We start from the raw sequence: 137,820 nt of genomic DNA on the forward strand, positions 1-137,820 counted from the left end.
TCACCATATATCACTACTCTTCTTCTGAAATTACTATTGGGAATGGTCATTTACAAAACACCGTATGTAAAAACATGTCAGCTCTATCAGTTTAATTAGAACATATTTGTGTAAATATCTAAATATTTTAAAAGTAATGTGATTTACTCTAAGTCCTCTATTAACCTACGTACCCAGAAAGTCTTTTTTTTTTTTTTAAGTTTATATAGTTATTTTGAGACAAAGAGGAGAGAGGGTGAGTGGGGGAGGGACAGAGAGAGAGAGGGAGAGAGAATCCCACAACATGAGGCTTGAACTCACAAACTGTGAGATTGTGACCTGAGCCGAAACCAAGAGATGCTTAACCACCCAGGTGGTTAAGCCACCCAGGTATCCCATACCCAGAAGTCTTATCATCATCCCCTTATACTCAATTAGCGCTCAATTAATATTTAATCTGTTCTTACTGAGCATGTGGATTTGCACTAATCCTTCACTACCAGCTGCTCAATGGCCCCATAGTGAGTTCTCTTTTATAACAATTGATAAGGGTGTCCTTCACAGGAGGCCATTTGAGGTCTCTCTTGCCATTTAGTAAGCACCTACCATGAGAACATACTTAAAAGGGAAAACTTATCTCCCATGAACAAAGAAACTCAGGAAGGCTTAGGAAATGCGAGGAAGGCTCCAGGAAGCCAAAGGTGGGCCCATTCTGCACCCTATAAGTCTGCCCACCAAGACGGCTACTCTTCTTTGGTATCCCTCCACCAGAATAAGCCATCTCCACAAGTTCATGGTCAGCCAGCAGTTTGGCATCCTGGAAACAATCTGATTAAGGTGAGAGGAAAGCTTAGACAAGGAAAACAAGTTTATCTTCAGTGTTGACACAAACGAATGCTCTGTGTCCTTATTACGTTGTTGTATTTTCTTATTATGTGCTATATGGTTCTAGCTCTGTAGAAAATTTTCCTGTCTCAGGAAAGGGTGGATGAAAAAAAAAATTGAAAGCAAGACATATTGTGTGGGGGCAATTAGGGACTGTATTTCTGCACTGCTCGACACTGACTTGGTGACTAACACAATAATCAGGTAGAGAGAGGATCCAATAATGAATGATGCGAGGGGACCATCCCGTTGTGCAATCTCAGTCCCCCGCCTCCTGGTAGATAGGGCTTCTAGAATAACTTACAACAACGCGATGGGAATAAAAATATGTGGGGGAGAAAAGATAAGCTTCAGTGCAACATCCTGTGACCATAACCAGGTATGCATGGAGGTGACAAGGGTGGGTCTTAGAAGACTGTCAAGGCGGGGAAAAGGTGAGGGATGTAGGGCAGGGAGATTGTACCTCTATATTGCTTTAATATAGTAATCAGACTCGTCCAGTACAGAGGGTGGTGGGTTCCAGAGTGGCTGTAAAAGGAAACTGATCCAGCTACATTGACGCGAACCTGATAGAGGAGAGAGGTCTGCAGGTGGGCGGTCTAGAAAACCATCCCTCTGTAGAGTGTAAATAGCAGTGATTCGGGGTGTGTAGCAGTAGATTGTCTCAAGATCCAAGGGTTGGATCAGAAGAGAGACCCAGGGCACAGCCTCACTGCCGAACCTAGCTTCCTGAGGCAGTGCGGCACAACAGAACCGCAAGAGCAGGAATGATAACTCTTAGGCTCCTGTCCTCGCTCCGCAACTCACTGTGTGACTTTTGGCCAATCACCTCACCTTCGTGGTTCCTGGTTGCTTCATCTTTCAGATGCCTTCTGTGGGCACTCAGACAGTCCCTCCTTTACTAAAGCTATCTAAACTCAACTCCTGGGGCACCTGGGTGCCTCCGTCAGTTAAGCTATCCAACTCTTAGTATCAGCTCAAATCACGGTCTCACAGTGCGTGAGTTCAAGCCCCGTGTCGAGCTCCTCAAACAGCGTGGAGCCTGCTTAAGATTCCTTCTCTCTCTCTCTCTCAAAATAAATACATTTTTAAAAATAAAGATAAAAAAATAAACTCAACTCTTTCCAAATAAAAATAAAAAAGTAAACTCAGCTCCTTCCAAGCTATACCTGATTGTGTCTGGCTGCCCACAAGTAAATATTTTTTCATTCATGCCGGACTACCCTGGGTCCCCCCAAAATTCATACGTCATAGTCCTAATTCCCGGTACCTCAGAATGTGACTGTATTTGGAGATAGGAAAGAAGTAGTTAGGTTAAGTGAGGTGATAAGGACGGGCCTTAATCCAGTAAGGCTGGTATCCTTACAAGAAGAGGAAATTTGGACACAGATCGGGCACAGAGAGGAGACCACGTGAAGGCACAAGGGGAAGAGGGTCATCTGTAAGCTAAGAAGAGAAGATTCCGAAGAAACCGGTCCTGCTCACATCTGGATCTTGGACTCCTAGGCTCCAGAACTATAAGAAAATTAATGCCTATCATGTAAGCCACCAGGGGCCACCTAGCAAGTGAGATAGTTCCTCAGTCTGTTTCCTTTCTATTTGTACTTCCCTTGACTTAGCCAGTCTTAAAAACTTATGGACACAGTCTCCACTTCACCCTTCTCCCGTTCTCGCCTGGAAAACTCCCTCTCCCCCCACCCCTTCTCTTCTCTCTGCCTCTCTCTCTGGTCTGTGTACTGTCTGTGAGGGTTTAACACACACAATTGTATATGTAAAAATGATGGCATTAACATGCACCAGACGTAAAGCAGTTTCTGCAAAAGGGGTGCTCGCAAAAATGAAAACAAACAATGGCGTCCTGGGTCAGAAAGGGTTCAATGAAACAGACAAACTGTTGCTAGGAATGTAAATTACTAGCAACTTTCTGAAGAGTAACATCAAAAGTTAAAGAAAAAGACCCCAAAACAAAACATAACCAAAAGCTGAATATCCCCGGCAATGAAATAGAAGACCAGGAAGTTAGGGGAGAAATGAACTGCAAATGGCCGGTGAGCATGTGAAGAAAAATGTTCAACCTCACTCACAATTACAGAAGTGAAAAGGTATAAAAGACACAATCCACGCACGGTAGGTATCTAAATTGGTAAACCTTGCTGAGTGACCAATAAACAACATTTATTAGAAGCCTTACAACTATAGGTCCCTTTTGTCCCCGCCATTCCGTTTTGAGCAATTTGACTGAAGAAAGTAATAACGGAAATCACAACATGAAAATGGGGAAACAACCTAAATGTCCAGTAAGGTTAAACAGATAACAATTCACCGATATGATAGTTTCAAAAACGTACTTAAGGATAAAAAATTTTCATTATACAATATTGCCTAAAATCATCTGTAAGACATTGTCAAAAATAGATGCATACGTATAAAAAAGTCTTCTGCAAAGATGCATGTGAACACCAATAATTTTGGAGAGTGAGTTTGTAAGTCACTTTTTCTTCTCTGTACTCTTCTGAATGGTTTCCAGTTGACATGGGTCACTTTTTTAAGTAGAGGACCAATACATTCTTTTAGAAACAGGAGACAGAGGGATGGGGTAGAAAAGGAAAAGAAAAGAAAGGGGAAAACAGGAACACACACAACTGGGAAGGGGGTGCTTTGTCACAGTGAGCCCCAAGCCCATCTTACTGGTGCAGGTCTGAACCCCGCGGCCATTGCAAGGTGGGGGGCAGGGGGCACGCATTAGGTATTAAAAAAATGTTTGTTGGGGCACCTGGGTGGCTCAGTGGGTTAAGTGTCAGACTTCGGTTCAGGTCATGATCTCATGGTTCGCGAGTTCAAGCCCCACATCGGATTCTCAGCACTTGAGTTGAAGCCCCACATCGGGCTTTCAGCTCTCAGCAAATATCTCCTGCCTCCCTCCCTCTCTCTCAGTCCCTCCCCTGCTTGCTCACACACGCTCTCTTTCTCCCTCCCTCCCAAAAATAAACATTAAAAAAAAAAAACAAAAAACCTTTTTAAATGTTTGTTGAAATGGCATTTAAAAACCAACCGAGTGGGAATCCTCAGATGGTCTAACCACCCCACAGTACAAGAGGCTCGCGTGTGGACCCGATGGCAGCTGAATGGACCCTCCTTCTCGGGAGAAGGAAAGGCGGGCCTTGGAACAGGAGCACGTATCAGTCAGAAGACCCTGGTCCCCTTTGATCTTCCTTCACAGCTGCAGAGTCTTTAAGGATATGACCATCCGCACACCATCGTCACTTCCACTACTCCAAGCGTCCTTGCCTGGTCGGGGTGATCAGAGTCGGCCACTGCCAGGGATCACGCTCCTCGGGGCTCGCAGCCGGGCCACAGAGCCCTTCCTGGGACATTAAAGGACCAAGAGGGGGCAAGTGAAGATATGTGCTAATTCTCTTGCTCCCCGTTTTAAGCAGATGGAGAGTTCCTCAAGAAAAGCAGTGTGACAGGAGGGACCCAGGGACAGACGACAGAGGAGCTGTGTATTTATCCACCCTTCAAACCACGTGCCATTTGGTTTCGACAGTCACCAATTTTCTCAGGCCCTGCTCTTCCGGTCTTTCAAAGGAGACAACCATGCCATGCCTTTCTGAAGGTGGGGCGGGGTGGGGAGGGGGTCAGACTAAACACCTCTGCTCCCATGAAAGTCCCCGAGTCTCAGGGGAACACGCGTGGAAGGTCAGGACCCGTCCAGTTCAGGAATGCGACAGTACCCGAACTCAACAGGACGCAGAACCTATTTGCTCCCCTCAGGTGAACACAACTTTCTCAGATTTAAAAAAAAAAAAAAAAAAAAAAATCCAGAAAAAAGCTGGGCCATCACACCATCCTACGTTCCAAGAACATACCCCAACCGGTACTCACATGAGGCCAATTTTCAGCATTTTCCAGATGCGTTCTGAATCTCGCTTTCCAAAATAAGGGGAAAGCCACACAACTGCACGCAGCATTATCTTGTGGACGTCACATGCAAAGGCGAGAAAGGATAAACAGAGACATTCTACTTCCTGTCACTGACATAAGTTTGAAAGATGAGAACTCCATCCACCCCGTCCATCATAATCTAGATCTGTGCCTAAATATAATTAAATTGAATCTGTCAACTCCCCAAGGGTTATATATCACGAAACTACCATTTTCGGGCCTCAGTCGTGATCACGTAATGTATATCAAGACCAGAAGTCCCCCTCCAAGTTCTGAAAATGTTTCAATGTGTTTCAAACATGAAACCTTTCCATGAAACTAAGAGGCTGGCACGTGATTATTGTTCTCCTACCATAAACATTTTTTTTTTTATTTGCCTGCTTTGAAAATAAAATCATTATTGGAGCCCATCGTCTTCCCCCACGTTCCAAGACATAAATCACAGAAAACGAAAACATCTCCCTGTGCCTGTCCCTTGTTCTTCCAGGGGGAGGGTGGCCGCAGGCAGACAGGAGCCACATTGCCTGGCCCACTGGGGGCTGGTGCTCAGACACAGCTGAGAGCAGACTTCGCGGGTGGGTCACACAAAATAAGTTAATCCCATTGGGTTTTCAGGCACCTCTTCTCCCAACCCCACTAAAATGAACGTAAACCAGTGGGAATATGGTTTTAGACAAAAGAAACTATGTGTCATTACAATACAAATATAACGCTGTAGTTGGCTCATATCAGAATTTCCTTCTTGGAAAAAAAAGAAAAAGTAACGTAGCAAAAAGATACAGAGGTCCAGAAATCACTTGGTGGCACTGACTTGAAAGTCAAAACATTTCTTAAGGTGCCCTGGGTGGCTCAGTCGCTCAAGCATCCAACTCTTGATTTCTGAACAGGTAATGATTTCACGGTTCGTGAGATCGAGCCCCAGGTCTGACCCTGTGGTAACAGTGCAGAGTCCCCCTGGGATTCTGTTCCTCTCCCTCTCCCTCTCTCTCTGCTCCCCCGCTCCTCACGCTGTCTCACGCTCTCTCAAGATAAATAAACTTAAAAAGAAAAAACTCAAAAAATTTCCTTCAAAAAGAAAGATGTATATGAAGCCAGGAGAAACTTGTGTATATCAAGGAAGGCTCCCACAACAAGCTTTTTTATTAGGCATGGATCAAGGGAACCAAATACACCCAAACTATCATCATTCGTTAATTTAAATGGGGCAAAGATACCCAAGATAAAGTGCACACATACCGTCTGACTTTTAAAGGAGGCAAAGTTTCAATATTCTTGCTAGAATTCCATATGCACAGCTATGATTTACCTCGGAGCAAGGACTTATTATAAAAAATTACCAACAACTTCCTTGCATTGCGAATAATTTTTCCCTATGTTGCCTGGTTAATGTAGCAAATCTAACTCATATCACACATTAGATGGAAATGACAACTCCCAAATCTGTGAAATCTAAAACGGGAGAGAATAAATGGCATTTTAATCAATGGTTCTGCTGCAGACTGTATGAAAATAAACTCCAGTAAACACATGCTTTTCAAAAAACATTCAGAGAGGAAGACACAGGAAAGCCTATGTAATAACCAGTTGTCCAAAAAGGAAGTGAAGTATTCCACATCTGTACAACTTTGCGTATATAATTAACTCTTTGCAACCTGCTCAATTTGTTTTTAATGTAAAAAAAAAAATCTTAAAATTTTTTTTTTAAGTTTATTTATTTTGAGACAGAGACAGCATGAGTGGGGACGGGGCAAAGAGAGAGAGAGGGAGAGAGAGAGAATCCCAAGCAGGCTCTGCACTGTCAGCACAGAGCCTGATGTGGGGCTCAAACCCACGAAACCGTGAGATCGTGACCTGAGGCAAAACCAAGAGTTGGCTGCTTAACCGACTGAGCCACTCAGGCACCCCTAAAAAAATCTTAATCAGAATAATAGAAGGGCAGTACCTTGTATTCATGCATGGTGCATGCCCTGATTTTTGTCCACAAAGAATTTCACTTTATTAAAATTACAAAGCTGCCATTGCTACTTAAATTAAAAATTGGCCGGAGACTGTAGCATTTCTATTGCAAGCTGCCCGCGATAAAATATCCCCCCACGTCTAATGCTTGGATGGACAGAGACCATTGCCAGCATAGCTTCTAGCACTCAGTTCCCACAGCAGCTGCTCAGGAAAGCCCCCCACCCCCTCCCCATGGGTCCACAGCTCACCCCTGCCCAGCTGCCAGAACTCGGGGCACACTAGGCTTCCCTTTCACAGCATCTCTTACAGTGCAATCGGGCAATCATCTATGTATATGCAAGTATATACAAGTGTATAAATGTGTATCCTTGGTCGTTTAATGCCAGCCTCTCCTACCAGTTCATAAGCTATAGGAGGAAAGTTCTGTGTTCTGTTCCTTAGAGCACATAAACACTAAATCGATAGAGGCTAAATGTATAAATCACAGTTACTGCTTCGTCCACCTTAAACAGCTGTCACTGAGGAAAACCAGAAGTAGGTACTTCTATTAGGTGAACGTGATAAACTCTACACTCCCAAAACCCACCTCGAATTGGGTATTTATGAAAGCTCTGCAGAAAATAACTACGCTCTCATCCCTGGAGTACCAGTGCCAATGTCTCTCTCTAAGGTGGCCCCATTTACTCCCTTCTTCTTTGCCAAACACAGAAATCAGCGAGAACATTCCTCTTAAACCTCCAAGCCCTTCTTTGCACATACACACTGGCTGCAGTTAAATGCATTTGATATCAACTATGGACACCCTTCCTAGGGCCCCGGGAAACAACTTCTAACTAAAGTGATTTTCAATAGGATAAATAGAGTATAACATATCACAAAAGAAAACAAAAGAAAATTACTTAAGACAACCTGGGAACGTTTGAACTGCAATAACGTAATTGGCATTCCAGTCACTTCTATCATTCAGTGTTTCGTGGTGGGGGACATCGTGCATATCTTTCCATCGTTCATGAAATTTGTTCCTTGTCCAGGTAAGAGGAGGTGGCTTCACAGTGGCAGCAGGACCGAGCCTCGGGCATGTGACACCAAGTGTCACCCTCTGCAGCAAGGTTTGGGGCTCCTGAATGGTGGGCACCACCTATTAACAAGAATCAAGTTTCTTCCCGTCTCCTTATGGCTCTGTCATATGCCATATGTCACTACTGACCTTTACTTTTTCCTCTGTCGACTCTCAATACATTTCCCCCACTTCGTGACTTTACTTACTCATGACTCCTGCTTACTCAAAGCGTAGGCTTACTCCTGACTTCCTTCTTTGCGCCTTTTAACTTTTCGTAATACAACCAGTTAACCAACTTGCTCTATGTCGTGAACTCAGTCTTGTCAGAGAGATGTGGACAGGATCAGTCACCACCATCCCTGTTGGACCAAGTTCTTGTGCAGACCCCATTCAGGGCTCCCAGGCAGCCTATGAGTTGGTCACCTAGACCCAATCAGCTGTGATCAGGGTGGTGAGATGACACGAGATAACAAAAATTAATTTGGGCCACCGTGGTCTTGGATAGCGGCCCTCTGGAAAACCTGGGCTAAGAACCAGAAACTAATTCATTTAAAGAACAATCTAATAACTAGATTTGGGCCGCAGGAAAATTCCTTACTCTCTCAAGTGCATTTCTCTGTTTCAGTCTACTATTCTCTTTCATGTTTGTTACTTATTAAAAAAAAAAAATAGAAAAGTGTTAAAGATCAAATGCCATGGTATAAATACAAAATCAGTAACTAGGTCCTTTGTTCTCATATTGACTTTGTACCCTTTAACTCTGTTTTCTCATTCTGTTTTTCATAATTCTGCTGCTCCCAAATACAAATATAATAGACAAAGCCCTGAGAATTTTGCTTAGAACCGCAGAAAGTAGCTCACACTTGGCCCATATCCAGTTTTCTGCCACCACAAAACTCTTATTCAATCCCCCTGTGTAGGAGAAGAAGATTACAATAAAGAAAAGAACAAAACTTTCCTTCTATCTACTTTTTAATTTATTATGTCCGAGTATTTTTGTAAAAAAATTATTTTGGTCGCCTTCTCGTGGTCACGTAGATCTCAATTACCTAGAAAACTGATGTCACGATGTTTAAGTTAATAAAATGATAAGCATGATATATCCTAAATCCAAATTAGTTTAGTTCGGGGAAAAAAAAAATCCTGCTAAGTTATTCATTACTCTGTGGCTTGGGTTATAAGGAGTAAATTTATTATCACAGAGGGAAAAAAAATCTTAGAGGGAGAAAAAGTAAATTCGTCAAATGAATAAATAATCTGTTCTGTAATTTGAAATATCATCAGCACATTGGATGATTAATATCGTACAAATATTCATTTGATACTTTTGGAATATGAAAAACAAAAGCTCAAGGTCAGGAAGACTTGTTTATTCTGTGAGTCAGTGTTCTAAATGTGTCATCCATACTGTTTATCAGTTTACAATTAGGAGGGTTTATGCACCATGAAAGAGGAACTTTTACAAAATAATATAGTAAAGCGAAGATCCTAGTCCCAGTAGATTCCTAGGAGGGTACAAACAGGGACTAACTCACTTTTTCCAACTAGAGGAAGTTTAGGGGAAAAAAAGCAATTATGTGCTATGATAAATGAGCCGTTCTTAGCTGAGAAATCAGAGCAACTCCCTGTTTCATGTACTCGATTTGTGCATTTTCTGTGCTTTGCTCCGAGCTGTTCCTTTCATCTTGCTAACACAAGAAAATTAAAATTCTACCATTGAGAACATATGAGGAATTTAATCTTGAAAGAAGTGAACTACAATGCTGTCCTATTGTAGTGCTTTGATATAAACTCAGATACTGAGCTGGAAAAAGCATAAGATTATTATCATTTAAAACTGTGTTTATTTGGGGGAGGAAGACACGTTTTGAATGACTCTCTAATGGAAGTGCACTGAAGCCAGCAGATAACTACGGTGTGATTTAATGTAAGTTGTCACGGTAAACCTAATTCCCGGGGTAGCAGCAACGACCCAAGCACCAAGAGACCAAGGTGAGAACCAAGAAGTAGAACCATTTTGTTATATCCTGCATTTATTTAAGCAAACCGAATGTGTAGAGATAGGAAATTAAAGCGTTGTAATGTCTTACAAATACAGAAAGAAGACACAGAATAATAATACCCTGAAGAGAGTGCATCCGAACACAGTTGTATCACAGAACATCTGCAGTGACCACATTGAAGCCATGGCCGACACATCCACCTGTCATTCTTGTTCTGACATCGTTCAAGGAGATTTAATAGATCAATCGGCGATTTGCTTTTTCAACAAATACCACTACTCATGATTATAGTAGCCTTGAAGGGTTTGTGAGTGACTATACTAAACACACATGATGCTCGGCTTAAGGTGTTATTTCAGTGCCGTTGTACATTATCCCGGGGGAAATAATGTCTTAGTACACAATTACTGTGACATCCACTAAAATGTGAACTAGTTTGCATAGGTTAGTCCTTTGGGCGGCACGATGTTGCTCTAGTCCACCAAGGCTTAAAGATTCACAGTGTAGAGGAAAAAAACATGAATTAAAGCATTTCTACTAAAATATATTTTAATAGCTGGTGTTAATTTGCATAACAAAAGCCAAATTATGTTCATAACATCGTATCATTCTATAAGCCCCTTCGTTTCAAAAAACATCGTTTCCACCCAAACCGTCTGCTCTCAAAGTTAGCACAAACTTGCAAATGAATCATCAACCACAACTGCACATTTTTGGAGCAAACAGAATCCAAACTGCACACTGGTTTAGTTCTCTATTCCCATCACAGGTCAAAGGCCAACATGTCCACACCACGCCTGCCACAGGTCTGGTGCTGCCTCTAAAGGCTCCACCATTCATTGTATGGACACTGAAGAAATGGGACTGTGATGCGGTTTTCTCTTTACCTTCAAAGCAAATCATTCTTTACAGCAACTGGATTACAAAGAAGCGTGTACTATGCGAACCGGACACCGTGTAGCAAACACAAAAAGCATCTGAATTCCATGGCTGTACTGAAGTGATATGGACAGCTGGGGAGAAGTCTGCCCTGGGGATCCTTCCAGGCTTGTGGACTCCAGCGGTCTAGACATCGTGAAATGACGGCCACACAAGCATCATACAGTGTCCTGATTTTTTTGATTTTTTTTTTAATGAACAGTTGACAGTCAGCTGCCTGGAAAGGATCCGAAGGGCCATGGAATACTTCAGAAAGAGACTTCCGTTTTAGCATTCTTAACTGAGTTCGCGTTGTTCCTCGCTTAACTGAAGCTTTCTCGCCTCGGAGTCACGTTACCCAGAACATGCACGCTCTAGCCACTTTTAGATTATCAGAAGCAAATAGCTAAGGTATAATGACATTTATGAAGTGAATCTCATCTTCTGCAATGAATTCAGCCTCATAACATAATGCTTCTATCTTACAATAGGTATTTTAAGTCTCAGGCCTGAAGTTAATGTTTATGCATCCTGACTATATATAGAAATCCACAAAGAACCTTTCAGAAATAGATGGGGAAAGTCAGTGTTTTCTAAAGTTCTAAACCTTTACAGGTAAAATACAATCGGTTACCACCTTCCGGATCTGTCAGGAGCGTCTCACTCCCCCACCACAAAAATACCAGTCGTGTATAATAAAATATTACTATAGAATAGATAAAAGTTTGCTTGCTTGCTTGGTTTTCTTTCCAAGACCATCATGGATTAACAAGGGCAATCAAAAAGGCACCTTTTTAAAATATATCTATATTATAATTTTGGTATAAACTCCATCCACTTTATATAGGGGATGTGTTATTAAAGGATCACACACGTTTTCTTTATCTTTTCATTAAAAACATGTCGCTGCACGTGGACGCACCTGAAAAAGAGATGTATGTACCTCCTGAACTTCACTGTTCGAGAAAAGTCTGTTTCCCGCCCTCCCGCAGCGTCGTCAAGCCCAACGGGGAGATGACAGGGGAGAAAGACCGCGGGCGGCCTGCCAACACCACATCTCCATCATCTTCGAGCAAAGAACCAAGCTCTTTGGCAAGAGAGGGGCCAGTCCAACCTCCTCCACGTTCACAACAAGGTGCCCGGAGAAATTGTGCTGGCAAATTCCTGTGTGGACTCTGGAGGTGGGGGAAGCCTGAGGAACAGGCAGGGACCACGCGGGGATCTGACAACCAGATACAAATTTTAAACTGGGCTACGCTGCAGAAGTGTAAACAGGACAAGAGGGTGTGAAGAAATTGTTTTGCCACAGGTGAGAAATAGAAATCCTCCCTAGAGAATGAGAATTAGTAAAAACGCTTGCTACAAAAACTCACAACACAGGTCCTCTATCCTGTTGGCTCTGCTTTTCTCAAGAGAGACAGGATCCGCGTGGAGTTGTGTTTTGGGAACCTTATACGCACGTGTCAACCTGCTCCTTTGTGCTTTTTATCAGGCTTGAGAATGCATCAGATTCAGAAAATCAAGTGCATGCTCCCTGTGCTTGAGCATTTCCCAGTCTCCTTTAACTTGATTTGTAAAAGACGGATTTTTTTTCCAACCCTTCCTTCGCCGCCAGCGTTATGTATGAGATACGGGTCGCCAAATTGAAGGGGGGAGGCGTGTGCAAAGTGGAACACCTGTTCGAGAATGTAGTTTTGAAAAATGATCCTGTAAAAATAGCACTTTGGTATTATACATGTATGTTTCCTGTATTTCTGCCGAGATGCTCAATATCCTGACAAGTTTTAGTAACAGTGACATTGTCAAGTTATGGTGTCGGGAGCACGTGACATCTCGGTCTCCCTCAGTCTTTATGGTAGAGTAACTGCTCTCTAGTTAAATTCTGAGCAGGCCTTGACTCCTAGAGGCTGGGAGCAGAAACATCCCGCTGTGCAAACATTATGGGAAGCTTCCAATCTTAGGAGAATTATTCCCCTAATAATTATTGACTTCTACATTCCATGAATCTGATTTTGAAATTAGTGGATGAGAATGACCGTGGAGCATCAAACTGCTGCCTTACGGTATTTTCTCAAAATCATAAGCATCATGTCAAGTCTGCTGCTGTTCAAATGTGCTATTTCTCAAAAACTGTACCCGTCCCACACTTAGTCTGCAGATGTCATCAACGACTTCACAAAAAGTGGACTGTCTGGGGGAAATATAAGTAAATCGAGCAAGTTCATTGCCCTAGGTTTTAATGCACAGAAATTTTTGTAAGAATGTTTCAATTTCAGCTTGTGTTTGTCGGTTTGCCTACGAGACTATCAAAACACGAATGGGGTCGATTTAATCATGACCGACCGTTTCACTGGTAGAAAAAAATCAGTCCAGTTGGTTATGTAGTAATCTGTGAAACCCCCTCAAAAAGACTCTCTAGTTTTTTTTACCCAAATTCCTGTCTTTTCTTTTTCTGTGAATGTCTTACAGATGCAGCTCGAGTGTAACAAAGCTTTATTTGCTCTTTTAGCCGGATCGAATGAAACTATCGATTTTCAAAAGTATGCACTAACTTTTCAAAAAGTATAAATGAGTTAGCATTTGGTTTTGGACTCCTAAACACTTCAAAAAAAAAAAGGTACTTTATAGGATGTTTTGTTAATTTCTTTGCATATACTATAGAAGGGAGATATCCCCAAGATCCATACATTTTACCATATTTCTGTGACGGCTTTTCCAGCTTCATCACTGTAGAGTGAGTCTGTAGAGTCAGACCTCCAAAAACACTACCCTCCTGCACGTCTGAACCCATCAGAAAGACACAGAGTCGCTGATGGACGTGCATTTCTCCAGTGATCTAGACTGTGGACCACAGGCGAACCTTCATGAGCCACCAGCAAGGGCTGTAGCATGGCTGTGAGTCCAGAAAGAGCCTGCAAGGTCTCTCATTTCAAATTCGAGACAGGACAACAGTTGCTTTTTTCAGTGGACAACCTATTGGGCCTATACCTAAAATCTCGGTTGGCAATTTCACCTTACCCCCTGAATGTGGTTTAGAAAAGAAAAACCAGAAGAAAGTGGAAGGGAAGTCTTTCCAAGTCTAAGCGGTTTCGGTGGCTAGATTTCCATTCCCAGATCTGAATGCCGTTTTCCAAAACAGGAAACCGGCTCATCTCGGTGTGGAGGGGGGGACTTTTTGCTCACGTGTCGCCTCTAGTACACTGCGTCGTCACTGGCTCCTAGTCCGTTTTCTTTCCTTTTCAATCAACGGCGGCATTAAGTTAATGAAAGTTGCTCAGTAAACACCTAAACCACTTATGTGCTAGAGTAGACGTCTATTTCCTAAAGGTGTAAATCCTTCGAAACTAGAGTGCAGGACAGCGAGAGGATCTCAAGCAACTTTTCCAAAGATGTTTTTCTGATGAGCTGGCCGCTAGAGGGAGGGGCTGTGAGGTTATCAGCCACGGTTTTTGTTTTCATAACAGGGACGGGCAGTGCGGCTGCCTATGTTACAGAGCTTGAACCTACGTGACATGCAGCAGGGTAAAAGCTACTAGGGAAAGAACAGCGATGACTTTAAACTTTGCCCTTTGCGGAGTAGCTGTGACATCATTTGGTCCTGACATTCTGTGCAGTCAAGCGTAGACTCGGGCCCACAGGATGTAAGTGGAGAGAAGGGTATCCCTTGATACAAATGAGAAATAAATAGACCCAAGTCAGCCTAGGGAACAAGGAAATGTCTGTTCGGTAGAAGTTTCTAGGTCCCTAAGGCCACCAGTCAGTATAATTGTAACCAAACTGTCATTCTGCCACTGCTTATGTTTATTAGGCAATTTTCACTTGAATTGGAAATTCCCCAATGACTCAAAAGCTAACTGTTTTTAAACCATTGGCCGTGTTACTGAATTAAGAGAATCGGCTTCTGGTGGTTCCAAAGTGACAGCTAAGAAGTTTCAGAGACTTGTTACATTTAAGGGACACTCAACATCTCTATTAAAGTCTACAAAAATACATTTCCCAGCGGTGTTCGAAAGCCAGTCAAAGGAAACCATTAACACAGTTAGCAGCACCAGGGTCTCCAGACCTAAAGATTTTGTTTACAGCAACTCCTGAAAATGCTGCTGTTTTCAGCCCAGAAGTCATTCCCTCTTCCTGGTACCTGCGTGTCTAATTGTCAAAGTAGAGAGAGATTATTGTAAAATAACTGCCAAGTTGTCTTAAAAGTATCTTCTAGCCTTTAAAAAGATTAGGTCTAGTATACATTAGAATAAAGCTCAAAGACAAGGGGAGATAATTAATTAACAAACTCGATGTAATTCGCCGGGAGCATCCCCGTTTTCCCAGTTCTCTGCACCGTGCCGTACATCCAGCCGTCGTCGATGGGCTGCACGTTGACAATGTAGTCGCCGTCCCTGAAGGAGACTTCGTCTTCATCCTGGGCGCTGTAATCGTACATGGCTCGGTAGGTCCTCTGAGAAAGGAAAGAGCGGGTCACGTGACGGATACGAACTAGTTACGGCCACAAATGCCAATCACAGCAAGCCAGCCCCCACGCGGTAAGGTAACTACTAGGAATGTTCCCCAGTATAGGACTTATTTCTGGAGATCTGCACACCTGAGCCTAGCGTCTGTCCCAGTTGTGTCCGGCTCCAGTTTACCAGTCTAGCAAAAAGGGTAATGTTTGGGGGCCCAGAATGGGGACAGAGAAAGGCCCTAGTTACAATCACCAGCCCATCAACAAAGTAAGCTTTGAAGCAGTAAAGCCACCTTCCCCAGCTACAGATAACCCCAGAGACCTCAGGTCATGGAGATTCTCCCCTCTTCCACATTCTTCAGAGAAAAGCTCTCCTAGTGGAGACACAGCCGCGTCGCTGTTGCTGTCCCCCATCCCCGCCAGGGAGAGGAAATGAATTTTTCTTAAACAGATACAAAGGATTTTTGCTTCCTCTTAAAAACACGTAACACAAAATAAAAGAAAAACACATAATATACTTACTTTGTAGGTTTCTGAATCCCGGTGACAGAAATTTAGTACACAAGTGTTCTGAATCTTGAGGTACGCATAACATAATAGGGAAAATTTTCACTTTCTAACTTTAAACTATATTACAAAGCTATAGTAATCAAAACACTGTGGTACTGACATAAACACATAGATCGATGGAACAGAACAGGGACCCCAGCAATAAACCCATGCATATATGGTCAATTAATTTATGATGAAGGGGCCAAGAATACATAGCGGGAAAGGACAGCCTCTTCAGTAAATGGTGCTGGGAAAAGTGGACAACAACATGTGAAAGAATGAAACTGGGCCACTCTCTTACACCATACACAAAAATTAACCCAAAATACGTTAAAGACTTGAATGTTTGACTTAAAAGCATAAAACTTTTAGGGAAAAAAAAAAAAAACATAGGCAGGAAGCTTCTTGACATTGGTCTTGGAAATGATTATCTGGAATTGATACCAAAAGCAAAAATAACCGTGTGGGACCACATCAAACTAAAACGTTCCTGTGCAGCAAAGAAAACCACCAACAAAACAAAAAGGAACGTACCAACTGGGAGAAGATCTCTGCACATCACACGTCTGCCGTGTGGTTCGTACCCAGAGTATAAATTTAGTTTCACCACATTTGTTTTCATTACAGACCAAGAATTTAGTTAATGTGAACGCTGGAAAATCTCAAAATTCAGTGAATTCAGGGACTGAGGAAACTGGCTGAGACACAAAGAAGGTCAGAGCTGGTAAAGCTGAATTCCAACTGCTTAGAAGGACCGCTTGGTGCTGAGGGCTAAGGTTAAGCTACTGTGTCTGGAGGGTGGAGAGAATTTAGCACAAGATGCCCATGTGACTAGATGACCTTGAATAGTGCTTCCAAACTTCACATTTCGTGAAGGAATCAGGAAGTACTTCAAGATTTCCAGTGGGAGGTTTCGAAGACATACGCTGGCCATGTCATTTGGGCTGTAGTGGCCATTTGGATTGCCAGCCATTTGGATTAATGTGACCCGATATTTGTGCTTTCTCGACCTGAAGGAAGATCACAGTTGGCTAATGCCCATCGTGAGGTCACAATCAGGATATCGTTCTGGTAGAGTCTTTCTATGTTTTACTGGTTACATGTTTTCACATCATGCTTTCCTTTCTCAGTGGTTTACCTCTGTAAGTCTTTTGCTTTCTTCAAAAGGGTACAAACAGCAAGGTCAGCATTTACCCTTTATGTGAAAATGGAAAATATTCCATGCAAATCAATTCCATATGTATTTCTATTTTGGAGACAAAACGGGAAGAGCAGGGAAGAACAAACACTTCAAACTGATACTTACTAGATTTGGTGAGTGCTGCATTGACCTCACGGATGACAGGCTGGTCTGGTGCATGTACCCATAGCCTTGAGAATGGCTTTGCTGATAGGCTCCAGGAAGGACAGGTGCTGCACATTAAACACACACACAGATGCCTCAAAGCGAGTCTCAAAATACCCCTCCCAAGTCCTCAAGTGAAGTCATGCTCTGCTAGAATCCTCTGAAACAAAATGCCATGTCCAGTGTCTTGTGCAATTGGGGTAGTGATGTTAATAGTGATCTCTAGATTAGCACACATTTCGGCCACTAAGCACAGACAGAGGGAATCAGTTTAACAGGCGGTGAAAATATGTTCTAGAAATATTTGTGTTACTTGACTGCAGATGCTCCGTGCAAACAACACGAGTACAAAACAAAAATTTCCCATAACCTTTTAACAAAATCTCATTTTTACTGAGCTATGTAATCCCCTTAGACAGTTTCTAAAATAAAAAAAAAAATAAGAAGAAGAAATGTTGGGGGCGCCTGGGTGGCTCAGTTAAGCGTCCGACTTCGGCTCAGGTCATGATCTCGCGGTTCGTGAGTTCAAGCCCCGCATCGGGCTCACTGCTGTCAGCGCAGAGCCCGCTCGGATCTTCCATCCCCCTCTCTCTGTGCCCCTCTCCCACACTCTCTGTCTTTCACAAAATAAATAAATAAATAAACTTAGAAATTTTTTTTAAATAAGAAATTTTTAAAAATTTAATCCGATTGGCAAACCAATGATAGAGTATGAATGTTTTCACAGAAATAACGAATGCTCTCAATATTTCAAGACATACAGCTGAATACAACTTTACAAAGATGGTAAATATAGCATATGGTTAGCTTAGCAGTTAATAATGAGTCTATCCCCCTAAAAGAAGACTTTATTTAGAATATATAAATTCTCCATTATATTTTGCCTGTAAGTCAAGACTAAATAAGTCGGCCGAGTATGTTACAAAAGCCTAACAAATCAAACCATGTAAAGAATTTCATAAACATCCTTCTATGTCAAAAAAAAAAAAAAAAAAGCAAAAGAAAAGAAAATAGTAACATAACATTCACTCACTGTGTGCTGTTCTTATCACTAATTGGGACATTCAAAAGACATCATTCCTGTTTTGAAGAACACTGAATTCTAGAGAAACCAACAGAGAAACTAGATACAAACCCCACAAACTCAGTAGGTGGATGCTTGCGTGTGTGTTTCTAAGTATATTTAATTATTTGTAATCAGAAGCATGGGGCTGGCTATGAATCAGAGTATTTTGGTAGCACGCCCTTCGTTGTATCTTGAATAATCATATGATACATTAGTAAGACTTATACATGTGCTATAAAAATCCATAATAGGTTTCCATTTTTGCTCAACTGGGTTGAGTATGTAAAGTAATTACCCTAGGTTGATTGATTTAGGACAGTTTTTATAATAAAAGAATAAAGCTGATATAATTCTTGGGTACTATAAATAATTAATATTTTATAAGTGGCATGTGCAGTCTAACGATATATGAGAACGTCAAACTTTAAAGAAGTTGAATCATCAGAAAATTACAAATCATTAATGTGTTCTCCAGATAACGGTGATATTAGGTTGAATGGAAATTTTTAAAAAGTTCTTGAATTAATTCACATTACAGTGTGGCTACAGATCGTGTTTATTTATTGTCTCGATGTTCAAAGAGACAAAGGGAAGCTGCCAAGAGAAGCTGCCAAGACCTTTACTTGGATTGTAGAACATTCTAAAGTTATTAAAGCATTAAATATCAAATACTTGAGAACATCGCACTTCTTAACATTATCAGCTCAACTTAAATATTTAATGTCAAGAGGAAGTCAGGCATATCGTCAAAATTCACTCATGAAGAAAAAATAATGAAATCCCTAAAAATATCTAAGTCCACTTAATCAGCTGAGGAGAAGAGGCTTTTCTGTGTGTTGGATGCCCTGCCCATTCATTTCTTCACTCCCTCGATACTCAGCAAATATTGACTGAGTGAGTTCACGTGTGCCCAGGGCTTACTACATTGCCTGTCACTTAGTAAGCCTCCATAAATTTTAACAACTATCACCATCCACTACGTTCAAGGCATGCCAGGCATGAAAGGAGAGGAGTGACAAAAACAATTGCTCTCCCCAAGCAATAGTGACCCTGGACATCTGTCCTTTGCCGAGCTGAAGACTTGGCTCAGAATACTTAGGGCATTTCCAGTTAAATATGTAAGTCAAGGGCACCAATTGTACCCCCAGACTGGCAGCCGTGACTGGTTTTTAGCCATTGAAACAAATCAGTGCTGAGGCACCTGGGTGGTTCAGTCGGTTGGGCGTCCGACTTCGGCTCAGGTCATGATCTCACGATTTATGAGTTTGAGCCCCGCATCTGGCTCTGTGCTGACAGCTCGGAGCCCGAAGCCTGCTTCCAATCCTGTGTCTCATTTTCTCTCTGCCCCTCCCCCACTTGTGCTCTGTCTGTCTCTCAAAAATAAATAAATGTAAAAATAAAAAAAAATTTTAAACAAGTCAGTGCTTTATAACTTATTATTTTAATCTATTGGTAAATTCTAAAAGTTAAATGTAAAACTCCTATAAACTTGCTTAAAATAAAAAAAAAACAAAACTTTTATCCTTTGTTACACTATCAAACTGACCTTCACCTTCTGATGTGCAGAGTTAAGCAAAACCATCTTAAAATATTTTGAGGGAAAACTACTAGGAAAAGACAATGATGAAAAATATTTTTAAACATGCTATCTCGTATGCTGTAATGTGTTTATGTTTATATAATTTTATGTCATAATCCCAGGACTGACAATTCAAGAGTGTTGTTGCACAGCGTTCTCTAATTTTGGCTTTTAAAAACCAAGTGTATTCATGCCTGTTCGACTGCTCAAACCTGACCTTCAAAGAGAACCTGTAGCCACTGTCAAATATAGCAAGAGAAGAAAGTGATGTATTTGCCCTAAATCTGTGTGGGTTGGAGAGAACAGGGGAGAGTTTAGAAGGAGGAACCTTGGGGTAAACATAATCTATCTTGTTCTTACGGTTTCTCCTCATGCCTTTATCGATTCCATTTCCCTCTCCAGCTGCATTACTTAATGCACGTTCCTCAAGGGCTATCAAACCTTGTTATCTGCCTTATACCTGATACAATAAAAGAGTTTTTAGGAAGCTCCTATTAGAGCTATGAAAAACATAACTGAGAGCCCAGAGGAATCAACTTACTAAAAGCACATGCCAATCTAAAAAGAGGCACAGACATTGCTTTTTTTTTTATTGTTTTGGTACGTGATTTCTTTTGTATGTAGTGTAGGTAAAATAAGCAATAGGAGATTTAAAACAATGGCTTTGGAAATTGGGTTTATTAAGAATTTGGGTGAAAGATAGCTAGTCTGTGTGTGTGTAACATTCTTCCATGAAAATATGGAACTCCAAAGGTTTTGCAAAAGCAAGATATTAGGCTCAGGCCTAATATCAGAGAAAAACATATAGTGCCCTCTTCCTTCAACCAGGGGTCAGATTCCACCGGCACTGATACAGATCAATAACGGCGAAGGTACCATGACAGTCTTCCAATTCAAGAGTCTTGAAGTGGAAGAGTTTTTTGTTACAATGGCGTAAGAGTCATAAAACAATAGTTTCATTATCCTAAGGCAACAGCAAACACACAAATGTGACTCAATCTTCATTTCACACTGGTAAGATTTATTGACCAGAGGTCTGGAAGCTGACTCAAGCTTTAAGGATTTCAGGCTCTATTTGGAATGTCTCATAGTATTTAGAAAACCAAAATCTCTCCTCTCGTGCACCGTAAAGTTCTTCCACAAACAGCCAATACTAATATTTTCTATTTAACGTTTCTCCTTATCACGGAAGGAGATAAAGCCAAGATCAAGAAGCACGCAGACACAAAGATCATAAAACAGAGGGTGAGAATGGAAGAGGAAACATGTTTTGGAAGCTTCGCAAATCTGAAGCTGCAAAAATAAGGAAATACGCGTAAACATGCGCAGTAGAGTAAATGAACCAAGGGTATGCACCCATAATAAAAGGGGAAGAATATTCAAAAGGAGGCCAGCCCACTGTGGGGGAGAGGTTCAGAAAGCCTCACCATGACCATAGCATAATAGTAGATGGCCAAACGCCACACACAAAAATAAGAACGGTGCCTTAGCCCATTAGGGTTGGTATACAAAAAAATACCATAGACTGGATGGCTTAAACAACAAACGTTATTTCTCACTGTTCTGGAGACTAGGAAGTCCAAGATCAAGACACCGGCAGACTCAGGGGCGCCTGGGTGGCTCAGTCGGTTAAGCGTCCGACTTCAGCTCAGGTCATGATCTCGCAGTTTGTGAGTTCGAGCCCCGCCTCAAGCGCTGTGCGACAGCTCTGAGCCTGGAGCCTGCTTCAGATTCTGTGTCTCTCCATCTCTCGGCCCCTCCCCTGCTCATGTTCTGTATCTCTCTGTCTCTCAATAATAAATAAAAACATTTTTAAAACAATTTAAAAAAAAGACACTGGCAGATTCAGAGTCTGATGAGGATCCATTTCCTGGTTCATAGATAAACTACTTCCTTCAGCTGAGCCCTCGAATGGCAGAGGGGCTGAGGGAGCCCTCTGGGCCACTAAATCCACCCTCATGACCTAGTCACCTCTTAAAGGCCATACCTCCTACTACCATCATTTTGAGGATTAGGATTTTGACATGTGAATTGGGGAGGGACACAAGCATTTAGTCTGTAACAGCTGGCTAACCATAAACATAACATAAGCAAAGAAAATAATTTGGGAGTGTTTCTCATAGGCTTACTTTAAAAAAAAAATCAGAATAAGGAGAAAATCACCCTTCAGAAGGTTTGCAATCAAGAATATACAATCACATTACTGTCCTATTTTCTTAACAGCTGACTACAGTTTTATCACCTACTATGTGTCAAAGAACTTAGAGAATCGTGGGATGTTTTTGTTTTCAGAATAAAGAATCTCGATTTGGGCAACCACAGGGGAGTTGCAAAAATGAATGATGACCGTAAATGGGAAAGTATGAAGATACTGCTGGCCTTGAAGTAAGTATTAAATAAGGAGCCAGAACCTCATCAGATCTCATCTTGGCCATGAGCAAGGTGGCTGAGCTGACTGGTAATAAAATAGGCCCATGATGTAGACCTTTTTGCTCAAGTAGCTTTTACGGGTGCCATCAAGGGTTCCAATTCAGAGCCTCACTTCTTCCTGGCATCTGATTCTCTCCACAAGCCCCAAGTGAGCGCTAAATCCACAACATTTATGCTGAATTCAGCGGCAAGATGCTTTTTTTTTAATCTGATAGAATTCTAAGCACTCTAGAAAATTCTTTCCCATCCCTGCAGAAGACAGAAACAAGCCAGATTGCCTCCAGGTTTTTGTTTGTTGGTTTTTAATTATAAGCTGTAAATAGACAAGTACCTAAGAAACCAGGTTACTGCATAATAAGCTATGAATCAACAGACTTTAACATAAAAGTGAGATAACCTACAATTGAGTTAAAATCACCAAGTTTTAAAGACAAGCATAATCATCGCTGGGATACAAAACAAGTGCTCAAACTTTGGAAATCATATGTAAAAATAAAAGCAATCATTACTATTTCCTATGCTAAATTTCCAGCTCTGGCCAGGCCAGAACCTTGTGGGAAGGAAAAGGGAACAGAGACAGACAGGGAATCAGTTACTCTGTGGGTGGGTTTCCATTCAGGCCTCATACTGAATTCACCTGGGATCTTTTAAAACCATGTTATGTCCAGGTCCCCCAGACCAGTTAAATCAGAATCTGTGGGGTGGGAGTGAAGGGACTAAACGTCGCTGTCTTATTTTTTCAAGGATTCCGAGTGATTTACATGGGCAGCCACAGTGAAGAACCACCGAGCTATCTATCAGCTTTCTCCCCAACCCGACACAAATTTGGAGGCTCACGTGACCCTATTTACGTGATTCCTAAATTCGCCCTCTCCCCCTGAAACCGACTGAATATTTGTGGTGGCTGCTTCCAAGATTCATATGCTGAAATCCAAACCCCCAAGGTGATGGTATTGGGAGGTGGGGACTTTGGGAGGTGATCTGGGACGTGAGAGCAGAGCCTCTAGAATAGGATCCGTGCCCCCAAGAGAGGCCAGAGAGTAGCCAGCTCTCTTTCCATCGGGTGAGGGTACCAGAAGATACCAGTCTGCAACCTGGGAAAAGGGCCCTCGCCGAACTCAACTGTGCTGGCTGCCTGATCTCAGAGGCCCAGCCTCCAGAAGTGGGGGAGACGGATTTCTGTTGTTTGTAAGCTATCTGGTCTGTGGTATTCTGTGACAGCAGGGGAAACAGGCTAAAGAAAATACACGTCTCCCCCTCCGTGACTTGTTTGTATTTGTGGAGGCGAATGTTTAGCCCCAGACACGGGAAGCAACCGGGGACCGTCAGAAGAAATCTTAGCGAGAGGAAGCTCCCTGCGGAAGAATCCAAGAGTCCAGCTGTGCCGGTAAGGCGAGCACCAGGAGGCACCACCTAGGGAGGGCGAACCAATGGAAGCTGACCCCGCTTCGGCGAGGCTGACCAGAACGGGACCTCAGAGAGAAAGGGGGCTGTGCAGCCAAAAAATGTCTTTACAGATTCAAAAATCATCCCCCAAGCCAGTGCTAGGTTCCTACGATTTTCTCCTTCTCGACTCCGATATCACCTTTGTTTTCTTTTCTATTCTCGGATAAATGTTATTACTCTAAGGTGTTGCAAACCCCCTTTAAGACAATTCAATACATGGGAACATATTTAATCACCTAGGTATGTGTCCCTGTGACACTTCATGGGGGAAAGATGTAACATAGGACTCTGCCTTCCGGAACATACGCTATGAATACAATAAAATTTGATTGGATGAAGTGCTTATACGTTAGAGGACTAATTCAGTTTGCTCAGGACTCGCCCAGTTGTAGCAGAGGAAGTCCCGCTCCCCACGAACCCCCTTGGTCTCAGTCCAGTTGGGGTCCCCCTACTACAACATGCCCTGTGCTCAGTGGGTCACACGCATCAGCTGGTGAAATCGCCATTCCCTTACAGGTGGCAAAATGCCCACATTTTCCAGATGAAGAATCTGAAGGTTAGAGAGGTGCAGTAACTTGGTAAAAAAAAAAATATCAGGGCCACGTGGAGCTGGTATTTAAATACCAACGGTCTGACCCTGGAACCCTACAGTCTATGCTCTATCGTCTGACTGTACCACAGCAAAATGATATGGACGAAATGACAAGACAGTGTGAGACCAATGTGCAAATAAGCATTGTGAAATCAGAAGTGTGAAAGAGGGCGCTGTGGTCTGGAGAGCACAGGAGCTTCCAGCATGGAGGGCTTTGTGTGGGGTTGGAAGACTCCTCAGTGGACCACTCACTCCTGCGGCGGGGCAGACTGCAGAGAGGGAAAGGCGCAAGAAAAAGAAGTTTCGTGCGTGGGGAGATGTGGAAGTCGGCTTCGTCGGGGTCACAGAGGTCACTGTCACTAGCACGGACTCTTTCCGTGGTAGATGCAGGGTAGAAACTCCACAGGAAGTTTAGGTGACTGTGGTTGATGATGGGACGCTAGTTACATCGCTGGAAGAAATTACGGTGAGAATGAGTCATTCACTTTTGGAAAATCCAGCTCAAGTCATAGAAAACAGCATTACTTCTGAAGCAATGGCTTTCAGATTTCTTTTAAGGCTCATTTTGGCATCTGATAAGTCTCTGGAGTGTGTGTGTGTGTGTGTTAGAGAGAGAGAGAGAGAGAGATTTGTTTCTTCTTCCCTTTGCCAATAGTATCCTATTTTACTCAGGACAATTGTCACTCAGTCACCTTATCCTGTATGAATAATTTCAAGTCTGGGTTTAAGCCACACGCCCTAATAGGACTTCAGCCACTCTCCCACTGAGCAAGGAAGACCCCCATCGTGATGCCACCTGACAATTTTCAAAATCCTTCTGGAGGACACTGCCTGCAAGGACACTGTTACTCCCCCAAGTCAGCATCAGAATGGCGACAAGCACTACAGTCATGCTAAGAATTCAGTTGCAAATATAATAAGTCCAGAAGACTGCTTAGCCATTTCTTCTCTGAATTTAAATAATAGATTTACAATGTTGCTCTAGCCAAATAGAAGTCGGATATTTAAAGATTCCTACTTACCTATTAATCGCAAAAGGAAACATCCAGATTATGTACTTTCTAGCGCTATGCATATATGCATTACATCTTACCACTTCTTTTCTAGATTTGGCTTAGTTGCCCCAAAATAAGAATTTCTAATATATTGTTTTAAGGCCCTGCAGTTCGTAAATATTGAAAAAAGGGGCACTTGGGTGGCTCAGTTCGTTAAGCATCCAACTTCAGCTCAGGGCGTGATCTCAGGGCTCCTGAGTTTGAGGCCCGCATCGGGCTCTGTGCTGACAGCTCAGAGCCTGGAGCCTGTTTCGGATTCGGTGTCTCCCTCTCTCTCTGCCCCTCCCCCACTCACCCCCCCCTTCTCTTCCTCCCAAAATAAATAAACATTAAAAAAAATCACTAAATATTGAAAAAAAGAATCACAAAATAAGCTATTTTTTACATTATCAGCCAGGTACACTTAGTCTCACAAGCCAGGAAAAGCAGTAGGTCGCGATTTCAAAGCTAACTGGTTTTTGTCACGAAAAAATAAGTCTGTGAATCTTCTCTGGCAGAATGGAACCAGGACACAGTGTGTTTTGAACAGAACTAGAGAGATTTAGAGTTAGGAATATCTGCTGTTTTGCTTCAGAATAATCTAACCAGTTTACTCGTACATTTACATTTGAATATCAACTTGTGTGTTTCTTCTCCGATTTGTTTCTCGGTTTTAGCTATCTAATCCAGGAGAGACTCCCCAACTTGTAACTGTAACACAAACCACACATAGAAGCAGCATTGTCACTGAGGGAAAAGGAAGTGATTTTCGCCCCAAATTACAAAGTCTTTAAAAATGTTCTCATGGCACAAAATCAATAAGGTATGTATCGGTGTCTATGCACACACATGCATGCCATCTCTCAAAACAAAACAAAAAAGAAAATAAAGGAATTCACAGTATGGAAATATATATATATCTATCTATATAGATAGATATAGATAGATATATAGACAGATATATATATAGATAGATAGATAGATATAGATATAGATATAGATATAGATGTATATAGATATAGATATATAGATAATATAGAGATAGATAGATAGATAGATAGATAGATGTCTATATCTATAACTTTCTGACAAGAAATACATAATTTGGGGCAGTTCTTTGATAAGATGAAAGCAATAAAGAACTTAAGGATAGCAGGGATACAGGGATGCTGTTTCCATTTGGGTAAACCACAGCACTGAATCTAGTGTTCGACACAAGTTATGCCATGACTGAAAGGTCAGTTCATAGCAAATCCTGATTTTCCTCAATGAATACTACCATCCATATTGTGTAAGTCAGTCTCATCCAGAAAGATTCATTATTCAACAATGAAAGAAATTCTCATTATGCCATTGTAGAGGATAGTCTATAAATACCTGTTAGAGAAATAGACATAACCTATTTTTAAAGACTTTAAAACAGACTATGCACTTGGTTTATTCTTGCGCTAATCAATTCAAATACTGACCCTTGGGAAAAGCATCAGTCCACAAGTAGTTCCCAAATACAGTTTTATATTAGACACCCTTAGTGACAAGGCACACTAAATATCATATATAGACACATCTCAGGCTTGGGAACACTTCTGAATGAGCAAGTATATATTTTTTCAACCAACAGACATACACGAAACTGAATCAATGTGTCCCTGACATGATTTGAAGACAGGGAAATGTGGGCAAATGAGCATAATGGATTGTCTGGGCCTTGCGGAGCCCAAGGTTCAGTTTAAGGTAAGTGGCTGGGGCTGAAGAAATAGGCAGGTACCAAGAGTCACAGTCAAGTAGGGAGATGGGGAACAGGCCCCTGGAATCAAAGGCATGCAATTTTAAAAGATATTTTGACAGGATCTAGGTAAGAATCTGACAGACTAGTAAACAAGTTCAGTACACAAGGGTCAGATATACGCTGTAAGATAAAGATCCAAAGCCAGAATGTCTGAAAAAATGTGGAACGGGCAGATCAGGAACATTTTTGGAATAAGAATAGGCAAGGAGTAGGGAATCTGGCCACAAGAGAGGAAACAAACAACAGTGAGCTTGGGCAACAGGAGATAATGACCAAACAAAAGGCAGAGACTCAACACAACGTCACCCGGCTGCATCAGCCCGTGGAAATTTTAAGTAGTTCCTGTAAAAAGTCAGGATCCAATCCCCATGACCTACTAGCCTGGGGCGGGAGGATGTGGGGCACCTGGATGAAATAGGAAGTCGGGGCAGGAAAGGAAATGCATGACTGCAAAGGTAACATTGTGACTGTTTTATCTCTAAGACAGATATGCAAATATGTGTATCTACTCAGTCCGCCATCCAACTTGGATGTTAAATTTGATCCCTAAAACCCAAAACTACTCTTTCCATTTTCACTGCTGATGTTCAACATGAAAAACTCATTCTGTCCTTTCCACGTACATCACTTCACAATTTACAAAGCTCTTCCAAAGTTTTCGCATTTGACACATATGCTATGGCCACATTTATCTCCTTCCCGATGATCAAACCTTCTCTTTCTCCCCGATCAACTAGGCTTCGCAGGAAATATATTTCTAATGTTTTATTGTTTGCTACTTTCAGCGTCAGATGTTTCTCCTTCACACACATATGGAACCCTTTGATTTAATTTTGGCAAATCAATGAAAGACACATGTGCATCTTGGAACAAGTGCTATTCATTAGGACTTGATCCTTTTCCCAGCTTCACACTCAGAAGAGGAAACTTGTGACGCTGCCTTCATTCCCAGTCTACTGATATCAGGAATAGGATTTTTTTCTCTAAGGACTTCAAATTCGATCAGAATCCGGAACCTTTTTCTCCAGGAACAAACGAAAAGTTTCTACCAGTTTACAAATATGTGCTTTTTTGCAGGCTAGAGGCACCAGCTAGATGGCTACATGTGATCAGGTAATAGCTGACAATAGGATTTTACATTATAAAGGACTCATTTCTTTTCCTATAGATTAGTTTCATCACAGAAATTTATCTCAGAAATTGACCACAGAAGTATCTCAGCTATCAACTCTTGAAATCTTCCTGCACTTAAACGAAGACAGGAAAACATCACTTTTTGACGGATACCGCGCGCTTCTCAAATTCAGATTGGAAGCAGCTCTCACATACAGGGAAATCATGCGACTGAAATTTTCTTGTTGAAGGCATTTTCCTTACGGAAGTCGGGCTAAGAAGGAGTTGGACTTTTTCAGGGGTCCAGAGCTGCCCATCGGTAGTCAGAAACCAAAAGTAGTGGCTTCCCTAGAAATACTGGCACGTTTATTTTAAACAAAGACAAAAGTACGAAGAGTTCAAAATCAAGAGTGTACTTCCTACTAAGTAGTTCTGGCTTTCTCATTTTAAGACTATGCTCACCATTAAAAACAAATGTTGTATTTGGGTAGAATACCACTCGTAAAGCATAAAACGTAAATCCTCCATGCACAAAGAGGATCAACAGAAAAATTAATGCAGAGACCGAGCAAAGGATTGTGACATGGACACTGCTCCCATGAAAGGAGATTTTGAAACACCGCTGGTTGGATGCATATCCATCACTTTCGAAATATACAAATAGTCTAGTATTGTGCCTGCATTTACTATTGCTGTTCTCAACTTAGTGGTAAATTTAACTTTTAATGATGGCTGTTATCCTTCGGAACTCAGGGTGCATTCTGGGGTCTTTGCTGTGTCTAGGACAGGGGGGACTTGTGCTTGCACTCTGTCTCCTCTCGTTCACCCTTTATTCATCGAGCATTCGCGGCCCTGCGCTGTGTACAAGAAGCAAAGCTACATGGCACCTTTCATTCTCTGCCACCAGCGAGTTCACGATCAAACAATAAACTAGAATACACTGAGACGGAAGCGATACGAGGTATGAATTTCAGAATTCCACTTTAGTAAGTCCTTACTAAGGACAGTTGTCACAAGTGAAATAAAACATTGAAATGAGAGGTCTTTATGTGAGAACAGAAGTGTTAATGTAGGAATAATTTACTGATTTCTTGGTTATGAAAGGTCACCAGCTGACTCAGGCTTTGTAATAAACAGAGGTTACCGGGGCAGCTGGGTGGCTCAGTCGGTTAAGCGTCCGACTTCGGCTCAGGTCATGATCTCGCGGTCCGTGAGTTCGGGCCCCGCGTCGGGCTCTGTGCTGACAGCTCAGAGCCTGGAGCCTGTTTCAGATTCTGTGTCTCCCTCTCTCTGACCCTCCCCCGTTCATGCTCTGTTCTGCTCTGTCTCTCTCTGTCTCTCTCTCTCAAAAATAAATAAAATGTTAAAAAAAAATTTAAAAAAATAAAATAAAATAAAATAAAAAATAAACAGAGGTTACCATGTTATGGTCCAGCGAAACATCTTACGTTACTGCTTAAAAAAAATAAAGAAGTAAAAGTAAAAAGGCTATTATTGCACTGTTACCCTCAGCCACATTAGCTCTAATTAGATTTAATAAATTAAAGACTGATACCAAGTTTTAGTGATTTAGCACATGTAACAAAGCTGTCTCTTTGTATTTCAGATCAAACTTTAATTTGAATGTATTTATGTGTCAACAATATTAAGTGTCTGTTTTGTTGGTACTTTTCTAGATGTAGTTACAGAATAGAGAACAAAGCAGGCAGAACGATTCTGTTCTAATAGAGTTTATACTCTGGGGGAGACATAATTAGTTAATACATAATGCAATGCAGTATCAGATGATAAACAGGATGATAGCTATGTACCCAGAAACAGAATTGCTAGATCATATTGAAATTCTCTTTTTAATTTTTTGAGGAACCTCCACGCTGTCTTCCATGGTGGCTGTACCACTCTACATTCCCACCAACAAAGTATACGGGTTCCAATTTCTCCACATCCTCGCCAACATTTATCTTTTTTTGTTTGTTTGAGTTTTTTGTCTGTCTGTTTGTTTGTTTTTGGACAATAGCCATCCTAACAGATATGACATCATGTCACACTGTGGTTTTGATCTGCATGTACCTGATCTGGAAGAGATATCTGTGGCTCCTGGCTCACTGCAGCACTATTCACAATAGCCAAGAAATGAATATAGCCCAAATGACCATTGACAGATGAATGGATGAAGGAAATGATATATACATATGATGGAATATCACTCAGTCTTGAAAAAGAAAGAAATCCTACCATTTGTGACAACATGGATGAACCTAGAGAACATTATACTAAGTGAAACAAGCCAACGATAGGACATGATTCTACTTATACGAGGTATCCAAAATAGTCAAATTCATAAAGCAGAAAACAGAATGACAGTTGCCAAGGGCAGAGGGAGAGGAAAATGGGAAATTGTTGCTCACTGAGTATAAAGCTTCCGAGATCTGCTGTACAACATAGTACCTCTAGTTAACAATACTGTATGTTGTATGGAAACGAATTTGGCAATAAATTATATAAAAAAAGATAAAACGTAATATACAAATTATCTAATATACAAATGCATGAATATAAAATTAGGTAAATAGTAAAAGAATTTAAAAAAAATACTGTATTGTACGCTGGAAAAGATGTTAAGAGGATAGTTCTCATGTTAAGTGTTCTTATCAATCATACACACACACACACCAAACACACACACACGCACACACACACACACACACAAGAACACAAGGAAATTTTTAGAGATGGTGGATATGTTTAGTATCTTGATTGTGGTGATGGTTATCATGGGTATATGCATATGTCCAACCTCATCAAAATTTTGATATTAAATACGTGCAAATTTTGTTTATCAATAAAGCTTAAAAGAAGAGCTACAGAGAAAAATAAAGCAGGGTAAAGGGATAGAGTTATGGGTGTACGTAGATTGAGAGTTTTCCAGGTAGAGTGGTCAAGGAAAGCGTTTCTGATGAGTTGACATTTAATCAGAGACCTGAACCAAGGGAGGCAAGCCACAAAGCACCTCAAAACACTTGGGAGTGTTCCAGGCAAAGGGACCAGTGATTGCAAAGAGCCCACGGTGAGAGGACACCTAACGCCGGGAGGTCTGTGTGGCTGGAGCAGACAGTCTGGCAGAAAAGGAAACTGGAGACATGACCAAGTAAGTACCAGACCGTGCAACCCCTTGTAGTCTACGGATCTTGGTTTTTAGTTGAAGTGTGATCGGAGCTATTGGAGAATTTTGAGCAAGCATGTATGTGATCTGATGCAGGGTTTTAAAGGATCATTGGTCACTGGGCAGAGGTCAGCTCGGAGAGAGGCAAAAATGAAATTATGAAGATCAGGAGCCTATTTCGGAGATCTCCAGGAGCCGGGATGGGATTTGCTCAGGGTGTACTGCGACTAGCAAGGAGGGGATAGATTTGGGACAGATCTGTAGTGAACAGAGTCAACAGTCAATACGCATTCAACGTATTGAATACGAAGTGGGAGAGGAAGAAAGGTAATGAGGACATCACGGGTTTTGTTGGTCTAGTGTTGTGAACGATTGCGTCACCAGCTGAGATGGTGAACAAAGACAAGAACAGATGTTTGTTTGTTTGTTTGTTTGTGTGGGAAGATAGGAAATTAGACACTGGTTCCACACGTAGGATTTGATACGCCTATGAAGCAGCCAGCAGTAGGCTATTTTGTCTGGAGTCTGGAAGTCATGAGAGTAGGAAGATGCTATGATTTTGGAGTTTTTGCTCTTCTACATCGATGCTGAATATCAACAATAAGAGACGCTGTGACATCTGAAATAAAAATCCACACTGCTGTCTCTACACCATGAGCCCCTCTACAAGACTGCGAAGAAGGCCTTCTGGTCATGGGATGCCCAAGAAGTCGGTTCTCTTGGTAGGATCTAAATCATCCAATGCAGACTAGATCCATAGACAAGCTCCTAGAGGGGATTAAACTTCCAAGCCACAGATTCAATTACCTACCAGTCTAGTGAACGGGTCCTCTACATAGCCTCCAACTCTCCTGCTGGATAGAGCCCAAGGAGAAGGCCCACAAATAATATTCACTTGCACCCTGTCCCCGAGGAGGCTGTGGCTTGGCACTCCCCACACTCTGGTCTGGTCTTCAACCCATTTCCTAGACACATGGCCCCTGGGCTTAAGACATGCCAGAGCACCCCAGAAACTCCATATGCTCATAAGCTACTTTTCGGCCCCAAACACTCCTTTCCCGTGTCCCCACCTGGCTGATTCCAATTCTCTGTGTCAGTCCATCACAACGCCTTCCTGGATACAATGGCTTCATGCATCTGGCTCTCTCGTCTGAATGTGAGTTATTCGAGGGTAACAACTAGACCTTTAATTTTTCGGTTTCTAGCGTCTCCCACACGTAGGAGATAAATGTTTTGTGGATAAACAGATGTAGTTACGGGTGCCTTGAAAACACACACAGGTTTAGGACAATCGGCTCCCTAATTGGTGCACTGCCCTCTTGGTACACCTACAGACAATCTACTGAGAGTTCCAGAATGTGCCGAATCATCTCTCGCAAGAGGGCGTAAGACACGGGCTAGAATGCTATAATAAGCACAGCCCAGACAGGGCGGCCACAGAACTCTGAAGCTTGTTTTCCACCAGTGAAGGCAGGACAAGGTCATCCCAACAAGACTCCTTCACAACAAAACTGAAAAAGTTCACAAGGCTGGAAAACCAAAAATGTCCATTTTAAAAAGTACATCTGTCTTTCTTTCCCTGTCGCACCCCCATACCCTTGTACGCTCTCAAGGGAAACAGAAGCACATAAAATACCTGAAGCAAAATGAAACACGAGTTCAAACTGAGAAGGGTAGACACTGGGCAAGACTGCAAACACACAGCAACACGAGCAACACAGAACACTGCGAGTTAGGGAAAACCAAAGAAATACAAAGTAGTACCAGGAGGCAAATACACGTTGCAGACAAGCGTGTGGAAGACAAACACAGAGATCAAAGAAAACCTTGCAGTGAACCGAGCAGGAGACATCAGGAGTATTTCCAACTCAATGAACTGTGTGTCGAATGAAAACAAGGTAACCTAATCTGATACCAAAAGGCAATAAAGGTAATTTCAAATGATACTATTCAAGAATCAAAACAAAATCAGATCAAGTTTAAATAAAAAGCCTCCTTTATTGAATCAAAGTAACACAGTAGAGATGTAGCATGAAAATGCTTTGGTAACTTAATACCTTGGGAAGTAGATGGAAAAGTAAGAAAGCTCAAAATAATCGCATAAGAAAATTCAGCAATCAAAGCTAGATGGGAAAATATCATGAGAAACACATAAAGAAAACAACGATAAAAACTTAAAGGAGAAGGCTTCTATGCTAATGCTTATGAAAACCAAATGCGAATGACGAAAACAAGGTACTTTTGCCTCAAGGAAATGAGCCGATTGCTTAATCCTTTATCCTAACAATCAGAATTTCCTCTGACTCATAAGAAGAACCCTAAAATGATGACTCTCCTAACTGCCCAGCTACTTAATTCACAAAGTAGAACAGATCAATTTTAGAACATAAACGTATTCTCATACATAGAAAAGAAAGGGGGGGGGAGTTTATTTAAATTTATGGCAAGTAGCTTAAGAAGTGTAAAATATCTTTGAGAGCTTCTTGTTCTATGCCCCTCTTGTTACACAAGTGGACTCTGTGCCTAATCAAGTTAGATGATCTCCAGAGACCTCAGTTCAAGGAGGAGACAGCCAGGGTGAAGTCCAAAGCCTCGTCCTGTGGCACACAGCTGTGTCCACTAAAGTGCAGCACGGTCACACACACACCCTCGACAGCAGGGAGATAACCCGGTCTCCAAGGACATCTCGCTGGGACTTAGCACATTTTATCCTATAAAATCCTAATCTGTATCTAAAAAAAAAAAAAAAAATCGAATATGGAAGAAAAGCTGGCGTTTCCAAATACTTACGTTGTCTTTTTTTCTTCATCTTACCATTAACAAGTACGGTTTTAAAATTCTATTCCGTTTCTAGAATGGTACTTAAACCAATACATATGATTAACTAAAGACACCAAAGGTTTTCATCAAACAGCCGTCAAGACCACAAAAGTTGCTTCCTTCTACAGAGTCAATCGGCACCTCCTTCCCAGGGCCCAGCATAGTACACATTTCAAAGGGGACCCTAAATTTCAAAGAAACTGAGAAGTCATGGGTACTGCTTCTTCCCTTCACCATCAGGAGAAAACAAAACAAAACAAAACAAAACAAAACAAAACACTGGGAATGTTTCTATTTTAGGTTATTTTTCAGCTATGCTTTAATGTCCTTGAAACATATCAAAACATCATCCAAACAAAAATGGGAGAATTTCCTTGAAAGCCTTCCACAACAGCCTTTTATTAAAAAAAAATAATAATTATAGTGTATATATTTATGCACGCAGTTCTAGTTTTTAAGATCTTAGTTTCTTGTATACCCGAAACTATTACCACATTACATGTCAATCATATGTCAATTAAAAAAAAAAATAAGAAACAGGAAAAAAAAATATTAATTTGGCCATTTCATTAATTCTCCCAATACTTGCTGAGTGTTTATTCTTAACGGCTGGTGACAGAGTCGTGAACAAAAGAGCCAATATCTCTCTTGCAGGGCTTCTATTCTAGCGAGGCAGAGACAGACAAGCAAATAAATATCTCGGATGGTACCAAGTGCTAGTGAAGGAGGAAAAAAAGGGACAGACAGGAAAGGTGCTACTTTGTCTCTGGGAGTCAGGGAGGGTGTCTCCAAATAAAGTGACTTCTGAGCAGAATTATGGAGAAAAACGGGATTCGGCCAAAGCAAATACGGCGATGAGAGGGAATGTTCCAGGCAGGGAAGCAGTTACGTACAAGGCGGCAGTACAGGGCGGGAGCTTGCTTGGAAGGTTTGAGGGAAGCAGGGACCGCAGGAGTGTTCCAAGAATGGAAAGAAACGAGCTTGGGGAAGCAGCCAGGGCCCAGAGCAGGCAACGGTGAGGATTTGGGTTATATCCAGAATGAAATGGTAGCAGAAGAATGACGTGACTGGACTTTCGGAAAGATCCCTTCTGGCTACCAGGTGGAGGAAAGAGCAGGACAGAGGGCTGGCGGCGTGAGAGGCAAGAGCAGGAACAGGAAAGCGGTCAGGAAGCTACCGTGATGGTCCGAGGCAAGGAGGGCCCCACCGGAAACGCGGAGTGAGGGCAGAGGGGGGCCCAAGCAGTCAGATTCTGCGTGTGTTTCTCCCGGTGGAGCTGATAAGGTTTGCTAATGGGTTAGAGGGAGGTGTGAGTAAACAACAAGGGTCAAGGATGACTCCAAAGGCTTTGACCTCAGTACCTGGACGGGTGCGGTTGCCATTTAGCAAACTGAAAACCTGGGAAAGAGCAGACTGTTGTGGGGGGAAGGTGGGGGGCGGGGATATTGTTTTGAACATATTGGGTTTGGTATATCACTAATCATCTGAATACAGACACAAGGTGCCAACAGCTGGAATGCGTCTTGCCTCCCTTAAAATAAATGGAGTTGGGAGCATATTCCCATGTATTCTAAAATCTTTTCAAATTAACACAGACATCTGGTGTTACACATACTCGTATGTACGTTAGAACGCTTACCGGCACATCTTTCCTTCTGCTTCGTACTTCAGTATCCATTTTCCAAACTAGGAAACGTCACTAAAAGCAGAGCACCTTGACCCCATAACGGGGGGCTGAGAATGACAAGGCATTTTCAAAGGCATTTTACAAGACATTATTTAAGCTACTGAGATACACCTTCCTGTCAGAAATCCAGCCCCCAACCCCCACTGCCACCTAACATGGCGTCTGAAATTCCTCCATTTTAAAGAATGTAATTATGCCCTCTCAATCAAGTGTTAATCTTACATTCTGGCATAAACATAAGGATATGTATGTATACTGTCTTTCAATGGAGACATTTTCTCATTCGGTTTGGCATAGAATGGGGTCCTTTTGCTAGAAGTAATCAGAAAAGAGAAGGTATGGCTTGGGAAGAGAAAGAAGAGAGAAGCCAACAACAGCGGGTTTTCACAGTGCAGTCCTGGGGACAGAGAACAGAGAGTCAGCAGGTGCAGAGGGACTGGAGACGTTTGGGGGAGGGGGTCTGAATTCTTCTCTACGCAGGCTCATCCCAGTCCTCATCACTGACACCTTCCACGTCTACCTCCAGTGTAGCCTTCCTTCTGGACTCTGATTGCCTACTCGACACCTCCATTCGAACATCTCACCCACACACCATCTCAGTGCTCGGTTCTCTCTCGCAAAGACATTTTTCTCCCAAAGCCTCCTTGGCCCAGTTAACATCATTTAGCATTTGCGTTTCGGCTCAAATCCTCCTTCTCTGGGAAGGCTCCCCTGACATCAAGGCCAGATCAAATCCCCCGGTTGTACATCTTGTGGCCCCCACACTCTCCCCCTCAAAGCCCCTTCTCTGTTCTTAATTATACATTACGTGGGTCAGTATCTGTTTCATGTCAGAGTCCCCCGCCAGACTCTGAGTCCCTTAGAGCAGATGCACATCTCTCTTGCTCACTGCACTGTGCATCACCAGATCTGAGCTCTTGGCTGGTGTAAAAGAGCACTCAATAAACATTTGGTGAATAAATGAACGAATGCTGTCTTGGGTGCACAGACGTGAAGTCGAAGGGTCACCGCTGAAGCAGAGTCTCTAAGGTACATCGCGTCAACTCTAAAACACTGGACTGAGTCAAGTTGACTACGATGGCTCCGAGTTTATTCTTGTATTTGCTTTGCATTTTGCTCGTCTCATCAAACATCGGCATTATTCTGTACCTCCAGAACCACAGAGGACACCGAAGGGAGAAATCAATAACCCCAAGTCCAAAACCGAAAAACTCAAGAAGTTACTGAACCCTTTGTTAGAGAACCAGCCACAGAAGAGGGAGCTCCCCCATGACTGCTGTGTCTACAAGACGGCAAAAGTACCTGACAGACATTTCATTAGAATCATAGAGAAAAGAGATCTTTAAAAACGTCCTAGTAAGGGGGGATCTTAAAAACCAAACCAAAACAAACAAACAAACGAAAGGCAAACTCATAGAAACAGCACAAAAGTGGACGCCCGGGGGCTGGACTGTGGGGAAAACAGGGAGAGGTTGGAAAGGGGGTACAAACTTGGAGCTATATGAAGAACAAGCTCCGAGAATCTAACGTATAACGTGGTGACGACAGTTGACAACACTGTATTGTATCGTTGAAATTTGCTAGAAAAGTAGAACTTTAACGTTCTCACACACACACACACACAAGATAACTATGTGGCGTGACGGATGTGCTAAGTAACCAGCTGGGGGGGGGGGGGGGAGTCCATTTCACAAATGTACTCACATATCAGACCATCCCAATGGACATTTCTGATACCTTACAATTTCACATGTCAATTGTACCTCAGTAAAACTGAAACATCAAAGAAAACAAAACTTTCTACCCAGCTAAGGCCAGTCTAAATATGCAGTTTAAGATGTATAGGATGTAATTGACTCTAACCTCATAAGTGCTTTATTTGAATGGATGAAAAAAACAAAACAAAACACCAATCACACAATTGCAAGGGCTTTCACGGTTTTATCAGGTCTTTGGTCACTTTACTTTGTCCGCAACCGCCCCTCACCCCCATGTTAAGTTGCTCAACATCAAAATTTCCTGCCGTTGGGATGTCAGCGATAGGACCTCTATGGTTGAAGAGGAAATTCGGGGTTCTTTTTATTCTTATGTGCTTCAGACCCCTCACCTCCTTCCCCATGGCACTAAAATGGAGCTGTTCCATGGTCTTAACTTTTATTAAGACCTTTGTCAGCAGGATTAGTTGAACATCCAAAATAATTTCAACTAAAAGGTCTAGATGTAATCTGCCGGTTTGGATATAGAAAACGGGAGAAAGGATGACTACATAAAACATAGGGAAGATTATTAACAATGCACAGTATTTTCCAGTTTTGTTTTGTTTTTAAATCTCATATCTCAAGTATCACAGCCAATTTCTTTTTTTTTTTAATTCTTTTTATGTTTATTTATTTTTGAGAGAGAGAGAGAGAGACAGAGTGTGAGCAGGCGAGGGGCAGAGAGAGAGGGAGACACAGAATCTAAAACAGGCTCCAGGCTCCGAGCTGTCAGCACAGAGCCCGACGCGGGGCTCGAACCCACGAACTGTGAGATCATGACCTGAGCCGAAGCCGGACACTCAACCGACTGAGCCACCCAGGTGCCCCTACAGCCGATTTCTTTTAGGCAAGATCTAACTCTGTCTGCAAATGTATATCAACGTTAGAACGCACACAAGGGGCGCCTGGGTGGCTCAGTCGGTTAAGCGTCCCACTTTGACTCAGGTGTCATGGTTCCTGAGTCAGAGCCGCACATCGGGCTCTGTGCTTTCGGCTCCTCTCTCTCTGCCCTTCCCCCACTTGCACGCACTCGCTCTCTCTGTCTCAAAATAAATAAGTAAACTTGAAAAAAAGTAATAATAAAATAATAATAAATGCACACAAATTCATAGCAACCCCTTCTAGCTGTTCCAATATAACTGTAAGATTGATTTCCCTCAATGGAAATCAAACACAAACTCCACAGAACCCAAGTGTCCACTCTGGCTGTGTACCTCCATCACACAATCATGCAACAAACTCACACAGCAGGTCCCAAGACCCTCTTGTCATTAAAAATCCATTGGCGGTGAAAATAGTGAAGAAAGACAGGAAGAAACAAACGTGCAGGAATGCAAATTAGTAGTATAAAAGAAAAGGACTCCACTTTCTGAACAGAATTTAAAATTTCCAAACACACCCAGGCTACATGTTTGTACAAAGGTGAAGAATGTTAGGCACACTTACGACAGGTTTGCAAAACTGTATTATTGTTCTCTGAGACTGATTCAAATTTACTACCTCCTTCATCCGACGGCCTGGTTACCTCACTGCAGCATGAAAAGCTGGGGTAAATCTCAGATATTTCTGACTTGTCGTCTCCCAGACCTGTGCCAAAAGTACTGCTCGAATGAGAGCGAGAACGATGTCTCCTATAGTGACTCGCCTTTTCTACAGTGGAAGGAAAATATTCGTATTTGTGATTAAGTGACTTGAAGAACCACAACAAAAAAATTACTGAAAAGTGTAACAAGGACACAAAGCAGGTCTTTTATAAATAAAAATCCCAAAGCTCAGGCATTACAAGTTCTAGCCACCTGTTACCAAACTTCCACATATGCTGTGTCAAGTGCATCAAGGTTGAACAATCACTTATGCTCATTTTAAGTGTAGATTTTAAAGGAGAAATGGGGGTGGGGTGGGGAATTAACAAGAACTAGGGAAACACTAGCAAACTAAAATGTTTCTATCAAACATAGCATCTGGTTATACATAATTGTTTTTAAGAATCGCCAAGCGTAAGTATTTGTTGCCTTTTCTTTATCTTCAGAAAATTTAATGAGAGCTTGGCTGCTTATGTAGATCAAACTGAGGACAAAAGTATTAGAGTCCCTATTTTCCCTTGGGCTTTCCATTTTATTAATGTCAGTAATTAAATGTAGAATATAAATCAGGGGGTAGAGACAGACCCAAAGGATATAATACATCTATTTATATGGTTTGAAATAACTGCATAACTGTCAAGGCTTCTGTGTGTTCAACACTGTCTGAAAGTCTGAAATGCTATCCCTGTACCCAAATATCCAAGCCATTCAGTTTTTGCTTTTAATTAGAAACACGCGGTCTAAATTAAAAGTCGAGTGAACTTGCGACATACGCCATAAATTCTGCATTATACGAAAACTCAGAGATAAATTTTAAGGGTACCAAAAAGTCTATTTTATTTTAACACATTCATGATGCTATATAGGACACCTCCCCCACCTTTTATATAAAGGAGAAACGAATCTCCTTTATATCTTAGCAGTTTAACGCAATCCAAATAATTGCATTTGAAAGCCCAGAAAACCTATCAAATCACATTCACTAATGAAAAGCAGAAACAAGGAAGCTCTGGACACCTTTCTAGGTGAACCTGGGACAAACGAATCTAGGTCCGATATATTAAAAAGCTGTTTTGCGAGGTTTGTTTTCATGCATGATGAACGGCATTTTAAAGCAGCATGGCATTTTTTTTTTTTTTGTTTGTTTTGGTTTTTCAAATCCTCAACTTTAAAAATTCACAATTTACCGTTGGCACCAGGTGCCTCTAAGGCTCAGATGAGCTGCACTTTGAGGACAAAACCACGTAAATGAGGAGGAACTCAAAATGTAAGCAGTACCAGAGAGCATATGGAGACTTCTAGACTGAATATTGTCTTCCAGGGGATCAATGTCGAAGATGGAGCCAGGATCTGTGCGCCAAACTTTGAGGTCTTTTACCAAAAGGAAGAAATCAACAAATCAAGAATGAATTTTAAAAAGCCAGCACCGGAGTCAAGCACAAGTCTGGAAAAAGATGTACATAAGAAGCAAACACGTAGAGGCAAACCCACGGTCCTGCAGACATCAGAGAACGAAGGGACAGTCGCACCCACATGGATTTGGTAGGAAAATCTTGTGAGCAAATTTAAGTTGCCTGGTTTATTTTTCATTGTCCTTCTGTCTGCAGCCTGTGACTCATCACCCGACACACATGCATACCAGACACCCTCCGCATCCCTGAACCCCCAACACTCGTGCTCAAAGAAGTAAAATGTTTGACATAAACTGCTGATTAAGGACATGTGAGTAATTCCCAGGGAGTGACTGAGAGGTTTTTGTCCGAGAAAACCAAAGAAAGAACAAAAACTTCTCTCCTGAGGGCACCTGGGTGGCTCAGTAGAAGCATCCAACTCTTGATTTCGGCTCAGGTCATCTCACGGTTCGTGAGTTCAAGCCCCACGGTGGGCTCCCCACTGACAGTGTGGAGCCTGCTTGGGATTCTCTCTCTCTCTCAAAACATAAATAAGTAAACTTTAAAAATAACTCACTTCAGTTACTCCCTGCCTGGCTCAAAAGTTCGTTTGTGGAATGTACTTCATTTTGGGGCTTCGTAGGGAAGTCCTCCATGGAAAACAGTCTCCCCCCCCCCCCCAAAAGAAGAAATGCACCGACCTCTGGATTACCCAGTAAGGGAATAATTTAGAGACATATATGTTGCATTTAGAAAAAAACAGCAATTTCTAGGGGCACCTGAGTGGCTCAGTCGGTTAAGCATCCAACTTCGGTTCAGGTCATGGTCTCACGGTTCATGAGCTGGAGCCCCACGTGGGGCTGTCTGCTGTTCGCCCAGAGCCTGCTTCGGATCCTCTGTCCCACCCCCCTCTCAAAAATAAATATTTAAAAAATAACAATAATTCCTATCTCGAAGGTAATGAGTAATGAGGTCTGAGAGCTCAAAGTCTAGACAATATCACAGGAGCAAGGCTTCCACCATCATTCCTGGCCCCTGCTCTCGAGTAGGACCCTGGTGTAAACGTGCAGACTGTCAGCATTTCCACCCTCAAGGAATGAATCAGACCCCTCTGCACTCACTCTCCCTTATGAGATGTTAATGCAAAGCAATGAAACTAATTCCATGATGGGGCAGCAGGGTGGCTCAGTCTGTTAAAGCATCCGACTTCGGCTCAGGTCATGATCTCGCGGTCCGTGAGTTCGAGCCCCGCGTCGGGCTCTGTGCTGACAGCTCAGAGCCCGGAGCCTGTTTCCGATTCTGTGTCTCCCTCTCTCTGACCCTCCCCCGTTCATGCTCTGTCTCTCTCTCTGTCTCAAAAATAAATAAATGTTAAAAAAAAAATTAAAAAAATATATATAAGCTCTTCATATTGTGGAATACCATCAGAATCTCTCTGGCACTATTTGTGGTAAAAGGTCCTACATGGGATCAGTTCTATTATTTCTGTCCCCCATGTAGACAATGTCTGCACTACAAGGCATTGCTCAAGTACGTTAGCTAAAGGAAAACAAAACAATTGTCCGGCCTTTGTTATCACTCCTGGCTGGTATCTGGGCCGCTCCTTGGCTTAAGAAGTAAGAACGCTCTTAAGACCGGCAAGTCATTGAAGACAGAGAAGGTCCAATAATCCAAAAGGTGTGCGATGAGAGCTGACAAGGACCATGAATCCCATTCAACATGGCACAAACAGTTGACACTTAGCCTGTCACCCCTTTTCAGTTGGGCACCGCATCCACCATTTGAGGACGAGTCCAATGAATAAGGAGGCTGATTCTACGGCGGGGGCAAGGACCACCGTTTTGACCGTGCACACCTGCTGGGAACCGCCAGCTTACCGACAATGATTCCAGGTCTCCGGTCCATCTCCACAATGTGAGGATGGACGCCCTTGTAGGCCGCATCGCTGACAACCTGGGTGTTCTTCCTCACTCGCTCTGTCACGGGGTCATCTACAACAGGAGTAAAGCCTCTGCCCTTCGTCTTCTCGAAATCTTCATGATATTTTACCTGAAAAAAAGGAAAAACAACATAAACTCCAACTGAAATGTCCTGATTGTTAACAGAGCTCACACAATTTCGACATAATGGCAACTGTTACAGAATCGACTACATCTAGACTATTTTCCACATAGATGTGTCTTTTCCGATTACTCCGAAAATAGTGTCTGAAATGTCAGCTTCCTGGCATCAGAAATCAAGTGCTGAGATTTTCACAACGGTTTTCCTCATTATGGTTAGAAGCTCTTTTAAATTATATATAAACCGGTATATCAGTGAGAAGGTTTAAAAGATATATATTGTTTAATCCTGGCGATTTCCTAAAATGTACTAACTTAGGTACAAATTAAATTGCTATTTTTTAACTTTTAATAGGTTTTAAAATGATACTCTATTTCCACACATTGACATGATTTTTTTTTGTGTATATATATATATATGTATATATATATATATATACACACACACACACACACAAGTGTGTATGTGTGTGTGTGTATATATATATACATATATATATATATATATATATATATATATACACACACAGTTCAAACACACATTTTTTTCATGTTCTGATATTGGATTACAGTGGTAGTTATTCAATTCTATAAATCTTACTATATACCACTGAATTGCACACTTTAAATGAAGAAACCTTATGGCCGATAAATTATATCTCAGGCAACTGCTTTAAAAAAAAAACATACTAACTTTTACATTCTTTGCAACATGTAAACATACCAAACTCTGTCTTCAAATTAACTGAAAAGAAGTCCAAGCAAATGTCTTTCACAAAATGCATTTAGAGTAGTCATGTTAGAAATAAAAACACACCCCAAATATCACTGAGAAAAATTACTTTATTAGACTAAATATTTCCATTACATTTCAGTGTGGTTAGCGGTCACCACCCCCCCCCCCCCCGCCAAAGGAGGGTCCCATCTGCGTTTTGCTTTGCATTCATGCTGGTTAGTTATCCAGATTAATGGTGAACAACGCCTTCTGTACACCGGGTGGGGCCGTTCCTTAGTATGTTTTAGTCATGAGAAGAAGGAGCTGGTTGTACCCTACCATGGAAATATGATTTTGTGCTTCTTTGACATATCTCAGACCAGGCGTATCTAAAATCAGACTTGGTCTACCTTTCATCTGTTTATGGTCCTGGGTATATTTTACCTGCAAAGGACACAGTAGAACGTACTTAAACAACACGACAATTGTAAGAGAAAACATTACGCCACGTTTTCAAACGTTCCAAATGAGTGACACATCTACAACATATTCAAAATGATTCCCCAAGTAAGTTGTTCAGTGAATTACATGTCATTCTAGGGTAACAATCTAAAATTTTGCTCTCAAAGTTCACTTTTAAAAACTAAAGCAAAAAGCACCTAAATCTCTCGATTAACCGAAAACCAACGTGTGAGTGAACGATATCCACTAACAGTGTAGTCGGGAACAGTGGTTACCATACTTAAACAGGAAAAATCCACACTAAATGAAACCTAAATTTATTTTTCTGTTTCTAATATTTCCCCGTTTTCCACCATAACACTGTTGAAGAATATATACCTACCAAGTCCAAGCATCCCTCTATTTCCTTTTTTTTTTTTTTTCCCATTGTGGAGAATAAGAAACTGTGAGTATCAGATCTAATTTTCTTCTAAGCGGCCACAGCTTAAAGGTAATTTATGTCAAATACGGTCAGCATAACCCTAACTCTTCTCTGGACAGAAATGCCACTGGCGAACTGTAAACCATAAACCCTAAACGCTGATTCCCAGGCATGAGCCATCTTCTCGATAACGGACCAGCAGAACTCTGCTATCTATGAAGCTGGTTATGCATGATATGAGGAAAGCAATGATTGAGGACCTGAGGACATATGTGCAATTCGGAACTGAAGCCCTGATATTTACTAAAAGAAAGCATACAATCCAAATAAGACACTGATGTGCACCACGGGCCTTTAATGAATAACTGAATGCTATACGCAATGCATTTAAAGATTTTTTTCCCTCTAGGTCCCTACTCTGGAGTAATGAGTCATTTCTGATTTTGCTTTGCAGAGAACATCTAACAATTCACATTCAATGGGATACATCTGCACAATGACAATTATTTAACTTACGCATCAAAGACTTCACCACTTTCAAAGACACTGGCTAAAATAACATGAATCATTGTTTAAAGGAGCATAATATAGTTTAAAACTAAACTTTGAATGTAACCATTGGTCACATCTGGAAATACCGAGGAAGGGCTTGCATGATGACGTCGAGTTGCGCAACGGCAGATTTTGGAAATCATCTGAAATTACACGTGGACCTACTGCATGTATCACAAATGTTTCTTGAGAGTACGTTTTATTTTCACAGGGAAAAAAAAAAAACAACAACAAGAAAAGGACTGCAAGTAAATAATAAAGGATGCATCCTTTGTAACAGACCAAAATGAAAAAAGCAACTTGCCGAACTAAGATTTTCTTGATTCTTCTTCACTCTTTCCATTTCAGGAGTTACACTTAAAGCCGTGGCTCTTCCCAGCTGACCTTTATAATAAACCTATCATTGCGGAGAATAAAAAATAAAGAGCACGGTGAATCAATTCACCTACATAAGAGTCTCACAGTAGCTATTTTAAAGAGCTAGCCGAGAAAAGGGCACAACGGAAAAAAGAGGGTGGTATCGGAGGGCTAGCCATATTTAAAAGGCTTGCATCTGAAATCAATTTCAATTCATCCCATTGCGTCTATGGCTGGGAATGACGTCACTGTGAATACACTCAAATACATGGGCATACTGTCAGGAAAGCGGACGTAAGCCCTGCATCACAAAGGAACATGGTGAGAAATGTCTTTCATGGGTATCGCTTAAAGGCACTCGTACCCATATACTGTTGTAGTCTGTTAGTAATTAACTGCAGCAGGGTTTTCAAAAAGATGCCTAAATAGGCGACTGTGGTCATCCAAAAACTGGTCGCTGCACTTCCCACGACCCCACTCTTCCTTCTCAATAACTAAGTTCCCTTCTGAGAGTAATGGAGTTATATCAACCTTGCCCCTAGATATATCGGGCAGAGATGGGCACCTACTTCTCCAAAACACAGTTGTTAGGAAAATGGCCAAACAACGGCCTGACTTCGTTTTATGATCTGCCCCCAAAGACTTTAAAGGTTTGAAGAATAAAATATTTCTTTGAACCTAATAGATTTCTAGATTTCCTCTTCCAGAGAACCCAATCTAAATGTTTTTTACTGTTTTTTTTTCATCTTTGAGAGAGAGAGACACAATGTGAGCAGGGAGGGGCAGAGAGAGAGGGAGACCACAGAATCCGAAGCAGGCTCCAGGCTCTGAGCTGTCAGCACAGAGCCTGACGCGGGGCTCAGACTCAAGAACCCGCGAGATCATAACCGGAGCCAAAGTCAGACACTTAACCGACTGAGCTACCCAGGCACCCACAGAGAACCCAATCTGTATGTTAATGACTTCAAAAAAAGATGCTCTCCTTGAACTACACCTATGGATTACAAAAACAGAAAGGGGTTAAGAACAGGCCAGGAGTTGGTGCTTGAGGAAAAACAAACAGCCCCCTTTACAAGTGCCCTGAAAAATGGGCCTGTCCCGTGTGACCTGTGCAGGCTTGCACACTTTATAATTTTACCCCCCAAGTCATCATCCAAAAATAAAGCGACGAAAGCTGGGAGTGGGCGACAGGGTTGCACAGGCTAACAAACAAGAACACATACAGGTAAGAAAGGCAGTGGGAAAGCTTATTCGAAGGGCCAAGACGCTAGGAGCCATCGCCGCATCCCTTTGCGGAACTACAGCAACTGTAAGCGTGCAGACAAGAGGGAGCCTCGATAATCGGTCACCAAAAATCATAATTGGCGGTCACTGGGAACTCTGGAGCCCAGAATGCCTGGCTGTACCCACACCTAACACTCTGCACCATTTCAAATTAGACAGGCAGTCAACTGAGAGCACAGTGTCAACTTGAGAACTTTATAAACACAACTCTTCACTGACATGTTGAGAATACGTTTGCTGTCATAAGGAAAAAAGTTACTAAGGTCACACATTGCTGAGGTTCTTCTGGTTTTCTTTAGCTCTCTTCAGCTCTGGTGGATCAGAAATTGAAGTTGCTTGTTTAACCCCTCCTTTGTATTTTACCTGCGGACGATAAATGAGAATTTTAGTAGATAGCAGGATGGTCAACACACACACACACACACACACACACACACACCCCACAGAGCATGAGCCTCAAAATTAACCCCATCTTTCCACACTTGTCCCCACAGTAGACATGCAGAAACCGGTCAGTTCATAGCCACACCTGGATCCTTATTCTTCTGATGTGGCAAGCACAAAATGGCGTTGTGCTTCTTTAAAATGATGTTTCAAGGGGTGCCTGGGGGGCTCAGTCGGTTGAGCGTCCGACTTCGGCTCAGGTCACGATCGTGTGATTCGTGGGCTCGAGCCCCACATCGGGCTCGCTGCTGTCAGCCTGTCAGCGCAGAGCCCGCTCAGGAACCTCTGTCCGCCTCTCTCTGCCCCTCCCCCACTTGCACTGTCCCCCAAATAAATACATTTTTTAAATAAATAAATAAATAAATAAATGATGGTTTCGATAAATATTTTGCTGTTCGATGCCAAAGCAAACTGCAAATCCCACCCCTAAAAGCAATGGGAATATAGGGGAGAAACACAGGAATGAACCATTCCAAGAGAACCACAGCGAAGCTGCTAGCCCAGCCTGGGGAGGACCATTTACTCTCATTCTGACCTGGGGCTTCCACCTTCAAAAGAAGCTAAAGATCTCTCCCTCCTACTGCCTTCCAGGGATATTATAAGGATCAGGTGGTGTTCAGCCTGATTTTCTCCTCTACCTGTAAGAACTCACACTCACATTGTAAAGTCTTTCAAAACTACCTGTTTGGGAGGAAGAACGCTATTGTTTATACTGGTAAAAGTTCCACAAAAGGGTCCAAAAAATGGGAAAAATAGCTAGCAGGGGGCACCTGGGGTCCCCAGGGGCACCCAGGGAGACCTGGGGTCAAATCCCAGCTCGGCCCTTCAAACTGTGGGTCCCTGGCATGTCCTCTGACCTCTCCAAGACTCAGCTTCCCACACCTACAAACCAGAGAAATAAACTGCGCCAGCCGCACGGGTTCACAGAAAGCGTTCAGCACACATGCCATATTGGAAGTATCTCACGATTATTAACTCTCATTCCTTTATTAGCGATAAATCATTGATGATTGACTAATGTTTCTCATTTTATTTACAAGGTTCCCTGCCTTGACGTTATGTCTTAGCAGCCCAGTCAAGCCGGGTCTTCTCCTGCTCTATTCTAACAGCTAAATTCTTCTTCTCAGGTTGCCAACACACCCACTGCTCTCCAGGTCCTTCCCCGAAAGGAGAGATTTGCCCACGAACCTACGAGGCCCGTGGAGACAGGAACTAGGTCTCACCCATCTTTGTGTACCAGTAACCAGGATCACGCCTGGCGCGCTGGGGTGCTTAACGAAGACTTCTTGACTAAACGAACACGGCTAAATCATAGCCAGACAATCCCAAACTTCCCGGATCGCACCGGAGAACCAAGGTTCCTGCCCTTGAGCATGGGACTGCAGAAAAGAGCATCCGATCCGTAGAGGGCTCGAGCTTTTCCGGAGAACACTGTGAAGAATAAAAGTGCATGACGCTTGCTAACACGGAGGAAACACTTGCCGCACTCAGCTGCTCCTGGTTTCTCCTCACCCTCTCCATCTCTGGCGTGACGCTCACGGGCGTGGCTTTGTGGCACGGCTCTTTGTACCGGAGCTGAGAGACAGACAAGGTGCGAGACAGGGCGGGGTTATGTGAAGGAAAGGTGCACCCACAGCGTGCAACAGATTAAAAGAAGCGTCCTTAGGAGTTCGCGGGGACCTGCGCATCGCTAGCAGACTTCACCATCGCCACGAGCCCAGGCTGCAAGCTCGTTCTCGCCCGAATGTTTCTGAACTCCACCTTTGGCTGTTATTCTTTGCGTCGCATCATTTGTCGGGGGCCCCTCCGAGTGTGATCGGTACCGGGAATAATAAGTGATCCCTTCCGTGAGTTCCTTTCTTCAGAGCACAGAGGCAACGTTAGCAAACTACCATTTCGTATTTAAAAATAAAACTCCTACGTTCCTCTCATCGGCAAGGAGGATGGCACCATGCCTGCCCCTTCGTGACAGGCTGTCACTGCGGAAACACACCCCGAACCTCAGAGTTTCCTTATCTACAAAGTGCCCACGTGGGAAGGCCTGTGCTCTGACTCGCATTTATGGAAATTTTCCTGACCTGCCGTGTTGAGGTGCTCTTTCTTAGCTGGAGGACCAGGCCCCAACATTTGTGGTCAGTTTTCCGGCAATTCTGCAACACCCCGGGAAATAAATGAGCCTCCAGCACAAAGAAACAGAATGGTAGGTCCATCAAATGAATTTTTGACAGGCAAAAGTTAAACTGGAGGTTAAAATCCTATTATAAGCAACTCCACAGGGACGGTCTTAATGATCTTCTGGAGTTTAAATTTAGTGTAAGGGAATTTTTTTTTTTTTTTTTTTTTTTTTTAAGACATCACAAGACCTTCAGGGCCTGCAGATAAAATGGACCCGGAATGCACACCCTTAACCGTGAGTGTGCCAGTGAAGAGAAGCTTGACAAGCCTGGAAAATAAATGACAAAGGGTCAGGTCCCTTCCGTGTGGCAGCTTTCCTCAGCGGGCGGCTTTCTTTGTGCCGTGATATGTAGTTGAGAGTTTAGGCAGATTCTGTGCCTGTGTCTGTGCCTGCGTTGAAGTGAGAAAAGATCCAGTGTAATCTCTACAGATGGCAGGATATAAGGAAAGATTACTCCGAGTAGAGCTCGGAGGGGAAAAGTCTGCTGAACGGCATTACTGATGTGGAGAAACTATCGTAACCAATTTCTGGTGGATGTAAGTTTGGGGAAATCAAACTGATAATGGCGACTGATCACGTCTTGTTTTCATCCGTTCACAAATATGCTAAGTGCTCTCCAGGTAATACCTCCCTTAATGGTATGGCTCCTGTGTCACAGATAAGGAAATTGAGGCTGGGAGAGGTTGGTGGCTTATAAAGGTTACACAGCAGGTAAGGTCTGGAGCTGGGATCAAGCCAGGAGACCAGGGTCCACATTCTTCCCGTTATTCCGTATTGTCCAAATTTCTACCATGTGCACACCACTTGCCTTATGTCGGGCCAGCTATCAACGGTGCTGTGATTTGCAGTATTTGTCTTCCATTAAATTAGGTCACTATTATCTTCAAATAAAGTTATTTTATGGGAGTGTTATGTGTCTCTGATAAATTGAACACGACTATCCTTTCCTTTCGAAAAAGAGACACATTAAAACAATACAATCCCTAAATCATGGCCTGCTCATGGGCCAGGCACCTATCATTTATATACCAACCATACTTTAGGAAACACCGGGGTTCCCGACGTGACTCCTTAGAGCCCGAATTACAATTTCTCTCTCACCGTCATCTTCTGCCGTCTTTCATCGAGTGCACCCATCACCTAAACCTTCCTCTCCTTGGACAGAACTTGGACTCTGAACAGGTTCAGTTTGCTCTGCCAGGAAGGCACTTCTTCACGACATCCACCCCCCCAACTGTGATTAATTCTTCAAGATCCAACTCAAATGTTACTCTTCTTCCGAGGGCTTTCCTCTCTCTCTCAAGGACATACCCTTCCTTCTCTGCGTTTCCACAACACTTTGCAAAGGGAATACTTGCTTATCATTAAACGACACACTGCGCGTAAAGTACTCCAAAAGCCTCGTAAACAGTCAATAACTATTAATTATGGTTACAGCACTTAATGCATAATGGGTATTTATGCCTCTGTCTGTTTCTCCTAGAGGCCTTGAGAATCCTCACTCATCTTTGAATTTCCAAGAACAAGAACAGAGCAGGCATTCAGTTAACATGTTCTCGGATAAATAAATGCACGCACGAAGTGTTGTGCTAGCCCAACAGAAAGAAGGGCGAAATCCTATCTCCACCTTCCGGGAACGGGCCCTCCAGCAACAGAAGGCATCATCACGGGACTTCACCTGTGTAAGTGCTGGGCCCCCCATTGTCTACTGCCATCCAATAAAATAGAAAACAGTACTTAAAGAAACATGATCACACATTGCTGATGTTCTCCTGGTTTTCTTTGGCTCTCTTAACTCTGGAGGATGGGAGATGGCTGTTGCCTGCTTTATCTCTCCTTTGTATTTCCCCTGAATAATGTATTGAAAGAACAGTGTGGGTTTTATTCAACACAAGGCTTGCAAGGTAAGAATTCTGCATTCGTAACCATTACATAGTTGAACTTTTTTCACCGCCAACGTTAATTTTCCTTCCATGGGAACACAAATTTTTATTTCAGCTGGTGATGCTTTTAGGATTCCTTTACGCTAAAGTGCAAATAAACTCATATTTATTCACCTCGCCATACTACAGGAGTTTATTTAATTACAATAAGCAAATGCCGCTTACGAGGATAAGTTTTATCATTAGGCAGATACACACACACACACTCACACACACACATAAAAACCCTTGGGAAGTATCTTAAGTAATATAATAACTTATCATTTTTCTATCTGAAAAGCAGTTTCTGCTCATTAATGTATGAATTACAATTTATCATGCATTTAAAGTCCAAAGTCAAACCGAGTTAGGGGCAGAGTCTTCGGGAAGACTGCTTATCTGAGTGAGAGCACACAAATAATCCAGGATAAGGAAAAAAATTAAGTGGCCACAATAAAAGAAGAGAAAGAGGAAGGTGGAGGGAAATGTACTAAAAGCAGAGGCCATGACCTCTGTTCACTATGGAAGGGCCAGTGGCAACAAGTCAGGAAGTGTCTTGTACCCACATAATCACATTATACAAAGCCAGCCTGTATGTAGTCTGGCACCCATTCTATTCAAAAGCCTTTCCTTCAAATCCATTTAGAGGAAGATCAACCAGACAAAAATGATAATGCCAGCACACTGCTAGGCATGGGACAAGAAACAGCTCTTTAAATTTATGAAAAGATTAGTAATGCCATCGTATCTGGTGGTATTTTAATATGTCTAAAATTCACGGAAGATTAGATTCAAGAAAAAGGACACACATAAATATTTATTTGTATGCAAACACAGGCTGGACTTAAGAGGCACATGCTGAAATTTAGCAAAGACTTAAATCTACACAAGACAGGGTTTAGAAATCACTTGGTAATGTTTAAATGATGAAGGCTGAAATCCACACTGACAGTCGCAAAGAAATGGTAACCTAAATATCTAAGATATCATCCATGTCCTAGTAGCCGTAGGTTGAATATGGGTAACAATAACAATGTTAGCTCAGATGTGAAACAGTTAAATTGAGACTACACCAAGAAAGACTACCTCTAAATAAGATTCAAAAACACTCCTTAACAGAGAAAGCTAATAGCTAAAAGGCTTGTACGGTGGAGGTGGAAAATGTCGAGATCTTTAAATGTTAGAGAATCATATCTTCGTTTGACAGATCTAGCTAATCTTGAAAGGGCAACTTTCCATTTGAATACTAAGCAGGAGTTTATGGCCCAACCTTAGAGAGATACAGAACTACACATTTATTGTTTGCTGGAAAAGGCAGTGGGACGCTGGAAAAAGAAATGATAAACTGCACTACTCTGCGCGATTTTCCTCGGGTGAGAAGCTAAACATGATTAAAGATGAACATTTTTGTTTTTCAGACGACTCTAAACTAATCAAAAAGGCAGTCATTTTACTGCAGGCAATGGAATCGCCTACCACAGAACATTTATAACACTGTATCTCAGAACACTGATGGGTGCATTTCAAATATTATCATTTGAAAGTGAAGGAAACAAACATTTCATCCTTCTCTGCCAAACAAACTTCTCCAGCTGGACCCCAGCATGGCCTGACACAGGCTCTCGCCATGGTGGACGGGAACACCCTCATTGTAAGGTCTTCTCTGTAAGCCTCCTTCAGGAGCTAGCTTCATTCAGACTACAGAAATTTTACTGCACTAGTATTCTGCAGATTTTTTTGAAATATGATTTAATACAGCATTACCTTGCCTTTTCTATTTTTTCTCTGCAAAAGCCAACGCATACTCATACTCTAGAATGCCACATACTGTCCTGACTGATACGTAAGTCTAACCAGACCAGTTCTGCTTCAATTAGTTAACGAAAGGCTCTGTGTCTAAGAGTGAAGGTGAAGAGAAAGGTCACGAAAGGGATTTCAGGGGTGCCTGCGTGGCTCAGTTCATTGAGCACCTGACTCTTTATTTTTATTTTTATTTTTATTTTATTTTGAGAGAGAGAGAGTGCAAGCAAGGGAGAGGGGCAGAGGAAGAGAGAGAGAGAGAGAGAGAGAGAGAGAGAGAGAATCTCAAGCAGTCTCCATGCCCAGCACGAATCCCAACATGGGGCTTGATCCCAAGGCCCTGGGATCATGACCTGAGCCAAAAATCAAGAGTCAGACACCCAAAGGACTGAGCCACCCAGGAGCCCTGAGCATTTGACTGAGATGCTCTGAAAATGAGCACTCTCTCTCTATCTCTGAAAAAAAAAAAAGAAAGAAAAGAAAAGAAAAGAAAAGAAAAGAAAAGGAAAGAAAAGAAAAGGAAAGGAAAGAAGGGGATTTCAGGAAAGAACCTTATGACTTCCTCAACAAGAAACTAAATATCCATGGAAGAATTGTTGTTGGTAAAGATAGCAATTATTCATTGTAAATTGTCAAGCACTGAATGGAGAAGTTTTTTACCCATCACAGGATTTGCTCCTTGCCTCCTCTACCCTTCCCCCCAAGCTCAAAGGTAACTGGAGGGTAAATTATTTTACAAATCATGGTGAAGGTGCCTGTTTTTGTTTTGCTGGGGGCTGGAGAAAGAAAAAGGCAAACGGGGCCTTTGAAACCTTCTCTTAAGCCACCAAATCAATGTGCTAAGGGCCTTTAATCATTCTACAGGGTAAAATTTCTTTCCTCCAAGTTGTGGAGAGGTACTGAAATTTATCTTTTCTCTGAAAAATTTAATACAGTTAAAATTCTGTTCAAAAGATGAAATCTAATCCCAGATTTCATTACTGGACTATTAAAGTGATCTATCTCTTGTGCACTATGATATATCAAGATGAAACACTGCTTTAGGTTCAAGGGGAACAAGGCTACAGTTTTCCTTCTGAAACTGAGACCTTTGATATTTGATGAAACAGCATTTTAACAAAGCGAAGAATAAAAGAAAAGCAGCCAGTTTAGCAAAGAACTGAAAACATTTATCTAGCTGATGTTTGCTTTTGGAAAGGATAATTAATGCTATGGAGAACTTACTGAACTAATATTCTGCTGATTTTTCTTCACTCGTTCAGTCTCTGGAGTATCTTTTATGGCCGTGCCAGCTCCTACTTCTTTCTTATAAAATACCTTAATTATAAGAGAAGGAAAGAATAACTATAAGCGTATTAGAATTCAAGTCCTAGATTAGATTCTTGTAAAAGAAAGACAGTGTCTCAGGTTCTCAAGTAACGTGAATACAGCCTCTATTTACAAGTACCAAGGTCATATCAATCAATTAAATAACCCATTATCACAATAAATGCCCAACTCTGGTTTCATATTGCATAGTATTCCCCAAGTAACCCTCTCATACTTGGTTCTAGAGCATGCATGCTACCCTAGGTGGCCGCAGATTATTTGGTCTAAGGATATAAGTTGGCAAACTAGAGTTCCCGGCTTTAAATATGAATGTATGTCACATGTGTGTTTGAGGAAAATCAAAGTGCATTATTATAAAAGCTTACTAAGCAGTATCATTTAATTCAAAAACAGCATGAAATTTTAAGCAAGTGCTACTCTCCAAACACAAAGATGCCTTCATTCTCTTCAAAGAAAATACTGGTTCTGTCACCAACATCAAAGTTTACTCGTTCTATTTCCCTTGTCTTCCACTTATTCATTAACCTTCCCACCTGTCTCTCCACTCCTACCAACAGCCACCCCTTTCAAAGACAAAGCAAACTGGGGTGCCTGGGTGGCTCAATCGGATAAGTGTCTGACTTCAGCTCAGGTCATGATCTTGTGGGTTCGTGAGTTCGAGCCCTGCGTTGGGCTCTGTGCTGACAGCTCAGAACCTGGAACCTACTTCGGATTCTGTGTCTCCCCCTCTCTTTCTCTGCCCGCCCCCCCGCCCCCACTCGTATTCTGCCTTCCTCTGTCTCATAAGTAAATAAATAAATATTTTAAAAGACAAAGCAAAACAAAACAAAAAAAAATGTTTACAGAATAATAGAATAATTGTAAGAAAAGCCTGTGAGGACAGAACCACTCCCTCTGTTGAGACTAGGTGATCCAGGAGGCCCTGGTGGGGGTAGGAGAGTAGGCCCCAGAGATGTTTTCCTCCACAAGATAAAAATCTAGAATACCATGGAATCACAGGAGATAAGGGTGGAAACAGCTTTTTTCCCAGATCTTCCCTTCCAGCCATACTTTTCCATTTATTAGCACACCTGCTTTGAAAGGCCCAGAGGCGTCTGTCTAGCACACCTTGAGGTTTGGAGCTTGCCAATTTATTTCAAAGTAGAAAAGATTCCAAAAGCCCTCAGACTTAACACAATTACAGTCTGATGAGACATCTGCTTAACTCCTAAAGGACTAATGAGCTAGTTCTACATAAAAATATTGGCTGTTTGGTCAATTTTTATAATTTTATAATTCAAATTTATATATCCATTAAATGTAGACCCAGTCCCTTAATTCCTATCCCTGAAAATAAAAAATATGAAAGTTTAAGAATTGGTTACAAACTAGTAAATCCCTAAATACATTATCATTTTAAATCAGTGACCTGCAAGAAAATCACTTCATATGGTTATTCTCCTCTTTGAAGTAAAATCTGTGTAGAAGATTAAGACCTCTTTCCTCAGTAAAATTTTAAATTTCAGTTAAAAAGAACTCTTGCTTATACCAAAGAAGAAGATGTGAATTTGTAATTCCAAAACAATCATGATAAATTATACCTTGTAAGAACATTTGGTACTATTAAAGAACAAACAAGAGGCCCAAAATGGAGTCACTTATGTTAAACCCCATCAAGACTTAATACCTAACCTAATTGCAGTTTCAGCCTCTCCCAAGAGCAGAATTTTAAACCAATCAGCCTGGAATTTCCTGATCAGCGCTAGAGAGGTAATCTGCATGATAGACCCCCACCCTTTTCCTAGGGAAGGAGACCTTGTCTGAAGCAATCCTGTCTTTTCTCTTGCTAATAACTTCCTTGTCCTGCAGCTTTGGCCTATAAAGGCCTTACATTTTGTACCTCTCTACCGATCATCCTCTATTTATTTGTTAGATGGGATGCCTCCTGATTCCTGAATCGTTGAATAAAACCAATTAGATCTCTAAATTTACTTGGTTGAATTTTAGTTCTTTAAAAAATGTTTTATTTTAACATTTACTTATTATTGAGAGACAGAGCGTGAGCATGGGAGGGGCAAAGAGAGAGGGAGACACAGACTCTGAAGCAGGCTCCAGGCTCTGAGCTGTTAGCACAGAGCCCGATGCGGGGCTCGAACTCACAAACTGCGAGATCATGATCTGAGCAGAAGTCAGATGCTTAACCGACTGAGCCACCCAGGCACCCTGAATTTTGGTTCTTTAAAAGTACTCTTATTATGTTAAAGAAGTAAAGATGATATGTTTGACAGAAAATTCAAACAATGCCATAATCAGACAATGAGGAACAAAGGCCCTCCTAACGGAAACAAAATTTCAAAGTGGCAACTGTCAGGGAATTACTACTCACCGCACTAATGTTTTGTTGAGTTGTCTTGATTCTCTGCATTTCAGGACTATCTGCCACTGAAGAATAGTTAGAAAGCATCTTCTCTGCTTCGTCTTTATACTTTTTCTAGAAATAGAAACAGCTAACATGAATCTGAAATTGTGTGTGCGTTTGTGTGTGTCCACAGGCATGAGAGATAGAAAGAAAATGATGCCTCTTCCATATATGTTGATTCAAAGCAGTTGTTGAGGTGACAGCAAAAATCAAGGGAGTAAGCAAACAGAGTAAGAAAACAGAGTAGAAAAGCGGCCTCCCCTCTTCTCAGGCGATGGTCCCCACCCTAGTCCATTCAAAGGCCTCTGGAGGGCTTGGCCTCTATGTCACTCCTAAGTTTAGAACCTTGTGATATTGTGATTTATAATAAGATATATCTATGGTCTTTGTCCCTATTTCTTGCACAGAACTCCTAAAACCCTCAGAATTTCTTGTGGTGAGAGTGATGAAGGTATCTCTTGCTATGTTAACGAAATGGTATTTGGACACACTGAAGTATGAGACTGGTTACCAAGGAAACCAAACTTGTGATTAGAGGGTTGGACCTTTCAGTCCCAACCCCCAACCTCTGGGGATGGCAGAGGGGCTGGAGGCTGAATAGTCACCAATTGCCAATGAGTTCATCAGTCATGCCCTATGTAATGGAGCCTCCATAAAAACCCAGAAGGAGAGGGTTCAGAGAGCTTCCGGGTTGGTGAACATTTGGAGATCTGGGGGAAATGGTGAATGAACCTGGAGGGGGCTTGGAAGTTCTGCGACCTTTCCCCGTGCCCTCTTCCATCTGGCTCTTCTGAGTTATAACTTTTTATAATGACCCACTGATCTAGTCATGTTTCTGAGTTCTGTGAGCTGCCCTAGCAAATGAATCAGACCCAAGGAAGGGGGGGGGCGGGTCCCAGGAACCTCTGGTCTATAGCCTGTTGGTCAAAAGCACAGGTGACAGACAGCTTGCAACTGGTATCTGAAGAGGGGAGGGGGACAGTCCTGTAGGACTGAACCCTCAACCTATGGAACTTGGTGCTGTCTTCCAGTAGATGGGGTCAGAGATGAGCTGAATTCTCCCATACCCGACTGGTGTCTGTGAACTGGCCGTCGGGGTGGGGAAGCCTCCACATACACGCATTGGAATTGGTGACGAGAACACAGAAGAAACCTACTCTTTGATGAGCAGCCCGGTCCCTGTTCAAAGGAGCCCCTAGAGCTCCTGCAAGTAAGCTGGCTCTCTCCACCCACTATTTCTCACGCTTCTGGATTTAAGCTTTTTGCTTCCTACTTCAGAAGAAGAGACATTTGTATAATGGAAAGGTACTAGGATTTCTGTAGTTGAGATAAAAATCTCAATTCTTCTGTCTAGTAAATGTATTACTACTGAGAGCTCCAATACCTTCTCTGAGTACCAGCATTTTTACATTGTAGGTTTGGTCCGAGACCCGCGTTAACACACCGAATCAACCCCACAAGCAGATACTATCACTGTCTCCCCTTACAGATGGGGAAACTGAGACACGAGCTAAGGAGTGTCAGAGCAGGGATTTGAACCCAGGCACTCTGGGTCTAGAGCCAGCAAAGTTAGCCATGATGGCATGCGGCGGCTTGTGAAGAAAGGTAATTATTATTGAGACTCAGCACAGCATCATTACAACTGTATCCTAAATAATTAAAACTCCTTGAAGTTAGATGTATCCTTCTGTCACACATACACAAAAGCAATGCTATCAAGTTAAAGCAGGAATTCTGATGGTTCAGGTGTCACTTCCTATGGAAAGCTTTTACGCCCGATGCCTTACTTCCTGGTGGCACACATCACGCTTTGTAATATTTGCATGATTATTGATTATTAGATTAGTCTGCAGTTCCCCAAGGGCAAAACCAGGTCTAGTTTTGCATGTAAATGAAAGTATTTTCTGAATGAATGAATGAGATTGGCATTCTAGACACAGTAAATTTCCTCCACTGATTCCAATGGCCATTTGCCTATTTTACGTATTTACTTCTAAGTTTAGTCAGCCGATATAGCCAACTTCTACAAGTTCATGTGCCAGCATGAGACATTGAGGACAGATGAACACGCACTTCAGGACCATCCAACAGCTGTATCATCTGAGGAGGCCGCAAAGCACACAAGTCCTCTGGCATTTGACGGCCATCAGGACACCCCCTTTTGCACCAGTAGGTGTTTGGACCCACTGCTTACGTTTTAACTGGAAGGTTAACAAATTTGGTCAGATTTTGTTGAAAAGTATCTTCTTCATAAATCCCGTTAATCAAATGTAATTCCTTGGTCAGTTTTCTATAACCATTTTAATTTTTCATTCCCCTTTTATTATTATTTTTTTTCCATTGGGATGCACTCTTTTCCTTGTACATTGGATAGCAAAGACAATATTCACTAATGAATTTTTTTGCCCGGATCAGATTTTATCAAGAACTTCTTCTTCCATTGCATATGGTCTTTTGTGGTCATATTCATATCCAGCTTTTCTATGAGAGTTTTTTTTTTTTTTTTTTCTAAAGGGTTTTCTAGAGGACAAGTGACAGGTAGGTACACTTGGTAAATTAAATCTTACCAAGAAAACAGTTCTTCTCTTAATTTTTAGTTAATATTCTATTTCACCTTCCACCTTGTGTGGTTTTATTCACTCTTAGTTGGAGCTGATTGTTTTAAGGATAATATGCATTATGAAACGGTTAAGAGACAAACTCATCTTGTAATCACTTTCTGTAATGGGAGCACTGGATTCAAGTGTGCAGAGTCAAAAAATAAAAATAAAAAGATCAAAATGTCGTTGGACTCAAACAGGGGAGCCCGGACACTCAGTAGCATCCATTGAATTGAATTTACAGCACTTGTCCCTTTTGTTAGTGAGATTAATCAAGTTTGGCCAATAGCTCCTTTATAATCGAGTGCACTGACTTTGAATACAATGCCCTCAAAGATATCAATCTTAGAGACACATGAAGCATATGGTGATTGAATATCAGAAGAACGCATTCCTACCAACCTGGCTATAGATCTCCGATGCCCTCTTGGCTCGAAGCATGTCTGGGATGTCCATGCTTATTTGCATCCCTTTCCCTTTAATTTCATTTTCCAAGTCTTTCTTATATTCTTTCTAAAAGAACAGAAAATAATCTTCAGAGCTTTGCTTAAGCTTCCATCGTAATGCAGATATTTGCGTGTTTGACTGTCAAAGCCACACGTGTGAAGACGCCATTTACGCTTTTTCTATACACAACTCCCTGTGTCCGATGTCAACCTTGTATCCCCATCTGTTTCTTACCTGGCTGGCCATTTCGGATGCCTTCTTAGCTCTCTGGATATCAGGAGTGTCTGTGCCCACCTGCATGCCCTTCCCTTTTATTTCAGTCTCCAGATCTCTCTTATAGTCTTTCTGGAGAAAATAAAACACGCAGTGAGGGCTCCACGTGAATTTGAAAAACCGTTGAAAACTTTGATGTCATTTTGGCATCAGGATCATGGCTTTTGACTCTTACTTCTTTTATTTCTACAAAACTAGGAAGAGTTTTAACTTGTGGGAGGAACATGGCTTGGAGTGACTTATTCACAAGTAATCAGAAGGCTGTTTTCTACTAACCTGAATTAGGAGAGAGAACACAGCCAAGGGGAAAGTTTTTATATTTCAATGTGATCAAATTGATCAATTATTGGTTAATATATAATTCATTTGATGAATATCAATAAAACGTGATTGTAACACTGTCACTTTTTGCTCTGTAGTGAATCATTGTTGGTTGCTTTTCTGGAATCCCGTCCCTCTTTCCCCCACCCCCCCCCATTAGCTCCCTGACTGGCCAACAGGCAACTCACTGCTCCCCCAATGCAGTTGGGGGAGACTGGCCTAAGTCTGAGGGTCCTCTTGGGCTTACATAAATCATTAGACCCCATCCCTGGTGCTTCGTGACTGCTCCAGGGATAAGGGTGATTCTTTTACTACACAAGATATCAAGAAGTTTGTCTTCTTCTAGACATGGGTGGAGAAGAAGGGGACCCCAGGAGGCACGAAAAGCCTCTTTGCAAACAGAAGAAAGCCCGCCTGAGACCCGAAAATAGAAACTAAAACCGAATCACATGGTCTGGGCTCCAGATCAAGCCGTGCCTAGGGCTTCCTCTACTGTTTGGTTCTAAGAACAATAAATTATCTGAGAGGCTTAAACTGAATTATGTGTTACTCACAAAACAGTCATAATTACACAGACACAACATGGCTCAGAGACTTGTCACATTTGAAAACTCATCATAAAAAATACAGCAAGATGTGCACAAGTTGTACACTTTTCTGTACGTATGTATTCTTCAATGAAAAATTTTGTTCAAAGAAAACGATTGACTGTATCTAATTAAATTTCTTCTGAAACAGTTATTTCCTATTATGTTAACATACTGTAGGTGTGCCATAATCGAGATTTGTACATTCCCTGTATAGAGTAAATGTTGGCTTATTTGTCATATCCTAAATTTTAAAAGGTATAAACAAAGATCTCAATCGCAGAGAAATATTATATTTTGCCCTATCTTCTATTCATAACTTGGCCTATTTTCACTGACTCAGAGCCTCAACTTCACTTTTCTGAATACAGTTTAAGTAATAGTATTTAACTTGCAAGATCACAAAAGTCATTATCAGTATGTCTATAAAAAGCCCCCCATTTTCAGTAAGCCTCTTTAAGGCCCTGAAACAAAGCACTTCATTTGAAGGATAATGTATGTAGAAAGTGAGGCACCGGGGTGCCTGGGAGGCTCACTTGGTTGAGTTTCCATCTCTTGGTTTCAGCTCAGGTCATGCACTATCTGACGGTTTCGTGAATTCGAGCCCCACATTAGGCTCTGCATTAAAAGTACAGAGCTTGGTTAGGATTCTCTCTCTCTCTCTCTCTGCCCCTTTCCACTCACGATCTCTTTCTCTCTCTCTCAAAATAAATAAATACACATTTACATTTTTTTAAAAAAGAAACTGAGGCACTGATCATACACAGCCACCACGGTCCCAGGGTAGAAGTATGTCACTTAATTTTGCAATATGAATGTTCAAATCTAAAAGCGTTCTAAAGCACATAGACTACATAGGACACTAGTTACATCATTTATGTATTAATGCATAGTAAAACACTCTAAAACTTAGAAGGCTTAAAACAACATGACAGCACCTTTATTCCAAAAGGCAAGCCCCCGTGCACAAGAGCTTTTAGAGGCTCTGTCTGAGTCATGTGTGCTAATGTCCTCTTGGCTAAAGGAAGTCCTAGGGTCAATTCCATAGGTATTGGAGGGTTTAACTATTGGGAGTCATTCATGTAGCAATATATACCTCATTCATTTCTTTGAAAAATTAAACCTTGAACTACAGAAAAGTCCCAAAGTTTGGCTGAAATGAATGTGAAAGCCTGTCAATTGGGTAAAATGGGACATGGCTATGATTACACGCAAATGAGATCTTTGGATTGCAAAGATAATAACATCACCACAACCCTGATGTATGGGCGGTCATAGGACAGCTGACCCCCCAGGCCTTTTTCCCCCCTCTTCTCAATAACTAGCATCCAGCCCTAAGGTACACAGAGAAATTGAAAGCAGCGTATGGTTGAGTAAAACAAATCTATACCATTAGAAGGAAAGACATGACATTCAAACATGTCATAAAAGGAGTATGTTTTAGAAACCTGTCTTAGGTAAAAATGTAAAATCGCAAATTTATGTTCTTTCCACATTGTTTTTCTCTAGGGCAAGGATGCTTTCTTTTGGTTTCAATTCTCAGGCCCACGAGGATGATTTTGAATCCTCTTCTCCAGCCTCGAATCCCTCACTCCCAACCCCCTCACCCCAATCCAGTACCTTGAATTGGATATTGCCCTCTCCTAATAAAGAGACAAATTTCAGAGAATTGTAAGTAGTGATTTGGTAGTTTCTTGGTAGTTAATTACGTGGCCCAAGGAAGCCACCACTAAAAAGTACGATTAAATCTACGAAATGAGTAACAAGACAGAGCTTGGACTAGGGCAGAGCAAAGTGGACGGATTTAGAAATCGTGTTGGGGGTGGAGTCAATAAAGTTGCCGACAAAAGGAACCTCAGTGGCTTCTGAGACCTCACTGATGCCATTCGCCGAGAAGGGAGTGGAAAAGGAAAGCAGATCTGGGGGAAAATTAAGGGTTCTGGTTTTGGCACGTAACACCGAGAGCATGTTGGCACACTTTACATGTCGTTTACATGTGGCAATGCCTGTGACACATAGAAAGGTAAATGGTTGCATATTCACATCCATGTTATGAAACGCTTAATCCTCCTGTAAGAATGAGGTAGAACTATATGAAGCAACACGGAAAAGGGTCCATAATACGAAGCGAGAAAAACACAGCACAGATCAAAACACATGGTATTTACGGATTTTTCAGTCCATGTGTGCCTCGTGTATGTTTATTTTATTACACATAAAAATAGATCTGGAAGGTTCTACAGCAAATTTGCAACAATGGCAATCTCTCAGGAGAAGAATGGAAGGAGAGGTCTAGTGAAAGATTTTCAAGCGCCTGTTCGGCATGCAGTCCCCCAACTCCACCATTTCTAAATGAAACCCCTGTTGGTCGAGCATCTTACGCCATCCCCAGATGCTTTGTCTAAACCAGTTAGAATCATCCCATCCCCCTGGCCAGTCCCTAACCCTGGGCATGCAGCACCTGGCAGTTAATCAGTGGCTGCCTCCTACCCTCCAGATTTCCCGAGAGGAGTCAATCCTGAGCCAGCTCTTCCTGAGGTCACTGCCAGGGTCACATTACAGCTCTCAGGGTAGTTCCACTGAACCCGCCCCGCCTCCCACCCCCTGCTCAGCCTTGAGGTAAGTGAGCAGCATGCCTTAACCTGCACCCCAATATTCTCTTTACAGATGCTTCTCACAAAATCACCTCTTTCCAAATACTCTCTGCTCCAGTGACTGACTTATTTATTTATTGTGCGAGTCGGGGAGAGTGACAGAGAGAGAGAGAGAGAGAAAATCGCATGGAGCCCAACACAGGGCTCGATCTCACAGCCCTGGGATCATGACCTCTGCCAAAACCAAGAGTTGAACACTCAGTTAACTGAGCCACCCAGGCACCCCCTCCAGTGACACCCTTATAGTCTCAAAATTGCTGGAAAAGTTAGAGAGGGAGGGAGCCAAACCATAGGAGACTCTTGAACACTGAGAACAATCTGAGGGTTGATGGGGGGTGGGAGGGAGGGGAGGGTGGGTGATGGGCATTAAGGAGGGCACCTGTTGGGATGAGCACTGGGTGTTGTATGGAAACCAATTTGACAATGAATTTCATATTAAAAAAATAAATAGTTAAGAAAAAAAATAAAATTCCATCCTAAAATAAAAAAATAAAATTAAAAACAATTGCTAGAGGAGTTCAAGAGGTATGGAACTGATTCTGAGGTATTTCCTTCCAAAAAATACACATATGGGCTGACTCCTACACTGTGTTATCTGTTATCTATCATATCATAGCATCTAAGCCAAAACTTCTAAATTAAAATCCTGTCGTTACATGTATTACATGAAGAGGAAAATATTAAATGAATGAACATGGTCATTCATGATATAGAATACTTTAATACAAAATACTTTCATACAAAATGCTAACCCTGCAAGAATTTCAGGCACGGTGATGAGGTCAACAGGGATTATTTCAAGAATGTGCAACCAAATCATGCAGAAATGGTTATCGCTTTCATGTTGGAGTCTCAATATGTGATTCTTCAAGTTCTGTTCAGAGAGTGGGAAACACAGATATACCAGGCAGCACGTGACCTATCCTTTAAAATAAAACAAACATAGTATGAAAACATTTGTTGTAGCCTAGACAAATGTGAAATTTTTTGTATTACAAGAATAAGGTAAGAAGGTGTGTGTGTGTGTGTGTGTGTGTGTGTGTGTGTGTGTGTTCTATTAACATGACTTCCCCCCAAGTTTTCTTTGATATATTTAAAGGAAGTGAGTAAAGCAGAAACTGTAAATTTTCAAACAAGCATGATGATTTGGAATGGTTTCCATTCCAAACTTCTACACTAGTCACAAAGCTTTGGGAAATTCCATGTGTTAATCAGGTTGTTAATACGATTTGTTCAATTCCAAAATCCAGGTTTTAAGGCATCTGCACCATTCGCTCCACTAACCTGACTAGCTATCTCTGAAGCTTTCTTGGCATGTTGTATTTCAAGGGTGCCAGTGCCAATGTGCATCCCCCTCCCTTTAATTTTTGACTCCAGGTCTTTCTTGTATTCTTTCTGCAAAAAAAAAAAAAAAGAAAAAGAAAAAAAAGGCTACATTTCATAATATTCATACACTCTGGGGATAAACATACTATGTATAATCAATGATACCAAAAGATGGCTGAATATATAAGAAGAAAATACAGCTTACTTCGTACTATGAATGATCACCTAGAACTCAATTTTCTGAGCTGCTTAAAACTGTATCACTATTCTCACTGAAGAAGAGTATAGGACGCTCTGAAGGTTTTTACCATACATGGTGAGAATTTTCACTGACAACGGTCTGAAGGGCTGGAGGATAGAGAGGTAGGTTTAAGAGAGTTGATGCTAGAGAAAGAAGGCTGGCTTGGAGGCCAGAGCTCTCAACTGCGGTGTGACACAAGGAATGTTTAATATTTCCGGTTTACCCATCTGCAAAATGGGCGTAATAATTCCTGCATACAGGATCCATGTGAGGATCAGTGAGAGAGCATATCGCATAGTGTCCAGGGCAGAATAAGTGTTCAATAACCGATAGCTTCTTTTGGTCTTTTACTCCTATTTTCATATGCTAAGGCTCATTTATTGCTGTTCCTTCTGCCATCACGCCATTCAACTGTATGGGGATGGACTCTGCCATTGAGAGTCAAACGATTTTTCCAAGCATTACGGACAAGTGATTACAAGCTCTGCATCTGAATGTGGACTGCACATGTCACCCTAACAGAAAAATCTGTACAGAATTACTAATTTCAGAATGTGTGATGACAGTATTAGCCAAAGACATCATAGTGGCTTTTCATGCTTTCTTTAGTTTATTTAAAGAACATGAATATGGCCAACGATGAGGATACATTTTTTTAAAAACACACAACAATCTTGAATCTTTTATATTAAAATACGATACGCCTAAACTACCAAAGAAGTTAACTAAACAAATGAGTGACCATGAGAACCATACCAGATCATCCGCACATTACACTCCTCTGGCTCCCGATACAATGATTAGGACGGATGGGTGTGGGCACAGGATACAAGTGGATCCAATGAGATTCAATCCTAGGACCTTCACTGTCACTATAAGAAACAGATGCTCACTTCCCACTGAGATTACTGGCACAGATGTGAGTCACCCTACTGAGAGGAGGGGCCATCACTTGGAGGCAGCCTCCCGAGGTTGAAGCAACAGAGAAGATAACAGAACTGAGAGATGAGGGAAGAGAGACATCATTTGAATTCCAACCTGAAGGAGACTTGACCTTGAACTTCGCTATTCATAAGCCAAAACATTCCCTTGGGTGCTTAACCGGGTTTGAGTCGGGCTCCTATCATTTGCAGCCTGACGAATGGGGTCACCCTCAACACCACCATCACAGGTTACCAACATCCGGGGACACAACTTTAAATTTCTCACTGCTCAATTCAGTTAGACTCTAATGCACAGTGTCATTACCCGACACCAAAGTAACATACCACGAGGATGCAAGAAAGCACTGAGTGCTTCAGGAGCATTCCATTCCTTCCTACAAATTCCATGCCAAGCGAGCAACGGATTTCATTTCCCAAAGAGGTTGCTGTGGGCTCACCCAACAGCTGGGGTAAGGGCTGGGGGGCTCCGCTGGGCTGGGAGCAGGAGAGCTCGTGAACTGTACTGCAATTCTTGATGGAACACAACGCCCGTCCCCAACCTTCTGCCTTTCACTTACTTAAAAGATCAAGTTAAATCTCATAAAAGTAGTCGGGCTTCTTATTTAGCCTGGTTTATGTATATTTCTCTACAGTGGGGAAACGGTCATGGCTCTCATGCCACGTGGAAAGGAGATGGTGAACATACTTTTTTTTTTTTTAATTCATCGACTGGGAAATGACAACTAGGACATAGCTACTCGTATTCATCTCATACACAGAGGTTGTGGACTGTCTGTAATCTTGGAGAAAGATTTACAGACAAGGAAATCAGCTGAGAAATCCATACATTCTCAGCTGGTGAATAAATATACTCACCTCACTTGCCATTTCAGATGCGCGTTTTGCTCGCTGAATATCAAGAACGTCTGAGTTAAGTTCCATTCCTTTCCCTCTTATTTCATTTTCCAAATCTTTTTTATATTCCTTCTATGAGACAAGAACATTACAGTTCAACACTTCGCGGGACACTCTTTAACTGATAAACCGTTTCTCATGTTTTCTAGAGATCACAGAAAGGAGAAAATATTTCTAGAGGGAATGAATCAGACTCTTGAGTATTTATGCTCCTTATTTCCCACAGAGACTTCATTTTCTCTTTTAGTCATGTTTAGGGTGGCTTCCAGTATTATCAGTAATTTCCCTTTCATCCTTTCTTCCAATATATTTTGGTACCATATTGGTGCCATATTTTAAAAAGATGTCTCCCTTTTAAGTGGTGAGGAAGGTCTTAGGAATGGATGCTTCTTATTAATTATTTGAAGTATTTCTTTGAAAGCTGTCTACAAAATATGAACCACCAACAGATCACAGTTGAAAAAGAATTGAAAATTACAAAATCAAAAGGACTGATGTAGCCAAAGTTTAAAAAAAAAAAAAAACCCACTTTATTCAGATTCATAAAACCAAATAATTTCCTACAGATTGATAATACATAGTTTGAGTGTCATCTATTTTAACATTATATTTTAAGTAGATCCAAATGTCTTTACTAATATTTATATATAACTCGGGGTTTTTTTTCTGCTAATGAATTTCTTTTTTTTTCCTACTGAATGCATTATGAAAACAATATATATCTTGATCCAATTCAACTAAGTCGCACTTATGACTAACTTGGCAGATAAAAGATGAGGCTTCCTCTAATAATAAGAAGTCATGTTCCAGTTAATTCTAGGGTTTATTTGATGTTATTTTCTCCTTGTCCAGCATAATTAAATTAGCTAGTCCTCTGCTTAACTAATAGCCTACAAGGCATTGTAATGACCCGAATGTAATTTCGGAAAGAGCTCTGGAGTCCAATGATCTGGATGAAAGTCAGAGTGCTTCACTTATTTGGTCATGTGACCTCCAAAAGACTTTAAGTAACTGAGCCTTGATTCCACACACACAGGCAAAATGAAAATAAAAATACTTTTTCCACCAATGTCTAAGGGCAATCAGGAGAATGAAATGAAGTATGAAACAATATTTTGAACATTCTGAATGGCAGTATAAATGTAAAAACCATAATAAAGTAGAAACTGCAAAGACAATTTAAAGCTAAGTGCTTATACTTAGAAAAGTTACAATTTCATTAAGCTACTGAGAGTCCTTTTAAAAGAACTGAATTAGATTTTTTAATCATCGTCTTCTGGGCCATTTCCTATCCTGATGCATACGTTCTGAATCAATAAATCTAAAATAAGATTCATTCAAAAAGAGAAATGAAAGAGAAAGTCAATGACATGTACATTAAAGTCATTTATGGACCTTAAAATAGACCTTACACTGTCATTTGTATATAAATGCGAAAAAGATTTCCCTTTCAAAATTTCATATAAATAGTGCATATTTTTTAAATGGAAGACAATAAGAGTAGGAAGTTGCCATTTGATTAGCCTTCAACTTCAAAAAATTTTATAGAACTGGCAGTGAGAAAAGGTAGGATAGCACAAGCACTCTTCCATAAATTATACACCTAGTTCAGTCCCACATACATCGCAACCATGAAGCACATTAAATTTCTAAAAGCAGTTCAATGGTAAAGGCCAACTGGCAGTCAGTTATTAAGGAAGTTCATGTAGGTAATTGTACTTGAATTTATTTCACTGGTTTAAGATATTTCTTTCAGGAATAGTTTCTTCAGTTCAAAATTCAGGGTGAAATGCAGTTTTCTAATACTTCCCCTTAATGTGAAAAGAATCTATTAAAAAAATTTTTTTGGAAGAGAGGGAGAGAGACAGAGCACAAGCGGGGGAGGGGCAGAGAGAGAGGGAGACACAGAATCGGAAGCAGACTCCATCCAGGCTCTGAGCCGTCAGCACAGAGCCAGATGGGGGCTCGAACCCAAAGATGGTGAGATCATGACCTGGCTGAGCCGAAGTCGGATGCTTAACCAATTGAGCCACCCAGGCGCCCCTAAGGAGAATCTATTTAAACAGGGAGTTGGAAGAGCTCCAAGTTACTTTTCAGGCATTAATAAACAAAAACAAAAATAAATTTTTAAACGGATGGACTAGGAGCATGATATTTTTAATTGTTAGGTTCGAAGACCTTAATGTTCAACAAACGTAATCCATTAATTGTGAGCCAAAATGCACCAAGTTAGGGGATGGGGAGAATCCTGCTGAGAGTAAAATGAAAAATCAACACGAGTTCCTATGGTCTATATGCTACATATTTGTCCCCCTGAGAACACAATCCACTCATAAATAATGTGCCGTTTATTCAAACCTTCACCTTGGAGCATCTCATTTCTGCTATCAGATGTCATGAGAATGCTACAGGGGTGCTGCAGAAAAAAACCAACTGTTTATAGATCTTCCGAGATATAACCAAACACAAAATCAGAATATTTTTCAAGTTTTTTCCAGGAAATCTGGGTGAGTTTTCCCCCCAACTTTAAGTGGAAATATTAACACACGCTTTCCTGTTTTTAATGAAAATGAAAAACTCTATTAACAAAGGTTAAAGTGAGAGTGGGGGAACGGATTAACATCTTAAACAGTAGAGAATTGTCGGGTAAATACTTCCTGGGTTCTTTCTTTAGCTTTCTTTCACAATATTTAATAGTAAATCGCAAGATCATACCTCTTTCAGAAGGTTGGTGATGTACTTAACATGTAAAAATTCTGGAGTCTTGTCTAAATCGAGTGATGACCTTCCTTTAATCTCCTTCTCAAAATCCTCTCTGTAAACTTTCTGTTAAATAAAACCACGTAATTTTAAATTTAGAAAATACTAGTGACTGTTGAGAAGATATTAGTACCAGAGTTCCCAGAACAAAATTGATGTTTTCCTTATATAATTCTGCCCCCTCAGAGTCATCAGAGCCACAAGAACACGATTCCACCTTTACCGTAAATTTTAGAATTCTACCAACCAAAAGCAGAACCGTTAAGTACCAACTGCCTCTGGGAGAGCGCTCTGAGTGAGGCTACTTAACGTCTTACTAGCGTGTCATTGTTTGACGTCAGCTGGATTGGAGAGGAAAACCAGTAAAGTTGGCTATTTGCGAATCACATGACTGGTTCGTGCTAAAGGGAGTGGATCATCCACGGGGGGGAAAAAATCTGGTTTCAAGGAAGGCCATTTAAAGCACAATAGCATTAATGTTGAGGTTCTTCTCACCCCTTTCAGTGTTATCCTTATGTGAATTCAGCAAAGACCATCTCTAAAATGTAATGGAGGCTGGTGCACATTTTCCTTTAATGATTTTGGCATTGAGACTATTTCTCTACCATCTATGGGGTTTGATATGAATTAAATTACACTGTGAGGAGTCTTCTCTCCAACCTGACAAATTGTTCTCCAGGTTCACAACAAGGAATGAAAAGGGGAATGCGCACAGTGCTGTGGAGGGCAGGCATCCATACCCCCACTTGCCCCTTCGACATTCTCTGCCATCCTTTGGCTAAGATTCCCTCAATTCCAACGTTTGAACGATGCGTTTGAAAACCAACGGCAACTCATGCTTTAGGACTATAAAACCAATCTCTCCCGATAACAAAACTGTCCATCCATGTCCATCCGTGTCCATACTTACGGACAAACAAAAGCCCGTATTTTACCAGCTAAGTATTTTATTCAAATTGCATCACAAAGATGATAAGGGTAAATTTCTGCATGAGATTGTTACTAATGCAAAATGAAAAGCCATTTCCAGGTTCATAATATACTTATTGCAGAGATAGGTAATTGTATTAAGGAGTTCTCCCAAGCCACGAGGGAGGGTAAGAGAAGCATGTCGTTGCCTCACCTGTATTTGTGTCACGAACAGCAGGTTCAACAAATGACCTATGTAGAACCACACACACACACACACACACACACACACACACACACAGAAAAGGCCACAATAGATGTCCTGGAAATACTAAATTTAACAAAGTGATTAAGAAGTTGCATTGAGAACATTCTGAATTAAAGGAACTATAGATATTATTAAAGAACAATGAGAAATTGTCCCCTTCTTTATGTGGAACTAACCAAAATTATACGGTTATAAAGCTGAATCCAGGGCATTTCCAGACTAAAAATGTCTCTTTAAAAAAAAGTAAAAATATAAATATGGGTATGTTTATTTACTTCAGATAATTGACTTCAAAAATCCTTTCTTCTATGAAAAAAATATTTTACTGAAATAAGTCATTGAGGATGGTTGATTATGACCAGAACTGGCCAACACATGACTGGGGGGGGGGGGGGAAACCTTTAGTATGCTTTTTGTCAAGAGAGCTATATTTATGCAACAGAAGACAAAGAACTTTCCAAAGCCAGATTTAGAGGTTTCTTCTAGAAAGCCGACTGATTAAACCTATACCTAGAATAGAAGAAAGTGAGAGAAGCCTAATTATAGGCTGTCACAGAAACATTAGTGACTATTCCTGAGATCATAAACACTTGGCTTTACCCATAGGAGGTTCAGGAAGCTCGTTGACAAGCTTACCTCTTAAGGATAAAAACCATCCCTAAGCCAGATGGTTCTCTCTGTGTCCACTTTGTTGGATATCTTTCACATCGACTGATCTAAAATTTTCAGATATTTTATGTTTCTAGCCTTTAGAGTATAAATTTGGTCTCAAGATATTTTCTACTGGGAGATTTCTCTCTCTCTCTCTGTCTCCTCAAACCCTGCTGAGCAGAAACATAATTGCTGAGCCTAAAAATCCAATAGCCAATGGCTATAATTAAAGGGAAAACATGTCTCAGCCTCTGCAAAAGATAATTCCCCCCCTAGCGACAATATCAGAAATCAGAACAGTGAAAATTGAAAGCCAATATTAACAAAAGGCCCACTCAGCCCCCAATGTAAGCAAACTCCACAGCATATAATAAATGTATTACTACAGTTAAACCTTAAAGCTGTTTGCACCTGATGTCAAAACAGCCAACCAAAAGGAATCGATTAGTTCATTTGACAGATTTTTATTTTCAGTTGGCAACATTTTATTTTCCTTTTGTACTAGGTAGCCACAGCAATGGTAAAGGCAAAGGTAGCAGACTTCTAGAAACAATAGCACTTTTCCAGTGCAGAAGGTGCCTTTGAAATTCCTGTCATCGGCATAGTGAAATCTGTTCTTAGGGAATCTTTCCCTTTTGAGGGTCCATCCCCAACAGAAAAAAAATCAACTGAGCATTTCATGCAAAGAAAAACAAGTTGGCCTACTTTGCCCATTGACTCTCTAAGAAGAAGATTCTCTTTATGTTTTGGGGGATGGTTGTTTGTTTTTTTAATCCATCTGGTTTTTATGACTTTAAGTTAGGGGACTATTTGTTTTCTTCCATGAGTCCGTGTTTCTCAAAGTGTGGTCGCTGGACCACCTACATCAGAAGCTCCCGGGATATTGTTAAAATCCAATTCCCAGGCTCCACAGCAAGACCCACGGAAGCACATCCTGAGGCAGCAGCGAGGGATGTGTCTTCCCAATATGCTTCCCTGAGACACAGAGTTCAAACACCACAGCCATGGGCAGGAAGAAGGGCCGGGAAAATGGGGTCTTCAGAAGAAAGAGTACAGAGAGGATCAAAGAGAAGGAAAACAGGAACATGTCCCTTTGTGAATAAAGCAAGGCAAAGTAGCACAAACAGCTAAATAATAGCAGCCCGGGGCTGATGGGAAGAACACAGAAAACCCAGTTTGAAGGTGCTGGTCTTTTCCTTAAAGGAGGAGGCAGGACTATGAGTGAGAGATGGGGGAGAAGGAGCCGAGCCGGGCGAGAACTATAAACTCTACGGGCCCCGGAGGCTCAACCCGGCGGTTGCCTTCCAGCTCCCCACTTGGCATCATCACAGCACTTGACATACTATTCTTGAAATGCAGAGAAGGTGGTAGGACTGAATGTTCGCGTCACTCCAAAATGCATATGTTGAAACCCACCCCCAATGTGATGGATGCATTAGGATCCATCCTTTGGATGGACTTTCCTTTGGAAAGTCATCAGGATCGATGAGGGGAGGAGGAGGAGGCCTTCGTGATGGGGTTAGCGCCCTCCATACAAGTCACGAGAGAGCTTGCTTCCCCTGTCTACTTTCGGCTACATGAGGACACAGAAAGAAGGCAGCAATCTGCCCCCCACAAAAGGATCTCGCTGGAAACACGACCTCCCGGCACATTGATCTCAGACCTCCAGCCTCCAGAAGCATAAGAAATACATTTCTGTTGTTTAAGCCCCTCAGTCTGTGGTACTTGGTTAACAGCAGTCCAAACTGACAAAGACAAAGATAGGCCGGTAAGAGCTATCCCCCTAAACCTAAGTTGTGGTAGGGCTTCTCAACTATGACCCAATTTACCTGCTCCGCCAGGTCAGTTAAAACCAACAGCTAATTTAGTCGAAAGATTCGCCTGACTATTCTTGATCAGACTCCTCTCTATCGGCTTAAGAAGTTACAAGATATGAAAAGGACACGCGATTATCTCCTCCCTTCTTGCTTGAAGAAGAAATCAGACAACTTGGACAATTCAACAAGCCACAGTAATGTCTGAGTGCCCTTTCCTTGAGAAGAGGAATTATGACATTTCAACCAACAGCACATAAACTGTTTTCAAAATTCTTGTGAGAGTTCTATTGTCCAGAAGTTATCTTTTCTCCCTGTTTCGGTGTTGTCACTGGAGAACAGAAACGATGGTGCCCACGGAGCACACATAGCTGGAACACCCCAGAACACTGGGCTGTAGTCAGCTGACAGTACTGTCCACTATTTCTGTCCCTCTGAAGTAATAACTTGGTGTACCCACAGAATCTGGATGTTGGCTGCAGAGAAAACCTTCTGTGCCTGGTATCTGGTCCCCTGGTATCTGGTCCCCCAAAATGTAGGGACAAAACATGAACAAAAGAAATCTCACTGGGAAAGAGCAAAATCATTTGGGAAATACCTGGACACGACTCAGCATCATTTTAAGTAGAGAACAAAGTACATACATACAAAAAAACTCTTAGCTTCTCTCTTCTCTTGATATTTTAAAACTTCCATGTCACTGTTTATTTGGGGGAGGGAGGAATCAACTAAATAAGCTAACAGAGACACGAGAATCTTTCATGACTTTCCCAGGCCCTAAAACATTGGCATTTCCTGGATATGTAATTTCAGATAAGACAATTAATTTCAGTGGATAATCATCAATCTAGGGGATTAGTTGACATATATAAAGGTTTGACCATATTGCTTAGCACAGAGTAAGCATCTAATAAATGTTCTATTGTCGCTGAAAAATAAAAGGCAAATAAAGCAACCAGCCCTTCGTTTTCTTTTCCTTTTTTTTTTTTTTTTTCCGCCTCATCAGACTTTTTACCTGGACACAAACTGAAAATGTCAACTTTGTAATCACAGGATGTGATCAGTTGGGAGAGCATGTGACTATCGATCTCAGGGTCATGAGTTCAAGGCCCACATTGGGCGTAGAGAATACTTAAAAATAAAGAAACGAAAAAAATAGTTGATAGCAAATCAAAGGGACTCACCTCACTATGCATCTTTTGAGCCTCCTTTGAAGCTTGATACAATGGCGTCTCAACAAATTCAAGCATTGATTTCCCCTTATTTTTCTCATACTCTTCTTTATACTTAACCTTCATTGAAAAAAAAGTATAAAGAGCACATAAAGTTCATTAGCCCTTCCACAAATAGAGCGAAGTAAAATCAGTATGTCCAAAATTAATCATCCTAGTTTCTAAAATCACATTATTCTGGCCACTTTGGGTTGGTCAGTGGGTCCCTTGTGGTTAATGACGTACAAAAAAAGTAAACAGGTAATACATAAAAATATTTAAGAAGTAAAAATAACTTAGAACTACTAAATAACGTAGTTCTGGGACTTGGATGAAGTATTTAAATTACTGCGATATACAGATATATCTCACATATAAGGGGTTAATATGGATATGATCATTTTATACACATAGAGACAGAGATGCAGAGATCCCTGCGATGGCTTCAAAAGTCTATGAGTAAATCATGAACAAGGAGGAAAACATAGTGCGATTTTGTCTTTCTGTCAAAGGGAAGGCAGTGTTCTCTGGGGGCACTGAATTTTTCCATAGACGTTGAGTAAAACACACACACAGAGCTTTTATGAGATTGCTTTCAGTTTCACCCTGCATTATTTAATAATATCATGTCATGAATTATTTATTTCAATTACAACCAATCTCCATCTTATTTTAGTTTATAAAATGATCGATAAGTTCCATCTCCTAATAACAGAAACCAGAATTATATGTAGCTGTCAGAGTGATTGGCTTTTTCTTAGCAGTGTCCCTTTTTAAATTAAATTCCCAGAAAAGTTTTGATCATGATTCATTTCCTTCAGAAATGTATTTTCATTAAAATCCTTAGGTGTAAATAATTTTTTTTTTATGAAATTGCTCCTTAAGTTATATAATAACAGCAGTTTTAATGGCATTTCAATACAAAGGCAGCTTTTCAATACTTAGAACTTTGTGGTAGCGGGAAATGTAACAGATTTTTTTGAATTCCTATTTGTAGGACGACTTTTGTTTCAGAGAACTAGCTAGAGTTATCAATGAGAGTGTTTGAAGTGTAGTAACATACTATGGTAGGATAAAACTTTGTGGGAAAAATTAAATGAAAATAAGAATACAAAGAGAAAAAAAAAAAAGTATGTTTCCAAAGCTTAAAGGAGAGCTGATCTGTATATTTTTATTTTTTTTAACTTTTTGTTTGTACATTTTTTAAATAAAAGAAGGTGGGTATCAAATCATTAAGCAATGTGTATGTTCCACAGAGTACGTTTAATAGACTGATGTAAAATTATATCTTAATAGATGCTAGAATGACATCTTTTGTAACTACTCAGAATAAAAGAAATATGCGGATACCAACTTTAAAGTGTGCATGGAAAAAGAAATTTTAAAATTTCTTTCAGGGAATACACAGAATCTTATCGTTGAAAGAAACATTAACGTAAGATCATTTTTAATCACACTGGTAATTGAGCTGAGAAATTATAATAAACTTTGCGCCCAGAAAATGAATTCTGCAGCTGAAAACGACAAATCGGTACACTATAAAAACTGAAATCGTCAGAAGATTTGATCATTTAAGTAACTGATACAGAAGTTTAAAATTGTGTGAAGGATCTTTCTTTACGAAATGCTTTGCCCCCGAAACACGGTTCCAGCTTTCCCAACCCAGTAAGACTGAATAGTGTTTGAGATCTTCCAAAGCAACGTTCACTTCCTCAGGATGCAGGTCCTTTTCGGCTGTTGCCCCGGCTCAGGGGAGGCCTGTGGCGGTGGGTAGTTAAAGGGTCCAGAAGGCGGTGGGGGGAGGGGTCGCGCACCTGACTCTGGAGCTTGGCGTTGCCTTTATGGTGCAAGTGTTCAGCGGCGTCCGCATCAAAATGGTACATTCCTTTGTTTTCCTCAAAAAGCTTTCTATACTCTCGCTAAAACAGAGAACATGAAAATAAAATCAGGATAAAAGAGACTGATTAAAGCAACTAATCCTTAGGAATGCAAACTGAAAAATACAAGGCAACAAGAGCGGCAAACCCATCGTGCTGGCTGCTCTTGTGGACTTCCCACAAGAAGGGAAACCACAAGGCCGGGCAGATCAGCTCTAGGTGGTCAAGGCAAGACACCCAAGAGAAGCAGGGGACAACCAGCTGTCAGCACAATGTGAAAGACACTGCGGAGTGGCAATGTTAAAGCCAGTGACGGGACTCGTGTGACCAAGCAAGGTGGGCAAAATAAAGGCGATCTGTCCAGCCCGTATCCTCAAACAGAAATGTGTTTGATAGCATCTACGAGAAGAGAAGGAAAGAAGAACGAACAGAGGAAAGGAAAGTGGGGGGCAGGAAAAGAAAAAAGTTGTACAGGAGGGCTCGGCCACGAGAATGACTGGCAAGGATCATAAGGAAAATGAGAGAGTGAGAACTAATTCAAATAATTTTCCTAAAAGGAGGGTAGGTGGTGCCTGCGAGAAAAACAGAGGAGTCTGGGTAGAGCCGGTTGAATTTTTAAGGTGAAGAAATTGGATTAAGACACAGACAAAAAGGTGAATTTGGAAGAGATGCCAAATTTGGCAACCGTGGGACTCCAAATACAACAGCGTGCGATAAGACAGAAATTGCTTCGTGACTTCTCTCATTAAAGATCAGTTATTTCACCCTATTTGGAAAAGCCTTCTAGAGATAAACAGTAACTCTCAAAGACTCAAGGCTACAGAGACTTAAGGTAAAGCTGGCTGCCCCTTAAGCAGTGAGGATTTCAGGGGAAACGGCAATTTTGTGCAGGATGTAGGGAGAGGTAAGCTTGCATTCAAAAGAGAGCGGGAAAGAGCTGGCCAGAACAGAAGTGACTTTGAGGTCTTAGCAGATGCTCCAGGGATCTGAGAGTGAAACAGGAAGAGGCCCAGAGCCAGGGATGGGAAGGATGCACGAGAAGGGATGTTCCACGGGGACGCAGCGATGGGTCCCCGAAGTGCTCCCAGGCGATTAGAGCACTACGTCATGGGTTCCCCCAACACTCTAACCAGAATAAAGTGAGGGAGTAAACTGCCCCCAGGAAGCTCAAGAAAATGTTCCCATCCTACGTCTCCACTGAAGAGCATAAGCTCTAAATTTTGGCTCCTTTGCTAATTGAAAAAAAGTAAATAAACAATTTCGAAGGACAACAGCATACTCAGAGACTTTATAATTTACTTAAAAGTTATTTTATAATACGTAATTAAAATCATCATCAACTAAATGTCACACTCTAGAACGTACTCCATACCAGGTTTAAAATCCAGAACTAGTAAAGCCGAAGGATACTCTGTCTGCAATAGTGGATAGAGACTGAGGAAACGTTAATAAATACTGTCCCCGGTGATCTGTTTTAGGGACGCGGAATTTCAGAAACTCCGATTTAAAAAACAAACAAACTAAAAACCAAACAAAACCTATTTGAACTAAGGTCTGCAAAACCATTTTCAAGACTTGCTGTGCCTTATACAATAGTCTCTGTTGCCTCCTAGTGGGAACGACAGAGTAACACGCGCCGTAGATTTTTCACTTATGCAGTTATAAGAGAGCCCGAGCCCTATTTTCCAGGAGGGAATGTTCCTTCGAAGCTTTAATTAGAATGGCCATTCAAACTCATAAGGACAAATTTTACTCTACACACTATGTGTTTTACAAAATTTGTGATCTATACCAAAGACATTTAGAGGTCTTTAAAAAACAGTGATTTATAACAAGCTGACAACTAATTTTGGCAGAATGTCTGTTTATTAAGCACTTTCTTATTCAATCTTTTGATAAAATTAAGTTGCCTTTATAAATCAGCAAAATTCCCATTCTCTTTACATTAAAATTTAAAAGAGGGCAATTCTAATGTACAATAAATTTTAGCCAATGCATTATCATACAACTTTAATAAACAGACACCTCAGAGTAACGCATTTGAGTCTTAAACTCTTTTTCTCCCATGAAGTAATTATTCAATCACAATTTTTCTATGGGGGAAAAAAACATCTATAATCTAGGCAAAGGCACCACCTGAATGAAGATTTAGACTTTAAAAATGGTATATACAATAAATGTAATATATGACTTTGCTGGGTTTCTCTGCTGAGGAGGTGATAGAAACAATTTATAGTAAGCTATGATTTCTTAATTTTGCCATTCTTATAAAATAAAGGTCAATATTCTTGAAAAGAAATATTGCCTAGGAGTGGTATGTATTCTTCCAGCTACCGAATTTTTTAATTACTACCATGATATTTTTATTGTCTTATCTACACAGGAATCCTCACTTCCTTGGGAAATTTAACCCAAACAGTCAAGGGCAAATGGTGCTGCAATGATCAAAACAGGATGGCAAAGACTGAACGTGAAGAAAGCAGTCAGCTCGGAGAAGAGCAACGTATCAACTTTTAGAAACATCCCCGTGAGGCATGGAGGAAAATGTGAATCTCAAAGAGCCACTAAAGGAGCACAGGAATGTGTGCACAGGGGGACGAATGAGCACTGAAACGACAGGAAGCATGAACAAAATGTCCTTGACCTGAGTCTCATTCTACACCTGACAGTCCTCTTGGTTCTCTGCCCAATAGACAGCAAGAAGGACAGACTGCTTTTCTCCCGAGGACCAATGATAAAGTCAATTAATTAATTTAAAAATCTCTGCAAGTATGAATTCTTTACATGCATAATATATTTCAAGAAGGAGGTCAGGGATAGTGGTGGAGAAAAGACAACTGCAAAATAGCGAACAGAACTTTCAATACTTCGAGGCCAAGCGCAGACATTTCTAAACCTGATCTGAAGCCAGATCTCATTCTTTAAAAATGTTTTTGTGTTTATTTATTTATTTTTGGAGAGAGTGAGAGAGAGAGGGAGGGAGAGAGAGAAAGCCAGCGAGGAGGAGAGAGAGGTGGGGAGAGAGAATCCCGAGCAGGCTCTGCACTGTCAGTGCAGAGCCTGATGTGGGGCTCAGAGTCACGAACCGTGAGATCGTGAGCTGAGCTGAAACCAAGAGTCAGACGCTCAACTGGCTGAGCCACCCAGGCGCCCCTTTATCTCATTCTTTAATAGTTTGCGAACCAGGTCTGGACTACAAGTTTTGTTGTTGTTGTTGTTTTCAGTCCTGAACTGTGAGCATATCTCCTGAAGACAACTATTTTCACATTCCTTGCCCAACATATTTTCCATCTAATCTTACCTGGCCCAAAGCAGACATCCAACACATCTGGATAATTTTGAGTGCCTGGATGAGCACGTAATTATTAGAGCTGGCATAGAAATAACTTGAGGTCAAATTACAGTTCATCATCACCAGGGGCTATTCTGAGATGTAGGCAATGGGGCACAGGTGAGCCGGGGTCCTCAGCTATGAGAACCGGTGAAGTCGGGGTCCACACGCTTTAAGTGTTTGAAACAGCAACCAGGAGGTGAGTTCTGCCAGAATCACTACTTGGCAGTGTGCACAAATATTTTCACCAGGGCATGAAAAAAACTGCTCTCGCCCCCTAACTGCTTTGAAGAAAACGTGGAAGCCTCCACAAGACCAAAAGTAGAGTGCCAACGTAATGTCAGATTTATTTCCAGAGAAAACACAAATTAGCCTAAGATGATCTTGTATGTTACCGAGGCCCATTTAAATACCAGACATGCTGCTCTGGCCCCCAAAAAATACAAGATCCCTGCTTTAAGCCTGACCTTCAAGTGGCTTGTCTAATGGGGAAGAAGAAAGAGGAAGAAGAACGACAGAAAGAAGTCTCGTGCAAGCACTTAGAAGTGTAGTTGCTCAACAGGAAAGGTTGCATTCGGGCGATATTAAAGAGCTAGCGAGAACCCTCTGTGTAAAGCGACAGCTTTCGTGGGCTTCGAGCAAGCAGACCGCTACTTTTGAAGGAGTTAGTAATTCAGGGAGAGGTGGAGCCCAGGCACGCCTGACGAAGCAGGTACGCTCATGAACAGGCTCAAAGCCATCCTGGCTCTCTGGGGCCACAGGGCATCCCCGGCTGCCATCAAACAAACCCACTTACTCGGCTGAGCATTTTGCTGGCTTTCAAAGCATGGTCTAAGAACAAGTTTGGGAGATCCGAGACTGGATCATGCATATTTTGAATGTCTTTCTTGTACTTCACCTATGAAAATAACGGAACAACATACCGTCCAGGAGAAGAAAATATTATGCTTTTGCATTATCGCCATTATTATTTTCAATACATCGAAAAACACCACGTAGTGGTAAATTAACAGGCGAGTTTACAGGCGGCCACAAGATGGTGCTCATTTACTACAGAATGACTTAAAAAAGTTACTGCTAGGGTCTTGAAAACATTTTGGTAATTGCTTTTATTGTTTACATATTTAGAAAGGGTGACAGTCACAGAATCAGGTAATTTTAATAGACATTCTGTTTTCAAAAGGAACAGTAACTTTATTCTTTAGAAATTACCACATTTTAATTATGCTCTGGAGCAATTTAAGGGTTTTTGGTGTTTTTTCATCCTATTGCAATACAGACCTTCTTTTATTTCCAACTATTCTAAATAGACAATATTAGTAATAGTAATACTAAAATATTAATAACAGAAAATATTTGAGCATTTACTTTGTGCCAAACATTTTATACGTAATATTGAATTTCCACAACGCTTGTGGGTAGATACTTTAAATATCTCCATTTTACAGAGGGGTAAACTAAGGCACAGAAAGATGAAGGTATAGAATTAAGAGGCAGAACAGGATTCAAATTCAAGCAATCCAATTCTAAACCCTGTGCTTTCAAGCACTATGCTCTAGGTTCCTTTACATATATTCCAACCCTATCTGCTTTCCATTTTTACACGCACACAAGATAAAAAACAAATAAGACAAAGAATCCATTCTGATATTCCAGTGATCCTAACAGACCCATTTCAAGTGTTGGTAGGAAACACAGGTGAGTGAAGGGGCACAAATAACAATACCTACTAAACATCAAGGGAAATAAGCTATGCTGAGTCCCAAGGACAGGGCAAGAGTTGAAAAGTTTCAGTGATCTGACAAAGCAACAGTTCAACAATTCCTCATCTTAATACTTGCAAAGGTATTATGCATCCTTCAACCACAGCAAAGTGATCCATTCTTTTCCATGTTTCCGTGTTTACGCTCTGCTTGATTCTAATAAAAATTTAAGGCATCTTTTCATGTCAACTGAAACTTGATTATTTTTAAAAACATAAAATGAAACCAAACCTGTGAAGAGGTATTTCACAGTGTTTGCATAAGGGATAGGAAAGACACTGTTTAAGACGTTATCAGTGCAATTTCTGAAAATTTCTTTCTTATAAACTACCATATGCCAGGTTACACGTTACAGGAGCCCAATTTCCTGGGCACAATTACACGAGTTAACTGTTGTCATAACCACTAATTTAACATACTACACACCACTTATTTTGCAAACCTCTGTAATCTGGTTCTACTCTTGATCAGATAGAATAGTTTTATTAGCAATACTATTCCTAACTTATTAACTAATCAGTAATCAGTAACCATTAGTGGTAACTTACAATAATACATTTTCCTCGAGAAAGCTCTCAGGAAAGTATGCTTCAGTGTTTGCAACTAAAACACTTGGGAACTGCATTATCTCGATTCAGTATTAGCAATTAGTAATTACAATACAGTTGATTCTAAAGATACTGAAAATAATTGCCTATGAATCACACGTCATAACTTACATCGCTCACCAGTGCAGTGACAAGCTGACTTTGCCTAAAAGAAGCGTTTTCAAGAGGATTGTAACGATGTTTCTTATCCTTCATTTCACTATCAAATTTTTCTTTGTATTTAATCTGCCATAAAAGAAGAAAACAGGATAAATTAAACAGCACATTTATCTTTAAGCTTTCAAAATGAAACATTTGATTTTTAATTAGATCGGACCTAAGCTACCTTAAAAACAAATGGTAACAAAGTTTAAATTCCTGGTATTTTTCCTCCTATAAAGCTTAATTAGGCATAAAAAATTTTTTTATGGAAAAACAACCTCTACTTGAACATTGATCATAAATGCAATTAGGCATGAACTCAAATCTTATTAACAAGAATTATACACTAAAATCTCAGGATTTTTAAATATCAGGTTTCCATTTCTGCATTCTTATTGCCTATGATCAATTAGAAATTGAGACCACAGATGAATGAAAGTCTATAACATTTAGAAAATGGATCCTGAGACCCAGAATTTGAATATGAATTTTCCTGAGGGAATTATTCCAAATACGGGACATGGTTTAGGTTATGGTTTTTCTCATCATTTCCCAGTTGCTCAAAAATTCATTTTTAGGGATTACATTTTCTGAAATGTCCTGGGTCTATTTAATGTCAATTTTTTATTCCTCTGCTTTAGCTCCACAGTTATATTCAGCAGCAAAGTATCTCTAATACTTACTCTGTATTATTTTTCTCCTTTTTAAAGTAGTCTATCAATTTCTCTATAGATAGAGAAATATGTGAAGGTAGGTTATGATAACTACCTGAAATGTAGATACAAGTCCTTTACTAAAAACGAAACCCAAAAAACTAGTTATTGGAATCTCACACCCACTTTGATTCCTGTATCCAGGAAAAGGAGGCATAGACCTCAAAAGCAGAAGCTCGCTCTTTTGTTCTCTTACAATAACTTTACAATATTACAGTTCTCACGGTATTGTGTTCTTACAACATTGTCCTAATGCATCTTCATTCATATATCTTTAAGCCCTACCTCGAAAAAATTTTTTCTAATTTTTCAAAGTTTATTTATTTATTTTGAGAGACAGAGCGTGCGCGCACAAGCCAGGGAGGGGCGGAGAGAGAGGGTGACAGAGAATCCCAGGCAGGCTGTGCGCTGTCAGTGCCGAGCCCCATGAGGGGCTCGATCTCAGGAACTGTGAGATCATGACCTGAGCTGAAATCAAGAGTCAGATGCTCAACCCACTGAGCCACCCACCCACTGAGCCACCCAGGGGCCCCTTGAAGTAATTTTTATCAAGAAGCAATTTGGGTCTGGCTGCCACTATCTGTTTTAATTGAGTGTACATTGGGTGATGTCTTCCTCAAGGACACATGTCTGGTACCTATGAGACCGCTAGTGAAAATCTTGGTGAGAATACATTTGGAAAAGATTCCAGGATGGCTTACAGGAAATATTTTCTGCTGTGCCTCCATTTGCTAGTAATAACTTTCTGAGAGTCACATTGCCTTACAAATTCAGGCGAAACCTCATTTATTCTAATTAATTAGACTAGTTAATAAACTTTACAAAACAAGAAAAACTCTGATTTTATACGAAATATATATATTTATGTCTTGAAATCAGGCACAATATCACCAATGAAATAAATTTAGATCTCATTTGCTATTTTCCACAGTCATGGGCACCACAGCAAAAGTTTCCCCTCCCTGGTCCTCCTCTAAATTCCACTCCCGTCGCAGGGCACTTGTCCATCCCTCTTCCAGGGCACTTGTCACCATATTTTAATCTGTGCTTTTGTCTCTCTAGGTTTTTAGTACCTAAAGGACATTTGCTTGACAATGAGAGGAGACTCTCTTAACTGTCTTCCACCTGAATGGCACTCCTGACTCAGCCAGATTCACCAACACTCTCCCCTGACTGAACAAGACATTCTAACTGATGGCCTCAGTGCCCTGAACGTTCTGGTAGCTGTTTACCCCATCAACCAATCCACCTATGCAATCCTGGCTTGCACCAAGTTTTCCTTCAATGATTCAAATTCTCCAACCCCGGGCACCATAAGCATCTTAGTTATGTATTAGCTAAGTGGCAAAATTAGGTTATATCCTCTCTGAGAAGAGAGAGCCTGTCCTACCGTCTGCCCACAGCATGGAGCGGGTGAAACTTGGAAATGAACCTGAAGCCAATGGCATTCTCACCTGCCATTTGTTTTCCCAGGCGAAGGTATGGTTCCGAAAAGCAATAATCGATCCACATTGCGATGACTCCTTTTTCCTCTCCTCACTACATCGAGCCTGTGTTGAGTTCCTGCCATGAGGTAGGATGAGTTCCCACCTGAGGCTGGGGGTGGGATCAAGACACGCTCTGTCAAGACGGGGGTCGGTAATCTTTCCAGCAGCAGATCTGACTGAATCACAGTCGCTTAAAAGTGGTTTAAGCGCCCCAGCACTTCCATTCCCGTTAGCTACGTTATAAACTTGCCAAGAGTCCAGCTGAGTTCGTCCCTAACCCCATTTACACTGGCTGTACTTATCATAATCACGTGATTGAATTTAATACTGCAAACACTGATATAATATATATTAATATACATATGCATGTATGTATGCATATGTGTGTTTATACTCCTGTGCTCACGAAGTCCCTGTCCCTGAGGGAGGCCCCGGGGACATGCAGTAAAAAATGAACTTGATTCCATCCAGGCATCACTGCTGATGATTAGGCGCAAAGACAAATTCCGGGAGGGTGAGCTAGCTGCAGCAGCACAGGGCAATGAGGCCACGGAGCCACATTTTGTGGCAGACCCTCTTCAAGTCTGAGGAACCAAGGGTATTTGAGTTAAGTCGCGAAGAGAGTGTACTTAGTGAGGGAAAGCGGGGAGAGGGGTGGGGGGAAGGGGCATGCTGATAGAGTGTGCCCAGAGGGAACAGCAGGTGGAAGGCGAGAGAGGGGCACACAGCATGATCAAGGAATTTAAGAACACAAGGGTGGCCGGAGGATGGAGATTACACTAGAGACCAGAAAGCAGGAATGGCCAGCCCCTACGAAGCTCTGTAGCTGTCATGGATCTTGGGCTTCATCCTAAGGCCGGTATGAAGTCATTCTAAGCACGTTTGCGACTTGAGCAGGTTTGCCACTGGAAGGATTTCGGACGCCAGTCTGGACAGAGCGTGTCTTGATCCCACCCCCAACCTCGGGTGGGACCTCATCCTACCTCATGGCAGGAACTCAACACAGGCTCGACGTAGTGAGGAGAGGAAAAAGGAATCATCGCAATGTGGATCGATTATTGCTTTTCAGAAATATACCTTCGCCTGGGAAGAACAAACGCCAGAGTCGATGGCAGGTGAGAATGCGTCACGTTCATTTCCAAGTTTCACTCCCTCCATGTGGCCTCCGTCCCTCATGTACCTGTGCTGGCATGCGGAGAGCAGGATGGCTTCTCTGTGCTCAGAGATGATGTAACCGACGCTTGCCACTTAGCTAATACTAGATTAGACTATTTTCTAATTTTGGACATATTTGAATTATCTGGGTGTGTCTATTCTCCCATTAGACAGCGAGCCAGGAACAAAGTTTTATTCATTTTTTTATCCCTAGGGCCTGGTATAATGGATTGGAATGGATTTGGTACTTCCTATATGTTTATTAAAGAAATATATAAATTAATGATGAAAATGATAAGCAAAAACTCTCTTTTATGACTCACACAATGAGTCAAACCTTGAGACGTGTCGGAGATTACAGGATCTCTAATATTTCTCTAACTCTCCAAGTACACACACACACATGTACACACACACACACATGCACACACACACACATATGCACACACACACGTGTGCATGCATACCACAGTCACTGTTAAATCGATTGGAACTAGAGCCCATGAAGAAGATAAAGAATGTGAAAGGAATGCAAAACGATTGATATAAAAACATTATACTGAATCTGTATTTTACTGTATAGTTCCTGCTGGATTTGCATTCGTTCATTCATTCATAAAGTTAGTATCGATGAGTGGTTAGTATACATGGGTAGTTAGTCTCCATGGTTTCTGTGGATAATGATGAAAAGAAGTTACATTTAGGCTAATACCTGTAGGATGCGCAGAAATCATTCAGAGGAACATTAGGAACTTTTTTTCTGAAAGCCCTCTCTGATGTCCCAGACTGCTGGTGTATTTTTGGAACATCCCGCCTTTACCCAGTCACAGAGATCACACCGTGGTGTCATGATCTGCCACACCACTGCACTGTGGATCTTTCCCAATTAGGCTGTAAGCTCAGTGATGGCAGGGGCTGTATCTGTCCTGTTCACCTTTGAAAATCTACCCCCAAGCACAGTGTCCAGCATTTCATTTGAAATAGATACAAGAAATACATGGATGGAGAAGGGATTCTTTCACTGAAAGGCAGGAGCAGGTACCTTTCACGGTGTCCTCAAATTTTGATATAGCCTTGCGATAGATTTTGATGAGAACTTTATTTATTTTTTTCATTCATCCAGCATACTTTACTTAGAACCCTGATTTTTAAGTTTCGATATCCACCTCAATACCTTAAGACCATTCTTTTCAAAATGGAAAAATACCAATTCCCATCTAAGTAAAGGATTCTACTTTCAAAATATGCATGGGAAACTGCATGCCTCACATGTAATGAGCGTTAGTCACAGCTTAGGTCCTAATAAGGGTGAACTAGGGGCATAAATTACACATCTTAGGAATAATTGGGTACATAAAATAAGCTATTCAGAACTAAATGCCATTCTAATGCAATATTCTCCTGAAAGTATTTAATAGAAGTCTAATATCTTAAAAATATAACAAAGTGTAATAAAGTACTCTCGTGACATTACTAATTAAGCACAGAGTAATGCAAATGATCCCAAAATTTGTGATCATACTTCGCACAAAATCATGGTTATGTTTGCGTGGAGGTTTGAAATCCATTCACACTCTTAATTCACTATCCAAATATAGAAATATATTACAAATTGTCTCAATACCAAATTGTCTCCCTTCGACTTACTAGTCTAACCTGCACACAACTCCTTTCGGGAGGACTTTATTTTTTTTTTAATTTTTTTTTTTAACGTTTATTTATTTTTGAGACAGAGAGAGACAGAGCATGAACACGGGAGGGGCAGAGAGAGAGGGAGACACAGAATCTGAAACAGGCTCCAGGCCCTGAGCTGTCAGCACAGAGCCCGACGCGGGGCTCGAACTCACGGACTGTGAGATCATGACCTGAGCCGAAGTCGGACGCCTAACCGACCAAGCCACCCAGGCGCCCCGGGAGGACTTTATTTTTAAAGATTTCTACCACTGCTACGCATTGGGTTATACACCCTAAGACTTGAATTTTAAAATTCTGTCTAACCTTTCCAGGTTATTTCTGTAGTGTGAGATCAGTTATTTAAAATACATCTGTTGCTCCTATCCTTGTAATAAGTGTAGTAAGAGGCAAAGTGTTGTGAAATTTATCTCTAAGCTTCAGTACTCCATGTGATCTGATTCAAAGATGCCTAAGGAACAAAGACACGAGAGTTTCCCTCATTAGTTAACCACAAAGCAAAATAACTTCATTACATAAAAAAAACATGCTTATCAGACACTGACACCCAACTATTTCTTATCTCTTGCTATAAAGGGTTGCATGTAAATGAAGTGAGAAAAGAGCCAAATGGTTTAAATGGGTCCCTTGGTCACCTTCTGACTGGTTCACTCACTCACTACACATACACATTCAATATCCTACCCTATTTTCAACCCACACTTCACACATCTGAGTGTCTGTCTCTTCATGCACACTCACATCTCCTGACGTGATGCTTTCCCTTGACTAACTGGGGACTCAACCATGGAACAAAATATCTCCCTCCAGTTTCAAGACCACTTGAGAAAGGGAGAAATAGGTGTTGGGTTGGGTGAGTTTGCTCCTTATGTATGTTACCCCCTATACCTGAGTCAATTACTTTGCAAACAAATAAAAAGTTACTTATGCCCATGACTGATTTTATTTACATTATAAATACCATCGTATCTAATGATCCTGATGTTTACCAACCTTTCCTTTTAACATAGGAAAGGTATATAGGATCATACTCCTAAAAGTTTATGAGGAATGTTAAGACTTAGCAAGATTTTCAGAGACCCACACTTGGAGAAAACACTGGAATTGTTAAACTACAATAATATAACTTAAATCATTCCTCATAACTGCATCTAGACAAAGCAGTGTTTCAATGGCCTGAAGCCTGACTTCTAAAGCAGTAGTTCAAAGCTTCACCACGAGGGGTGCTGGACTTCAGCCCCACCTATGACTCCAGACAAAGGAAGAAAAAAGCAGAAGCAGACTCCAAAAGAAAGCTTTTCATCATCGCCACAGAAACAAATGTTAGCGGAAAAATGGAAAATTTGATAAGTATACCTTCATTATCAGTGAAAATGAAGCATAAACAAATAACACAATGCCATATACCTATAGGCACCAATTCTCTCCAAGTTTGGATGAAATTAAACTAAAAGCTATCAAGGAAGATAGTATATCCAGATTCTTATGTAGAACTTGCCATAAAATCAATAGTATTTTCAGATCTGAATTTTACACAAAATCATATCCCTGTCCTTATTTTCATAACAAAATAACATCTTACTTTGTACCAACTGTGAATGATCTAGAGAAATTTGTTTAATCAGTCTATGTATATTTATTGAAGTCCAATCTGTGCTATTCTGTAATGATGAATTAAACACATGTCAACCCTGTCCCCATAAAGCCTGCTATGTGGTAGTAAAGGAGATATTTCACACACACACACACACACACACACACAAACACACACACACATTTTTGACTAATACAGACTGTGTTAAGAACTATAAAGAACCAGAACTGAGAATGAAGGGGAGGGAGCAATACAATTTAAATTGGCAAGTCAAGGATGCGACACTGAAGCCAAAATTTGGGGGTAAAGAAGTTGGTTGGGAGAGTGTTTGCCAGGAAGACAGAATGGGAGATTCTCCAAACCAATTAACATCCCCATTCAATTTGAGGACAATATTTATAATTAAATTTTAATGGCAATCTAAAATGTACTTTTTATGTTTCAAACCCATTCTTGTCAATACATCCCATGCAATTTTAGAACAAACACTAGTTATTATAAATACAAAAGTTTTCCTTGATGTTATAAAACTAACAGAATTGCATTCACCATGTAGACAAATTTCCAGTAATAAAGACAATATATGAATATATTAACAAATCAGCTGCTCGTAAAAGGATTTTGTCTCCCCCCCCCAAAATAAATAAATACACTTAAAAAAATCTTTTAGAAAAAGGGGGTGTTTGGGTAGCTCAGTCGGTTAAGCGTCTGACTTCAGCTCAGGTCATGATTTCAGTTTGTGAGTTCGAGCCCCACACTGGGCTCTCTGCTGGAGCCCACTTCGGATCCTCTGTCCCTCTCTCTCTCTCTCTGCCCCTTCTCCACTCATTTTCTCTCTCTCTTTCTCTCTCAAAATAAACTTTAAAAAAAAATCTTAGAAAAGAAAAGAAGTTTGTAAGATGATGGCTTCAACAGTTACCCCACTAACATTTGAGATACCCGGAAATACACGAATCTCATTATCTTGGCACGCGACGTGTCACTTTAATTTTTTTTTTTAACTCATCTTCTCCCGATTACTTGACCATCATTTTATGTGCCTACCAGATTTTAAAAAAGGAAACTTTCACAAGTATGGCAGCAAAGCTGCTGTACAAGTTAACAAAGGGTTTTGGGTTTCCATCACCTTTCCCAGTCTCAACCCCTCAGAGGACAATTTACTGCTTACTTGGAAGAACTCTGCCCCCTGCCCTCTCGTTCTCACCCCTTCATCAGGCAGGTCTTTCCACTATACGCTGCGAGCATTACCTCCTCTCCGCCTCCTCTCTCAGTGCTCCTGGTGCTATCTGCTCTCCCCCTCCTGCACCTGTCCCCGGGGTCCTCTGCTTCCTGCCTTCCTAAGTCACTTCCTTTCTAGGCATTTCTTTGCCTTTGAGTGCTCCTGTATCTATAATCTGTCATTAGGTGAGGAGCAAGACAATACATGATGGTCGAATTGTCAGTGAAAATAAGAAACCACACTTTCTGCCCTCGACTCTAGTTCACCCCCCTGAAAATACACACACGGAACGTGTCGCCTTCATTCCAGAAGTCCTCTATATTCATCTGCCCAGTTTTCCTTTTTCTCTCATGAGTTTATGAGAGCAGCAAGAATGTCACGGGGAAAATAAAGATGTAACTTGCAAATTACGATCTGCTTAGGTATCTGGTTGTACAGTTGCTAAAGGAGTTGAATTTTTTTTGTTTTAACCTGCCTAAAAACCCAGGGAGGATCACATGGTAGGATTTCTGGTGACTTAATCTGAAATATCAAAATAGGAGCGAATGGTTAGCTCAATCAGTTGGGTGCCTGACTCTTGATTTTGGCTCAGGTCATGATCCCAGAGTCATGGGATCAAGCCCTTTATTGGGCTCTGTGCTAGGTATGGAGCCTGCTTAAGATTCTCTCTCCCTCTCTCTCTGCCCATCTCACCTGTTCACGCTCGCTCACTCTCACTCTCCAAAATAAAATTTAAAATTTTTAAATAAATTTTAAAAAATAAATAAAAATTAAAATTAGAAAAAGCCTTTCGCAGACACTTCCTTCTCTATAGACCATCTAACCTGTTGAATTTTTTTTACGTTTATTTATTTTGAGAGAGAGAGTGTGTGAGGGGGGCAGAGAGAGAGAGGGAGAGAGAGAGAAAATCCCAAGCAGGCTCTGCGCTGACAGCTCTGACTCAGGGCTCAAACCCACAAACCATGAGATCGTGACCTGAGCCGAAGTTGGATGCTTCACCAACTGAGCCACCCAGGTGCCCCGATTTAATTTAGTTTTTAAAATAAATTCTGCCCACAACATGCGGCTCGAACTCATGACCCTGAGATCAAGAGTCACATGCTCCACCAAGTGAGTCAGCCAGGGGCCCCTTGCATGGAGTTTTTAACATTAATTTTGGAAGAATTAACATTTTTACAATATTGAGTATTGAGACACCTGAGCTAGAGCACAATAGGTCTTCTCATTGGTGCAAATGTCATCATGTTCTTCTATCTGGTTTCACAGTTTTCCTCATTTACACCTCTCCATTTTGAAATGTAATCCAACTTTGCAACTTGAGGAACGGGTATTGTCAAAGTTGAAAACACCGTAAATGTATAAAAATCGCTTTTGATATTACTATTGTTGACCTGGCAAATATTATCATTTTCCATTGAGAGAGTTTTAATTCTATAGTCAAATACGCCTAACTTTCCTTATATAGCTTCTGGATCTCTGGTCTTATCTAAGAACAACTCTGTTATCCCTATGTGCTATGTATATTCTCCTGGGTTTTCTTTTAAGATTTAAAAAATTATTTTATTGTTTACATTCACATCTCTAATCCATCTGGAATTCATTTTGTATGTAGTTTAAGATTCAGGTCCAATTTTATTTTTACTCTGATGGATGGACATTTATGTCAGCGCCATTTATTAACTAATACAACTTCTTCCCACTGCCTTGAACCAACACTTTCATCGTATATTAAATTCTTATACATATTGGAGTCTATTTCAGGATTCCCTATGCTAGCTTACTGATCATTTTATCTCTTACTGTACTAATCCCAGATTGATTTAATTTCAGTGGTTTTATATTATGTTATGGTAACTCACAACTAAAGTTCTTCACTGGTCTTCATTTTCATACTTTTAAAGGCTATTCTCAGGCATTTCCTTTCCATTCAAACTCTAAGATCATTTATCCATACTTAAAAAGAGTTCTACTGGCTTGTCATTGAAATTGCATGACATTTATATATTCATTTGGGGAGAACTGCAATTTTTACCTGCCGAGACTTTCAGCCTAAAGCATGACCTGCCTTTATATGCAGATCTTATTTGATGGTCTTCAGTAAGATTTCAAAGTTTCCTTCATGTGTCTCACCTCTTTCTTATCTTGTGATTAAACAAAAGCATTCGGAAATTGATATTTTACTACCAAGTTACAAAGCATGTGTATGTGTGTATACATAGATAGCAATCTAATTATTGATCTAATCTAATTGGTATCAGGATTGCTGAATTCTCGAAATCCTAGGAAATGTGACAACACAGCCCACCTCATTAAAAAGGGTTAGAATTTGAGCCTGGAGAAAAGAAACCTTTGTCTCATGCTTACAATTGGACTTACTTTTATGCCTTAGTGAAATTTATAATTATTGCAATCCTATCTGAAATAGTTTCAGAAACATTATCTTTGCATAGTCTTGCAATTAAAGATATTATCTAAGATGAAATATTCTCCTGTGCCACTAGAAACAAAATCTCTCAATCAAATCATTGTGGAGTCATCACTCGAGTCTTACTTGACTAGAAAGTTTAGAAGCTTCCACAGCATGTTCGAAATCTGGTCTTCCAATTACAGCAGGCTCTTTATTCATTACTCCTTGCCCTTTCTTGTACTCTGCCTAAAATGAATAAATATGAGAATGTTAAATATTTCTACTTTCCAATGAAGCATTACATTAACATTAGCTGAAATAAAATATAATAGATGGTCAGTCCACAAAAAAACATCCGTTACAATCCACCAAATGATAAAATGCTGACTGCTAGGGCAGAAATTGACTTCGTGTGGTTATATAAATAAACTCAACCCTTTTGTAGTAAAATAATTACCAAGTTTGAATCTTTGTACCCTGTCACCATTGTCATCATTGTGTTTCTGTATAAACACTGAAAAAAAATATTAGAAGAAATTTCTGGATAATTGAGATCCCAAATTCTGCAGGCAGACAGCCTGTATGGCTCGCTTGATCTCAGGAATTTAGCCCTGTTTGGTTAACATGAAGTTAAATTTCGTAAATAGTTATTGACTTTTAAGGTGAATATAGTCTACATTATTCAAATATTTGGTTTGTGTTAGGTCATCATTTTTAACCAAGGTGCAAAGGTATGTTTAAGTTAAATGGTATTAACCAAGAAGGATATCTTGGAGAAGATAAGAAAACAGCCACGATGTGTAGAAAATGTACAAGGGTAAATGGTGGCTAAAAAGAATCTGCACAATTAACAGGAACGCGATGGGAATAAGGCCAAGTGATATTCTTCGGGACAAGGTAAGGTGAGAGATAATATCAGACCAGATGACTGACAAAGTTGACTTTCAGGCTGAGACATCTGAATGCGAGCACAGCACTTACTTCTCTGAAAGTATGGCAGCATTAGCCATAGTGAAGGCAACTTTGAGCAGTTTCTGCATATACCTGAATAACCTACATAGTCAAGTGGATGATTCAGATTAAAAAAAAAATTGAGACGTCATGATTTCACCAATTCAATTAACCATTCAACTACCAAAGCCACAGGTTGTCTCCTGCAAAAAATAAGAAATCATTTCTGCTCAAGATAAGAAAGAGAGATTACATTGCTTATGATCTTGGAGATCTGCGTTGCCATCTTGATGTCTGGTCTGTTGAGATCCGCACTGTATGTGTGGGTGTCCTGTACATCTTTTCTATAAGAAATCTGATCCAAGAGGCAGTTTTGATTGAAAGAAAGAAAAAGAAATTAGTAAATTTATATAACTACCAGACTTAATGTCTATAAAATCATTTATCTGTGCTAAATCATCTTAGAGAACCCACCGACCACGAGCTGTTTTTTAAAGTTTTTTTAAGCACAACCTTTATTTGAATAGATACATTCTTTTTTCTACCATACCTAACTCTCACTAGCATTACTGCATATGAACTGGATTCATACAACATAAAAAAATGTGAGCCCAAGACTTTGGCACAAAACCAGTCTTACAGGATTTTACAGAGACCGCTCTGATAAGCATGTCAACGTGGGTATGTGTGTATGTGCATAGTCACATACAGAATATCCTCATCAAGGGCCTTAATTTGCCCATCACACAGTCTTGACCCCCAGTGGATGCAGGATAAGCCCAGCACATGAAAGTAGAAAATCATTTCCTGGGGTAAGGGTGTGTGAAGCTGTTCCTCTCCGGCTTTCTCTTCTTTTTCTGACTGGACTCTTAAAATGCCCGTGTGTGGGAAGACTAGTCATGTTTACTGACAGTTTTATTTTCTAGCAACTACCATCACAATGAGTCCAAAAAATAAAAGCAATTACATTAAGGAACATTCATTCTCTGAATGCACATGAGATGCAACCAAACTGAAGCATGGAAAATAGAAAAATATATGTAAATTTTATCAAACCTACTTTAGGTGATGGTGGTTATTCAGATTTGAATTCGACTGACAAACAGGAAGTGAGACCAGACCAAAACTAGTATAATGCCCCCTGCCCCGGTCAACACCTCACCAGTCTGTCCACTTCTCTGTTTCTCGAGGTTGGTCATAAGTTAAAGGAATATTTATCTATTTTCCAGATGTAATTCTACCTGGCAATGTCACCAGGGGCTGATTGATTTGTCCATTACATTAGTTCTATTAAAGTTCTAACGCAAAGAGTGCAGCAATGGTCGTTTTTAAGACCCACCTTCATTTTTTCAAGGCGTAGAAAGGTAAGACACAGAAACTTACAACTGAACATCTACACAAAATGCACAATTATTTATATTCGTACAATACAAATATTTCTAATGCTGCCTGTGAATTTTCTACAGTAGGATCATCTAAGGTACTTATTCAAAAACTAGATTCCTGGGGCACCTGGGTGGCTCAGTCGGTTAAGCATCCGACTTCAGCTCAGGTCACGATCTCACGGTCCGTGAGTTCGAGCCCCGCGTCGGGCTCTGGGCCGATGGCTCAGAGCCTGGAGCCTGCTTCCGATTCTGTGTCTCCCTCTCTCTCTCCCCCTCCCTTGTTCATGCTCTCTCTCTGTCTCAAAAATAAATATACGTTAAAAAAAAAAAACAAAAAAAAACTAGATTCCTGAGGTCCATCCCCAACCCTACGTAACAGAATTCCGGTAAATGGGGCTCAAGAATCCGCATTCTAATGAATTCCCCTGTTGATCTATATAAGGCAGTGTTCTAGATAATATCAATGTATCTTGTTATTTTCCTTTCAGTCTTGTAGAGTTAAAAACCATTTGTACTTTCTTACTTCCTTCAAAAATAATTATCAGGTACAAGAAATGAAAATGCATTAATACTTTGATAGGCTCCCTACGCATTATATTATTTCATTTCGGTGAAATGTTTACATACATTTCTATTTATTCTTTTAAGGGCTTGCTTTTGCCTCACCACCAAGACTGTTTTTTTAAACTGTGTTTATAATCATGAATCTAACAAGTAAACACAGCTTCGATAGAATTCGCGTAATTTCAGCAAGAGCATCTGTTTTCTTCACTATTTCTGTTTTCACAGGCTTTACCTTAGCAAGTAATTCAGGTAGGTTTTGTGCACACGGGTAGCAAAAGAAACATGAAAACGGGCTGGAAACTGAGTTATATTGTTGGGCGAATTTTAAATCCTTCGGGATTTAAAATTAAGCCAATTTCATTGGCTTCAAATAGCAACACGCTCCCGCTCCAATAATGGCCAATCAACCTCAGCCGGCGCTCAGTTAAACACAAGCTGTGTAAACAAAAACCGACTCTCAGGTGAAAACAAACCGAAATTACTACCCACCTACAAGACTAACTGTTTCTAAGTTACTGCATTCATACAAAAACCACAGGGGGGGAATGTCTTTTTGTTTAGAAAAGAATGAGGATAAAAACGGAAACCCTTACTTTCTGAAAAGAGCTGCAACCTTCCAGAAATCTAAGCTTTGCATGGGTTATGTAATTATATGCTGCTCAGCCTAATGACTGCGTGAAGAGAGGTGAGGGGCACAAAGGCAGCAGGAGCAGGACTCTGAATAGGGCCCCATCATCCATGTAAATTGCAAATTAGAGGCCGGCATATGTGACTCAAAACAAATATGAAGATTGACAAGAGCTGCAGATTCAAACAAGCGGACGGCACAGAGCCACACGGGAGAGCAGCACGGGAGCCCGGTCGCTAGTCAGATCTTCCAGAATATCAGTGCGTGGGGACATCCCACGGGAACGGGGCTTCATGTGGGGAGGCACAGGGCCACCAGCTCCTGGGCTGCACCATGAGCAACAATGTCTGAACTTGGTGGTGTGCCGGCTGCCCGGCTTTGAGGGGGGCTCGCCTGCCATTTCTCAAGTGTCCCCAACGTGTCTTAGCTCCGTTCTGCAGTCTGTCCGAACCCGGGAAGAGGAAAAACGGTACACGGCCGAAGAGAGGTTTGGCAGTGGAAGGTCAAAGAATATATATGGTTTTTTCCCCCTATTTCCGGAATGACTTCAAACCCCCAAGTGCTAACTGTATTGGAACAGTGGACCGACCGGTCTCCGTTCTTCAGGCTGTCTTCTCATGAATCTTGAATCTTAGAAACTTCTCGTGTTCTACAGAACGATGTTGAAGAAGGAGAAAACAGGAGGCTCCTGAAAATCGTCAAGCCCAGGATGCGTGCAAGCTCGAGGGCCAGCAACTGATTTTACCTTGTTTTGGTAATGTGTTGCTCCCTACTGTGTCCTCAGAGCATAGGAGAGGAGGAAAAAAGCCGGAGGAGGGACGAAAAAAGGAGAAGAGAGATACTTCAGTCTCTTCCCAGGAGAAAGTGTGTTTCCCCACTTCTTTAAATCTCTTATTATACCTTTCAATGAAGTTTGATTGTTTCCTTCTATAGGTCCCACCCAAGGCAATAGAGGAATTCTCATACGATGACCATTTTCTTATATGCTGATCCTGTATCCAAGATAAACTCCTTACCTTTTTAATAATATCTGTAGAGAATGATTACGGTTTCTTCTTCAGGAACACCTAGAATTATTACTATACCTGCTTGATCTCTTCCTCTTATCTCCCCCCCCCCACTAAATTTATTTCCCTGCCCTTTCCCACGTCTCTGGGTCATTTTCCGTTGTAATGGACATTTATCCTTTTCTTCTAATCCGCCTGGGATTTTTCCTTTGGAAACTGCCTCTCCGTCACTCCACGTGAATTGGTGGGGCTGTCCGATGCAGCCTACCTTCTCGATGACAGAAACAGCCACATGACAGTCTGTCCAATCAGATACCCCAACCCCTTGGAAACCATGATCGATAAGAGGGCAGACACGTAACCCGGGGGGGGGGGGGCCAGAGGCACCGATGGATCCGAGGCTGAGGGAGAAAGACCTACTGTCTTTTCTCTCTGGGATCAGCTGCCGAGGGGACGATTTGATTTTGGAAACACCAGCTGCCATCTTGAGACCACCTAGACAGAGTCCGTCCGAAAGCAAAGCCACGAGACGGGTCGAGAGGAAGAGTCCCGGCGACACTGTGATCTCTGGATCGTTACACTTGAAGGCAGCTTGAATGTCTAATTATGTAAACCCATGAATTCTCATGTTTTACTTAGCTAACTTGAGGCGGAGTTCTGGTGCTAACTCTAGAAACTCCCGACGAATGCCATCTCCACTTCATGTTTTTCTGCAGTGTCCAATGTGTTCTTCGTTGCCTCCAAGAGAGAGATTAATCCCATCAGAATTTCTTTTTGAACTTCTTAGCTCACCACGTTCACTTGAGTAGACTTAAATAAATCAAATCCAACTGGCCCAGAACCATTCCTTCCCTTTGCTACTCTGCTGAAGGGTAACATGATTCTTGGTGAGAAGAGACTAGATAGGACGGACATCTTTTAAGTCTGCAGAACGGAAGTGAGTCGTGTGGCCTGTACTTAGTGATAATCTCAAAGCGCTGGTGAAGTCATTCTCAAGAAATACTTTTATTGTCATCGGAAACTCTCACATGAGAACAGCTCCCAGGTATCATCAGATAGGCGCATGGACTGGAAATCCCATCGTACGCTTATTTCCGTCTGGGCACGCTGTACGTAAAAAAACTAGTAAAATATTACATTGCACATATGTTTTTTTTGAGAGAATGTAAACCTTTTATTTACAAGTAAATGCGGGATCTGATATTCATCAGAAGGCACAAAAGTTTTCCATTTCCTAAAAGATGGAGTAGAATATGGAGCTTTATCTTTGTCGTTTTTATGCCTGTCTTGTTTACAAAAATCATTTTAGAGTTGACAGACATTTTCTTACTCATGACTTCATTTTACCACCACCGTAATCTTGTAAAGAAGGCAGAATGGGTATTACTAACTACTCTTGGAGATGAACAAAATACTAATGTGTCTATTTTAATACTAAGTCCTGAAGTGCTGTTATTCTAAGTCACACCAGGAAATCACAGGGAACCACGAATGTTTTTCCAGTATCATTTTACTGATTTATCTCTAAGCTTTTTCACTTTCTGATGGAAAAGAAAAGAAATTGTATCTCCTGATAAGTTTTTATTGCCATCAAGGAAGTATATACATCATGCTCAAAAAGGACATTAAGTCTCTTGTTTCCCTGCTGAATACTTCCTCCTAATACACATTGAATTGATTACCAATATGGTGTTTTGGAAAAGTTTATCACTCCAATTTCACCCCAAGTCTATACAGACCACATTACTTGCAAAACTGAAGATGGCAATTCAAACTTTGTTTGACTTCCTTCAGACCTATTGGGTTTCACGTCTCTGATAAGATTGATGAGAACTAATCATGTTACTGGGGTTTTCATTTCGAGCCCATCTTTAGGGGAAAGTAACAGGATAGATTACCTCCAGTTCCTCTAAATTACATTAGAAGAATTTGGCAGGGGTACATCCCTTAAGATACGAAAGGATTTAGATTGGCTGTTTTTAATAATTTCTTGATTTTAGTATCAACAAGATAGGTAGTTATATGGGTTCAGAAATATTTTGAACATGCCCTTCTGAACTAAACGCTTCTTAAAATAAATTGCATATTGAGTTGGCTCTTTTCTAAATCTAAGCTCTTTTAATTATTTCAAATAGACTATGAAATCATCCTAACCTCTCAGATCACCCTTTAAAATTGGAGGAGGACCAAAGAGGACTCATATTTTATGGAACAGCTCTTCTGCAAAGCCCTTCACATGTACCATCTCATTTAATACTCGTGAGAGCCCAGTGAGGTAGATTATCACTGCCCCATTTTACAGATGGGAATGCTGAGATTTGGAGATATTAAGTAACCTGTCCAAGGTCATCCAGGCAACATGTGGTCTGACTCTGAATTCCTTTTCTGTTATGTGCTACCGTGGGGGGTATTCAGACAAATGATTTCCCCCCTGTTCTGTGCTCACTGAATTTGGGGGTGACAGAAGAGACTAGCACCCCTAGAATAGCCTTCCTCTTGAAACTCTCAGTTACGCAGAGGTGAGGATTCAGATGGCCCTCACCGAAGCCCTCTCCTCTCAAGGCCGGAGGGAGAGAGAGGTTCTAAAAGAAAGATCACACCCTTAAACCCATTGGTGGATGTTCTAATAAAAGTTTGAGCCGAAAGGAGGCAGAAATTACAAGGCTTAAAGCACAGCTGTCCTGGTTTCCTGGTTCTCTTAACAGAGAGTGGAAACTCACTTGCTTTGGGGAGAAACATAAAAAGGCAAGCCAGGATGCCTCTTTGCATTACTTCTAGGTAAATCAGATGTACATGTGCCACACATTTTAGTTTACATTAAATCGCATCACTTCGGGGCACAACGTAAAGCGGCACTCCACCTTACGAAAGGGTCATTCTGTTAGTTAGTTCTGGGCAGATGAGGGTGACCGGACTGAAGCTTTATGGGAGACAGGGTGTCGTCTACCGTGGAGATGCGGTCGCCTCACCTACGAGCCAAGAGAAGTTCCTGCTTTCTTGGGGCGTTCCAGACCTAGGTTTAAATCTCATATTGTAGGGACAACAAATGTATTATTCTGAGTGCCTTGACTCTAGGGGAATATCAACTACTTCACAGGTAGAATACAAATATCATTCTCACTTTAAATCTGAGCAAATAGTCTTAAACACTTTCTAAATCCTATTATATGTACAAACTTTGCATGTAAAGGTTGAGCCGAGAAGGCAGAGGAGTGTAAGTAAATACACCCTTCTCCCATAAGTACACAGTATTGAATGGAAGAGAAAAGGCCTTTATACTCTATTCCCTCAATCCCTCAATCAAAGACCTTTTAAAAGAAAAGGCACAGTTAAAATAATAACCCTGGTTCTATGATAAGGAACTTCCGTATTTGAATTTCATTGAATTATAGAGTTGGAAAAGGCTTCCCGAGGGTCCGTGTAGTGTGGTCCGGCCCCTCCCGGACCACCGCCGCCACCTTCTTTCCCGCAGTGCCTTGAATCTGTTCATCTACTTTCTGATGATAACCTATTAGGTCCCACATTTAAAAAAAATTTCACGTAAAACCTTGACCAGTAACCAGTGACTTTTAAGAGGGAGGTAGCAGGGCGTAATGGAGAGCGTGGGCTTGGGAGTTTGACTCTTTGGTCTCGTTTCCTTCATCTACAAACTGGGATGCAGTGCAGGGACTTTGCGAGAACTGGAAATGATCAGGGTCTTGGCACAGTTCCTGCCGTGCAGCAGGGCTCGCTAAGTGGTAGTTATTATGATTATGATCCTCATTCTGTAAGCAAACCGTTCTTACAAAGCATCCCCTTAAAATGGCCTTGCTGGTAATTACAGACACGTAGCTTCCTCATCTCTTATCAAGGTTAAAGCATCTTAGAAAATTGTCTTGTTATTGGCATGTGTTTACACATTTGAATTAAAATGTAAAACCTCGCTCAGTTTTTACTTAAGCACTGACCTATTACAATTTAATATCAGATAATTGTTGCCAACCTGCAAAGAGACACTGAACAGCCGGGGCTCTGGGGACAGAGTCAGCAAAGCACCATTCAATAAAGGAACGCAGTGGTGGGACAGAGCCCACGTGAGATGACCAAGATGTATCAGGTACTTTCCAAAGAAAGGGAGTTTCTTGACCCAGCTAAGGCAGACACCTTTATCGTAACTGATTCTAACCCATAAAGACCCAAACACACAGTTCCTGCATTCTTTCTAGAGAGCAAAGAACTGACAACGGGGAGAGAAACAGGCTTCCACTGAAATCTCAGGAAGAAACTATTCTTCTAGGCCACCAGGAGAGTGGTGGTCATTGAACAAACACATGAAGGTTTTCATGTGCCTGCTAACTTACAACTGTATAATCTGCTAACTTATAAAAGAATTCATTCTCAGGGTGCCTGGGTGGCTCAGTCAGTTGAGCATCCAGCTTCGTCTCAAGGTTCACGAGTTGGAGCCCCGCATGGGGTCACTGCTGTTAGCACAGAGCCCGCTTTGGATCTTCTGTCCCCTTCTCTCTCTGCCCCTCCCCCACTCACGCTCGCTCTCTCTGTCTCTCTCAAAAATAAATAAACATTTTAAAAAATAATTCATTTTCATTTTCTATGGGCTTGTTTAACTGCTTTCATGTTCTCCATGGGTCTTGAGTTTGACAATTTGCTCTTCATATACATTCCAAAAGAAACAGGAGTGGGGTACAATCTCACTAGCATTTGTGACTCTTCCCTGGATCAGTGATTTATGGGGCCCTTTCTCCAAGTTCTTCTGTAATTCTAGACTGGAAACTATGGGAGCTTCACCATCAAGTCAAGGGCACTCTGGGAAATGCTAATAACCCAACAGGTCCAAAGCACAGTTTTTAATATCTGTAAGTGCCTGACATTTTAAAGGCATTCCACAAGGTTTTTATGCTTTTGACAGAATAATTCAGATGGACTTCTGACTGAACACGGAGAGATTTGAAAGAAAGAAAGAAAGAAAGAAAGAAAGAAAGAAAGAAAGAAAAGAGGGAGGAAGGAGAGAAGAAAGAAAGAAAGAAAGAAAGGAGGAAGGAGAGAAGAAAGAAAGAAAGAAAGAAAGAAAGAAAGAAAGAAAGAAAGAAAGAAAGAAAAATTTTACAGTCCTTTTTGAATAGGAGAGCTGTAATAATTAAATTTTGACAACATATCCATTAGCCCTCATGTGGTGAACTACAATTCCCCAGAAAATCATGAGGGACGGCTTCCTTACATTACTCTGGTGTTTATTGACCTCCATGGCATGTTTGATCTCGGGTGGCTCCTTCATATGAGCATAATCTGAGAATCCTCTGGCAGCATCATGTTTCTGCTTATAGGCAACCTTAAAAAACACACATCAGTTAGTTTCATTCAGGGGTATGTTAAATTCTTACCTGTTAAAGTTCAGTGTTTTCGCTAGAAGTTTGTGTTTTTGAATACCATCATGATGGACATAGTCGCTTAAGCTTCTATAATGAGAGAGTATACACAGTGCTTTAATGTTAGTGCTTCAGGTTAGACTTGTAATTCTAACTCTTCACTGTTGATTTCAAAACTCTGTACGCTGAAACTCCCACCCATATGCAGCTCGCTTGAATCTCAGCTACAGTTTTGGGAAACCTTCCAAATCTGTGAGCCTTTGGGGGTCATAAATGTCCAAGGTTTAAATCTTGGGAAAGCAACTGACACGGTGGGGGGAAATGATCAGACATTTATAGGGGAATTTTTTCATCTTTTAATTAGTTGTTATGACTTTCCGTAGGCACGGTTATATTATAACATAAACCTCATGAAACGCCCTAACCTTTGGGAGAAAATATAACATGCGGGCAGATTTCTGAGATAATGTCCTCTGGGAGAGAAACGAGCATCATGCCAACACTATCCATTGCTATCACTCCAATCTGTTCCCTCCTGGGATGGAGAGAAGGCGTGAGAAAGATTGCTTCAAAAATGGAAGTAACCAAACTCAACAACAGAGTTAGAAAAAAGAAGATCCAGAAGGCAACAAACAAACCCCTTCCCCCTAGTCTATTCTATAATCCTATGTCTCTCCCTAGCAATTTTCAATTACTCTCATTTTTTGTAGAATTACTGATTTTCGGTCTTCCCTCACTAGAACATAACTGCTTAGCTCACTGAATGCTCAGAACCCAAAATAGTGCTGGCATAAAGTAAGGAAGAATGACTATTTCCTCAATGAATGAATGAACGAAAATAAAACAGGAATGAATGAATGATTTTAAAATTAGTTTTAAATATATATTAAAAGTTCTATAATACGAAAATATTTATAGAGTTAGAATAACTTGAAACAAGAGAATAAAGACAATTTGAAGAGAAAAACTAGAAGAGTATTCACCAAGAACAAAACAAGATCTAATTTTTAATGAAAAGGAATACAGCTAAACTTGAGGAAAACTTTTTACTAATACAAGCTCCTTGACAGCGATGTCTATATCTTCTTAGATATCTTTTAATATCCTGTGTCTATCATAGTGAATGATGGAGTATAGAAGTCAATAAATGCTTGGCGAATGCATGAATAAATGAGTTTATTAAATATTCTCAACTTTAAAAAAAATGGGGTGCCTGGTTGACTCAGTCAGTTATGTGTCCAAATCTTGATTTCGGCTCAGGTCACGATCTCACAGTTCGTGAGATCAAGCCCGGCGTTGGGCTCTGTGCTGACAGTATGCAGCCTTCCTGGGATTCTCTCTCTCTCTCTCTTTCTCTCTCTCTCCGCCCCTCTCCCACTTGCTCCCGAGCTCTCTCTCTCTCTCTCAAAGTAAATAAACTTTAAATACAAAATAAATAAATAAAAATTGAGGCACCTGGGTGGTTCAGTCGATTGAGCATCCAACTTCCACTCAGGTCATGATCTCACGTCTCGTGGGTTTGAGCCCCGCATCGGGCTCTGTGTTGACAGCTCAGAGCCTGGAGCCTGCTTGGGATTCTGTGTCTCCCTCTCTCTGCCCCTTCCCTACTCATGTGCGCGTGTGCTCTCTCTCTCTCTCTCTCTCAAAAATTAATAAACGTTAAAAAAATTTAATAAAGATAAATATTCTCATGAACTCAAACTCCTCATGGGTCTTAATAAACACTATTAACCACTTGTTTATCTTAGATATAATATACTTGTCTGGAGAATTAAAGTGATAATTGTAAAACTAATTTTTAAAAATAAAATCATTGAAATTTACCATAAAAAGAGAAAGCCACCTGTTGCAACCATTAATATTTAAATCCCCTCTCTGGCTCCCTTACCAAGTTCTTCTTGAAAACTTCTACATGAAAGAGAACTCACCCTGGGGCATCACAATCTCTAAATCGTGAAAGCTGGGATACCAAGTTCCTCCTTTAATGAAACCCCCATCTGTCTTCCCCTGGAAGCCATGCAGGAGTCTAGCTCAGGACAGAACTTCAAATGTAGGTGCACAGCTATCAATGACTTCCATTCCTCCAGACCATCTGCACAGAGTAAGGCCCTGAGGCCCTATACCCTTAAATGCCCTCCTCTGCACAATTTACAATTAGGCCATCTCTTTCTTAACATGCCCAGAATGTTCCAGATATGGTCTGACCTCTCCTAATTAGAACTGTCCAAGCCAGGTTATGACCTCTTCCGTGCTATACGCTATTACTCATGTACCCATAGATGACAATGTTTTCCTTTCGACGGCGATGTTGACATTTCTGTCAACTAATGCCCTTAAGTCTTGTTCGGTTCTGCCCCGCTCTGTTCTCACATCCAATCTTGCACGTCTAGTTGATTATCAGGACTTACACACAGCACCCCATGTTATTCCAGGGATGATTCATCTTGTTAGTATCTGTCCATTGACTTAATCCATCAGGATATCTAATTCTCATGAACATTATCTTTACATTTTCACCAATTAGTTATGTTAAACAGGAAACCCATTAAGAACCACCATTTAAGTCGACAAAGACCATTATGTCAGTTTCATTACATTCTATATTATAACTTTGGGGGAAAGGAGGAAGAGTTTAATGGGTGGCCAGGTCTATTAAGCCAAGAAGAAACTTTTATCAGATTTGTTTCTTCTTCTTAAATAAAAGGAGACAGCATGTACTATTTCCTTTTTTCTGGGTGCCTGGTTTAATTTGTATTACTTGTGACTTTATAAACATAACCAATGCAGCTGATCATTTAGTGGGTTATCATAGAAATGGCGAGTCATCAAGCACAATTTTAAAAAGAACCCTTTCTTTAAAAGGCTGTGTAATTTTCTCCCTGCAGCATTAAAAGTCATTTCATTTATAGCTGCCACTAAGCACCAGTTTAGAATTAAGATTACATCAAATTGGAGGCAGCCGAACTTTAATTTATCATATTAATTTTCATACTTAGAGTAGCTAATGGAAAATTATGTCAAGCCAATCAATTTTCCGATAAATTTGATTTCGTAGGATTTGTCATTATGGTGTGGCATGTCCCTAAATTAACACTGTTTTCTTCCTACCTTGAGAATTAAAGTCACTTTGGTACTGGACACCTAACTAATGGAGGACAACTTGCAATAGTCTTTTTTTTTTAATGTTTATTTATTTATTTATTTATTTATTTATTTATTGAGAGAGAGAGAGAGAGAGAGAGAGAGAGAGAGAGAGAGAGCCAGGGAGGGGGCAGAGAGACAGAGGGAGAGAGAGAGATTTCCAAGCAGGCTCTGCTCTGTTAGCCAAGAGTCCGATGCAGGGCTTGATCCCACAAACCGTGAGATCGTGACCTGAGCCAAAACCAAGAGTTGGGTGCTTAGCTGACTGAGCCACCCAGGTGCCCCACCTTGCAATAGTCTTATACACATATATATAAATATGTTTATAAAAGTAGTGTATACGTTTATCCTATACATTTGATAAGATAGTATATATTTATGTCACATATATGCATGAGATCTGTATACATTTCTAACTTCCAGTAGAATTTAGAACTACTGTCTGGGTAAATGGCACTTCTAACCCCATAGCATAGACACCTCAGAGGCTCCTGAGGCGGGACCCTGTAGCCACTACAGATAAAATGTAGGCTGTCAAACATCTCCTGAGTTCAGACACCTGGGTAGCCTGTATTACTTCTGTGATAAGAGATTATTGAGCCTCTGCGTGAAAAAGCCCTGGTGAGAAGGATCTCACCATTCCATGGCATGGTCCATGCATTTCCAGAAACTTCCTCTGTGGTCTTCATTCATAAAATTTGTAAGGGGTGGGTGGGGAGGATATCTAATAAAATGGCATACAAAACCCTCTACATCTTTCTCTCTTTTTTTAAAAGATATTTCTTCCTCTTAGTCGTTTTTCTATAAGGAGCATTAATCTAGCTAATCTCACCTTATTCTAGTTTGAATGAAAGCATCTGACAATGTCTGCAAATTGATTTTAACATAATATTTTGATCCAGTGTCCTAAGTTTAAGGAGACTTTTCAATAGAACCCAGAACACCATGAACTTCCAGAATCTGTCTAATACTCTAATTTAGCCTACCACAAATCTGATACTATCTGGACACAGTAAAAGCTTAGTTGTTTAATTTTTTCAGACACTGTCAAATAGTTTTACTTTCTTGCCAGTCTTATTACCCGGTAAGCTCTGAGAACTTTAATGTTAACAACAATAAAACTGATTTACACAAATCTCAAGAAATGTGATTACATCACACTGAAAGGTTATTATATTACATTATTCCATTGAAATAGATGCTTTATCCAGAATCCAGGTTTTTTTCTTCCTCACAAGTTCAGTGACTAATTACAATAGTGGGCAGTGCTGGGGGCACATACATGTCTTTCCCAGCGTGCACACTCTCTATAACATGTGCTATGTATATAACACATGTTAACGATGTAAGTGACAACTTAGTCTGGGGGGAAAAAAAGATTCTACAATATACACTATGGATTATCTTTCACGTTAAGCTCTATGTTGCATGTGTTTATGTACTATAGCTCTGTTTCTGCCATAACAAGGTGAGAAACGTTGTACATTTTCATAGCAGTGAGGATGTAAATATCTGACAATGTTACCTTCCCAAGTATAAAACTAAGAATAGAATATTCCTGGGGCGCTCAGTCGGTTAAGCATCCGACTTCGGCTCAGGTCATGATCTCGTGGTTCGTGTGCCCGAGCCCCGCGTTGGGCTCTGTGCTGACAGCTCAGAGCCTGGAGCCTGCTTCAGATTCTGTGTCTTCCTCTCTCTGCCCCTCCCCACTTGCACCCTGCCTTTCTCTCTCAAAAATAAACATAATTTTTTTAGAAAAAGAATATTCTTCCTCTCTTGTATAACTGTTGTTTGTCCCATATCAAGTGTTGTACTGATTTGCTTTACAGAGTAGTCTGTATTATCAGTAAGTGGGTAGGTGATCAGATGTTGGCAAGGAAAAAAAGGGGGCACATTAGTCATGGTCAGCCATGCCAAACCCTGATATCATATATTTTTAGCCTCGTGTTGTGCAGCTGAGGTTCGCTTACTGCTAAGCTGAGTACACAGCAGACATTTAAATTTGTAATAATCAGGTACTTAGAAATGTTCTGCAAAAGATAACGATGTTCAGCCGTTTTCAAGAGCACTTTATTTTCAGACTATTTTTAAATTATCCTCTACTTTAAAAAGATTCCGAAGGAAGAAGTAAACTTTTTGAATACGAAAAACAGTGGTCAAAAGAGGTGATAACAGTGTGTGGTTAACAACCCAGACCCTGGATCCACATTCATGTGCTGGCTTTGCCATTTATTGGCTGTGTGAGCTCAGGTCAGTTCCTTAGCTCCTCTGTTTCAGGTTCCACATCTCCGAAGTGAGACTATCTCACAGAGTATAGTTATGGGGATTATGTGATGCAAATATATGCAGAGAACGGCCCCGGACACACAGGAAGCACATCTATGTGTTCACTATTATTTTTAACCTAAAATGTAGCATAAAGTTTACGTATGAACTATGTAAAAGGAAACATTTCCTTACCAAAGGAATCAACAAGCCCAACAAAATCCATTTTACAAGTATTTACTGAATATCCCCCTGTCTGCCAAGGAATATTCTAAGGTCGGGGGTCGAACAGAGAACAAGACATGTGAGGTCCCTGCTCTCATGTCACTTAGGGAACCAGTAACAGATTAATGAAGTTAAAACATTAAAAAAACAAACAAACAAACCGTGCTATGAAGAAAACGAAACAGTAAGTGGGTGAGAGAGAGGTGAAATACTCTATTTTGAAGTTCTATTTTAAGAAATACAACAAATGAAATGCATTACATATTCCTTATGTCTCGATGTACAAAAGGGGGAAATTACTCTTCTGGATTCAAAAGGGGCTTATAGGATGACAGTCCTTAATTTCCCCTGCACCGCACAACCACTGAAATGGCTACTTCCAGCTGAGGTACTCTACGTGGAAACCATAATCCACGGACAAGGAAATTTAGGAACCACTTGCCTAACTGAGGAAGCACAGGCCTGTGGACTCTGAATTTAACCATTAACCCTTTAATATTTGCTGTAAGATGTCAACGTAAGTAAGCTGTCCTAATTAGATTACACTTTTCTCTATTAAGAGTTGTGACTGGGATTAGGAGAAACAGCATCGGGTGACGACAGATTTGCCTGTCCTTTTCATGTTCTGTAACTCCACCAGTGACTAGTGACAGCACATCAATGAGCAGCTTCTAATTTTCATGCAGTATGTGAGACCCAAGATAAACAACCTTTTTGCTAAATATATTTAAGTATACATTTTAAATATTTTAAATATTAATATATTTTAAGATACTAATTATATTAAGTTAAACTCATATATGTCTATGATTAATATATATAATTATATATAATAAATAATATATAATTATAAACATAATATATATAATATATACAATTATATATATATACATATATATATATATGTATATATATATATATATATATAAAAAATTATAACAATTTAGGAAAACCACACCTCACTCTGAAGCTGGGTAACTTCTCTTGCAAAGACACTATCAATTGTGGCTGGCATCTGCCTATACAGAGAATTGGAAAGATTCTTCTTAATGGCGCCTTTGTATTTTGCCTACAGAGGGGGAAAAAGGGAAAAAAAATAAGTATGACTTTTTTTTTCACTGTGAATATTGAAAGAGAATAAAAGGCAACTTTCTTCAGGAACAGAATTAATTTAAAAACCCGAAGACCATTTGAACGTTAGATACTAGGCTGAAGAACATATTCCAAAGAGAGATAAATCCAGTGTATGGCGGACAAAGCTTTAAATGAGACGCTCAAGGAAATAATGACTATTTTTCTATTTAAACCCGTGCACATTTCTAAAAGTAAATCTGTTTGTATATACTGAGAGTTTCAAATGTTTGATCAGCAAAGAAAAACATGAGAAAAATGAGACAAGTGAGCTATTCCAGAAAACACAAGTTGTTAGAGTGTACTGTCTAGAACCCGAATGCACAGTGTTCCTTTATTCAAATGTTTTTAACCTCCCTCTACCATGACTGCAGCAGGGATTGGGGTGGGGGGTGCGGTGAGGGTGCTGTTTCTGTGCCTTCCCACCTCCAATCTGCACACGACTAATGAATGTGATCCCAAACATTCATTACTCATAAAAAGAAAGACTCATTTCATTCACCGTCTCCCTCAGGAAGATTAGGTTCAAAGTAACACAACAGATTGTCCACTTCCTTTTTTTTTTTTTTTTTTTTTTCCTTTTTTCCTTGCTCTGCAGTTAACTCCTTCAGGAAAAAGAATCCATCAGGAATTAAAGACATCAAGAGAGTCTCTGCACCAGAGAAATAACAGCTAACGCAAACAAACAAAACCACGTTTCTCCACACTCTATAGCTCCCACTCGGGGCTAGATTTGAGCGTGGGTTTATCAAGCGTAGACAAGGTGTAAACCTCGTGTTCTCACGACTCTTTGGAGTTGGGTGTTTAATAAAAGAAAATTTGCCAGTTCCCAAAATGTTTTCACGTGAGGGAAAATAATCCCAAGAACATCATGTTGATCTTTTTCCAACATAGCTGACGAAACACTAGAGGTCAGTCAATTACAATACGATTTCACTCATCCTCGTTTCACATTTATCTTTTCTAAGTGATCTAGTCACAGACTACAGAAATGCCTTCTCACAGATATCATTGTTAATAGTGTGCTTTATAATGCAGAATAAACTGTAGCTTGAAATGCTCTCAGAAAGAGACTATATGATTTTTCAGCTGGAAAATGAATGGAGTGCATTTCTCACTCTGTGATTTCGTAAGTGTCTCTGTTGAACTGATCCTACTCAAAAATGGTTGAAATTGATTTAAAATTACTTACCAAAGACACTACATTGTATAGAATCAGCTGGTAAATTTTACTGATTTTCAAAATGATATTCAACAATTTATATCTAATACACCTCTCCGGAAATAAAATAATGGAACTTCTAAAACAATTTTTCCAGGACTTTCTACCTATTGAATAAAATCTTTCTTTTCAAGAGTAATCCTACATACATATGAAAGAGCTGGACTCAAAATAGAGACATATATAATAAAATATGTCAACCTTAGAGTTAATTGACATTGTGTGTAGAATGACATGATTATATAGATATTGCCAACATTCAGTGGTGCTCTCAAAACTATTATTCTCTAATTTTAACGCATAGACTTTTATCTACACAAACAGAAAATGAAAATGCAAGCCATTCTGAAAGTTTGGGTGCCTTACCTCGGAAATAAAAGCACCAATATTTTTTACATGGTTTAGCATGGGCGTGTCAGGCACAAACGTACACTTGTCCTTAGACTTTTTATATTCTTCTTTATAATGAATCTAAAAGAGAGAATAACTGACATAAGACAAGAAAGAGGAAAAACCATTTGAATGGTCCTTTTTTGAACAGGAGAATGAGAATTACTTGAGAAAGCCCGTTTTCTGAAGGAAATACTCAAATGAGGAATAATGCTCGACACCAGCCAAATCACATACACAGGTATCTAACACAGACCTGCAAGGGTGATGAGACACAGGACAGAAAGACTGTTGCTTAAGTAAGTAAGCATCCCGTTATCATCAAGGGTCACGTTGGTGGACTCCCGTTGACCGTGGGTCCTGTCTGCCCGGCTTGCTCAGCCTATTACCACACACTCCTCTTTCATTCGACAGGTGTCCTAGTTTATCGTTACTTTCAAGCCCCTGACGACACAGTTAAGCCTACAATCAAACAGAAACTTAGCTGCCTACCTCTAGGCTTAGAACAAGTAGCCATCGGGAGGGATGTAACCAATTAACAAGGAGCGGCAGAAACCAAAGAAGTGGAGGTTCCCGTTAGCATCATTCCGTGCTGGATTAGAGGAAGGGGCTCAAACTGTGGCCACGATGAGCTTCCTTTACTGATTAATTCTGCTCAAATCAAACTTACCGAATTTATGAGCACCCACAGGCCTCCCCAGCTGCCTCCCCTCCCCCGACAGGAGCAGACGGTGCCCTGAAAGCTTGCCACCTGGTGGAGGAGACCACTCCAGAATGCCATGGGCAGGCAGGTGCCCGAGACAAAGGCCAGAGAGGCTGAGCTGAGCACGCGCATCTGTTCTCTCACCCCCCCACCCCCCGCAGTAAAATGAGTCAGTCCTTTCCCCTTAAGGAGGGGCCAGAATTGTCACTCTGCGGGTAGACCCTGCAGGAACACATGAGCTGAAAAGAAGTCAGGATCTGTGGACAAGGCCCTGTCCGCCCTGCCACACCAGTTGCCACCCGATCTGAAAACTGGCGAGGCAAAATTTATGACTAGTTGAGAGGATGAAGGTAATTTGCTACAGGTTGCATCACCCTGTAATAAAGTCATGTTTGGCTACCCAACACTGTAAACGCTTTGGCTGAAAAACATGTCCCAGTTCGGATCATACATTACATGGTCTCCCTAATTAGAAGCTAAAAGTGAAGTTCAGTTGAATACCTACCTGGTTCCTCAAGGACACGACTAACACTGCTCTTGCACATTAGCATTACCTAGAGATATTACCACGTGTCAACCTGATGTGAGGGACGTAATTTGACCTGGGGTACGACCAGATATGAACATACTAAGTAAAGTTATTTCAAAATACCGTGTCTCACGGCTGCGACTCAGGTATCAGACGCCTACCGCATTAAACATTTGCTTTGTCCCTGAAATCAACATTGGAACATATTTATCTTATCTGAGCACTAAATTACCTTTTTTCTTCTCAGAGATTAGCCATAATTTTAGGTCTCTGCAAATCACCCTCCTCAGCCACCAGTAATTAAACCGTTAATGGCAGTATGATAAATAGTAGGCTATTTTGATCATAAGGAGAAAAAAAAAAAAAAGTAGCCCCGTTATATAATTAAGTGTGAGAGAAAAGAACCTATCATTAGGCTTAAGTTTGGCTCATTATTTTTATCTTTTGCCACCACATTCTTCACTGCAGTGGTATGCACTATGGCTACGGGCCTCCCGATAAGCTCTGACCTGAGCAGAATGTTCAGGACAAGCGCACAGGATAAGGGTGAAGTGCTTCCTTCCTTCGCTGTGCAGGCAAATGGTTCAGTCTTAAGTGGGATCCCCGTTCCTTTCTTTGGTCTTTATTGAAAAGATACACACACACACACACACACACACACACACGGACACGTATGATTTGCTTATGGACACTCATATTGTACTTGTAGTGAATTTTACAACATGAGTGACAAGAAGCAAATGACTTAAAGTTTTATCTAAAGAATGTCACGTATTGTTAGCCTTCCTATACCGGGATCATAGAAAAAGCTAGATGAAAGGGAACTACACCTATAAGGGACACAAAATCCTAGGGGAAATAAAACACTGAGTCGACAGCTACTTCCTAATATGGCCATGGCCCCATTTATTGGCTAGATTGCCTATGCGACCCCTTTCTTTCCCAATAACAGAACTCAAATGTATTTATGAGAGTAGCCAGGCCCCTGTCTGAGTGTCAGAGGACGAATTGCTCTAAACCAGCCATGTTTTGCTCCCTCCCCTTGGCAAGTGAGCGGCCTCCCCTGCTGCCCAGCTCTGGCCAGGGGACATTTGTAGAAGTCTTCCCAGCAGTGTCCCTGGTGTCTCTGGAATAAAGGGGAGAGACCTCCTGGCACAATCCCTTGACATTTTGCTCGTCTACCTTCTTCCTTCCCCCGTCACAGGGATGCAACAGCAGTGGTGTCATCAGAAGGTCATCAAACTAATGATGACAAAGCAGAGGGAAAGGAACCTGAGAGACTGACAACATCCACTGTACCAAGACTGGACCCTTACCTCCAGGTGTCATTATGTGAAAATAAAAAACCGCACCTATTTGTTAAGCCTCTGTGCTAGGGTTTGCCTATTACTCGTGGCCATCTTGCACTCATAACCGAGATCCTGTGCAAGTTACTTTCTGGTTTTTTAAATTCATTTTAGAAAGAGAGAGTGAGCAGTGGGCAAAAGCAGAGGGAGAGAGAGAGAATGCCAAGCAGGTTCCATGTTCAGTGATGAGCCTGATGCAGGGCTCAGTCCCACAGCCCTGGGACCATGACCTGAGCCACAGTCAAGAGTCAGATGCTCAACAGACTGAAGCACTCAGGCGCCCCCATCCAAGTTCCTATCTAATTGAGGGGGGGAAAGGTGGGAAAAGTTGATGACTTAATAATCAATAAGATACCCCAAGTATTTAGCTTCTGCTCTGACCATGCCCAGGAATCCTGCCATGTCGCAACTACAGTTAGAGTTAAATCTGTTCACTTAGCCCAGTCTCTTGGCATGAGGTTAGCTAATGGCTGAACGTGGATGACAAATGTAGAAATGTCCGAGGATACTTCCTTGTTAAGGCGCTCAACCAAAAGTACAGACAAAGTCTTTTCTCAAATGGAACCATATTGGCTAAATGCAGCAAACCCTGGAAGAAAGAACTGTGGCCCCATCACTGTGAGGTGGGGGGGGGGGGGGGTGGGGGACACTCATAAGCAAATCTGCTGTCCCAGACTCTCTTCACACAGTCGGGGCTCTCTCTGGAGGGGTAGCCACGGAATCTAATGTTTTCAGCGCTGGAAGGATTTACCCACAACAAACAATGCCCAGTTGCCTGGAAAATGTTCTTTCTGCTGCCATGCAAGTGAACACCCTCGGAAGGTTTGAACCAAAACACTGAGTCACAGGCTTTGTGCAGATGTGGCTGCGCTCGCTCAGCAGAAACTCTTGCTGCCTAATTTGCAAGAAACGTACCAAAACATCCCCTTTAACGTAGTATTTTTTTATGACCACCTCACAAAAGGCCACTAGATCAATGATTCTGATGGCTCAATAGCCAGGTTTGACAGGTTTGACGTATTCAAAGAATTCATTGGATAGTTGACTAACAGGCCTAGAGAGAGAGAATGAGAGAGGGAATATCTTGGAGAAATAAAAAGCATTCCATAGTTAACAGAAAAATAAAAGAGGTGGCCTCAGAGGACCAGGTGTCTTTAAGATTGGGAAGTGAGTTCCATAGAGGGAAACTGTACAATATGAGCAGGGCAAGTGAAAGGCGGAAACTAGGTGGAACCAAAAACCAAACTGAAAAACGGCCTCACACTTTATTCACACAGTGAATGAAGTGGCTGTTTCGTAATATACCTTACTTTTTAACCAAACTTCTAAAAACTAGAACTTTTGCTTGGTCCCGAAAGTGTACATTAAAATTTGTTTTTAAAAAACGATTGTCCAAACTCCTCTTTTCATTTTTGTTTTAGAAGCAAAAGAAGTAGGAGCACCGGGTGGCTCAGTCAGTTAAGCGTCAGACTTCGGCTCAGGTCGTGATCTCGCAGTTCGTGAGTTCGAGCCCCGCACCGGGCTCTGTGCTGACAGCTTGGAGCCTGGAGCCTGCTTTGGATTCTGTGTCTCCCTCTCTCTCTGCCCCTCCCCACCTCTCAAAAGTAAAAATAAATAGAAAAAAAAAAAAAGAAGTAACTGTCCAGATGATTCCTTGGTAAATATATAAATTCCAAAAATTAAGCCAGTACCTTAAGACACACAGAATTCTATTTTGAAACAAAATATGAACATGTACACAGATATAAATTAGGCCACAGTCTATGATCTAAATATGTAAGTAATAAAGATATTCTGCTATGCCGCACAGATCTATAATATACAAAAATTACGGCCACGTGTTTGATTTCTCCTGCATGGAAGTGAAATAACATGGCTTTGGCTTTTGCAAAATGATAAAAAGCCATGCCCCTCACCATCAGGTCGGTTTAAAAGTCACTGAAAAATGGGGCACCTGGGTGGCTCAGTCAGTGAGGCGTCTGACTCTTGGTTTTGGCTCAGGTCATGATCTCGTGGTTTCGTGAGTTCAAGCCCCCGTGTGAGGCTCTGTGCTGACAGTGAGGAGGCTGCTTGGGATGCCCCTCCCCCACTCGCACTGTCTCTGTCTTTCTCAAATAAATGAACTTTAAAAAAATAAATAGGGATAAATAAAATAAAATAAAATTATAAATAAATAAATAAATAAATAAGTAGGGGCGCCTGGGTGGCTTAGTTGGTTAAGCGTCCAACTTCAGTCAGGTCATGATCTCACAGTCTGTGAGTTCGAGCCCCACGTCGGGCTCTGTGCTGACAGCTCAGAGCCTGGAGCCTGCTTCGGATTCCGTGTCTCCCTCTCTCCCTGCTCCTGCCCCACTCATGCTCTGCTTCTCTCTCCTTCAAAAATAAATAACATTAAAAAAAAATTTTTTTAACAAAAATAAATAAATAAACAGTCACTGAGAAATTATCTCATCCAAAATAACTCCAATAAAATCACCTGCTAACTGAAGTTGCCACCTCCGTGCCAACGGTTTATATAATTTAGCTCATCCACAATTCTGTTTTAATAAAAAACATAACAATGCTGGAAGATGTACTGTTTCCAGAGTTCTGGAACTTAGGGTTTTCAATGGTAGCATTACTATCAGCAATACTAGAGTAATAAATAAGAGTAAAACTAAGATAAACTTTGCACAGAAATCCACAGTGAGAGAAAGCACAGCAGAGTAGCTAAGGCCCAAAGGGCTTTGTGTTTACTCCTTGTCCCCGCTGCTTAACTGTGTGACCCAGCAAGACATGAACCTCTCTGAGCCTTCGTTTCTTCACCTCGAAAGTGAGAAAAACGATGGAATCTACGTCAGATGCCGCTGTGCCTGTCACTCAAGTAAATCTTAACTAGGCTGATGGATTCGTTGTTGTCATCGTTTTATCATTCTTACAGTTTTACGGGGAACTTTCACACGCGGTAGCTTAGGACTATTAAGTAATAGCACAAAGAAATACTCCATTTAAAATCCAATTACATTACACGTCAAATATATGGAAGTCGTATGATTCCCACCATCCTCTGGCTCTTTCTGACCAACCACAGGGAGTCAGAGTTATATCTAAAATGGGACAGAATGGATACAGACATAAATTTACAGACTCAGGAGTTAATAACAGCTAACATCTCTTGAGTGCATACAATGTTCGAGACAGCTCACTAAACATTTCAGACGCGTTACCATGACCTAATCTTACCGTAATAGATGGTGTCCTTGAGGAACTGAGCCCAGTCAGCCCAGACCCTGCCGGCACACTACCCCACTTCCCTGGATTGACCGCCTTTGAAAACAAACATTTGCAAATATTCTGATCACTTTGCTCATTCACTACCACGGAAATGGCGAGTATTGGGCTCCCTTCTCTACAGCCCCGGGCACCTATTCACCTCTGTACTGGCACATAGTTGACAATCGTTTTAATGAGGATCTAAATGCTCTTCCTTAGTGGGCAACCCTTTTTCCTTGGGCTTCTAGAATTCTAGCTTCCATATTTACTGGTTTACCAATACATAATTACGTGTGTGTTAAATAATTCTACAATCCTAAGATTCCCTGGAGATGTAATAGAAGCTGATCTCAGTTAATGAAAAGAGTCAAAAGAAAAATGCTTCTTTTTTTACTCATACCATCATCATCTAGTTCAGAGTTCTTAACATGCCGCTCGGTAATCCATAAATCCAAAATTGTAAACGCACACTATGTATATACAAGTATATATATGGTTTGTTTTCCTGGTTTGGAAATAGTTTAGAAAACTATTGCATTTCTCAAAGTCCTCAAAAAATCCCCCAAATGTTTTCTAAACCTCCATTCATTTAGACAGAGATCCTCCCCAAACAAATTACACCACCGTACAAACTAAGAAGGCTTTGGGGTTCGCACAAGGAAAGTGTTCTGAAATTCAATGCTTTATGATTTCATGCCAGAGTGACAACGAAATTCATAAGGGACAGCATTCTGGATTAGGAACACGGACACCTGCTCCCTACAGAAATTCTCTGAATAGGTGACCTTGAAGGAATCAGCGAAAACTTCTGGACTTAGTTTCTATGATCTGAAAAACAATTGTGTTTTAACAGAGGATTTCAATGTTCGTCCCCAACTCGATGATTCTGTGACATAACAGTGCCATACACACAGTGCAAAGGAAGACAAAAATTACTTAAGCCACTTACGTCACTAATGAGTTTGGTGCATTTTCTGGCCAATTCCATGCTGAGGTCTTCAATCACAGGCTTAAAGAATACCTGTCCAGAAAAACAAGGAAAGGAGACATTTTTTCTAACCATCAACTTTGAGAAACAAATACCCTTCCTCGGCAGATGCCTTCCTACTCACCGTGTCTTCATTTTCTTCTTCCCCTGTTTTTTCCTCTTCAGCTTCATCGTTTACATCCTCAAATACAGGGACCCCCATTTTTACTTTTTACATCTAGAGGTGCTTTGTTTTGTTTTGTTTTTCTCATTCACTAGGACAGCCCCTTTTTCTGTACTTCAGCACCCTTGAGACCTTGGAGTCTCCGGTGTTCGGGCAGAAATGTCCTTGCCCAGGCCTCGTCCCAATTTAGCTTACACTTCACTCTCCTTATCACAACCGCATGTGAGTGGATAGAACAGGATTGCGGAGGCCGGCCAGGGCCAGCCTCTCAAGTGGAAATACCACTTTAACAAGCAAAATTCAGCTTCGTGACCTTTTAAAGTCAACATTCTTTAAACTTGGAAAGGAATCCGAAAGAGACCATTTATTTCTATTTCGCCAATTTAATGCATTCATACAATAGTTTGAAAGAGACTTAACGATCTTTTTCTGGGAACACGACTCAGCTATAACACTCCAGATAGCACAGTCAAAAAAGCCTGTTATCTGGAAGATTTCTCGACTCCATCTAAATAAAGCTTTCACTGGAATATCAGACATAGCTCTCGTTTGGTATAGTGAATCTGGATCATTCAAACTCATTTCATTAACCTAAGTTACTTTTTTATGAGACAAACACATACTTCTCACATTCTAAAAAGTACTAGCTTTAAATTAGCTGATTAAAGGCTAGTAATTTATTATGAAAAGCCCTTTGAACCACTTCAAAGAATCTATTCTGAGTTAATTATGACCGTTAATCTTATATTGCTATTGTATTATTTTAATTGTAAACATCATTAAACATGAGAAGTCGCAGTTAACATGGGTTGACATATCATTTAAGAATTCTAGAAACATCATTGTTTCAAAAACATAATAATCGTGCTCCTCCAATTCGGCCCATTGTGTCAATTTTTACAAATTCACCAGTTTTTATATTATAAAATATTCACTTTTTATATATTCCTCAATGTGTACTACATTCTTGGAAAAGTTTGGAAAAAATAAATTATAATGCTATTTATAATGTGGTGTCATCAATTATATAATTAAAAATATATTTCTCAAAAAAATTCTTTATTGTCAATTTAGGCGATCCTAAGGCTCTATACAACTCATAATTTATCATTTTGATTATTCAAATTCTAGGGTAAATTAAGTTTCACAAAACTATAACATAACAGTGTTGGACATAAAAAAAAAAATCTCACGGTGTATAATGAAATCAATTATAAAATACAACTTTACTCAAAATATTTTATTCTAAGTAGCCAAGTATAATGCTATTTTCTCTTGATATCATATCTAGTTTTCAATTTTCTTCAAGAAATTGCTTTGGCTTTACCTAAACTAAAAATTGTGACATGAAATATATCCTAAACAGTCATCATGTATAGATTATTCCTCGAATTGTCTTCCACGAGGCTAAAGTTCCACAGAATACTCTGGAGAAAAAAGGGGTTTTCTTACACAAATGTGCTTGGAAAAACCTGTATTCTAATTTCTACCCCTATCACTTGGAGATCCACATGGCATAATGACAAATCAGAAGCTCCCAAGAAGACCCACAACGAAAAACACTATTTAGCTCTCCTTAATCCAGCATTTCTGAAACATGAAATCCTATTCATCTAATCTAATCTAATCTAATCTAATCTACCTACTTACCTACCTACTTATTTTTTAATGATGCCCAAGCTCCAGAAAACTAACATTCTTCTGTGAAGTATTACTTAGGGAAATATTATCCTACTCTGAAAAAACAAAAATGTTGTATTCTAGAATAGTTGTTTGTCTTTTCACAAATTGGTTTTTTTATTTTATTTTTATTTATTTTTGGGAAAGAAACAGAAAGCAAGTGGGGGGGGGGGGGCGGGGGTTGGGTGGCAAGAGAGAAGGAGACAGAATCCCAAGCAGGCTCCAAGCTGTCAGCACAGAGTCTGATGCGGGGATCGAACTCACAAACTGTGAGATCATGACCCGAGCTGAAATCAAGAGTCGGACGCTTAACCGAGCCACCAGGCGTACCCTGAAATGATTTTTGATACAGGCTAAGTTAATGGCATCACATATCCTGCTTACTAGCAAAATGCCAAAAAGAAGTCCCCCAGGACCGACGAATTTGGAAACCTTTACTTTTAAAATAACAACTCCGTTATTTTAAACATGGCTGTGTAGAGAATTCGACAAGGAAATTCTCTGTGTGTTAGATTTGTTCCGTAAAGGAGCAGAATGTGTGAACTCTGTTTCTCTCAAGTCTTCTGCCAAAAGACTGTTCTAATATTCCATAGAAGATCTATTACATTATCTTTATTTGGAAAAGGGGAAGAGCCATTTCTATGAGCTTTGCTAACAAACTTCTAGAAGTGTAGGCAGAACATCCTGCCAGAGCTACTTAAGATGACTTGTGTTGTTCACAGTGACATCCATTCCCCACGCAAATTACCTTCAGTGGACTTCAGCGGCTGCTATTTTCTCATTTCCCATCGTGTAATAAGTTCTTATTGACTCTCCACTGTGCTGGAAGAAAATAATTTGTTGAGATTACGCACAGAAGTTTTGAAAGCAAAACCAAACACCATATGCAATGTAAACACAAATTTTCCATTTGAGATTTTAGAGTCAGAATTTTAAAGCCACAGGGATCCTGAAGAAATCAATGTTACTAAAAGCTCGCTCTTTTTTTTTTATTTTTTTTTTCTTAATGTTTTTATTTATTTTTGAGACAGAGAGAGACAGAGCATGAGCAGGGAAGGGGCAGAGAGAGGAGACACAGAATCCGAAGCAGGCTCCAGGCTCTGAGCCATCAGCACAGAGCTCGATATGGGGCTCAAACTCACAGACTGAGATCATGACCTCAGCCGAAGTTGGATGCTCAACCGACTGAGCCACCCAGGCGCCCCAAAAAGCTCGCTCTTTTACAGAGGACAAAATGAAGATCAAGAGAAATTAATCATCTGTCTCATTCACAGAGGTATTCAATGGAACACCGGAACCAGAAGTCACTGGAGCTTTGTTCTTTCATTCAACTAAGGGCTGCCATGCCAGGCACTGTGCTTGGTGCTAGGGATGCAATGATGAGTAAAGCATTCTCTGTGCTAAGATAAGGCAGGAAATAAAAAAAAAAAAACAAAAAACTATTATTTATAACATGCTGATGACCTCCCTCCTCAATGGATTCTTTGGCATGCAACATACGTTATTCCTGTTGATTGCATGTATCTTTTTTTCCCCTTTCACCTGTAACTATAATATAAAATTCATGTAGTTTTCTTTAAAACATGTTAAGCACCTGGGTGGCTCAACAAGTCAAGCAACCGACTTCGGCTCAGGTCATGATCTCGCAGTTCGTGAGACAGGGCCCTGCGTCAGGCTCTGTGCTGACAGCTCAGAGCCTGGAGCCTGCTTCAGATTCTGTGTCTCCCTCTCTGCCCCTTCCCCAATCACGCGCTGCTCTGTCTCTCTGCCCCCCCCCCCAACCTGCTCACGCTCCGTGTCTTTCCCCACCTCTCTCTCTCTCTCTCTCTCTAAGTGTAAACATTAAAAATTTTTTTTTAATTTTTTTTTTTTAAATAAAGCCTTGCACTTTATCACAGCAAAACTCTGTTGTCAATAGCTCCCAAATGTGACTTGGGAAATAAGAAGGAAGTTCTTCATAGATAGCTATCATGTTTCAAAATTCCCTATTGTCCTCTTTTTCTTTTTTTTAAACCAAGTTAAATGTTGTGTTTTAATATATGTTTTCACCTTGGGACACGCCAATAAGGGAGTGTCTGAAAAACCGCTAATCCCTTTTACTTATCGTGTACTTCATTTACGTTGCCTACCTTTTACGTTAGTGCTCTCTCCATGCCCTGATACAGAATGAGAGCAATGTGGGGATCACACTGCTTCTGGCAAGGCCCTCTCCTTCCCCAGGTCTGCCTCTCCCACACCCTCTAAGGCAAATTTTTTAATCCCTCTCCACCCTAATTCTCCATAGTTAACTCGAAAAACCGAATTGCCAGAAGTTAACAAAAGCAAAGCGGTTTAAAAATAGCAAAGCCCCTTACAAACACAAGATTTGTCAACTATCCAACAAAGGCACACAGCTGCAGGAAAAGCACTCGGTACGAAAGGGTCTTCTCATTTGAAAGGGTAAGACTCTATCACATCGATATGTTTTTAAAGGCCAGAGGGGCATCGTCATTCCTCACAGTCTAAAGATAGGAGCTAACTTGCATGGTACAATACAGAAGTCCTGAATCTGCTTAGAGTTTGATGCTTTTGTGCAAGCAAATGTGTTTCCATGGAAACTTCCAAGTCCCAGGGGTGATTCAGGTCTCTGGGGACAGAGCCCCTGACCAAGGAGACTCTTGTGTTTCATCACCGGCCATGCAGTGCTTTGACTGCTATCGGTATCCTGGTCACATGCAGTAAGGATCTCCCAGAATGTGACAAACGTTTCATACTTAGTTCACTTTTTCCTCTTTTCTCTATAGTGATAGGACACGTGCTTTTCGCCAACACGGTGATGAGTGGGGCTTGCAAATGAAAATCCGTAATAATTAAAATGGAGGTGCAGTTCTGAGTGGAGGAAAACTTACAGAGATCAGCTGAATTTTTCCACTTTAAGAATTAATTCAACATGTCTTATTACAAAATATTCTCCCTGATTGGTTAGGTCAGAGAGGAATTGGTTCATCTGACTTGTCCGCCTGTGTTCGCAGTCCATTTAGATACTCATTTTCGGTTGCCTGGGTTTTCTGTTTTGTTTCGTTTTGTTTTGTTTTTATGACTATCCCCCCAGAAGGTTCTTGCTTCTCAGCGGAATCCCTGCTCACTTCGCATTTGCCTCGCATATTTCTTCATTGTTTGGCATCTGTCCAGAAGAGAACTTTACTAAAAGATGAGGGTCTGAAATCGTCTCTTCACACAAGAAACGTAAACTCTCTGGGCACCAAGGTGGCTCAGTCAGGTAAACGTCCGACTTCAGCTCAGGTCATGATCTCACAGCTCAAGAGTTCAAGTCCCAAGTCGAGTCTGTGCTGACAGTTCAGAGCCTGGAGCTTCCTTCAGATTCTGTGCCTCCCTCTCTCTCTGCCCCTCCCCCACTCGTTCTGTCTCTCTCTGTCTCTCTCAAAAGTAAATAAAAACTTTTAAAAAAATTTTTTAAAGAAATGTAAACTCTCTTGGGCAATTTGTCTTCTTTACAAAAAGAGAAGAGCTCTGTTTAATATTAGCCCACTCTATTTTTACAATTTACATTCATTAAGACCATCTTCTCCTTTTTAATGGCCATTTCATTACTGTTTGTTAATTAGAAATCAAAAGAACACAAAGCAACCTGAATAATTGTCACCATTACTAATTACGCCATTAAAATAAGATTTAATAGAGTCGGCTTTTTTGGATTCATATTCCTGCTTTCACAAACAGAGAGGCTACTCACAAATGAGACCTATGTATCCACACTGGTATTGGAGGAGGAGGAAAACAGGAAGCTGCAAACCATTTTTGCACAATGTCCGGGCTGGGTGTAGCTGGAATGCCAAAAATCAAAAGTTATCTATTCCTTTAAATGTATTGACTGGGAACGGGGCGGGGCTATTCTCATTCAGAGTCGACTTTAACACAAGCATCCCGTGAACTGAAGGACTTTGGTTTAATTCACTGCTTCCTTGAGACATTAGTTCAGTATGAACCACAGTGAAGTTAGCTAATCATGCGCTCACTTGCACAAGCCTTCCCGCTGAGAGAAGCTCGAGGTGTGAGTGGCCCCTGTGTGGCTTGTGACCAGAACCAGAGAGTCCCACATAAATACCTTGCCTGTCCCCAAAAGTATCTCTTTCCTAGAATTCGGTGTGAGCTGTGTCAGGAAAAATTGTGAAAGACTTGGGAAGTGGCACACACTCACACAAATTACCTCCTGTGTTATCTAGTGTTACCTTCTGGCTAATTTGGCCTTTCTCTGTCTTTGAACTGCTTTACAGCAGCATAAAATGTTAAAAACCGATAACAATGCTAATGATGCTTTATCCATGCAAATGCAAATTAATTGTGTCCTGGGGAAAAGCAATTGATTATCGCCTTGTCAATAGGGCCTTTTTGCATTTATTTGTAAATTCATTTCAGCATCCCCGTATTACTCATATTTGTGCATTCTTCAAATGTACCTTTGACCCAGTCTTAACCTCTTACTGGTGCCCTCATTAATCAATGAGTTAAAATCTCTTAAATGTGTTCATCTTACCTTTCGTGAGAATCATGATTTCGCCATTAAAAAAAATATATATCGTTTAACAGATGCAAATGATTTAATCATCCTCGTTGCTTTCTTTTAACATTTGCAAAACTAGAAAGGGAGAAGGTATACTGCTGATTGGCTAAAGCCCTCCTCTCAATTGTGAAATATAGCTGTAACAATTTTGGGTGTTTATTGAAATTAGCTTTTTGTCTTGTTTTGTTTTGAGGTCTGATCTCGCTCGACTATTGGCAAATGCCACATGTGTACTTGTATATATGTACATTCACACACCACACACACACACACACACACACACACACACACACCATGCATATGCACTAGAGTAGAGTTAATTCACCACAGCTGCTAGTTCCCTCTTGAAAAGCATACAAGGCTTCAATAAATGCAAAGTCTTAATTATTTCTCACATCTGGAAAAACTTGAATATGAGAGTGGATTTATTGAAGAAGCTCTTTGCTTGGCTGTCAACACCATATCAAGAGCCAGAGAGAGAGTGTGGGGTTGGATCACTATTGGCAATTCTTTAACTCTTCGGAGATAGATGTTCTACCAATTAATTTATAACATGTCCGAAGCAGGAACACGATTTATGAAAACACAGTAAAGTAAATGATTTCCTAGTCGTTTATGGAGAAAAGCTGTTTTTGTCATGTTTTCAGGGGGGAAATCATGCATTACAATGTGGAAATAATAAGGAAATCCTTAAATCCTAGGAATAAAGGGGAAGGCTTTGGGGTTGTAGATTAAAAAACAGCCAACAGAACAATAATTTACATAAACACATGCAAAACTAGACAATTTGGCCCTTTTGGAGATAGTGGAATAATGTTCCTAAAAGGGGAGTTACATGAGATCATAACAAGGAGATTTAGTAGAAACCAAGGAATGGACAGATCCCTCCTTAGGGAGGATATTTAAGCCAGAATTAGGCAAAGTGATGGGGTTTAGGGAATGTATCCAAAGAGCATTTGCAAAGACCCAGAGACAAGAGTTGAAGGAACCAAAAGTTCAACGTCACTGGAGAATACAGTGGGAAGGGCTGAGGGTAGCAGAACAGGAGACCTCAGGGGAGAGACTGACAAGAGTACGTGGGCGGAAATCACTTATCTTAACACAAGAAGCTTAAACCAGTTTGAAGCATGAACCCTTTACAAAGAACACAGTTCCTGGTCAATTAACAGCAGAAACAGCACCTTCACACCCACTCTAGTCCCTTCATATGCCTCAAATTTAATTTCTACCCCTTCATTTTACCGTGAGTCAATTGAAATACTCTGTGTATCTAGAATTTACGAAAATTCATAGTGAAGAAATCTCTCCCAGGTTTACTAGTTTAACAAAGAAAAATATTAAGGGAAATATATTTGTGTTATATACACCCCCAATTAAATGGAATTTATGTCAAAGGTGTTTATAATACAAATTTCATACTTCCACATTTCTTTTTTTAATGTTTATTTAATTTTTTTGAGAGAGAGAGACCATGAGGAGGGGAGGGGCAGAGAGAGAGGGAGGGTGAGAGACAACCCAAGCAGTCTCCCTGCTCAGCACAGAGCCTGACATGGGACTCAGTCTCACGAACCGTGAGATCATGGCCTGAGACAAAATCAAGAGTCAGACGTTTAACCGACTCAGCCACCCAGGCGCTCCATATTTCCACATCTCCACAATTTCAAGTTTATTATTGGAATGCACCTCTTTTTCTTCCTTTTTCCTAAATAAGTCATATCAATGTTTCTACTTAAACCTTAAGTATCCAATTACTGTACCTACATTCACTAAGGCTTTGTTTTATCCTGAAATCGTGATTTCATCCGAGTTCTAAGCCAGGGAAAACAACACAAGTGATTCTCACAAGTTCAGAACTTGTGAAGCATTAATTCCTGCATCTTATTCCAACTGTTTCCACGGAGTTTCTTCATGTATAATGCAAAATACAACATAATATCAAAGTAGAATCATAATTAAAGTAAATGTATAATTAAAACAGCTATATAGTGATGTTTGGAAACAATTGGTACCCTTTGAAGAGCGAGAACTAGTTTAACATTATTTGGGGTGATTTCTTATACTTTCTCTTATTATTTAATATGTGTGTGTGTGTGTGTGTGTGTGTCTTCATTCATTTACTTCACACATAATTTTGTGTGCATTCTGCAGGCCAGGCACTATTTTAATCTCTTCAAATAATCAATGAACAAAACCAATAAAAATCCCTACCCATCTCTCCTATTTCAATCATATATTCCTTCATCAAATATTTGAATATCTACTTTGTGCCTTGCTCTGTAGTAAGCATTGTGTCCCGAGGTTATTCCAAGTACTGAATGTACATATGACCGTCAATATTCACTGGTATGTTCAGTTAAAAATATGAATTTTCTTAGACTACGAAAAATGCGTTGGGCTTATAAAACCTACATTTTCAACAAAGCAGCATGTTTTAACGAATTTTTATCAATGTGCAAATAATTTATAGATATCAATTTTCTATCCTATTTTTTTAATGTTTATTTATTTTTGAGAGAGAGAGACAGAGCACGAATGGGGGAAGGACAGAGAGAGAGGGGGACACAGAATTCAAAGCAGGCTCCAGGCTCTGAGCTGTCAGCACAGAGCCAGACGTGGGACTCAAACTCACGAATCGCGCGAGATCATGACCTGAGCCAAAGTCGGATGTTTAACCAACTGAGTCACCCAGGAGCCCCAATTTTCTATCCTATTTTGTACACTGTATCTGTAGATGATTTTCTCCATCCTTTTTTTTCCCTCAAATCGTGTGTGGGAAATTTTCCTTCCGAACCCCAATACGCTTGGCGTACTTTTGATTTGCCCCTAAAGTGGCATCCTTTGGGCAATGTCTACCTATGATGTTTTAACTATATCAGAAATTATTCACTGGAGCAGCTCCGTCTAGGAGACTTATAATGTGAGCTCCATATGCAATTTTAAGTATTTTGGTTGCCACATTAAAAAAGAAACATAAGTTACTTTTAATGATACATGTGATTTCGTTCAATATATCCGGATTATATTCACTTCAGCATGTAATCAATATAAAAAGTACTGGGGTATTTTACATTTTTTTATACGAAGTCTTTGAAGTCCAGTGTATTTTCATCTCATATTTGCAGTTCATCCCAATTCAGATGAGCTGTACTGGAGAGTGACCTACCATTGCACATTACAGCTGTACAATAATGTTATAAAAATTGTAAACCATTCGCTATGTTTTTCATTTTAATTGTATATACCTTAAATGTGAAAAAAAAATACATTTAACATTAAACTTCTTAAGAGGAGGGTTTCAGAACCCTAATAAGCAATAAAAACTGCAATCTAATTTCGTTTCCAGACCTACTTAAGTCAGAGTCCTCTGTATGGGGATGTATTGTATTAAAGGTTTCAACGGTTCTTCTAAATAATGAATTAACTCTTTAAATGATGTTTTAATTAACTTCACCGAAGGTGTATTTTCAAAATGCTATCTTGTTTCATTAATGAGAATGACATATTTAAGGTCCCAGCAGTTTTCAGGATAAATAGTCACTCTTTAATTATCTCTCTAATAAATAGATAATTATATGAGTGAATAATAGATATTGACTCTTTCTTTCTCTACTTAAATACAAAAAAAAAAAAAAAAGTCCAGATAGTGAAATATCTTCCACTGGTCCTCCCATTTTTAACTCCTAGAACCTAATTTAAAATATACCAGCAACTGTTTACCAGCTTGGCTTAGTTACCTAAGCCATTGTTATAAAGCAATGTTACAATGATCCTTTGCTAAAGAGGCCTGATGGATCATTTAAAGAACCGAAGTGTCTCACTGAAATGAGATTTTTTTCTATTAAAAACTTTAAATTTTCAAATTCTCAACAGAAAAGCCCTTGAGCAGCGAGAGGAAACACAGTATCTCTCACCTCTGTTCTCCAAAGGACCCATGGAACCCGCAAAATGGATATTTTGTAACTGCTAGGATCTTCGATAATATCCAAATGCAATGAAGTGCTTTGAATCAAAAATGCTGTTACATAAAGCGATATCCAAGGACTTAAATTTTACTTGTGTCATCCCTCAGTCAAGAACTCTTAGAAGTCAAGAACTCTTAGGAACTCCGCCTGCTGGGTACTAGGAGAGGGCACAAGAGCACTGTGTGTGTCACAGGATGCCAAGCACCGTGACTGTGGGCTTCACCTATAAAATCCCACTTAATTCTCGCACCATCCATTTCACAGATGAGCCACTGGGACCCGGAGAGATAATTTGCCCAAGTTCTCACACTGAGAGATATCAACCCAGGTCCGTATCGCTTCAATCTGTGTAAAATCTGTGGAAACAGGGAACGGGAGAACATTCAATGACTTATTTCTTTCTGCGAGTGATATTATTATTATTTTCTATCCTCTTTTCCAATTTCCAACTTCAAAGTAATTGTCATTGCTGACAGTGTCGTGGCTGACAGGAAGAGTACTTGTGGTGTGGGGACAACTGGGTTCCTGTGGCGAAAACGAGACTTCCCAGGAGTCGGAAGCGATGGTAAAGCACATAATAATGAAAGCGTTAGGAGCACTCTTGACCCGGCAAGAACCTAATTGGAGAAGCTTTCCTGATTGTTATTCAATAATGATACATTTATAAGCAGTAGTAAGCTGGAAAAATATTTAACAACCATCTCTCCCAGGGGGAGGAAGGAAGGAAGGAAGGAAGGAAGGAAGGAAGGAAGGGAGGGAGGGAGGGACACGGAAGGAACACAACTGACTCAGATGAGCTGACATGAGCCAGAAACACGAAGCACTGTGAGTAACAACAATGAAAAGCCTGCATCTCACAGTGAGTGGACCAAAGGTTGCCAGTAGACCTGAGAGACTAATCTTCCAAACTTTAAAACAGGCATTTCAAGATGCACAGTTATGCCCCAGTGCTATTCTGTCCCATATCTGTATGCTGATGAAATCGTGCTAAGAAATAACATTTCAAATTTATCAGAGCAGCCGTTTTTCTTTACTGATGGCCATATACTAAGATCATAAAGTCTGTGTTTGTGTTACTCTTAAAGATAATTCAAATGCATATCAGATACTGTACACACAAACAAAGGAAATGGGATGAAAAGTAATGTAAGAGGCAGATTTTACTGTATTTAAATAGAGTCTCCCCTTTCTACATAACTGCCTTGATACCCAAAAAGATTTGACGAGTTTTCCTTTAATGCAATTCAATGCATAACTGTTTAAACAGTATGGAGTTTCCTCAAAAAAATAAAGATAGAAACACCATATGACCCAGCAGTTCCACTTCTGGGTACTTATCTGAAAAAACAAAACAAAACACCAACTCAGAAAGATATCTGCACCCTCATGTTCATTGCAGCATTAATTGCAATGGTCAAGATATGGAAACTACCTAAGTGTCTATTGACAGATGAGTGGATAAAGAACATATGGTGTGTGTATATATATATGTGTGTATATATATATATATATATATAAATATATATATATATATGTGTGTGTGTATATATATGTGTATATATAGATGTGTATATATATATACACATATATATGTATATATATACACATATATACACATATAGATGTGTATATATATACACACACATACATATATATATATTATATATATATATAATATATATATACTCATACTGGAACATTCTTCAGCCATAAAAGGAAGGAATTCTTGCCATCTGAGACAACATGGATGGATCTTGATGGCATTAAGCTAAATGAAATAAATACCAGAGAAAGACAAATACCATATGATCTCATTTATATGTGGAATCTAACAAAAACAAACAAAACAAAACAAAACAAAAAACCCACATACACACCAAGCTCCCAGACACAGAGAACAGATTATTAGTGATTGCCAGAAGCAGGTGGGGGGGGGGGGGGCGTTGGTGAAATGGGTAAAAGGGATCAAAAGGTATACATTTCCAGATATAAAATAATAGGTCACAGGGATATAATATACATCATGGTAACTGTAGTTGAGAATACTGTATTGCATTTGAAATTTGCTAAAAGAGTCATTCTTAAAAGTTTTCATCATAAAAAAAAACACTTTTTGTAACTCTGTATAGTGATGGATATTAACTAGATTTATTGTGGTGATCATTTCAGTGCACGCAAATATTGAATCATCTCGTTCGACACCTGAAACTAAGACAATGTTATATGTCAATGATACCTCAATAAGAATTTTAAAAAAACACTAAAAATTCAGAATATTGTAAGTATTCATTGAAAACAGTGTGACAGCAGTGACATTTTTGTAGCATGCATTCCCTGATTTAGACAAAACTGATAATTTGCAAAAAACCTGAATTCTCTGCATTTATACTAGAATATTAGGAAAAATTCATCTCAAATATAAGGACAATAATAATTGTACTAAAGAAACACTGGCCTGAAATGTACTCTGAGCTAAAAATTACAATTTCACTTGACAATACTGTTTATTTGTGAAGCGCATGTGTTCTAGCCACTTCTTATAAATCTAACCATCTTTAAAACACAGAGTAGCTACTTTCAAGGTTTTCTAGGACAAAACTGTCCAATAAAACTGACCTCTTTGAAGAGCAATCCCACTATGAGGGTCTTTCTTGTGTCAAAATTTTTACTTAAGGATAAAGTTTGCTGTAAAGGAGGTCTTTTGGCTGACATACGTTACTGAAGTAGCAAAGACACCTTTTTTCAGACCACTATTATAACCCTATGAAAGAATTTTCCTACAGAAATATCACTACACGTGCATCTGATCAAAGCTGTGCTTAGTTCCTTATTTTAAGATTTAAAATCACTATATATAGGCGCCTGGGGGGCTCAGTCAGTTAAGTGTCCGACTCTTGGTTTCGACTCAGGTCATGATCTCATGGTTCGTGAGTTCGAGCCCCATGTCAGGCTCTGTGTTGGCAGCTCAGAGCCTTCTTGGGATTCTCTCTCTCTCCTCTCTCTGCCCCTCCTCTGACTATTCTTTCTCTCTCTCAAAAAATAAATAAACTTAAAAAAAAAAGATTTAAAATCACAATATAATTCTTTTGATAATTCTTTTTTCTGTTAATGTCTATTTTTGAGAGAGACAGAGCAGAAGCGGGGGAAGGGCAGAAAGAGAAGGAGACACAGAATCCGAAGCAGGCTCCAGTCTCTGAGCTGTCAGCCCAGAGCTGGACGCAGGGCTCGAACTTGTGAACTGTAAGATCATGACCTGAGCAGAAGTCGGACCCTTAACTGAATGAACCACCCAGGTGCCCCGCCCCCTGATTTGATAATTATTTATGATATTTACTTTCTCTTATACAAATAATCATGAGGGAAGTCTCAGATTTAAACTTAATCAGAATAAATAGCTAAATTGTATTATCCTACATTAAAATATCATATGCATGGGTTTTAAAAAACTTAGAATAGGTTTAGATTTGCTTAACAAACCTTACAAGATTTTGTTTTAAAGATATCATCTGATTATCAATTAAGTGTGGCCCAATTCAAAATACAAAGGTTTCTCTAAAGGGGTAAATCATCTATATGATAAAATCTAATCTTCTGGGGTAGTTGCAGAAGACTTTATTACAAAGAAAACTACACACAATTTTATGCTTTAACTAGTGCTTTATTTAATTTACCTTTTCTATTATACTCTAAGTTCAGTGTTGTATTAATTTCTTTTTTTTTTTTTACTTTTCTAAAACAGCAATAGCAAATGTCCTGTTTAAACAAACTATCTTTGTTTAAATATTCAAAGGTTTAAATATCTATGATATAAGGACTAACTAGTTCTCAAAACATCATCAAAAATGTATCTTTTAAAGTACATTACAGGCTTTTGTGACGTTTGTATTTCAGGGACAGGACTGGCGACTGTATTCGGAGTCATGGCTTGGCAAAGATTACAACCGACTCAGGACCTATGTTACGGTGAGGCTTCTACTCAAATCCTTTACATTATGCTAAAAAAAAAAAAAAAAATGCCTGAAATTATATTCCACAGTGAATTGATAGCAGAACTTTATGCTGTTTTCTATCCTGGCAAAAACAGTACGACTGACCAGGCAAAAATGACTAAGCACAGAAGAGACGCTAAGCCCACCAGATCCTCACGGAATGAACCTGAGTCGCTGAGCCATTGTTGGCAAAACCCATCTGGTGTGCAGAGGGTAAAAAGCATCAGCCCTGCCCCGAGGAGTCTACTATCTGAGTTCAAAACCCCACTCTGCTATTGGCTAGCCCTGTGGCGTCATTTGAAGTTTTTGGTCCTTTATTTTCTTATCTGTTCAAAATCAGGTCAGCCTTTCTAGGTTCTGAGACTGTATGATTACCAACTTTATCTCCTAATCGCTGGGGCACAGAGTTCGAAGATAAAAACATCATCGATCAACAAATTCTTTTACCAAATCACTTTTGGTTTTGGGAAAAGTGGAACTGTATTGAATAGTAGACACTGTGGTAAGTAGCCTTTACGTATCTTATCTCATGGCATGTTCCTAAACTGTTTAGAAAGCAAATCCTGTCGGGATCCCCACACCGAAGCTCAAAAAGGTAGAGTAATTTGCTTTAAAGTGACATCAACAGGACTGGAGTCAAGATCTTCTGTAGGTTTATGCATCTTCTCCCCATATAAACCCATGGCGAGTATTCAACGCTGTGATGTTATACAGCTGGACTCTACTTTTAAAGAGTCCCCTTGTGTTTTGACTACAGGTCAGAAACCCAGCAGGTATGACTGAATGGCTAATAAAGCATGAGATATTTATAAAACCGATTCCCATACACATCAGTATGTCGTGAACTGTTATAAAGACGAGGCCTTTAAACAACTACAAAGACATTTTCATAGTCTATTCTAAAAACGAAGAGTATTAACTCAAGGTACCTATATAGATGACACTATAAGTGGGTTCCACATGCACATAAAATAGGGATGTATTCCCAAGGCATGGGAAATCATCGGTGATGTAGCTATGCTGAATATCTTCGTGGGTATGTGTTCCAAAGTCGATATAAACATAATCAGTGGGAAATTAAATTCTAGTAGAGCCAAGAGCATGGCTTTGAAAAGCTTTTAAGCATTTATCTCCACAATGATCTCATGGGGAGTTCAAGCTTGCTTTGCAAGCAATGACAGTGTCCAAAGCTCTAAAAAGCAGATATTTACCATACCATTCAATCTGTTGCAAGAGTTTCTTGGCAGTTTGACTCAATATGAGAAAATAAAGTTTTCATGTCATCACAAAGGGGAAACAATTGTTATCTTAAGCATGTGTCCCTAAGTTCCTTGTCCCTCAATTTAATTACACATTCTCTTTCAAGGTTATAATAATAACTTTTATTATTCTTCACCCTAATAGTAGTTTAGTTCTGTAAATATGAATGCGAACTAGAAAAAATAAAAATCACTATTTAAAAATAAACGACATGACCAACACAACTTTATTTTATATTAGTTCTGCTTTATGTTTTCAGTTGTATTACCATCTCCTAAAGGAATGCTTGGGGACTGCGGCTTATAAGGAGAGTAAATCAATGGCACTGATATGTTTGAAGTGCAAACATATATTGGCCATGTATATATTATTTTAAAATAATTCAGCATTTGGATCAAAATATCAATATTTGAACTACTACATACAAATCATTACATTAGGTATTGCAAGAAATATAACACTGAATAAAATCTAGCCTTTCACAGCCATGAAGAAATTAAAGAGGATACTAAAGCCGTCAGAGAATTGCAGAGGGCTGTAACCATTCAGAAGATGGAAGAAATCAGAAATATCAAGGAGACTCTAATCGAGGAACACTGCCTTTGATCTGCACATTAGGAAGACCAGTCCACTTGTCACAAGTGAGAAAAGGGAAGAGGGAAGACAGAGCACAAGCAAAGACAGCAGAATAGCCATAGGTGAGCCCCCGTGAGAAATAAGTTGAGTGTGCAGAGACGAAGTGTAGGAGTAAGGAATGCATGCAAGGCAGAACAGGACAGCTGCAAATGTCAAGCCAACAATTTTATATATAATTTAATCAAAAATGTTGCATCTTGAAGTTTTAAGCAGAGGAGTGACATAAAAATCCAATATAAAAAGATTAATCTAGTTCTGATGGGCTGACACGAAAGGAAAGAGAATATCAGAAGATTTCTGCAAAAGAGCCCATGGAAAAAATAAAGACGGATACCAGGGTCACGAAGTTGCCAAAAGTAAAGATTTGAGAGACGCTATAACGATGGAGGCAGAAGGACGCCTGAGTGGCTCATGGGTTGGGCATCCAACTCTCGGTTTCGGCCGAGGTCGTGATCCCAGAGTCATGGGATCGAGCCCTGCGTGGGACTCTGCACTGAGCGTGGAGCCTGCTTAAGATTCTCTCTCTCCCCCCACCCCTGCCCCCTTCTCCCCCGACTCTCTTTCTCTATCTCAAAAGAAAAAAAAAAAAAAAAGATGTAGGCAGAGCAACAGACAAGATGTGAAGAATGAAAGGCTTTTTTAAGGTGTTGAGCTGTTTGCCTAGAAAGGGAAGTGCGCTTAGCCACGCGGTTGAACCTAAGGTGGAGCTGTTCAGGTGAAGTAGAGCCATCAGTTAGGAATGTGAGGTGGTCAGATTAGGGCACTGGCTCAGCTCTGAGACAGGAGTCCGAGTTCAGACAGGCACGCGCAAATAGCGGAGAAAGTAAAGAAGACAGTTTTACAAAGGCATCTCCTAAAGAACAGCAAATCGTCCTCCACAGGCACTGCTGATTGTTAACGTTGTAACATAGGAAAAGGTCCACTCCCCAAACAAGGTCTCCTGGGGGACAAAGAAATATTCTCTCTATTCTGTTTTCTTAACAATTCTCAAAAACTAGACTACTTTGTTTTAATGGAATGCTTCATTAAGAGTATTTATTGGAAAAAAAAGTATTTATTGGGACACTCTTATAGGAGTTAGGGACTTATAGAAGTTAGGAACTTATAGGAGTTAGGACACTCTTACAGGAGGTAGGAGTTAGGAAATTTATCATCTTCCCAAAGGTGCTTTTAAAACCATTTACATATTCTTGTCTGGTTATAAAAAATGATAAATGTTCATGGTTTACTGGAAATAGCAAAAAGCATAAACACCAAATGTTTGAAATATTGCATCGGGAACTGTTGTCGAATTTTATCAAATGCTTGTTCAGCATTAGGTGGCTTTCCTTATTTGACTTTTTGATTAATATCAATAGTATATTAACTTTATAATATTACTAGATTTCCTAATATCTAACCATCCTTGCATTCGTGAGTAAAATACTACTTGCTCTTGGTAGATTACTCTTTAAATGAATATGATTTCATAGCATTTTATTATATAACAATATGTATGTAATAATGAACATTTATGTTAATGACCAGAGCCACTGATGTTCATGAACTTGAGTTTTCTTTCAAGGCTATTACCTTTTTTGGGGTTCTATGCCAGTTTATGTACATTTGGAATGGCTGTTCCCTGAAAATAGGACAGACTCAACAATAAAGCTATATCATACATGTCAATAAACCTACCTGCATGAACCATGCTCGGGTCCCTGACTCTTGTAAGCGGACTGTGAATCACATGACCTGACTATCCAGCCATGGCTCATTAGATCAGGAGCAGCCATTGCACTTGGGGAAAGGAAGTGCACTGGCCATCCACTGACTAATAAGAATGTGTTTCATGAGTTTGAACGAGAAGACATTTCGTTGTAGATAATCAGAGGGTGGTGACTGCTGGGGTTATAAGGCCAGGTACACTCAGGCAGATGGCTGTTTTGCAATCAGATGCTGAGAAGGAGGCTAAGAAATCCCATATTGAAAAGCAGAGACAAAGAACTACACAGACCCTAAAAGAGACGGTTAAAGAGATTTGCTTTCTAATGGCTTCACAATTCCCGTGGCGTCCAATACTCCTGTTGGAACTGTTTGCTATGATATTATCCCATATCTTGCCTATATATCCCTTTTTTCTTAAGCCATTCCTTGGAACCAAACACCTCTAAGACAATATTAGGGACAGGAGCCTTTTAGAAAGCTAATTATTTCATAATTTTTTTCAGTGTTTTCCTTGGTTATTGCTTTGCTCAGCTTTTCTAATTCCTCTGGCATCAATTTTGGAAGTCCCTATATTTCTTTTAAAAATCCATTTCATTTGTATTTTCAAGATTTATTAACATAATGTGCTCTTGTGGGTTTTGAATTTAATAATAATCTAATCCGATTCTGAGCCAGAAGAGATAACCACACATCCAGAAAGATGTTCAAAACTTGAAAGAAATGCATGAGAGGGTAAAAATAATGGAAGTGGGGATTTCAAATTATCAAGACAACTTTAATAACAGATTTAATATGCACTGATGATTCTAGCTCTCGAGATTTCCTTTATATATATATATATATTTTTTTATGTTTATTTTTGAGAGAGAGGGAGAGACAGAGTGTGAGCCGGGAAGGGGCAGAGAGAGAGGGAGACACAGAATCCGAAGCAGGCTCCAGGCTCCGAGCTGTCAGCACAGAGCCTGACGCAGGGCTTGAACTCACGGACCGTGAGATCATGACCTGGGCTAAAGTTGGACGCTTAACCGACTGAGCCACCCAGACGCCCCACCTTTTTATAAATTTTCTTAATAAAAGTTCTTTAGAGTACACAGCAGGCATCTAATAAATGAACCGATCACTATAATAATACTTCACTAAAAAATACTTTTTAGACAGTTACATATATAAAGCACCAGGCTTTGAAAATTTTAAAGTTAATGTTTTAAATCAGATCCGCAAGCTAACAGAACATATTCATATCCGGATAGTAAATGAACATTCTATTAAAAACACAATAACGAAAACTCATTTCCAAATGTTATCATAACCTTATCACTTAGTTATACAGCATAGTAATACATAAAAGACTGTCTTTCTATGATAAATCCTTATTAACTAAGTCCTCCCTTATTTCAGAAACAGCTAGCCTTTTATTTCCTGAGAAGTGAAACATAATGAATCATAAGGTAATTAACCAGTCATCTAGTTTGACAAGATGTTTGATGAGTACAGATTACTAAATGTCAGAATTCTAAAACTACAGGCAAGAACTATTGCTTCCCAATTTCTTGGTCTACACAATCCTGAAACATAACCATATGAAACAGCTACAAAGGAGGGGTAGAAATAGAAGGAAAATCAATTTTAAATATAAAAAATTTAAAATGTAGAAATATCTAGAGTGTGATTATGAAATCTTTCTCAGGCAGTTCTGAAGAAAACAATCTAACTTCCAAATGCTCCCTGAAAGCCTCTAACCTTGTTTAGGGATGAAATGCATCCCTAGCTGAAGCTCTGTAAGATGACAAACTGTTTTATACTCCACCACTAGAGTGACAGATAGATACAGGATATTTGAAACAGGACATAGGCATCTCGCACCGCACTGACCTGAAGAAAAAATTACTAGAATATCATCTATTTTTTTTTTTTGTCTTAACATTCAAGAGAGAAAACTTTACTAGTTTCTGGATCTACAGCGGCACATACATGTAATGTATAAGTAAATATAAAATGTACTGGGGAATCAGCTCAGACTTTTACCTGCTGACAGGAACGGCATGGTGAAAAAGACAAGCTCGGTGCACTAAATTATAAACCTGATGACACGAACAATCCTGCTTTGGCCTAATAATCCCGTGTGCGCCTAGTACAGAGCTGATAAGAGCATCAATTTTTACAAAGTTAAAACTCAGCTTGTGAATCCAAAGTCCGCCATTTTGTTGCCTCCCAGAACACGCACAATTGCACTTAGAATACTGCCAGCAAGAGGGGTGCTTGGGTGGCTCTGTCGGTTAATCGTCTGACTCTTGATTTCTGCTCAGGTCATGATCTCACAGTTCGGGGGATCAAAGCCTGCATCGGGCTCTGTGCTGACACTATCCTCTATAATGGTCACTAATGTAACGTCACACTGGCCTGACACACTTAATTC

At 40.5% G+C, this 137,820-nt stretch overlaps 1 protein-coding gene across 1 annotated transcript; it reads right to left on the minus strand.

Annotated features, from left to right (window-relative positions):
* Positions 1–10,964: 10,964 nt before the first annotated feature.
* Positions 10,965–117,793, minus strand: NEBL (nebulette). Its single transcript, XM_042945058.1, is given in 29 exon segments — positions 10,965–15,199; positions 17,061–17,167; positions 39,076–39,225; positions 40,437–40,529; positions 42,427–42,598; positions 43,664–43,768; positions 45,064–45,156; positions 46,671–46,763; positions 48,327–48,419; positions 50,778–50,815; positions 50,818–50,869; positions 53,967–54,059; positions 56,437–56,541; positions 59,472–59,582; positions 59,751–59,861; positions 64,636–64,746; positions 66,718–66,828; positions 69,472–69,582; positions 74,343–74,450; positions 76,184–76,288; positions 80,374–80,475; positions 82,060–82,173; positions 92,501–92,602; positions 93,561–93,662; positions 102,107–102,217; positions 108,844–108,954; positions 110,605–110,709; positions 117,408–117,479; positions 117,571–117,793. Coding segments are annotated over 29 exon segments (3,036 nt in total). The 5' UTR covers positions 117,649–117,793; the 3' UTR covers positions 10,965–15,022.
* Positions 117,794–137,820: the final 20,027 nt, after the last annotated feature.

Source organism: Panthera leo, chromosome B4 (assembly GCF_018350215.1).
Source record: "Panthera leo isolate Ple1 chromosome B4, P.leo_Ple1_pat1.1, whole genome shotgun sequence".
NCBI lineage: Eukaryota > Metazoa > Chordata > Mammalia > Carnivora > Felidae > Panthera > Panthera leo.